This window comes from Aythya marila (assembly GCF_965140915.1).
Source record: "Aythya marila genome assembly, chromosome: Z".
NCBI classification, from domain to species: Eukaryota; Metazoa; Chordata; class Aves; order Anseriformes; family Anatidae; genus Aythya; species Aythya marila.
In genome coordinates this window covers 48,763,737-48,871,127 of record NC_139080.1, presented here as the reverse complement: position 1 = coordinate 48,871,127, position 107,391 = coordinate 48,763,737, and the positions used below count along the sequence as shown (strand labels likewise).

General features: G+C 40.4%; 2 protein-coding genes across 5 annotated transcripts; one reads left to right on the top strand and one right to left on the bottom strand.

Moving 5' to 3' along the window:
- Nucleotides 1-10,413: 10,413 nt before the first annotated feature.
- Nucleotides 10,414-11,231, top strand: LOC309889589 (tubulin polymerization-promoting protein family member 2-like; the record flags this gene model as incomplete). Its single annotated transcript, XM_082782456.1, has 3 exons — nt 10,414-10,592; nt 10,752-10,905; nt 11,049-11,231. Exons 1-3 carry the CDS (start codon nt 10,423-10,425, stop codon nt 11,229-11,231), a joined length of 507 nt encoding a protein of 168 aa, XP_082638582.1. The 5' UTR covers nt 10,414-10,422.
- A 9,566-nt stretch (nt 11,232-20,797) lies between these two features.
- Nucleotides 20,798-78,614, bottom strand: SYK (spleen associated tyrosine kinase). Of its 4 annotated transcripts, none has more exons than XM_082782699.1 (15): nt 78,344-78,614; nt 77,179-77,283; nt 52,587-53,047; nt 50,655-50,815; nt 39,477-39,615; nt 37,943-38,024; nt 36,122-36,168; nt 34,322-34,390; nt 27,527-27,620; nt 26,689-26,866; nt 25,188-25,397; nt 24,571-24,760; nt 23,102-23,242; nt 22,638-22,750; nt 20,798-20,971 (listed from the first exon to the last, which is right to left on the bottom strand). In XM_082782699.1, exons 3-15 carry the CDS (start codon nt 52,998-53,000, stop codon nt 20,899-20,901), a joined length of 1,911 nt encoding a protein of 636 aa, XP_082638825.1. In that variant the 5' UTR covers nt 53,001-53,047; nt 77,179-77,283; nt 78,344-78,614; the 3' UTR covers nt 20,798-20,898. The 4 variants fall into 4 exon arrangements, with proteins under 4 accessions (XP_082638825.1, XP_082638824.1, XP_082638823.1 ...); XM_082782698.1 differs by lacking the exon at nt 77,179-77,283 and adding an exon at nt 71,364-71,393; XM_082782697.1 differs by lacking the exon at nt 77,179-77,283.
- Between the last annotated feature and the right edge of the window lie 28,777 nt (nt 78,615-107,391).

Sequence of the window (107,391 nt, the reverse complement as noted above, 5' to 3'; positions counted from 1 at the left end):
ACAAATCATCCCAATTCCACAAAATAATCCCACATGGGCAGTGAAATCATGCAAGAATCCTGCTTCCGAAGACAAAATGTTCTTAGCCAGAAGAGGTTTTCTGTTTTGTTCTGTGGTTTCAGACCTATCTGAAAACTGGCTCTGCTCGCCTTGTCCTTCATCCTGGTTTTATGGGACAAGTACTGTCAAAATGAGCCGTGAAAAGGGGCCAGGCACCACATCCAGAGAAGTGACAAATGGATACAAGCACCAGTGAACTGGTGGGAGCACATCCCTGTAGTCTCAGCCACTGCTTGTGACAAGGCCTTGCAGGCAGCATGGAATAAATTAACTCTCCTTGGAAAGTTCAGGCATGCTGCAGCCACATGGGCATGCAGAACCCAAACTTGTCTCCATCACCATGTACTGAGAAGTGTACTTGAGACGGCAGGCTATGCAAAACAGGTGTCAGCTCTTCCAACCCAAGCTAGAAAACATTGCTAGAAAACAATTCAAGCTGGAAACCTGAAAAATGAGCACTCCCACTCTCCTGCTACCTGATAAGCTGTCCTCTGTCAGTGTCTGGTGTCTAGTGTCTGTTAATACTCATCAGTTTGTTTGCAAGGCTGGATGCAACTGTAAGCTGATCTGGCTCCTGACTGCAGCAGCACATGGCTTTTACCTCTTTTCCAGCCTAAAAGAAACAGTATTTTGTGGTGTGCTAGCAGTTTGTTTATTTTATTTTATTTTATTGTTTGCTTTAGAAGAATTTCTGACCACAGTAGGTTTTCCCATTTTCTAGGAGCTGCATTGCAGTGGAACAATGGAAGAATGAGAACTGGGGAGAAAATGATAGGCTTACATAAATTAGAAAAGAAATAAACTAAATTGACTGTGAACACAAAAGCAACCATATAAGGTTGGAAGAAAAGCTTATCCACTCACGTGTCCTGTCTCTGACCTGTGCTCAGACCAGAGGAAGCACATGCTCCTGGGGCATCCTCCAATCTAAAAGCTCTTGGCTACCAGTCAGGCTCAGAGACTTCCCAGGCTAGAGGTTGCTGCCTCTCTACATCCAGCAACCCTTTTGAGGACTTCCTTCCATGGTTTTGGCAAATTGCTTGTTGAGCCTCTTTATATTTGTCCTACATAAAGCATCTCATGATGGATGAGTTCCACCATTTTACATTGTGAGGAACAGTATGTTCTTTTATTTGCTTGTAACATTGCAGTCTGTAAATAAGGACAGAGTGCGGAGTTGCCATTTCTCAGCCTGATGTAAAAGCACAGAAGCACAAAAAGAAAGAAAGAAACAACAACAAAAACACAGGAAAACCTATTGGACCGTAACAACACCCAGAAGAGAAAACAAAACAAAACAACAAGAACAACAACAAAAACAGGGACAGAGTGAATTTGGCTATGCCATGGAGCATAACATCCAGTTATAAATGTTCTTGCTAGGCTCACCCCAGGTTAGAGGGGTACAGGGTGTCACGACCTGGTACAGCTAGGTGAGTCACTGACTGCAAGGATATCAGCACTGTTGATCAATCTTACTGCATCTGTGCCTAAAGGTCCTAATTTGTATCTGATCGTCATTTTCCAGGTGCCCTAAACACACAGTGAAAAGACAGATCAGCTCCTGAGGGCTGGCCTCTGAAATATTAATTGAGCGAGAGCTGGAAGGTACAAGGTGCACAAGGCTATTGATACCCACCAGATTTCTTTTGCTACTTCTAGACTTGCTGGACACCTGGGCTCAGACACCCCAGGTTTTGGGAACACACGTAAGACTGTAACCAGAAAAATTAGAAGTTCTCACTGGTTTCTTAGCCCCTTACAGTGCTTGCTCAGAAGCAGCCACTGCCCTGGGAAGGAGCCAGGCCACCACACCAGCTAGGTGCATGCTTCCTTGAGCTGTCCAGGAGGTGTTCAGTCAAAGCTGAAACTCTTTTTTTATCAACACCAGCCACTCAGAAAGGCAGCAGAAAGAGGCTTCTGCATTTTAGGCAACATGCTTCCCTGGTGTCATGGTTTTGGCTGGCATAGAGCTATTTTTCTTCACAGAGGCTTGTGTGATGCTGTGTTTTTGGATTTTTGATTAAAATAGTGGTGATGACACACTGCTGGTTGCAGAGCAGTACTTACATTAAGTCAAGGACCTTTCAGCTTCTCATACTGCCCTACCAGTAGGGTACTGTCTTTATCTCCACCCATGAGTTCTCACTCCATTACTTCTCCAATTCTCCCTCCCATCACACCTGGGGAGAGGGAGAGAGCAGCTCTGTGGTGCTGACCAGCCTGCTGGGGCTAAACCACAACACCTGGTTAAGTGCATAAATGGGAGGGTGCCCAGTTCTCTGTCTTTGCTCTTTGCCTTCACTGAAGCTGTTGCCTTACAGTGAAGAAAAGACAAGCATCTTCCTTTGCAAACTGTAGTGTGTTTTGAAAAAAAAAAGTGTATTTCCTTAGTAATGATGAAAGCATTATATATGTGTGTGTGTATATATGTTCATTGATAGATCGGAATAGGTCTGTCACTTTAAAAATCTAGACCCCATGATAATCTTTACCTCTGCTTTTGGACATCACAATCTGCTGTTTGTACAGTACCTTTGTTTATGAAGCAGGGTGCAGAAACACTAATCAATCTAGTAGGAAGCTCTAAAATGTAATGTAAGTCATCTTGAGTCATTTAAGCCTGGTTGTGCTCAGTGCTTTTGTTTCGGCACTTGCATAAGTGGTTTCTTTGCTTTTATAGAAGACAAAATATAAGAGATGGTAAAGACATAGTGGCAGGAAGGTGTAATACTAACACTGAAATTTGTGAAACTGGTCATATCGCTCATTATCACAGCAAATAAGGCCAGATCTGTGCTTTTAAATGTTATTTAAGCTATGGCCTTTATAGACTGATATTGAAGAATCTTACTGTTTGATAAAATAAGGCACAAAAATAGTACTGGTAATTAGTTGTTAATTTTTTCTTCTTTTGTTTGAGACTCACTTTTAAAAGCTTGAAATAGCATTCTCTGGCTGAAGTAGGCCTCGGCAGCTAGCTGGAAAAGGCTGGACATCTTGATCTATCATAGGAAAATGGTGGGCCAACTCCAACTGTGTTAAGAGTGAGAATAGCTCAGGAAGATCATTGAATTTGTTTATAAAGGTGCCAGGTAATAAGTGATGAGGAAGTATGCTTACCCTATTTGTTCCTGATGCACGCCACCATCAGAATTTTCTGTTGGCCTGAATGACAGCACACAACTGAGGACTTGCAAATACCTTTCTATAAGGATCTAAGGAATTCAGGAGCTTGACTTAAAATAGATATCTAACGATATGTTTCTCACAAGCACCTAAAATGTGATTTACCACTCTTTTATTTATTTATTTATTTATTAATAAGCATATGGTACACTTGCTATTTGTATGCAACTATATTAGCCTTAAAAATGCTTTAACCTAATATTTCTTGAATATTTCTTCTCCCCCTACAGAATGCTTTGATGTGTTGTGGAAAAAAGTTTGCAGCAACATTTGTGTTTCTACAGTAAGTACGCACAAAAACTGTAGCTTTTCAGATGGAATTCTAGGTCAGAGTTGACAAACTGCCAAGAGATTTTGCATGCAGAAGGATGTTGTTAGAACAGAGTGCGAATGGCTCAACTTGTTGAAACAAGTCAAAACAACATCATTTATTCCTGGATAATTGCATCAAATCAAGTTTGAGATAAATGCAGTTTTGCTATGGAGAGAGCTAATATAATGTAGCTAAAATAGAATAGGAAAACATACTTCAGGAGCAAAATTAATTCTTAATATAACTACAGTGGAATCAGCAGATGTTACATTGGTGATGAATATGATTCGCATTATCATATAGATATATGTGAAAATGACCTTTTTTAATGTGTTACTAATCACATAATAAATCAAGTATTAAATGCCATATTTCCTAATGAGTTAGTTAAAGTGTTGTAGCAGCATTTGTCTAAGAGCTTTTTTCTAAGTCTTGGGAGAGTTTCAGCAATGTGGCACACCTGCTTAGCAATCCAGCATTTTCATATGTTAGCGCGGGCCATAGCCCACTCTCACATATGCTAAGAAAGACCATAGGAAAGACAATAGGACAGCATGTACCAAAGTACCTTTCATTCTGCTTTGGAAGGATTTGTCACATAGCTGGAAACTGCTTGTTATGGACACTGTACCTTAAGAAAATATTCTGTTATTTTTTCTCAGACATACAGATATTGTTTGGATTATTACAGAGTGAAATGAAATATAAAACAAACAAAAAAACTGATGTCAGTGTCGACAGGAATACATATAAAAATTTACTCCTGAAGACACACTCACTGATTTCTGACCAAGGGGAATATGATTTATCCTAGACAAATTATTTTGAATTTATTATGTCTGGTAATATAACAAACAATAACTTCAAAATACAGCCACAGTGTCCTCAAATTATGTGCTCTGATCAAAATGCATTAACTACGCTTATAGAATTTAGGTTTCCCCTGTGGTTGATATCTTTAAATATCTTTAAATGGCCTTTCCTTTTTTTAATATAAATTTGTTTTTGTTCTGTGATTGAGATGATTCTTGAAATAAGCAGAGCCAACTGTGGAAAAATATATTCTCAAATTTTCATCAAAATAAACTATCATTGTTTAACACTGCTCAAGCTAAAGCACCAATCTTCTTTGTATAGGTCAAGAACATGAGAGTACATCTAGATCATCAGAAGCTTCCACAGTGATTTTACTGTGTAAAGAGAAAAAGCAATGGGACGAGGTACGTGAAGACCAATAATGTGCCCTCATGTGGGGGCCCTCATGTGGGAGCGGTGCTTGGGGAGAAAAACTTCATTGGCTCTCCAGCTGAAAACAGTTCCAGCTAAACTGTGGTCCAAAAGGCACTCAAGGAGAGAACAAAGCAGTGGCTGGAACTTGCAAAGAGAACTGTCTTAACTTTCAGTTTTTCTTGTTCTTACACCTTTTCCAGTCTATTTCTTCCTACACACAGCCTGAGGAAGACGCTGAAGTTAACTACAGGATAACATTTGCATAATATAAGGAACTATACAAACAAAACTCTCAACTCTTTGTGTGCTCAGCCTCCAAAACAAGAGGCAGGTAATTTCCTTGATAGAGAGGGAATCTATTTTATGTAATTATTCATTTTTTTTTTTACTAAACGGGTATGCTCATAAAAGACAGTGGTTTACCATAGGTAAAAGGGTGAATAACTTCTTGTTTTATTGCTGTGGGCTCACCATAGGGGTCTGCAGGTCAATAGAGAACCCAGAACAATGCAGAAACATAGTTTTCCATGTGTTGGTTTCCAAATAAAGGACAAAAATCTCTAGTGCATGTGGGCTAGACCGAGGCATATAGACAAGGTCACTTCACTATGGGATGCCACAGAGGTTTTCTGCTCAGAAAGACCATGAGGAGCTACTGCACATTGTTCTTTTTCTTACGTTGGGATTAGGTGTACACACGATGGGATTTATCCGGGCTGGTAATTTACATTAGAAGCTTGGTATTTATAAAACTGTACAATTGGTGTGTATTAAACTTGCCCCAATTTACTCCCTTGGAACAACAGCTTGAACTATGTGTCTTAAAAAGGCTTTCTTATAGTGTGTGTGAATGTGTGTATATGCCTGACAAATAATAATAATAAATGCACTAGAACTGAAGGTATTGAAAAGGAATCCCATAAACTGTTTTTACACACAGCAGCTATGTTTGGTCTCTTTGGCTCTATTTTAATTTCTGACCAGTAGCTTCAAATCTATCAGTGCAAGATTCTTGTTCTTTCAGCTATTCTTTAAAATTCTCTTTCAAGTCTAGGCACCAGCATTTTCTTCTGTTCTTCCCTCTTTCCACATATTTCTGTATCAGACAGATTGTATTTGTTCAGCAAGACAGCTAAAGTCACTGCCTTTAAAGCTTGTACTATGCATTACACTCTCACACTTGACTCTCATTTTAAATAAAACTTTGTTCTTCATATACTCAGAGACCAGGAAAGGGACAATTTGGCTGCAAAACTACACAGTTTGGAATCAGATGGAGAGCTCCATGTCTGAGTTTCAATTTACCTTTATCCACCATCTTTTGGGGGTTTCTGGGTCTAGCTGTAATCCGAGCAGCTCATTTTGACAGATTTAGAATGTTTCATACAGTAATTGGAATTTCACTGCTTTAATGTCTTCATTCAAACAGTGTCTCTGATCATGGCACTGGAAAGGAAGTCTTATGCTATACATAGCTTTATGTGAAAAAAAGGAGGTTTATATGATTATGGTAATAGTTCATAAAATCTAGCAGACAAAGAATAATTTAGAATTCATTTATTCATAACAGCAGAAGTTAATATTCTTCTTGCCTACAAAAGAGCTTCAGACATTATTAATCTTTTCTCCCAGATTTCTACTATTCTGCAGAGCTAGTTTGGTTTGCTTCGATGTTACAGATGCCTTGACTTTTTTTTTTTTTTTTGTACTTTTTAGTCTCTTCAAAATACTCTTTTTCCTTAAATAAATAATGCTGATTCCATGAAGATGGTATCAAAGTTGTCTTCCAATTTTCCTGCAGATTTATGTAGGAATTTGAATAGAACACTGCATTCTGCTCTCTGTTCTGCACCTAATCATTTTATTGGTATAGAATAAATCACTTCCCTACAACTGAGGATTTAAGCAATTTAGCATATCCCTTCATAATCTGAGAATTTCTTTTTAATGGTTTATCTGCTTTGGGAACAGGGGAATAGTGTGTGTGTGTCTGTTTCTGTATGTTATTCGTATTATTTTATTAAAACACCCTTTTTTTTCTTTTTCTTTTTTTCTCGTCCTTTTATTTTTCCTTTTTTTTTTTTTTTTTTCTTTTTTTTTTTCCTTCTGGTGATTCTCCTCTATTTCTTCATCTCTGGCCAATCTACGATACTTCAAACCTCCCCAAATGCAATTTTAAGCTGAGCTCATAGCAGGCTGGCAGCAGCCTCAAATACTTAACTAGTTACTTGGGACCATTTCTGTACTCCCTTGGCCTGACTTTGTCGAAACCCTTCCAACTGAAAGCAGAAAAAATTTGGCATGCGGCCACAAGAGAACTGAAAAGCAAAGACCATAGGCACAATGTCAGATTAATCTCTGTGTTAACTTCACTGGAGCACTATGCCTGGAACATATTAATACAATTTTGCTGTGTGATCTGTCAGTTGCATGCTATCATTCTAAAGAGTGGCTCTTTAAAACCTTGTCCTCCAGGTTAAATGAATTTAACGATAGTGACCTGGCAGATCATAGGAGATGTTTGTCCTTAGAGGTGTCTGTGGTGGAAATCTGCAGCTTTTGGTGCTTGGTCCAATGATTTTTTGCATTTTTATCGGTGAACTGAAAATACAGGTAAAATTGCTGTTGATAAAATTTGTTGATGACAAAAGGAACTGAGATTTTTCTGGGGAAATATAAGAATAGAGAAGTCAGGCAGAAAATTTCACAACAGCAATCTGGCCATTTGCCTTTTTGCTAATGAGGTGTATTGATAACTGGAATCTCTGTCTGTGTGTGCACGCATATGATATTTTTTATTGTTTTCCCTCAGGAACTGGAACTCAAGGTTAGAGGTAACAAACTTCTTTCACATATATTATTATATAGTATATACAAGTATATTGTTATGACGTATGTTAAAATTTGGTGATCTGTGGTGAGCTTTGTGTTCACTTACTCTACCTACAAAGTGCATATCTGGAGAGGGCTTTGTCCTTTTGCTCAGATAGGAGTTGGAAGAGACCACCTATTTAACCCTTGAAGACTCTCAGGTATGTGCCCCACCTTCCATGGCAATCTTTGCAGCTTTGGACACTTGTCTAGTCTGAGCTGTTTTTGTTAACAGTTTTGTTGAGGTCATGACTAGGGAGCAATGCCCTAGTAACTTTAGGGGAAGTGACCTTCTGGTTCATTCGTTGTCACATTCAGACTAGGAGGAGGAGAAACAAAGAAGCTGTCATCATCACAGCCGAACTGTAATAATTTTGAGTTATAGGGGAAAAAAAGAGGTGAATTCCTGACCTCAGAATTTATGGGTGTTTGGCAATTCACTCTAACAAAACATTGCCTTCTTTCTGAGGCTGTCAGCTTTACCTAGTCACCTTAGAGAAGGTTTATATTGCTCAGTTAAAATATATATGTGTATATATGTATATATTTAATGCAATTAAAAGAAAAAAAAAAGTTAATTTCCAAATATATGTTTTGCTATAGAAAAGTCTTTCCAGAATGTAAGAAAAATCCCCACCAACAACATGCACATCTATCCCCTGCCTCCCTGTGGTGATATCTCCTGCCTCATTTCTTTTGTGCTTTCCTTGCACTGGCAGCACTACTGGCATTCCTGCTCAGGCAGCCCCCAAACAGGCCACCTTCAACAAGAAAAAATAAGGCAATTCCTATAGATGATTAGCATTTGCCTAAAAGGCAGAAACAGCCTCCAATGGTTTGGCTGAGGATTATAATGGCATCCTCACTCCCCATTCCCATCTCATTAGCATCTTGTGGCACTTCAAAACCAGCCAGAGGTATGGCTCTGGTGCTACCCTGGTAGGGTGGGATGCCTATATCCCACCCCTGGCAGCAGCAAAGGGTGGCACTGGGTGTTTTTTTTTGCTATTTTAGTCCTGCCTGGATCCCCACTGCTAGGCAGTGCCCTTTGCACAAAACCTGCCAAGGGGCAAATCAGTTTTCTTCATTAACAGCATAATTGATGAGGAATTATGGACAGCTCAGCAGGAAGAGCAAAGGCCATGAAGATGAGCAAAAGCACTGCGTGCACAGCAGTAACTGCAAGGTTTTCTTCCTGGAAGAGGCAGACCTTCACCAAGCTCACCCAGCTGCTTAGATCTGGGTGTACTATGACAGGTGGCAAGACCATAAAATACATTCCTGTTAATTCGCAGCAAGAAGAAAATATTTCTGAAATAAGGTATATTTATACATGGTTCCATGTTGTCTTGAGCCTTACTGATGTCCTGGAAATCCTAGTCTTTGTTTTCACCTCAGTTTTCTACTTTATTTTGTTGGCATAGAGTGAAAAAAGTGTTTCTCTAAGATTCTGCACATGTGGCGTGTATCATATCTTTCCCCCTTCTCCTCCTGCCCTGGCTTTTTGGAGTAATTGGTTTGCTGGTGACTGCCCGGGCTCATCCCCTAGCCAGGGCCTGATGCTAGTAGCAGATCATCTCTTCAGGGAAGCATAAACAAGGGCTCGCTGTGTTTACTAGTTATAGCGGTAGCCCCCCTTCCCACTACAGGAAGAGTACACATCCCAGTACAGATGATGTGTGACATGTATGCTGGCTGAAAACCAGGCAGCATTTGCTTATTTTCCCAGTGGGCTGAAGGTCCAGTGACCCCCATCCCCGCCCCACAGAACATGGCGTTGCCGCCTGGCCACGGTGTTCTTGGTGAGGACTGTGACACAGGTGCTGAGGTGGACAATCCGCAGGCGAGGCACAGGGTGTGCCTGCCACCTCCAGGGACACAGCAGGGACAGTGCTGCTGCCAGTGCCGCCGCCAGCACCGCCGCCTCATACAGGTGAGCTGGGCCCAGGCCTCCATGGGGCCTCACCCAAGATTTACATTAAATAGCAGCCTGCAAGCAACTGTGAGACCCAGAGCCCTGGGTGAAGCTCAAGGCTTTAGGAGAGGCCAGGCATTTCAAGAGGATCCAAATCCATCTCACAAGCAGCAGGAGTTGACTGCTCAAGTTGTAGCAGACTGATTTACAGGCTGCGCAATGGCTTTTATTCTCTCAGAGGTCCCTAATACCCAGTTGTGATGGTCTAAGTTAATCAGTAGTAGAAAATTTATGGGGGTCAGGAGGAGGACAGCCTCATTCAGGGAGTTGTTCAGCGGACGAAGTGTGATTGGAAAGATGGGGACAGTTTGGTGACTACTTACGAGGCAGTCTGCAACATTTAGGCAATTATCTGGGGCCTGGAAGACAAAACTGGTACTTCTGTCATCAGATAACAGGCAAAGTATAAATCAGTTTACAAATACGGGCATTTGTTCTTGGGGCTGTCTAATTGAAACTTGTATTTCCAAAAGGTTCAGAGGCTTTGGATACCCCATTGCTTTACATACAGAAGTCATTAACTTGCCCCAAAGCCCCACCTCCACCTCTCCTTTGCCTTCCCTTGGGTCCCAAACTATCCCTGCCTGGATCCCACCTGTTCTGTGCTGATGCCCGTTGGGTTGCCATGGCAGTCCCATGGCACAGAGATGCCCGTGGTGGCGCCATTTTTACTGCAGAACACCAGGTACAGGTGGGATGTGAGTGCCAGTCAGGCAGCTGCAGGTGATTCTCAGCTCCCTCCCTGCTCCTTCCTCTTCTCCTTCCTTTTCTCCACAGCAGCAAGATGTCTGGTGTAGAAGACGCTTTCCGTAAATTCGCGGTATATGGTGACACGGCTGCCAGCGGCAACGAGATGACCGGGAAAAACTTTTCCAAGATGTGCAAAGAGTGTGGGGTGATGGATGGAAAAGCTGTGACCAGCACTGACGTCGACATAGTATTCAACAAAGTCAAGTGAGCGTGGCAGCGAGGGGTGTTGGGCAGCGCTGTTGGGTGGGCAGAGGAGATGGCATGAAGCAACCAGGCTCTCAGACGAGGGGCACCCTGGGGTTTTCCTATCCCATTGCCACCCACCTGCAAGGTAACTTTCCTCTTGGTCTCCCCTGGCTGTAGGACCAAGGGTGCCCGCACCATCACCTTTGCTGAGTTCCAGCAGGCCATGAAGGAGCTCTGTGGTAAGCGCTTCAAGGGCAAATCACCAGAGGAAGCACTGCAGGCAGTGTATGGCCTCATCGAGGGGAAGGAGCCGGGCAGTGCAGGCACCACGGTGAGCAGGAGCTTCCTTGCCCACTGTGCAACTGGAGCTACCATGGGATCACACATCCCAAGGGCTATCCTTGCATGTATCCTTGCCTATTTGTGAGCTCACTCCTAATGCTGGCTGTCTCCTGCTGGTTTCCTTTTTTGCAGAAAGCCACCAAGGTTGGTGGGGTCGAGAGGCTGACGGACACTAGCAAATACACCGGCAGTCACAAGGAGCGCTTCGATGAGAGTGGTAAAGGGAAGGGTCTTGCTGGCCGCGAGGACCTGACTGACAACAGCGGCTACGTTGGTGCCTACAAGGGAGCAGGCACTTACGACAAGACACACTAGGCATGAAACTGCTTAGGAAAGCAAGGACTTTCTTCCCCTATTACTTGGGAGGAGAGGCAAATAAATCTCATGCAACTGGCTTTCTGTGTCTGTGCACATCAAATCTGACAGGGTGAGAATGCATGGGGTGGGCACTGGATGATGGTTGTGTGGGGGTGGTTCCCCATCCAATGATGCTTTGATTGCTGTGCAGCAGGGCTTGAAAGCACCTCAATCCAAGGACAAGATAACCTTCTGGAGAAAAGTCTACGGGCCAAATAGCCCACTGCTATCACATGGCTTCTCATTTCTAATTAAGTGAACAGTAGGTTAGTCTTCAAATATTCACTCATTATTTTTATTATCCCCTACCAACACACTTGTATTTTGTTGTTATTTTTGGCCTGGGGAGCAATGCATACTTGTCTTTGTATTGCCTCACTGTGTTACACTTCACGCTGGCAGTTTCTGGTGGCAGACAGCTCATCAGCAGTACCTTACCATACCTCAAAGAGTACCCTTATGAGGCATAGGATGCAACAGTGCAACAGGTACTACCCTGGGAGGACGGTAGAGGTCCCAGTAACACCAGTCCCTGCTTTTTGCTTTTCCCTATTCGCCAGGTTAAACCCCCTCACATATTCCTAGCACATGCCTGGGTCACTCATCACTATTTCCCCTGGTTTCAGGGTGCTGGCAGCTGGGAAAGAGTTCATGACCTCAAGGAAGTGAATAAAGTGTGATGACTGACCGTGACCTCCTGTGCTGCCCATGCCCTTCCTGAGAGTTTTGAGGGGATGGGAGACCAGGAAGGGGGCAGGAGAGGTGTCAAAGAAGAAGCTGAGGTGCTTTCCCAAAGTGTTTGTTCAATTGCTTGTCTTTATTTCTCAGTACCAGAACTGATCATTAAAACTTCACCTTAACTGGCAATAAATAAAATTCTGTGAAATTCAGACTCAAGGTGTTTTTTTTTTCTTTTTTTTCTTCTTTTTTTTTTTTTTTTTTTTTTTTTTCAGCCACAACAGGATGAAATGCACAAACTAAGATGGAAAAAAAAGCGATGAAATATATGTAAAAAATAAAGGTCATATGCCCACTTTTTAATTGGCTTTTTATAACTCAGATAAAACACATTCAAGGTGGCAGCAACACTGGCATAGTACACCATGTGCTGTACAACAGTTTAAGCAAAGTACATGTAGATTAACAGGTAGCAGGGCATTGTCCACAAAAGAAAAGGTAATGCGCTTATGTAACAATGGAAGAACATTCTCACCTAGCTCTGCTTTTGGTGTTATACCATTCCTTATTTTAATGCAGTCAGCAGGTAATTGCAACAAGTATTAATATTTCAGAGCTATGACTGTTGTTCCTGACACTTTGTGTTATTCCTGAAGTGGCTCTACTCAACTTATTGCTCTTGAGATGCTCTGGTGAAAACATGTCTGGGAATCTGCAGGACTGTTTGACAGTGCCTGTGCCTGGACACAGCTCCTTAACTCCTTTCTCTGGAGGTCCCCTGCTCTTCCTAGGATGGAGGCCTGGTTGGTTTTCTCCCCAGAACATAGCCCTATATGGACATTACAGCTGTTGTGTGTTATAGTGTTATCCAAGGTATGGGTCTGAGGTTTTCCCAGTACTTTGCACCCTACAGCCCCATCCCTTACAAGGGCTTATTGTGGGCCACTTACCCACGGTGGGTAGTGGCCCCTTGGTGGCCAAGCAGAAAGGCATACCAGCTCCAGCAGATAATGCAGTTTTCAAGCAAAAGATGTAGGCACCAGCCATCTCACAGCTGTACCAATGTCCAGGCTTGGTGTGGTGTTTTGTGCCATTCCTTCTTGCCACATTTTGAGCAGCTCAGGACCTTGTCATTTTGAAGGAAAAGAAGACAAGGACTGTCCTCAAGAACCTTGATTATTTATTTGTTAAGACCCCAGTTTCCTTAAATAATGAATCAAGGAATAGTCCATGTAAAGTTCTGCAAACAAACACAGGGATGTGTTGATGTGTTGTAATATTAGCTTCTTTTCTTCTTCTTCTTCCTTCTTTTTTTCTCTCTCTATATATAGTTGGCACAGAAGAAGCTGTGGGAGCTTGGGGAACAGACTGAGAGCTTTGTACTTGTGTACTGTGAGTTCTGGTTTGCATTAGCTTGGGTACAGTGTGACACTGGAGGGTGAATTTCTGAGACATGATTCAATCTACTTCATCCTGTAATCTAACTTGTGTAGTACTCCAGCACCAACAAGAACCACTGCTTGTCCTGCCTATTCCTTATAAGTAGAAACCACAAAAAGATGAGGAATGCCATGCTCCCTCCCTACAGCAGCTGCAGAGTGGACAGATGAAAAGGAAGTTGTGCTCGACAGAGGAGTTCAAAAATAGTACCTGATTACTACATGCCCCTGGGGAGGCAGTAATAATAGTGGATCTAAGATTTTAAAATAAAGACATGCATGTATCAATGGCAGCATCAAAAGCACATCTGCAAGCAGGACAGAACAAAACACAAAACACAAAACCAAAACCAACACAAAAGAAACAAACAAACACATGGACAAAAAGCAGTTTATGCTTTAGTACATTGGGAGCCTGCAAAAATTGAGAAGATTGCCCAGTGCAAGGTGGGGTGGAGGATTCCTCTTACACCACCGCCATCTAATACTAAATTTCTGTACCATTTTGTGTTTACTCTCTTACAGAGGCCATATTGTCTAGCAAACCAACCATGCCGGGAGAAAGAGGTTAGGAGCCTTCCCCATGGTGGCAGCAGGTGCGCATCACAACCCCTGTGAACATTAGGGGAAAGGCGAGGGTGCCTGCTGGCACTCCTGTTGAATGGAGTGCATGTGTTTAAGCAGTAATGAGAACAACAAGGCCGGTGGAAGCTGCCAGAAGAGCAACGTAGCTCTCTACACATGCAAAGTGCTGGATTTGGGGGTAATACTGGGAACGCTGGAAAACTTGCTGAAATAGAACAATGCTGCTAATCTAGGAGATTATACCCAGCTATGGCTAAGATGTGTCATTACTGTGGAAAAAATGGAGAAGGATTGGCTCCAAATTATCTGTGGGGGAAAGAAACATTGGACCAAGACATGCTGTCAATTTACAACCACTTTAACACAAAGGCAAAAACAAACAAACAAAAAACCACTAAATCGTGTTCTTTGGAAAGCTCAGCAGGTTTGTATCTGTGGTGTGTCTCCGGACATACTCCTCATCCCCCAGACTCCAGTCCTTCCATTCCGTGCAGTTTTCTGGCTATCTTCTAGAAATTTGACTCAAGACCAACTTTAGTAGTTCTTTGCTAGCTGGTCATTGCTCCAGGGTACTGGAGCATGTTACATGTTACACCAGTCAGGTAGAAATTGCTTGATAACATTGATGAAATCTGCACACAAATTAGAACAAGATCTGAAGATATGTCTTTGTGACTGTGCTGCAAGAGCAGAGGCAGTAGGACAGGGAGTTATCTAACACTGGTAGGAAACAGATAAGAAACTACAGATACATGCATGCATGTAATGGTTTTAAAGCAACGTCTTCAAACTACTGAAGACCTCTGCTATCCCTTTTGCCACATGGATACGCAGTAACAGACTTGCTGTTGCTGAAACCAGCACGGTTTTACTTTACAAAGCAGGAATAAGAAAGAACAGGTAGCTTGTGTTAGTGCAGCCACTGGCTGGTGGATGAAGAGTTAAGATGGAGAGTTAATGATCTATGTATCTTTATACTGATCTGATCATCAAGGTAATATTTAAATTCAGAGTTATGAATTTTAATTGAAAACAATGTAATGCTTTCCCTGTCTCCCTCATTTCCTCTGCTTTTTTGGTTCTGCGCATCTCCAGCCTAGGGAAGCAGTGGTCAGATTTGGTGAAGAGTTAATTATATGCCAAGAAAGCCAGTGTGTATGTGCCTCAATTAACATGAAAGGGGAAAGGGAAGGGGAAAGGGAAGGGGGAGGGGAAGGGGGAGGGGAAGGGGAAGGGTGAAGGGGAGGGTGAGGGGGAGGGGGAGGGGGAGGGGAGGGCAGGGGAAGGCAGGGGAGGGGAGGGGAGGGGAGGGGAGGGAAGGGAAGGGGAGGGGAGGGGAGGGGAGGGGAGGGGAGGGGAGGGGAGGGGAGGGGAGGGGAGGGGAGGGGAGGGGAGGGGAGGGGAGGGGAGGGGAGGGGAGGGAAGGGAAGGGAAGGGAAGGGAAGGGGAGGGGAGGGAAGGGAAGGGAAGGGAAGGGAAGGGAAGGGAAGGGAAGGGAAGGGAAGGGAAGGGAAGGGAAGGGAAGGGAAGGGAAGGGAAGGGAAGGGAAGGGAAGGGAAGGGAAGGGAAGGGAAGGGAAGGGAAGGGAAGGGAAGGGAAGGGAAGGGAAGGGAAGGGAAGGGAAGGGAAGGGAAGGGAAGGGAAGGGAAGGGAAGGGAAGGGAAGGGAAGGGAAGGGAAGGGAAGGGAAGGGAAGGGAAGGGAAGGGAAGGGAAGGGAAGGGAAGGGAAGGGAAGGGAAGGGAAGGGAAGGGAAGGGAAGGGAAGGGAAGGGAAAAAACATCTGGAGGTCATTGCACAGTACCAGTTTGGCTTCTCAGAGCTCTAGAGTTGGACAACTCTCGCTTTCAGTTGGGTTTGCAGTATGTCACTCTGTTGTTTCACTGGAGTTCATGGTGAATTAAAAACCCAAAGGAAGATGTACATGCCATAGGCTTGTGTCTTTTTTTTTCCAGCAGTATTATCTAATCTACTGGGAGAATTTTTCTTTCCCTACACACTCTTCCTTTTTGATCATTGCTCATGCCCCGCCTTTATTCCTCCCCTCCTTTTCCAGCTCCAAAGCCAGCTGAAACCCCTGGAACAGCTTCACAGGTTGTCTGGGTGCCCCTGTAAGGGTGTTTGAGTCTCAGCCCACAGCTGCCTGCAGCTGCAGCAGGAGGCACTTGTCTGTTGAGCTTTACCCATCAGCAAGCACAAACACCCCCTGACACCACTGGGCCCACAGGCTGCCCCAGCAGAGAGAGCTGGGGACCAAACACGGTTGTGCTATAGCCTTGCATCACACCATGCCAGGCAGTGCTGGGACAGCTCTGGGAAATGGGTAATACAAGTATGAAGTGGCTCTTTTCCCTCCAGGTCTGGGATCATTTTACCTCTGTTGTTGTTTTTCGTCACTGTGATTGTAAGGAACCATATGGTACTTTAAAAAATAATATATGTGTATATATATACATGTATATATCATAGAATCATAGAATCATAGAATATCCTGAGTTGGAAGGGACCCTTAAGGATCATCAAGTCCAACTCTCGACACCGCACGGGTCTACCCAAAAGTTCAGACCATGTGCCTAAGTTCACAGTCCAATCTCTTCTTAAATTCAGACAGGCTCGGTGCAGTGACCACTTCCCTGGGGAGCCTGTTCCAGTGTGCAACCACCCTCTCTGTGAAGAACCCCCTCCTGACGTCCAGCCTAAATTTCCCCTGCCTCAGCTTAACCCCGTTCCCGCGGGTCCTGTCACTAGTGTTAATGGAGAAAAGGTCTCCTGCCTCTTGACAACCCCTTACGAGGAAGTTGTAGACTGTGATGAGGTCTCCCCTCAGCCTCCTCTTCTCCAGGCTGAACAGGCCCAGTGACCTCAGCCGTTCCTCGTACGTCTTCCTGACCTCAGCCGTTCCTCGTACGTCTTCCATATATATACATATATATATAATATATATATATATAAATAGATACTATATATAATATATATACTATATAATATATATATATAAATATATATATAGTGTATATCTATATATGTATATATTCTTCTGCATTACTTAAAGGCTGTTTGTACTCACTGAACTTAAAGCTAGTAGTTATAATTGATGACTATGTGCCCTGTATTCAGCATAGCCTTTTTCTTCTCTCTCTCTCTCAAAAGTGCAATATCCTTGTGCAGGTTTAGGTGCACCCACCCACGCTGGGTGCGTTTCATTCCTTGTCTCTCAGCCAGATGCCACCCTCACTCTGTTCTGTGCAGATGTGGGATATATTCTGTATCGTGCTACCTGGAATTTCCCACTTTTGGTATCAGAGACAAAGGGTCACACGGAGTTTCAGAAGACTTTGCTAATCACCCTCAACTAACCATTTATGATATAAATAGTTCACGAACTGTACTCATGTGCAGTACACTCACAGCAAGTGAGTACATTTCACAGCAAGCAGTGAACAGATTAGCGAGTTCCTCTGCTGCACAGACTCAGCAAGAACCAGGACGGGATGGAGACCGCCAGAAACGCTCAGACAAGTGCATCAGTCTAAAAGCGTTCAAGTATTGCCACCTTCTGGCAGGGCCATGTCATTGAGCTGCTTAACTACAAAATCAGGCCTCCAGGCCGTTCTCAGATGCTCACTTTATTGAACCTGCAGTTCTGACTGCAATCATTCCAGAAATAAAATTTTTGGATATTTTTCATCCTCTGCTTAAATTTCCCGGTTTTCATAGCGTTTGAATTAGGTGGAGATTGGTGCAGGTTTTTTTATGCAGTTTGGGTTGGTCTGTATGGAAAAAGGTGGATGAACTCCTCGCATTCTCAAAAATAAACATGCATTTGTAGTTTTGAGCCCTAAATTACAAAGCTGTAAACACGGTGTATTTTCCTTCTAAGAAAAGCTGGTTTTACATGTTCTCACCTGCTTCTTCCTCTGCACGTCACTCACACCAGCTCCCCTGCCTCCATGCTGAGGTTTACTACCCCTTAAGCTCTGCTGTGACAATTACTTGTGTGGCTATATTGCTGAATGATATTTCTGTTATGAATCAATCTAAAATTAATACAATATTAATAATAATCAAATCCACACACACAAAAAAAGACAAAGGCCTCTTCATACCAGTGGCTGTTTATAGCACATTCCTACAAATGGGAAGCTGGAAGTACCTGCTTGAGGAGTTGTCTGCCTTTGATATTATTCAGTCTCAAATTCAGTCACATCCACCTTTTGTTTTCCTGGAGACTTGTCCTTGCAGCAAAAGCTAAATGAAAGAGTTAAGATCTCTCTGTTATTGCAGAATATCCAAAAGAGTGGCCTTCACGTTTAAGGGAGGCTCCATGCGGACTAATGCGACTTAAAACCCCGCACAGCTGATACCTGTAATGCAGAAATTCTTGGATAGCTTATGTGAGGCACTGGCTCCCAGCACCTCTAACTTCCCAGATGCCACAAAGTGTCACTGAAAGACAGTATCTTGGGAAGGCTTAGGTGTAATAACAACATACATATTTTGAGGGATTTTCCTGCTAGTCCTGAATAGTCCCAAAAGCAGCCTCCGGCCTTAGTGGGTTTATCTGTTCTGTCAGGTACCATTCAGTGTCAATAAGGGCATCTCAGTTTTCTACAACAACCACAGTAATTCAGTAAATACACAAGCTCTGCACATCATCAGCATTTTTCAGAAAGCATTTTAAATCTGAAGGATTCTTGTTAAAACAGCAGATTTTCTAAAACAATGTTTTTAATCTCAGTTTAAAAATCTAATCCAGTTATTTCAAAATACTTCATATCCTTATTGTAAACTTTTATTACAGAACAGTGAAACTAAAAACAATCAAGCAACACCAAAAGAGACATTCACTTAGAAGAGAGGGGAAGAACTATTCCTCCAGTTTTCTAATACTAGGTAAAATTTTAAAAAACATATATACGTATATATTTCAGGGAAATAGAGTGCTGTCACTCACTGGCTGTGCAATTGGTTTTATTTGTGCAATTGATTTATGACTGATATCCCCATGAATGTACCAATTGCACATGTAAAGCTGACAGTTTCTCTGCAATAGGGATAATGCTAATAAACAACTATATATAACTATGGTCAACATCTACTCAAGCTGTTCATGTAGAAAAACTGTTTTCTAAAAGTAATAATAAAAAAATTATCTTGGATATAAGTAATGTTTGACTCACATTTGAAACATGGCCTATTGTACTAAGTATCTTTCAGTAGCATGTGCTTTCTGAAGTGTCTGGCACTGGATTCTGCAAAACAAAACTACCAAAAAAAACTAGACTTTTTTTTTTTTTTAAATAGACCATAAAATGAGTATAAAGAAACAAACAGTTTTACAGTAAATCCCACATTTTTATAGTCATATTTTATGCAAATTATTTCATGCTTTCTCATTGTAATTGCCCACACAATTTCTTTCCTAGAGAAAAAATATCACTGCATCTCTAAGAATACCCTGTTCAAACAACTAAAAACATATGCTCTAAACAGCTGTATGCAACAAGTATACCTAACTCTAAATCTTATTTTTCATAGTCTTCTAAAATCTCTATATCTAGCAGAATCCTGAGATACATGTAAGTGCCTGTAATGTGCCTGCTTGTGGGGAACACACAAGCAGAAATTTTGATTTCTAGGATATTTAAAATGAGATTGGACAAAAAACACATAAAGGTAAAAAATGGGAATAGAGATTGGTTACATAATTTGTAATTATCATTGCTATACTTACACAGTACTGGAAACCCTGCTTGGGCCATTACAAAAAATAAAAGGTAAAACAAATACCTTTTCCTGAGATGCTCACTAGCATTAGTAACAGGATAAATAGTAACATTTAGGAGAGGATGAAAGAAAAATGGTTATCTTTAAGCCTATTTTAAAATATTTGATCTGGGACTAAAACTTAGTTTCAGAGGTTATAAGCTGTGATAAATTCTCACAAATGCTTTTCAAGAAAGGCTTGAAAAAAAGAAATGGTTGCCACTCAACAAAACATAAGAAGCTTTGGTATATCCAAAGAGGAACATGGAATCTCTAGAGAAGGCTCAGACCACACAAAGGAAAAAGTTGCTGCTCCTTCACCGTTCAGTGCACAGCTGCCTTTTCAGGAACCACAACACTTACTGACTTCAGGCTAAAACCCAGAGTCATTGTCTAAGGTGCTGATACACTTTGTTCCAAGGTGAGAGCAAGTCCCTGAGTTCCCAGGTTCCACCAGGAAAAAAATAACACCCTGATGGACAGCTGGGCTTCCACATGAGGTGCGAAAAGAGAGGAGTTGTGAACACTTAAAAGTTAAGAGCTGACGATTCCTCTTTCCACATGTTAGAAATTCTCATCTCCTGGTTTCTTGCTGCTTACCTTACTACTGAGAACAGACTTTGGTTATAAAGCAGCTTGGCGGTAAAATCAAACACACTGTCAGTCAAAATGACTGACACTTTCACAGCAGATTTCCTTCACTGTGAGAAGTGTTTATGCTATTCTTCCTCAGGTAGGGGGAAAGGTGTAACAATACTTGTCCATTTAAGAGCTAAGAAAATTATTTACAAGAATTTAAATCCCCATCTGAACTCAAATACAATAAAGGAAGAAGGATGAAAGACTTTAAATACTTATACATGACAAAAATGTAAAGCATATAAAGCTGTAAATAAAATGAAATGGAAGGTAGCAAAAGTCTAAGCATCTGCACTTACATTTGTGCTGCTCACTTTGTGTTCCCAATGTTTTCAACTTTATTTAGGAGCTTGCTATTCTGCAAGCAAGAAAGAAAAGGCAAACCTACACACAGGGCTTAGCTCTGAGCTTTATATGGTAAAAGTGGAAGTACAAAAATCCAAGTCACTTGGTTTCGGAAACTGAACTGCTTCTTAGAAGACGTTTGCTGAAGACAAGGCAGCTGCTGTTCTTCATGTTGTTAGTGGGAAATGTCGTAATAGTAGTTACGTAATCTCAGCTCAACCGCAACGAATCCTGGTCGGTCATCAACACTGTGGAAAGATGACAAATATCACTGCAAAGGAAGGAGATAGCTGAAAAGGTACATTGGCCGTGCAACACCTTGGACTTCTCAGTGACAGATCCTATAAGCTGCTCACAGTATTTTAAGGCTACCAAAATGTTGCTACCAAACGATAACCAAATGGCAAATGGCAATACATAGTGAATTGTCATGCCTGCTACTTTCTGTTGATGAAGGTATTACAAGAAATATATAGTAAATCAGCTCCATTTAATTTTGTACTTTGTTTACTTCAATAGTAAGAAGAAAAGAAAATTTACAGGGTATTATCTGCTTCATAACGGGTATTACAGTCATACAGAGCAGCTTAGCACCATTGAGAAAAGCCTAGGTATAAAATACATGGCTATACTGTCTTTATCTGCACCTCTGTTGATTTGGGAGAATATAATAAAAATAACAAGACATGAGAATTATACTTTACATATTGAGATAGTTACACTGCATGACCTGAGCATTCTTATTATTGATTTTCTTTTCTTTTCCTTTCCAGTGTTAAAGCTATTTGAGTACAAACAAATAAAACCCAATACCCTTGAAAATATGCTTACTAATCACAATGAAAATGATACAGATTTACTCTAAAACTGCTGCAGCATTGTTTGAGACAAACAAAAAAGCAGAAATTTTTTTATGGCTCCATGTTCTTTCTAGAGTACCAGGTGTAATAAAACTACCAAAGAACAAGGTACCTAAAGGTGAAGTTCCACACCTCCTGAAATGGAACCCAGAGACCTTTGCTGAAAATATTCTCCACATATTCTCCAGATGGTGAATTGGAAAAGTAAGTAACAATGGACTTTGGATGCTTTTTGGAACTCTTCCTACAGCTAAAGGTACTTTCAACAAAATAGTTTAAAATGAAAATTGTAAAACATTTGAAATGAAATTTTGCAATATACTGATTAAAAAAAAAAAAAGTATTAGATGGGCTTTCTCCTTCCTTCCTTCCTTCCTTCCTTCCTTCCTTCCTTCCTTCCTTCCTTCCTTCCTTCCTTGTTGTTTTTTTCCCTCTTATCTATATTTCATAATTCTGACTTTTGAAATGTTGCTGATCAGAAAAAAACGTTTCCTAAACATTAGGTACAACTTGTAAAGATGTTTTGCCTTTCACTAGCAGGAAGTCAATGTGGTATCTAAATTGAGGATGTTTAGAAATGAGACAAGAAAAAGTCAAAACAATTAAAAACTGAGGAATAGAGGAATAATTTGATAACATGATTGAAATTTTAGTAGTTTTGGAAATCAAATTGAAACAAAATACAAGCCAGAATGAAACAAAATACAAGCCTGAATGAAACAAAGATGTTTCCTTAATTTCAAATTTTCTTTTGAAAATACACCAGGCTGACGTTCTGGTGAAATAATTATTTCTGATTATTATTATTATTTATTTTATAATCATTCCAGCAATAAATAGATCACCTGTGCAAAATCAGATTCTTGTACATTTGATAACTCACATCATTTTTGTTTGAAAGTGTAACTGACTCCTTCCTTTGCATGTTGTTTGCAAGCTAAATACCATCTGACATGATATGCTTTGAAATACTCTTATTTTATACTTTCTGGATGTCAACTAAGCAGATTAAATTATACTGCTATTAAAGGAGAGAGCATCACATCATACTCACTTGTACGTCCAACACAATTTCATTAAGTTATAGACTTCTGTTGGACAAGCTTCTGGACGTTCCATTCGTTCTCCTCTTTCAATCATCTGTGCGACTTCACCACCTTTCATTCCCTGGAATAGAATTATAGAATTGTTAAGGTTGGAAAAGACCTCCTGGATTATCTGGTCCAACCAATACTACCAATACTACCAATGTCACCACTAAACCATGTCCCTAAGCACCATGTCCAACCTTTCCTTAAACACCCCCAGGGATGGTGACTCCACCATCTCCCTGGACAACCCATTGCAATGCCTGACTGCTCTTTCTGAGAATACATTTCCCCTAATTTCCAACCTGAAGATGGGGTGCTAAGGCCTTCTTCAACCTGTAACTACTCTTTCAGGTAGAATAATAAAGGTGTTGGTTAAAATTTGCTCTGAATTTTTACAGTAAAAGAACTGCCAGATAGAACTACTCACCTTATATGGTTTTTGCCCATAAGAGAAAGCTTCCCACATTAAAACCCCAAAGCTCCAGACATCACTTTTGCTAGAAAACTTGTAGAAATTCATACATTCTGGAGCATACCACTTGACTGGCCATTTTCCATGACTTTGTGCCTAAAATAAGGAATAACAGAAAAGAAAAAAAGCAGTCTAGAGACAGTAGTATGTAGTAAACAACACTGTAATTCCTATAAGCCAATTTAACTTAGATTTGCGTACATTTGTACCAAGTATTTCTAATGTAATGGCATTAGAAAAAATATGCAGAAGCTTCTTCAAAACTGTTACAAAATTGTTCTTAATTTTCCAGACTCAAATAACACACTGAAATGAACGCTATGGTAAAGCTAAGCCCAGCTGAAGGACCTGGAGTTATGTTTTCCATGGCATTCAATTTTAAGCTCTTTCAAAGATTTTTCAAGTCTATTTTTTGCAGGAGGTAAGAGATATCTACTTAGCTACACTGAGTCTTCTTTTTAGTTTAAGTCGGTATTTCATTTCAAAGCAGCTGCAAGCTGCAATTTGCTTAAATTATGCCATAACACTGTGTCACAACAATGCAGGTGTCAAACCATACCAGCACAATGCTAGATCTGGTAATATAATCATGCTGTATTTTGTGAAGTTGTAAAAGGAATAGGCCTTTGATACCAGATCTCAAACCTCTGACAAGCTAGGCTAGTGGCAATGATTTAAGGTGCTACTGCCTTTTCTGGCAGCAGTTACTGTTCCCATAGGAAGGTCATAAGAAGGCAACATGTGCTTGCTCCTTCTCTGCAGTGTTTCATAGTCTGACTTACTGTTTTTAAACAACTGATGAAAGGAAATAGGCAGAAAGAATAAATAATTTTAACTTTAATAGCAACATATCAGCAAAGAAGATATAGACAGGATTAGAACATTTGTCTCCCAATGATGTTTTTACCTCATTAAACGTGGTAGTTATTTAAGTCTCTTTAGCTGTACAAAGATCCATATAAGTTAAAACTAATCTGAACGAACTTTTCCTAGATCAATGATTGCTTACCAACTGTACTCCTCCAACAAAATCCCCCAATACAATTGTGTTAGTCACACAGTGTGCTAGCCTATATTTTCCTTGGACATGGTGAAAACCATGTACTAAATTCTTACCTGCAACAAATACTTTTTCCCCCTTTTATGGCAGAAAATGTCTAATTTCTATGGAAAATTTCTACCCTCTAATGACAAATTTACCGATAGTAAATAAAAGAAGCAACTAAGTAAGGGATTATCTTTTCCCTCCCTATTTCTTAACAATCGCTAATTTAAAAAATCCATGACCCACTAGCAGACTATGAAACAATAGATGACACATAGCATTTCTTATTTTCAACTCTTAAAAACAACAGTACTTAATCTGAAAACAATCTCATTAAGATATGTTAATACACAGCTTTGGTGTCTTGTGTAAACCTTACCTTGTAGTAATTTTCATCAGCGCTAAGAGCCTTAGAAAGTCCAAAGTCACTGATTTTGGCATAATGTTGGGTGACTAATAGCACGTTCCTTGCAGCCAGATCCCTATGCACAAAGTTATTCTCCTCCAGGTATTTCATCCCCATGGAGACCTGATGTACCAGCTCTGTTATATTCTTTTCCGTGACATGTCTGGAAATCATAATTGAATCTTTAAGAGTTCATTTTCATGATTTTTCAAGTTCAATTGCAAATTCTCCCTATGAACTGCCTCACATCATACTAGGAATGTGATCCATTTGTGTTTAGCTAAGCTTTAACAGGTAGCATAAGAATGTCCTGAACAAGACAATATGTGAACATATCAACAAATGAGCAATTGAAGAATGTCTGAAAATTCTTTAATTTATGCAGAATGCACTATTTTACCAGAAAGGTTTGACAGTTTGGAGACATCTGCAAGATAATTATGTCTAGGTGAAGAGTAACTACAGTAACTAATTATTAGATAAACGTGTTTTCAATGTAAAATGTCCCTGAATTTAAAGACAGAAAAAAAGAGCTGTCTGTTTTTCCCCTTTTGGATAAATGCTATGAAAAGGAATCAAAGTTTACATACCTATTTTTTTGCAAAAATTTGTTCAGTGGCCCAAGTTCAGCCATTTCCATTACTAACATCCAGGCCTCAGCTTCACATATGCCTATCATTCGGACAATATATGGGTTATCCAGTTGCTGCATTACATTTGCTTCTCTCAGTAATTCATCCTTTATGGCTGGATCATTACTCTCATTCTTAAGAATTTTTACAGCCACTGGCTTGGCACCCCTACAAAGAAGAATCCAACTCTGGGATTAGTTGATGAAAAATGTACATAATCTTCAACTGATGCTTCTCTGTACATAGTACAAAATGTGACAAAAGACAGAATTGAACACTAAGACAGAAAAGAAACTGATTGTAATGGGAATAACTCTCTATCAAATGCTCAGAGGACAGCTAAGCAAAAGAAAGAGAATAGAAAGAAAATTTAAAGTAGTTACAAAAGGTCTAAACAAGCTTTGAAATAAATGTACCTTACAATATTATCTTGTCCATTCTGGCTAGCCTCAACTAATAAAGAGACCAGGAAATAGTGGAAAGATTTACTAAAGAGTTCCCAGAAGAAAAACTACAAGGGCCTTTCTCAGCACTGAGGTGTTTTGGGGGTGAGACTAGAACATGCAGCATTGCAAAGCCCCAAGGCAGTGCTCTGACCTACAGAGAAACTAAGCCTGCTCCTGCAGCCTACAGCTCATACAAGTGAAAAAGTCACTGATGAGATGGCAGAGCTCAAATGTGAACAAATGCTGTGAAACAGGATTAGCAAATACACAAGCTGGCACCAGAGCCCTTCAAATCCCCTCAGACTGCACTGGAAAATGAAAAATCCTCCTTGGCTCTGAAAATCTCAGTAAAAGAAATGCCTCCGGTTCTGAATGGTGAAAGTATATACATAATCAGTCCATGCACTTAAACAACATACTGATAACATTTTATTACGAAAATGCACTGTCAGGTGCTCCCACTTCTGCCAGTTTAAACAGGGTCTGTTCCTACTGAAATTGCATGATAAGGGAGGCCACAACATTTTCTGTCTACTTGAAAATCAATACTGCAGCTTCATGAAACAGGTATTTAGAATGATTAGTTTAGGTGAAAATCCATTTGCTCCAGGTAAACTGTGCATGACAGTCTACACAATTTCTCTCAGAAAGACTGCAGTTGTGAAAGAAAAGAATAAGGGGAATGACTGCCCACATTGTGCGGTGAAAAGGCATGGGACTTCTCACTGTATTTTATCCTGGACAGGAGAGTAAATAGTAATAATGGTCATTTCCCCACTTCACAGACAAAAATAAGAGCTAGGGGGTGACTACGTTGCAGCCAAGAGATGTTTGCAAGCTGAAGAAAATGAGTGCACATGCTTCCATGTACAAAGACAGAAACTGGTGAATTTTAGGCCAAATTACTTGGGTACAATCTGTCAACCCAAATGACAAGGTAAGATTACTTCTGCTCAGATAGGCGATAAAGCTTTTATGTATTAAACTTTATGAAAATAGAAACAAATACTTACTTTTTCATCTTATAGAACCCTTTCTTTACAGTACCAAAATTGCCAGAGCCAAGTTCTCCTTCCTCCAGGGTTAACAATTTCCTGTCAAGAGTGACATTTTTTGGTTTCATTTCATCTGGATCAGCGTATGGACTTTCATAGACCTCAGTGTCCATGGGTAAAGCCTCTCTCTGATCACCTGCAGTTCAGTGAATAAACATATCAGAGATTACATGAGACTGTTTTGCTGCCACAGTTTTATATTAACCACATTCATGTTCAGGATTATCAGCTGCATCTTTGGGCTTGATTTATGCATTATAACAAAACCACATGCAGTCCAGCCACAGGCACTTTAGAACATCCCAAATTAGAGTGACCTCTACCTGGTGACATGTGCTAGCTGTTGAATAACTGCATAATGTTACTGCCAGAAGGATCCTCGACAGGAGAAGGGTTAAAGATGTGCCTTTCATCTTAGTGCTTTCCATTAGTGCTCAGACAATTCTTCACTCAGAATGCAATATTTAATTACATTTCACAGAAAGCCTTGGCAACAGCTTGGCACTGTGGATTCAGTGGGGCACGATGCTTTCTATGAAGTGTAAGGATGCAGCTTTTAGAGTCAAAGAGATAATAATCCTCCACTTCAACATGCAAAAAAGGGATTACTGTTAAATCACTTCTATTACAGACGCTGACATCTGGCAGTCTCAGCTACCAGACTTGAGCTATGATAGCAGTAAAACAATACATAACATGGTGTGAAATATAAGTAAGAAAAAAGAAATGTGGGTAGAGGGAAGACCTCTCACATAAGGAAACAGATGTTATTCATAGCATAAATTACTCTGCTTACCTTTCTCTGCTCCCATAAGACCTCTTGTCCTTTGTAGCACATAAGGATTAAAAGCTGCTTGGTCATCAGATGGGGAGCCAATAGGTGGCTGAAGCTGTAGCACACAGATAGAATTATTAAGTTTAGCAATATATATGTAAGTTAAAATCATTTTTTTCCAGAGGATTATGGCATAATGATTGCAAGAGACACATAGGTAAGAATCAGAGAGTAAGAAAAGGATCAAACAAAGCTTATTCATTCTGGAGGCTATTGCTAGAGTATATATGCAGGCCAAATTACACATACACTGCTAAAGCATAAAAAGTTACTGCAAATATTTCAGAACATTTGATCTGAGAGAATTAACTGGAATGGGTCATGCACAAATCTTACCCTGCAGATACTAAATTTTCATGCTGTCTTCAAATCTGCTATGTAACATTGCAAATCCTAAGAATTTCCCTATAATTTGTCCTTCCTCCCCCTCCAAGTTCTTTCTCACTATACCTTGGCCATAGAGAAGTTCCTAGTACTAATGAAAACAAACAAACAAAAACCCTACCCTGTTTTTCTTGTGGATGTTGTAGAGTGTCTCAACTTGGAAGAAACAAGGGTAAAAAAGAAATTATTTTAATAGGCTCAAATGATTGAACATCATGGACCAGATACTCTGGGCAAGCCTGTCTGCTCTTTCTGGACTAAGGAGGGAGAAAATTACCAAATTTCTACTACATTTGAAAATCTGATTCAAATATTATTCCTCTGCCTTTGTTGCTTTTGTCAGAAGCATTTCATGGAGCACACAAATGAATCTGGAAGAAACACTGTGCATTCTGGAGCTGCTTGGTTGAAGGATGAATCTCACAAAATAATCTATAGGTTAGTTAAATTTATAACCTGCTTTATTCTGTCTGTGATCAGGGAGACATTACTTTTAAGAACAGGGAATTACAAAAATTATTTCTGTAAATCAGTAATGTTTCTTTCTCAATGTTAAATTTTTACTCTAGTGATGAATGACTTCACTTTCCTAAGAGAGTGTTTCAAAACCAGAAATTCAGAGATCAACACGAGTTTGCTCCGTTCTAGTAGGAAATAAAGATTCATTGTACTTGCAGAATACTGGATAAATCTATTTTGCAAATATTCAAGTATATCATTATTTTTAATAACTGAAGATTTCAGTGGTGTAAGTTTCTGCCTGAAACAGTTGTGGTTTGCAAGTAAGAAGAAACAGGGAAATGTCTAGGAGTTAATTGGCATTTTATCACTTGGAAGCAGCTTTTTGACCCAGGATGTACAGATTATTAAATCATAATGAAGTGATATGCCCAGGTGGATGAAGCAGAAGAGGTTTCTACACAAACTTCACAGCAAACCACAAGTAGGAAACAAACGCTCAGCAAGATTCTCACCTAGCAGGATGAGTGTGGTGGCATCAGAGATGGTAAGAGATCTCTGACTTGAGTCATTCAGTCTTGCGGAATGGTGTTGAAAGGCCATTTGCTGTCAGGGTAATCCACATGAGTACTGACACAGCTCTGAGATAGGCCAGGGACAAAACTGACCAGCCAGCTTCAAGAATAAGGAGATGAACGATATAGAACAAGATCCATTCTTTCTCCTCAGTCCTGATTTTGTTTTCCTAACCAGGTAAACCTTGCCAGATCTACATGTTAAGACCTGCACGTCCAAGGCCTAAATCACTTGATTTTACAAACAGGACATATGCCTTGGTAAAAAAATAAATCACTAACAAAAAAAAAAAAAGAACTAAAATTGGAATTCAATCTTAAATTCAATCCTAAACCCCTCAAGCAATGGGCTGCTAGTTTTACTGTGAACACACTTAGGATAGCTTTTCCCTACACAATCTCCAGATATATAAGGAAATACTTATGGTCTATCAATGCTATTTTTTTTTCCAAAGAAAAGTCAAATCAGATGGAATTATAGTTACTGAGGACACAGTGATTTTAGTTTGTGGATTTAATATATTCTCTATTGCTTCAGAACATGCCAAGACCCCTATTTTGTTTGTTTGTTTGTTTTTTAATCTTACTGATAATTACTATGACCCATTCCCTATCACCACTGAGAAGTGGCTCTAGTTCCACTGAGGGGTTTTCTAGATGTGTTCTTGCTTCTGCAGTTAAGTGTACATACAGGGAGATAATCTTACAGTCCAAAAGATAATTAGTAATGGGTAACTCACTGAATGGATACAAAGCAATATAGGCTGACATTAATACCTGTAGTGAGATAGATATATGTACAAAGGAAGCTGTTGCAAATTATTACATTGCATGGGTTTTATGGAAGCGTCCATTTAATACTTCTTGGCCAAGAAGTCCAAAACAAGAGAGTCAAAAAAGGAGAAAAATATGTTGACAAATTTGGAAAGGAGCTCAGATGTTGAATCTTCAGTGGCAGCTTCCAAGATACTGGAAGAAAAGTTCTCAGATACTTTGTAATGATACAATCACAGTCTCAAAATATACCTTTTGCATACTTTATCCTTAAAATAGTCTTTCTGACAGAAATGCAAAGTATTCAGTAAATGACATCTCCAAGACACCACATTGTTCTGGGACTCATGCTTTTTGAAAGCTTTAGTAGGACTTATCAATTGTTCTCTGTTCATTCTGAGGAGTACCTTGACAATAAACCTAAAGTGTGATGTGAGTATCTGAACCCAAGCCTTGGAATGTCCCACATCATACCTCTCACTTAAAACACTGAAATCTTTCTGTTGTCACAATTATGTGAAGCACATCTGTAGCTCCAGGCTAATGAAACGAAGTATCGTAGCCCTGTTTTCTTTCCACAAATGGTCAAGTTCTTGCTAGAGTTTGTGTGATTGCTGTTACATGATGAGGAATATAAATTAAGCCCACATAGAGTACAATATCAGCAAATCTTTCTAGTCTTCACATGAGTAAAACGTTTGTGCACCAGTTGTTGTCACTGCAGCTGACGCTTAGGAGAAATGAGATACAAGCTCTTTAAAAAAGGCCTTTAAAGTAATAAACTCAGTTTTTCAAATGGCCATGAACTTTGTGCTGGAAAAAGTGATTCTCGTTTGATATAGCAACAAAACGCTGCAGGCAGAAATATAATGATGGTAATTCCGCTGCAATACCTTGTATAAATCTGATAAGTAAGATTTATATGATTATTGCTGAACTACGGGGCAGAAACACTTAGAAGTTCAGTAGGCTCAGACAGTACTAGACAGCCCCTCAAACTTTAAAAACCTCAGAGGGCATATATTTTCATGTGGTTAGTATTACCTGGGCACTAGAGAAGTAGTTAAATATCCCTGAAAATAGGTCGCAGGGTATGAACTGACCTACTTTCCACTGGACAAACAAACTGATGTACACTATATTCATATGTCTCACAAGAAGCTCTTCACCAGTCCAGAAAACCTGGTAAAAATATACTTTTGACTATGACATAGCTGACTCTTTATGTGAGAGGTAGACAGACATTTCCTTTCCTTTATAATTCAAGAACAAAACAAAAGAATCAGAAAGGACTGGGTCACCTTGTTTAGAAACTGCATTAAAAAGGAGTGCTTTACTCCTATTCTTGTGAATTAATCTCTGTAGATGACACAGTAACGCCAAATCTAACAAAGTTTTGAGTGGATTCTTTCTCAGAAAGATTCTCATGTGAAGATGAGTGATAATGTCTTACATATCATTAGGGCTAGCTTAGTTAACTAATAGATATGTATGTGTGGAATGATATTCCCCATTGCTGCAGTTCAATTAAATAGCTTAATAATATATATATGTATATATAATATTTGTTTAAACTGTAATTTGATGCTTCACCTTTTCAGCTCATGCGAGTAATTTGGGAATATTGTGTAGCACTCAGAAAACCTCAAACAGCAGCATTCTCTTCCTTAGTTCTGACAATTATGTATTTGTGACACGTAGTACCCTGCTTGCCTTTGAACAGGATATTCTAACAGAAAGGTTGGAATTTTTCTTTTGCAGTCAAGAGCCACGGTCTAGAAATGGTGCAGGAGGTCTCTATCTTTGCATATATGGTGGCCTGGGTAATAGTACAATAAAAACTGCCTTTTAGTTAATTGTCGTTCAAATCCAGAGTCCTTCCTCTCCTTGCTTTAAAAGCAGCAAGTTTAATTCTGCAGGTCTTCCTGACAAAGGGAGCTTTGTCTTAATACAGACCACGTATTAAGACAAATAAGCCCATGTATACAGCTAGAGGATTACTCCTTATATTCTTACCAGAACCAGAGAATGGGCAACATAACTATGAACTTGCTCTTACAGTTAAAAAAATAATATATGAAGACTCTGCTAGAGGAACCCGTTAAAAATGGCACATCTTATGTGCTACCTTGTTGTACGACCTCTTGTAAACTGTGAGGCTAGATGTCATATCATGCTTTCCTACTAGAATGCTGCTATGACCTTACCCATTTTTTAACATGAACAGATTTTATTTTATTTTATTTTATTTTATTTTATTTTATTTTATTTTATTTTATTTTATTTTATTTTATTTTATTTTATTTTATTTTATTTTATTTTATTTTATTTTAGCTAGGGTTTAATTTCAATTGGATGAAATTTTCAGATATACATTGTTAATCTAATCTAAATATGTTATTATTTCCCTTATTAGGGACTGACTTTACTGATGTAGCAACCTTGTAGTAATAGAGCTATATCCACAATAAGAGGAAAGTAGGAGGTAGAGAGTTTGATCTGAGTCAAAGGTAGCTCTCTAGTAAAACGAATAACACTTTCTGTGTATGGTTAAGGCCTTGCTAGGATAACCCCTATGTAGGTATGACAGCATCCAGTTGCTACACTGAGAATGAGATACATTTACTATTTGCTTTACAATATGAATGAAAAGGCTCCCATTTCTCTGTCTAATTTATGTAGTAAAGACTGTTATTTGATAGTAAATATTGTATTTATGCAAGCAATCAATACAGAAAGTATTATTTCTTTTCACGTTAGTAATCCTGATTTGCAATAAACCAAACGTATATACAGGGCCACAGAGACATCTTGCTTTGCTAAACCAACTGCGAAGCAAAATGCTGCATGACAAAGACCATGGTAGCCAACTACTCAACGAGCTTTGACTAAAACTAGGTTACCACTAGGTGGCAGAAGTTCATTTAAATAGTCTAAAATGACAATTTTATGAGTAAAACAGCTGGAAAAAAATTGATCATAGTGCTAAAAATACATCCAAATAACCAGTTCGTGAAATAATAATAATAATAATAATAATAATAATAATAATAATAATAATAATAATAATAATGACAACCAACACATTTTGCAAGTCTGAAAAAATATAACGGTGTAAATTTTAGGCTTTACTGTCTGACGTAAGAGAAGTAGCTGTATGTAAGTAACCAGCTGTAAGGGTGTTAGGTGTATTAGGTAAGCTCTCTGTGTCGGGGTTAATGGATGGCTAATTTTGGAAATGTTAAAAGCTGGACTTTTTGTTTGTTTGTTTTCTTTAGGGTCTGAATTTGTCAGTATGATGAAATTTGTGCTTAAAGAAAAATTATGATCCAAACAAATTTCTGAATTATTTTCCTAAATGATTGCTTTTTCTCTCTATGCTTCAGTTAGTACTCTGTGTGCATTCCCTAGGAAGCAGAATATAGGCGTTTTATTGCAGAAAGCAACCTGACAGAAGCACAGGTTTTATCATGTGAACAGACAGCAGTGAACAAAGCCAAAATATCCCTCTTGTCTAATATGTGATAGTAAGATAATTTTTTCCAGATAGATTTAGAAAATGCCCAGATATTATACACATAATTGTATAAGAGGACAGAGAATAAAAATGAGGCAAGAGTCCTATAATAATGTTGAGGGTGTGCGGCTACTGGTACCTTAATATAAAAATGAACTGAAGTTGTATAAAAAAGAGTAATTGTTTTTGTCAGGATTATCGAATATAGCATGTGTCCAACAGCTTTTCTGAACAGCAGTGTATCTCTACGGCTTTTTGTGCCTGCTCATTTTTGTTCCAGAGCAACCAGTAATAAATAAATAAATAAATAAATAAACAAATAAAATGAGAGACTCGTGGGTAGAACAGGGACACACATATTATTCTCAGCATGCAAGCCCATAATTAATTACATGCTTCACAACTGCACCAATTACTGGACAGTATCATTTTCTGGCCATGCAGCAACACTGCCATTAGTACTAGACTGTGTTCCCTTTGACACCCTGACATCTACTTTCCCATTCTGCTTGGTCTTGCAAAATCTCACACTTTCCTAAACTTCAATGTATAACAAGATTTGTGCACACAAGTTCTGTAGGAATACATTCTGTGATTGCTATTAACAAACTGTTCCCTAAATGTGCTCAGAAATAATCTAGTAAGCAAGCCAATTTTCTAATTAGGAATGGTATTTACTGCTAGAAATATCACTTTGTTCTGCTATAAGTGTTTTCTGAAGTATTTTATCATTTACACTTTATCTGCACACATGTTGAGAACAGTACTAATATTTTGGGATGTGAGAAATGACTTGAAAATAGCCCCCCTCACACCTCCCCTCCCATTTTATAAAAAATTCTTTAAAGCTATTGCTTTAGTTAAGGCTACAATTATGCAGATGATTACTAAAAAAAGCAGAAGCTTACAAAATCTTCACAATCAGATTGTTAGTAGTCAAGACACACATTCAGTAACAGCAAGCCAACAGGAAAAAGGAAGAGGGAAATTAGTTAAGTGTAAGTCCTTTTAACTCAACCAAAAACCTAAAAAGACTGTATGAGGCACCTTTTTGCTGCCAGCCTTTGGAAAGGTGTACGATTTGAGTCTTGAGATAATTCCACCTCTTGCCCAACTCTAGAAACCACAATGTCAAAGAGGAACAGTAAACGTGTCAGGAAAACTGCTGAAGGTATTTTACAAAACAGATGTAGTACAAAAGAACATAACCCAGCCTTTCTCTTGTGTGTGCCTGGTTAAGTACAAAAATAAAGCAAGAAATATAGTGTATGAAATCTTAACACTAAATTTTCTTTAGACAGTATTATTTTAAACCAAATTGGATCTGTGCATGTATCTTAAAGCAACATGTAATTCACAGACTGCCCGTTCCCTGGTTGTTTTATACCATGTTTCTTCTGCCTCCGTTATTGAGCTTAAACCCCTCCCAAACATATTAAGTTATATGAATCAGTTGTTAAGTTTAGCGTGTTGAAGGTTGATTGGTGTAAAGCAAAGTTGGAACCACCCCTTGGTCTTACAAAAAACATTATGGCTATTGAAGCAAAAAGCAAGCAAATTGACATTAATTCCAGCAAAAATGAACAGGCCTTAAATTTTTCAAGTGCACTTATGTTCTTATAAAGATACCTTTTAAAAATTCAACTATGTTTTAAAAGCAATTAAATGTGACTAGTAAGCATTTCTAGTGGTCACTGAGAGATCATACCTGCCTAATTAAAACTGCAGTACTTATTGAGCAAGCATTTTGCCTGTATCTCAGGTTGAAATAGTAATGCGATCCACATCCTTAGTCACTTAAAATTATTATTTTTTTCTATTTAGCTCAAAAAATAGTTTTTCTAATGATTGGATTGAAATAATATTTTTTCCAAGCTTATTTTATTATTTGATTTTACATAGAAAGGTATAAAAATTTCAAATATAGCTATGCAGTCCTTATTCCTGATGGAAGAACAAACTTTCTCAATCCTTGACCCTCTTCATAGCTGTATGAGAATTCAGTAACTGCATATTGAAAAGGCTTATTGAATCTGTTATTTTCTTTTACCTCATAAAATTCTCTTTCCAATTGTGAATAAAGGAAACCCAAGGCACTCTTTTATTATTTTACAATAAATAAATTCTGTAAGGGTGTAAGTGTTTGCATGTGGTGAATGTAGTACATGTCTACATATTATACTTTTACAACAAGAGTAACTCCCAGCACTTCACCTAGCAGCCATTTGCACTGTCTTTATGGTAATAGTCCTTAACTCAAATGTTTGTATTAGATAGTCAAATATATGCAGATAGTAATTTTAAAACCTAATCAAGGACAGCAACAGCGCCAGTTGGTAGTGAGAATTATTATTTTCACTGCACAAGGATTCAAACCATTGTGCAAAGGCAGATGTTAACTGCATACACCAGGTATGAAAATATTTGGCTTTACTCAATAAAGTGAACCTTCATTTTGCTTCTGCCAGCAGTCTCAAAATGGGCAATTTAAACAGAGCAATATCTCTCCTCCAAGTGATGATACAGTCACTAGACAACTTGACCGTTAATGTTCAATGAGGCATTTTGAACATATTGTTCAATGAGACATATATGAAAACACCACAATTTCCACGTATGTTGTGTATATAAAACAAATTCACAAAATTAAATGCTTAACAGCTCAGTACAAAAATCTGATGAAAACAATAAATATGACAGAAATGTTAAGCTTATTTGACACCTACTTCTAAAACAATCCCTTAAAAAAAATACTGCAACAACATCCAAGTTGTATGATTCCTAGAGTATTATGTGGCTGTAGGGCTTCTTAAATGAACTTACTGCTATATCACCACTTACTCTTACCTTTGAAGGGGTTCCAGGAAGGGGACGAGTGTCAAAAACAACATTATCTGTAAAAGAATCAAATGTAGAAAGATACTGAACAAGGTTAGAAATGTACTACAATAATAATAATTACAAAAAATAAATACGTAATTACACAGGGGGGCAACTTTCTAGCTTTTAGATCATATTGCAGCATTTCTCCTGGCCCATCTTCTTGGCTTTTTGCTTTAATGTGGGGCAGTCACACTCTGCTACTTGCTGCTACAGAAACAAAGGTATGTGCACTGCCTTAATGGGAGTGTAAAAAGTAAGGGCGTATCTGTACACCATGTCCCTGGTTTCCAGTCAGAAAGAGAGAAGAGGGGTCCTTAGAGAGACAAGACCACTTCTGGAATAGCAAGAATCAGACAAGGATCAGCCAGGATTATCTTTGTCCTGGCAAGTAGTGAAAGAGATGACTAGGTTTCATCCGTGTAAACCCCAAGCAGAGCTACAGGCTAGGAGAGGAATGGTTGGAGAGCTGCCAGGCAGAAAAGGACCTGGGAGTGATGGTGGATAGTCGGCTGAATATGAGCCAGCAGTGTGCTCAGGTGGCCAAGAAGGCCAACGGCATCCTGGCCTGTATCAGGAACAGTGTGACCAGCAGGGCTAGGGAGGTGATCGTCCCCCTGTACTCAGCTCTGGTGAGGCCGCACCTCGAGTACTGTGTTCAGTTTTGGGCCCCTCACTACAAGAAGGACATCGAGGTGCTTGAGCGGGTGCAGAGAAGGGCGACAAAGCTGGTGAGGGGCCTGGAGAACAAGTCCTACGAGGAGCGGCTGAGGGAGCTGGGCTTGTTCAGCCTGGAGAAGAGGAGGCTCAGGGGTGACCTTATCGCTCTCTATAGGTACCTCAAGGGAGGCTGTAGCGAGGTGGGGGTTGGTCTGTTCTCCCACATGCCTGGTGACAGGATGAGGGGGAATGGGCTTAAGTTGAGCCAGGGGAGTTTTAGGTTAGATGTTAGGAAGAACTTCTTTACCGAAAGGGTTGTTGGACACTGGAACAGGCTGCCCAGGGAAGTGGTGGAGTCACCATCCCTGGAAGTCTTTAAAAGACGTTTAGACATAGAGCTTAGGGATATGGTTTAGTGGGGATTGTTAGCGTTAGGTCAGAGGTTGGACTCGATGATCTTGAGGTCTCTTCCAACCTAGAAATTCTGTGATTCTGTGATTCTGTGAACTCAGATGACGTATGGGATTAAAAAAGAAAGAGGCCCAAGAGCGCTTTGGAGGTCAGGATACCCCTAACCCTCCCAGAAATTAATTCCTGCAGGCACTGTGGCAGTTTAAAGAACCCCCTTTTCAGCATCAGGTGCAGCCAAATGTTTGTACTGCCTGTCTCCTGTGCTCCCCAATATGGGAAGTCCTCATCTACCAGCAGCTCACCTGTCCTGTTGCACCCAACCAAAAATGCCTGTACCAGAGCTGCTGGCATGCCAGTCTCCACTTGAAGTAAAGGTCACCAGAAGAGGAGTGCCAGGACAACCACGCTGTTAGCATGTACAGGCCAAGTACAACAGACTGCCATTTTCATCAGTAAAGTGCATTTTGGATCTGACGTTAATTTTAGAGCTGGGGGTGGTATCATCCCTTAAGGTACAGGATCTGACTCTATCCTGCATGACCTGGCAGATCTTAACTCATTTGAAAAGTTAGAATTTATTTTTTTTTTAAATCCAAATTTAAAATTGCATCTACAGAAATCTGCACCCACCCACCCTTAAAGTCAAAAAAATGCACACATTTTTTATCATCTTTAACACAGCTATTTATACATTTCAAAATAATAGGAATAACTCACCACTTTCTAAGCCAAGTCGTGGACAGGGAATGGTAAGAACTCTTAATAATCCATCTGGTTTGTATGAATAATGCTCAACTAACTAACAGAATGAGAGAAAAAAAAAAGAGAGAAAGAAGAGCAAGAGATAAAAAAAAAAAAAGGGTAAGAGAGGTATTATTAAATAGATTGTCTGCTTATAATCACATGCATATGTACACTATTTGGTATATGTTATAACAAATGAACTGGGCATACAGCAGAATTTTACTGCATGTACTCTTATGCCATCTTTACTTCTCTCTATCAGAGGTGTATGTTTCTGAAGCAACTTCCTGGCTGAATCTGGAACCTCACCAAAGAACTGGATTTACGAAATAACACACTCCACATCTGACTCTGCTATGAACCAGCTTTGTAACTCTGAGCAAATAACTTCTTTTTACACCTCTGACTTCTACCTATTTGTTTTGGTTTTGGTTTGGTTTGTTTGTTTTTGAGTTTTTATTTTAAAGATGGTCAAAACTCTAGGGCAGGAGTTATCTTTCTACATGTATGTAATGCTTTCTTTGGGCTCCAGACTCAGAATGGGATGTAAACAATTAATAAATGTATAGTACCAATAGTTGTGCACATTTGTGTTCCTGCATTATCCTGTCCATGCCTGTTGCCATTTTATCATAGGTACGTGACTGCTATTTTGGCTTTGGTACATTTGGGTAGGAAGGTGGTGGTCTGCAAGTGAAAAATTTACAGAAATTCAAAAAATGTGCAAGTTTTGCAGGTTGCTTTAAATTTCCAGTTATTCAGGGAAAGAAATATGCAGGATATTTACAAGCAAGACTGAGTTAATAAATACAATTAAAGGCACATATTTTAGATTTATGACTGGCTTTATTTGTCTTAATAGTTTTAATCAAGAAGAAAATTCTTCATGGTTTTTACTTCACTTTACCCAGTCATTTCTCCAGTTTTATTCCTTTTTATTAACAACTATGGCATAGTTAACTAGCCACTCATCATTTGATTTACTTTTACCACAGTTCAGACACATTTTGGAAGTAACCATTAGCAAACTATGTTTATTCAGTCTACAAAGGTGGGAACTTCAATGCTAAAGAATGCAATGTGTGTGCAGCATCCCAAAACAACCTATATGCTTCCCAGAATTCTGCTTATCATTATTATAAAGGACATAAACCAAAGACCTGGCATAGCTACTATTGAATACAATCATTTACAAATGCAAATGGTCTTCCATTTTAGCGAATGTTCAGCTAATTGAATAATGATTACAGCAATTTTAAACTCAGTGAGGCTTCAACATCACATTTAAATATGATGAAAATCTCTACACTTACTTAGATTTTTACACTAACATACCTTTTATCCATGTATGAAAGCCATAAAAAGCTGGAAACTTGACAAATAAACTGCCAAAACATGCTGCTGTTTAGCCAAAGACAGTTGACACACAGCAAAGTAAAACAAACTGCCAAGCTGGGTTATATTGCAACATGATGACAGATATCCAAGCAATTCAAACTCAACAGACCTGCCAGAGGGTGTCAAATCTTTTTCCATCTGGTATGGAGAGCTTTCCTGTCTTATCTCTGTCAATACGGTAATGCAGTACTTTTCCATCGTTGAGCAGACACAGGGCATAGGAACCATTGCTGTCCCTTTCTCGAATTCTGCAGGAATAAGAGAGATTTTTAGGGTTATTCTTTGCTAGCAATGAGTAACTAGGTTGAAGATGCTTTTTTAAATCAACTTTTCTCAACTTTCGAATTAAAAACAAAGAAAAATCTGTGCTGCAACTTCTGAAGACATTTTGCTAAGCCTTTCATTTATTTCTTAGTGTAATTTGTTTTCAGATAGAATTCCCTAAGTTTCTCTTTTCATCTCAAGTCAACATATGACAACAGAAAATCCACAATGTGGAGCTCTTTGCTAGGCAGCTACAGAACATTGTGCAGTGCACAAAGTGCTCTCTGAGCTAGGAAGCACTTCAAGGCTTGTGCACTGCAGCCCTACCAAAGCCCACAGAAGTCTGAGGACAGGATCCAACATGTATAAGCAGCTACACTTCTGTCTCTTCCCCAGCTGACCTAAAATTAAAAACAACAGATATGTACCCCAATTAAAATAAGATTTCTCTCATTTATCTTTAATTTTGAAACAGAGATGACAGTGAGAAGAGTAGACAGTGAGAAGAGTAAACAAAATAGAACGTAATATGAAATACGAATAAAAGGAAAATTTTCTTTGTGCACTGAAGCAGTTTCTGGTTTGCCTGGGAAATGAAAATAACTTGTACATTTCTGTTATCATTAATTCTTTTGATTTCTGGAAAGACCTTAATGCTTTCTTGCAGATTTCATGTAAATTTCACATGAAATTTCACACAGTAGTTGGTGATAGATCTGCTCTTAATTTCACTAAGGAGAAATCATGGAATGTAATATAAAATAACTGTCTAACATTCATGGGTAGCCAGCATGATCTCCTGCTTCTAGAAGATCTGGAAGCAACAACTGAGATACCTACACTGTGTTACATAGCTGTTTAAATCTTACTCTGGGCTAGATCACATTGAGAACAATGTCTTCTAGTGACTGGACCCAGAATAGGTAGCTTGCTACCAGCTCCATCATAATTGGCCTAGGGTTTCTAAGTTTAGAAAGCAGGTTTTAGTTTGAGGTGCCTGTGTTCAATTACTACTGATAATGAGACAGAAGTGGAGTTAGCTGAAAATTTGCTGCAATATATATATTTTTCCTCTATGAAAAGCACAGATTGGGCAACACAGACATTTTATGTTCCAGTGTGCACAGAAAGGTACTCTCCATTGAGTTTGCCTCTTTTTCTCCCCGTTGTACTGACAGTATATGATGCTGATGAACCAGGGCCTTAAGAGCCATTGCAAGCTAGGGAGCAACCCATCTGACCACTTCTTTCCTAGAGCTGTGTGGAGAACTGAGCTGCTCAGTAAATGTTTAAAGTTCCCAAATCAAAGACGCCTGGATTTGAATGTCCCCCAAGAAAATGTTCAAAGTGATACCAGTTAATTCTGTTTTGTGTGAAAGGGATAAAATATGTACTCTGAGAGAAGGGCAAGATGACCCAGGCCTTGGAGGTGTCTAAAGGATGATTAGCTGAGGAACTGCTAATCAGGAAGACCATTATGTTGCCATTCTTGATAGAAACGTCCTGCTGTATGCCCTTGAGTACATCACCAATCAACATAATATGGATAGTTGGCTGAAAAACAAAGATTAAGAGTATTCTAATGTGAACTACTTGTGAACTATCCGTGAACTATCCTTATTAACAAAAATCATGCCCCTAGCCAGGGAGACCCCAGCCCAACAAGGGACACTTCTCTGAGGATGCACAGAGTGATTCTGTTGTGTCATCAGCATGAGAGCTCTGTAACCAACCTGAGGCTAGGGGCTCGTACAAACATGTAAATATAGTGATAAGGGACTGTACAAAGAGTTGCATGGGAAGTCCTAAGGTGCACCAGCTTTGTGGGAAACCACCTGGTAACCAAACAGACTTGCACAATTCTGAAAAAAGCAATAACTCAACCTCGTGTATGGATTGGCTTCTTGCACACCAGACAATGAATCCCAGCTGTTTATCAGACAACAGAACTGCTGCTCATAAAGATTTGAGAAGAGAGTTTTCAAAACTCTTTTTTTGTTTTTGTTTTTGTTTTTGGTTTGGGAAGAGGAAAGACTTCTGGGGCCAACTATATCTGCCAAACAGTTCTCAGAGATTGCACATTGAAATGGACATTACCTGTGAGCATTTACACCAGCAGTTATCACCTAGAGAAAACAGCACTACTTCATACCAAATAATGTGGTTAACTATGACAAGGTTACAATATACTCAGTAATTTTTCAGAAACCCTGAAAAAATACCGCAGAACACCCTTGCTAAAGTGCTGGGAGGCGTTGCAGATGCAATGCTACTACTTGCAGTCACATCTCCAGAGACTGCAGTGGCAAGCATTAAATTCTGCTCCTCATTAACTCACTCAACTCCGAACTACAACGGTGTTTTACTTCAACTACTCATGCAACTATTTTTCATGCAGAGTGCTTCTTGTTGCCAAAGATGTGAACAGGATACTGGCTAATGGAAAAGGGAAGTAGAGATGTTTTTTTTCTAAAACCAAAGTAGCTTGCATACTGTCTCTAAAGCAACTTGAAACACATCGTGGTTTTTCATGACATGCAGGTATTTTCTCAGCATGCTGATTTCCTGTGCTGACTGACCAGTGGAGAGCAAAGAATGCTTTGTCTTCCTCTTCCTCTGACTTGCTCTTAGCAAGTTCATCTACAATGGAACCTAAAATTTGATCTCCTGATAAGGCTATTGTGGTCTGCTGCACAGTGAGAAAACACCTTAGCAAGCAGGACTGAATCACAGGCATATATTTTGTTCACAGCAAAATACGGGACGCTGCTCCTAAACTCTACTTTGCTTCTAAAGTTTTGCTGTAAAACCGCACCTGCTATGGTTCTCGGTACACCTGTTTTGGTCAGGATTCACGTCTTTTCCTGACCTCTCTGACCCACTGTGCTGCTGGAGCACATAGCACAGAGACAGCCTTAAGAAGCCATGGTCCTGCTGCAGTGGTCTGCAAGTGGCACCTACCTATGTACCTAACTGAAAATAAATAAACAGATCTTCCAAAGACAGCTTCTGAGAGAGGGAATAAATCTCTTCCAAAATGGGTTTCTGTGAAGGGGAATTAATTACTTCCAGAAGCATTGTTAACAGTCTAATAATAAATAGTAATGATAAATACTTTGTCATTTATCTTGTAAAATTGCCATGGCCATCTAAGCCTAGCAACTGCTCGACATCTTGAAGAGGAACGTTATCATTAATTAATGTCCCTGAATTAAGGTTATGTTTACTAGGATTATTTTCATTTTGTCTGATGTCAAAAATGTCCAGGTCTATTTATGAATACAAACATAATAAGGGGAGATGAATATTAAAGAATACTCTGTAAGGTTGGATAAATGGTGCACCTAACTAGGTATACAGTCTTGTAGTGTCAAATGCCTAGAGGAGGACAGTAAGAGTAATGCAAATATAGGCAGCTACATGTATTTTTCAACAGCTACAGTTTTTTGGTCGGACAAAAGACAAGTAAACTCTTACAAACGACTGCACTTCAGATCTTATTATTTCAAAATGGTGTTACTGGTGTTAACTATTGTGACATATAAGAGGCAGCTTGGTCCCTTAAGGTCAAGAGATGCCATTATGAGTGGTGCTGTGAGCCAATTTATCAGTCTTGACTAGTCTTGTACATCTTAATAAATTTAATTACATATTAAAGACAGTTTTCTGATTTATTTTTTTTTTTACATAACTTTTCACATTTTATGTGAACTACATAAAAAGGTATATGGAGCCTAAACTGCTAATTGTGCAATGCCTTCAACCAGACTTTCCTTAAAAGTTGACCTTTTAAGTATTTCTGAATTATTGTTTATTTTCCTTCAGCTTCAGATTTCCTTCAGCTTCAGAATTTCTGTTTTTTAGCACGTATACAAGACCACACATTTATACAGCTGAAGTGGTCACCACCAATGACAAAGTAAGATGTGCCAAGAGCTATCACATACTTAAGAGAATCGTTTCCTGTGTGAAACTGCGGAGAAAGTATTTTTAATACCGCTGGTCTGTCACCATTAGCAAATATTTAGTTTATTTTTCAACTGGTCCATGCATGCATGAGCTCACATAGATAATACTACTAACAACAATAACAACATGTTATTAAATCACATTAAGTATGTGATGTTATTAATAATAATATTAACTATGATCATCTAGATAACACTGATTGCCATATTCTATAATTATGTTCTCTACCAGGGAAAGTTCAATGAAAAACTAATACTTTACAGAACTCTGGTAAGAAACAAAGTCCTGTATGGCATGAAAAATAATAATGAGACAGATGGAGTCTTTAAACAATTTAAATCCTTTGTTTTCAGTTGCTCTTTGGATCATCTTACAGATGTCATATTCTCCTTCTATTCTGCCACTATAATTTTTCCTCCAAATGTTGTGGCTAGAGTGGCAATCTTTTCCATGAATGTTTTTTCCAGAAGAAGTGGACGCTGATTCCTGTTTCTTGTCATGTCATGGCATTGTTTCTACATTTGGCTTTGAAAACAAACTCTACAGCACCCACATACATTCTTATTTTCCTAGCTTTTCAGTCCTGACAAAAATCTTAAAAAGACCTTTGAAAACACCTTAGTGAAACATTGCTCCCACATAACTCTTCCAGCAGCTTGTATGAGGGACAGTCCTAAATTTCTGACGCTATTCAGAATGTTTTGAAATGAAATCAGAAATATTTTCAACTATTTCCATAGTTATTGTACACAAACATATGTAGCTCTGATAATCTTGTAGTGATGCAATAAATTGGTAAAGAAATCTAAGCATTACATGTGGTCTCACAGAGACCCCTGTACTCAATTTTGTTTCAAGCTAGGTCAGACATCAGATTTCTAGTGTGATTACATTTTTAGTGACCCTTGCAAAAGAATATAAAGAAATATTGTAACCTTCTAAAATTTATTATCCTTCCTGTAATAAACAAGATTCTGTTTGTCATATACCGGCACTTAATTCAGATCTGCTTGTGCAGTTGATCAATACGTCTGGAGTTCATCTTTTCCAAAATCTAGCTTCCCTTTATGTTCCCTGGATGCTTTCTAATTCCCACTTCAACAAGTGACCTTCTTCTAGACAGTGAATGTTTCTAAATTTTATCCTTTAGTAAGCTACCACACTTGAGTGTCTCAACCAATGTGAGAAAAAAGTCCCTGCACATTTCCAAGCACAAATTCACAGTAATCAGTCCAGAGATGTACAGAAGATTCTGATATGCACTGCTACTGGGTAAGGAAAAAATACAAAATATGTGTGCCTGACATATAAAACAATGCACCTCTCTAGCACTCACAATTTTCATGCTACTGTTTCAGTTAACTAAAAAATGAGTGATTTATTTGTCAAGGCTAAGCAAGCCTGTGTTGGGCAAACCACCACAGAAATAGAAAATGTCTCTGAATTAGACATTTGATTTGTTATTTGGTATGGGCAAGTAACAGGTCTACTTATCTGAGAGCCAAAAGGACTTCAGAAGGAAAACAAATAGATTTCTGGTACAAATGAGCAACGTTACATCTTTTGCTGGTCTGGCTGCTGAATTACGGGGCCAAGATCTTGTCCTGTTTTTTTCCCTAGAAGCATGAGTCAACAGCTGCTAGGTGGCTACTGACCTCTATACCTGCCAGATAGGCAGTCTATGTAAGAACAATTAATGCATTTGAAAGCACCCTGCAGATGCAAAAGAAAACTATTAAGGCTCCAGTGGCACATCTTACAGTTTAAACGGAACCTCTAAGTCAGAATTTTTCTCTCAAAGGGTTTATCTACCTGATGTGAAAGAAGCCTTCTGAGCTGCAGCAGAGCTATCTAAGCACACCCACTGACATAAGCAGTCCTACAGGAAGAAGGTCTACCTAGTCATCAAGGGTATCACTGCAAACAGTACCAGAGATGCCTCTTTGGCTATCTCTGAAGGAAGCAGGAAAATTCTGGGAAAGAATTTCTATTTAAAACTCTAGGAATGCTTAAAGAAGATTAAAAAGAGACCAGAAACTACAATGGAGACTGAAAATGTCCAGTCTGCTAAAAAACTGCCCTAACTCCAAACCCTATCCTTGTGTTTCCGAAATGTTAGCTAAGGAATCCATTTTCTCTCTCTCTCTCTTTCTATTTATTTATTTATTTATTTATTTATTTATTTATTTATTTATTTATTTATTTATTAATATAGATTAATTTATTTTTTTTTCCAAAGAGAAGAACTTTCATGACATAAAAGCCAATGCGTGCAAGGGGTAAACTGGAAAAACTGTGAATTTTAATATATCATCAACATCATGACTCAGATGATGAAACAATAGTTTGGAAATATATTAATGCATAAAATAATATTTTAGAAAAAAAAAAAGTCATAAAAAAGGGTTGTTTCATTTTAGTATTGTATATACATTTGCTCCAATGGAGAAAAATAGCAACAGAGAGTAGCAAAGTAACAAGAGAATGAAAAGGAGAGAAAGCATGGCATTGTTGTGTTGGTAATTATCTACTCAGTGACTACGAATCAGTGAAAACTCTTTTGTGCTACTGAAAGAAGATTTCAGAAGAGGTGAATCTGTGACAATGGGAATATTTGGCTCCACAAACTTGTAATATTTCCTCCTTACAATTTGCAGAGAAAACATCTCGGTAATGACTTTCAGAGTGCGATCCTAAGAAACAGAAAGTAGTAGGCTGAAAATATGAAGGTGCTTGGCTGTGATAGTTTTACCCTGCTGGGCAGCTGAGCTCCACATTAGCTACTCTCTCATTCACCATCCTCAGAGAAGAAGAGGGAGAAAATAGATGTAAAGGGCTCATGGGGTTTAGGTAAGGACAGGGAGATCACTCAACAAGTATCATCAAGGGCAAAACAGACTTAGAATAGGGAGATTAATACGATTTATTGCCTATCACTAGAACAGTGAGAAACTAAAAGCAAATTAAAAACGCCTTCCCCACATCTACCCTCTTCTACCTCCTCTCCCCCGAGTAGCACAAGGGAATGGGGAATGGGGAAAGGGGAATGAGGAATGGAGAATGGGGAATGGGGAATGTGGGCTGCAGTCAGTCCCTGACACTTCATTGCCACCGCTTCCTTACGGTCACTCCCTGCCCCTGCTCCCCGTGGGGTCTCTCCCATGGATGCCGTCCTTCCCCAACTGAGTCTGTGGGGGCTGCCCACACGCAGCAGCTCTCCAAGCACTGCTCCCACACGGCTCCGTCCCACGGGGTCCATCCATCCATCCCCCAGGAGCAAACTGCTCCAGCACGGGTCCCCCACGGGTGGGGGCAGCTCCCCCCAGACCCCCTGCTCCTGCGTGGGCTCCTCTCCACGGGCTGCAGCTCCGGCCCGGGGCCTGCTCCTGCGGGGGCTCTCCATGGGCCGCAGCCTCCTCCAGGCCACATCCACCTGCTCCACCGGGGGCTCCTCCACCCATGGGGGGGCTGCAGCGTGGAGATCTGCTCCATGTGGGACCCATGGGCTGCAGGGGGACAGCCTGCTCCACCAGGGGCCTCTCCCTGCACAGCCCGCAGGGGAACTGCTGCTGCCCTGTGCCTGCAGCACCTCCTGCCCTCCTGCTGCACTCACCTGGGGTTCTGCAGGGCTGGTTCTCACTCCTTGCACTCCGAGCTGCTGTTGAGCATCATTTTTTTTCCTTTTCTTAAACCTGCTCTCCCAGAAGCCCAACCAGTGTCTCTCCCTGGCTCAGCTCTGTCCAGCAGCGGGTCCCTTTTGGAGCCATCTGGAGCTGGCTCTGCTCTGACATGGGGCAACTGCTGGACGCTGCTCACAAAGGCCACCCTTGCAATGTCCTGTTACCAAAGCTTTGCCACATAAGCCCTATACAGTGGCAACTTTGGTGAGAATAACTATGAAATAAAAAAGGACTGAGACAAGGGAGAAGATTTAAAGAAAGGAGATGTCAGTACTCAAACTATTAGTATGTAAAACCTGATAGGAATTAACGTTACTGGAAAGAAGGATTTAGAGGATTTAATAGTTTTTAAAATAAATATTTGAGACTGAAAATACAAACTACTCCATATGGAAGCATATGAAAGCTACATTGACACTAACAAATAATGGGGCAAATCAGTAAAGTAAGACAGTGGGTACTGAAGAACTGTATCCACCCTGTACATATTTCTAGGGTTTTGCTTTGGAGAAGCTTCAGAAAAGTCATAGATTAGTACTGAACAAGGTTATATAGGTGATGAAATTTCTTTCAGGAATTATATAGATCTAAGTGATTCTTTCTTGCCCATGACCTTTAAACTTTAATTTTATTATTACATAAATATTTATTTATTTATTTATTTACTGGGGGTGGGGGTGGGGAGAAGGAGGGAAAGAGGCAAAAATGCCACGAAGAAAACATTTATACTTTTCAAATGAGGATTTTCTCAATTAAAAACTGTTTTGCTAGGAGATTTTGACTGACTCTGATCCTGAGAAGATGATGGCTGCTCGTCACCACCTTAATTGACATGTTTGTGCTCATATATTTTAATAATGGGACTACATTAACACGAAGGGAGACAGACACAGAATGAAGTTACTAAGGTGAAAGAAATTCCTTCTCTGGCTTAATTTCAAAAGAAAGGCACATCTCTGCTCTTAGGAATACTGACAGTTATGGATACCAGACGTGTAAGACAGACAGCTTGTTAATAATTGTTCTGCTTTGGTTAAATCAGTGCGTTGGGTGTTGGAGGAGATGCTTAGCTTGGGGGGCACACCAGGAGGAGGCTGGGCTGCCCTCTGCCAGGCATGGCTGTGTCCAGTCAGTTCCAGCTGTCTGCAGCAGGCCCCATGGAGGGCACCACAGTTCCCTCAGCCATGTGCGCACACTGCTGCCCTTTGAAGATGTGGACAGTTCCAGGAGGAACTGTAGCCCCTGGAGCATGCATTTCTGCAGGAAAGAGTGTGGGGAGAAAGGAGACAGAGAGAAACTGCTATGGGCTGGCCACAGGTTTGTTTCCCTGGACCCATAGATTTTTTTTTCGGGGGGGGGGAGGGAGGGACTTTGCTTGGGGAGCAAAGTCCCACCCACTGTAAGTGAAGAGCAGGCTCAAGACCACCTGATGAAACTAAACAGGTAGAAATCTATGGGACCTGACAACATGCATCCCAGGGTCCTGAGGGAACTGGCTGATGTAGTTGCCAAGCCTTTCTCCATTACATTTGAAAAGTCTTGGCAGTCAGGTGAAGTCCCTGGTGGCTGTAAAAAGGGAAACATCATGCCTCTTTTTAAAAAAGGTAGAAAGGAGGACCCGGGGAATGACAAATTGATGAGCTTCACCTCTGTGCCTGGAAAGATCATGGAAAAGATCCTCCTGGAAGCAATGTCAAGGCACATGCAAGACAAAAAGGTCTTCAACTTTATCAATGACATGGACAGTGGAATCGAGTGCACCCTCAGCAAGTTTGCAGATGACACCAAGCTGAGTGGTGCAGCTGATACAATAGAAGGAAGAGATGCCATCTGAAGGGATTTGGACAAACTTGAGAAGTGGGCCTACGTGAACCTAATGAGGTTCAACAAGTCTAAATGCAGGGTGCTGCACCTGGGCCAGGGCAATCTCAGGCATGAATACAGACTGGGAGAAGAACTCATTGAGAGCAGCCCTGCAGAGAAGGACTACGGGGCTCTGCTGGATGAAAAGCTGGACATGAGTCGGCAGTGCACGCCTGCAGCCCAGAAGGCCAACTGCATCCTGGGCTGCAATAAAAGAGGAGTAGCCAGCAGGTCAAGGGAGGTGATTGTCACCCTCTGCTCTGTCCTTGTGAGGCCCTACTTGGAGTACTGCTTCCAGGTCTGGAGCCCCGAGCACATGATGGATGTGGAGCTGTTAGAGTGGGTCCAGAAGAAGGCCACAAAGATGATCAAGGGGCTGCAGCACCTCTCCTACTTTGAAAAAATGAGAGAGCTGGGAATATTCAGCCTATAGAAGAGAAGGCTCCAGGGGCACCTAACTGCAACCTTTCAGTATCTGAAGGGGATTTATAAAAAGATGGGGAGTAATTCTTTGCTCAGTTGGATAATGACAGGACAAGAGGGAATGATTTTAAATTAGAAGAGGGGAGATACAGATTAGAGGTTAAGAAAAAATTCTTCACTCAGAGAGTGGTGAGCACTGGAACAGTTTGCCCAGAGAGGCTCTGGATGCCCTATCCCTGGAGGTGTTCAAGACCAGGTTAGATGAGGTCCTGAGCAACTTGATCTAGTGGCTGGCATCCCTGCCTATGGCAGGGGGTTGGAACTAGATAATCTTTGAGGTCCCTTCCAGCCCAAGCAATTCTATGATGATTCTGTGATGATGTCCACAACCCCCTGACCCCCATCACCCTTTGCAGTCTGTTGGGGAAAAGAGTTGGGCTGGAAGGAGTAAAGTTGAGCCTGTGAAAATGTGGGGACGTGGTCTGACTGCAATATGTTGTTTGATGTTTTTGTCTTCGTTACTTACAATCCAAATTATATTAATTGGTAATTAAATTAATTTTACCCAAGCAAAGTCTGTTTTGCCTGTGACAAAGACTGATAAACAGTCTCCCTGCTGTCTCTCCTCATCTTGACCAACAAGCTTTTCCACTTTATTTTCTCCCCCTGCCCATTTGAGCTGGGGGATTATGAGACTGACTGGGTGGCCTGATGTTAACCCACCACAATCATTTAGCACTGCTTATCAATTGATTTATTTTATTTTATTTTATTTTATTTTATTTTATTTTACTCATTTATTTATTTTGGACGCTGAACTTCTTTGATGTTCCATTTAGAATACTTGCTTAAAAAACAGGGACCCAAACATACACTATAGTTTCCCATCTTCAGTTAAGTGAAAACTGAACCTTGGACACACTTGTTTAGTATAGGAATAGTTGCATTGTGTAATATTTATCATGCTGAATTGAAATCTCTCTGTGAATAAGCCATCTTTTAGGACACTCTCTCACTTGAGATTCATTTAAGTGAACTATGTAATAACACTAAGGACAAACAGCAATAATATAGGAAAAAGCACTCACAAAAATTTTCCATTGTTTCTTGACCCAATGAGGATACGGTGCTCTGATTCTTCCCGAGAAATCCTCCCGTGGAACCAAGGCATCTTCTCATGGGCTGTAGTAGCAATCAATTTCTCCAGCTGAGGTTTTTGACTTATGATAGCTTGTTCAAGAGCATGACCCTAGAGTGGTAGAAACACAATGGGACAATCAAATTGTCTTCTGCGATAGAAAGTTTACATATAGATTCCCAGTATTGTATGGCTTTTGGGACATCTGGAACCTGTACATTTTGTTGTATATGAGGAAAAGTAATAGTTGCTACACAGACATTAAAACAAAAGATAAAATAGGGTAATCTAAACATCACAAAGCTAGTTTTTTTCTTTTATCTCTGAGAAGTGGAAGGAAAAATAATGAGTAAACCATAAATAGATTAATATCTCAACCAAAATTTGTGTCATATTTTTATGCTAGTCTGGCATAGCAAATATACTTGATGTCACTCTGAGATGTCATAACATACCTCCATATTACAAACCTTATGTCAGCTTGCTGACATTAACTAAACACACTTTGCACTGTTTCAGCATGTACTTATTGCAATATCATAAAATCATAAAATCACTTAAGTTGAAAGGGACCTCAGGAGGTCATCTAGGTCAACTTCTTGCTACAAGATGGTACAACTTGAAATTCAGACCAGATTGTTCAAGACTTTGTCCAGCTAAGCCTTGAAAATCTCTATGGATGGAGACTGAAAACATTTATGTTTCAACATTTACCTGTGCTCAGGGGTTTGTTTGTTTGTTTTTATATTCAATTGTACTTTCCCTGTTACAATTTATGACCACTGTCTCTCATTTTCTCTCTGTGCATGTCAATAAAGAGCCTGGCTATCTTCTCAGTAACCTCTACTGCAGGAAAAATACCCACTGCTCATAAAAATCTGATAATTAAAATTCTGTTGTGACAAAATACTATATAGCATATTTGGGATTGATGTATTGTGTTTGTGTGTGTTCGGCAGAATATCCAAGTTGGAAGGGACCCACAAGGATCACTGAGTCCAACTTACGGCTTCATAAAGGACCTCCTGAAAATTAAACCATATATCTGAGAGTACAGGCCAAATACTTGAACTTCATCAGCTCGGTGCTGTGACCACTGCCCTGGGGAGCCTGTCCCAGTGCCCGACCACCCTTTCCCTAACCCCCATCCTGACCCTCCCCTGTCCCAGCTCCATGCCGTCCCCTCGGGTCCTGTCGCTGTCCCCAGAGAGCAGAGCTCAGCGCCTGCCCCTCCGCTCCCCTTGTGAGGGAGCCGCAGGCCGCCAGGAGGCCTCCCCTCAGCCTGGTCCGCTCAGGGCTGAGCAAACCAAGGCACCTCAGCTGCTCCTCAGATGCCTTGCTCACTAGACCCATGACAATCTTTGTTGCCTCCCACCCCAGATACTCTCTAATAGTTTTATGTTCTTGTATTGTGGTGCCCCAAACTGCACATAGTACTTGAGGTGAGGCTGCACCAGCACAGAGCAGGGCGGGACAATCCCTTCCCTTGACTGGCTAGCAATGCTGTGCCTGATGTACCCCAGGATACGCTTGGCCCTTTTGACTGCCACAGTTGATTCACATTCAAATTGTTCTTGGCCAGAACCCACAGATCCCTTTCCATCAGTCTGATCTCCAGTTGTCATCCTCCCGTCTGTACAGACATCCAGGATTACTCTGTCCCAGATGCAGAATCTGGCACTTGTTCTTGTTAAATTTCATATGGTTGGTGATTACCCAGCTCTCTAATCTATCAAGATGTCTTAGTGCAAGTTAGTTAAGTAGGACTTTCCCCTCATGAACTCATGTTAGCTACAACAGCAACTGCTGGAACCAAACCCTGTACTTTCTTTTTATCCTAATTCAAAGACCATTTTATGGAAAAACCAGCCTGCAAATTTACCTGCAAATTCCAAGTTTGTTTGACGTACTCTCTGATGAGGTTCTCTTTTAAATCTTCAAAGGGCCCTGTTTTGGGTTCAATGCCTGGTGGTCGGTTGAAAGGTTTTCTCAGTAGACAGATTAGGCCATCCGCTTCCTCTGAATGATAGTTAATTAGTTCAGCAGGACTTGCATGAGACTTCCCTCCTGCAATAGCATATGTGCCACTCAGCTCCCTCTCAATTGTATAATGATGAACCTTCCTTCCATGGGCCAAGGATAAGGCAAAACCTCCAAGGTAATTCCGACTTTGGCGAAGCAGATATAGTCCATCACTCACTCCTCCTTGCATCAGATACTCCTCAGCTTCCTCACGTGTAATATTGCCAAAGAAGTATGGCAAATGGTTAGCTGGGTTAGTCATGCTGGAAGCCATGATTTATTTATTTTTGCTTTCTAAGAAGCCAACTTAATGTTTAACACCTGAAAAGAAAGAAGGAGACATGATTAACAGTTGAAAAAAGAGAGGATAAAACCATAACATGGCAGTTCACGTGTGGTATGTTTTTAATACATTTTTGAAAAGCTTTTGGGAAGAAGGTAACATTTTTGTTTTTATCTTGTTAGAGGTTGTCTTTCTAAATGCCAATAGTGGGTTTCTCCTGGTTATATACTGCTGTTGAAGTTTCCTGAAACTCCATGAGTATCCTGCAATTCTTTCTCTGTCCTCTGGTCTTTTTCCCAGCCATATAGAGTCTTGACATTTTCACTTGCCCAAATATCTCTATCCATTTTTTTCATTCTGCCTTGAGATTTTTCTCAATGTAAATAAATAAATAGGTAAGAAAGACTTAGTAAGTAGGTTTTCTTTCCAGTTTTGTGTGACTATAATTTTGCTTGTAAGAGTAGCTTATGCCAGTAAGTGGGCTGAATATGGACAAAAGTCCTATATTAAAATAGTTAACATTTTTCTCTCACAGAGCTTCACCAGAAAACCACTTTTTTTTCTCTCTTTTTTAATGGTGAAAATAATAGTTAATGTAATAGTGTCTTCCTAAACATTTTTCATTTCAAACAGATTATCTTGAAACAATATGAAGGCACACTGCCAAAAAACACACAGAAGAGAACAAAGTTCAGCATTTCTGAAGAACAAGATGAAGACAATATAAATAGCTTCTTTTATTCTGAACTTAATAATGCAAAAATCTCTTATGTTTAAAAAAAAGAAAAAAAAAAAAAAAAAAGGAAAAAAAGCATTCACAGGAATACTAGGAATACTCAGGAATACTACTCTTCTTTTCTTCTTGTGTCCTGTTTTCCCCTGAGCTATTTCAGTCTTCTACATTGTCAACAGAGAAACTTATTTTCATTAAAACTCATGACATTTTCACTACCTGGACAGCTAGGTATTATGCTGGAATTACTTTTGTCACTTTCAAGTCACTGAAGCATATACATCAGAATGAAAGAGATGGATTTTGTTTATTATTTGTCTTAGGGATATGGTTTAGTGGAGGGCTGTTAGCGTTAGGTTGGAGGTTGGACTCGATGACCTTGAGGTCTCTTCCAACCTAGAAAATTCTGTGATTCTGTGATTAGTGCTGTTTAAATGACAATCTAATAGAAACAAGGAAGAACACCACAGCTACCTGCTGACAGCATTTAAATGTATAGCAAGTGAATATATTAAGACACTAATGATAACTGCATTCTTGCAATAATATTTGCAAGCTTTGTTTTAACAGATGAAGTGATGCACAACTACAATTACTTACATCATGCCAAGTTTACCGCTCAATTCATGAATTGTTTCCTGCAACATTGTAAGTTTTCATATACTTCCTCCTCCAAATGCTTTCCAGACCTAATCACACTTTAATTGGGACTGATTGTAGACTGTAAAATCCACGGTTTATGGGGCATAAAACTGAAAGTTCCATTTAGGATCAGTTCTACATCTTCTTCCAGTCTAGAAAGAATGACTATTGAAGAGAAAAAATTCCACTAAGTATTATTGCCTCTGCATATTTGAAGTCATCAGATGAATAATGACTTTCAGAGAATACATGAAATGCTGAATACAACTAGCAGGACATGCTTATATTTGCATTACTTGTGTTTATTAAAGGAAGCTTTTCACAGAATCACAGAATCACAGAATTTTCTAGGTTGGAAGAGACCTCAAGGTCATCGAGTCCAACCTCCAACCTAACGCTAACAGCCCTCCACTAAACCATATCCCTAAGCTCTACATCTAAACGTCTTTTGAAGACTTCCAAGGATGGTGACTCCACCACTTCCCTGGGCAGCCTGTTCCAATGCCTCACAACCCTTTCAGTGAAGAAGTTCTTCCTAACATCTAGCCTAAAACTCCCCTGGCTCAACTTAAACCCATTCCCCCTCGTCCTGTCACCAGGCACGTGGGAGAACAGGCCAACCCCCACCTCGCTACAGCCTCCCTTGAGGTACCTAAAAAGAGCGATAAGGTCGCCCCTGAGCCTCCTCTCCTCCAGGCTGAACAAGCCCAGCTCCCTCAGCCGCTCCTCGTAGGACTTGTTCTCCAGGCCCCTCACCAGCTTTGTCGCCCTTCTCTGCACCCGCTCAAGCACCTCGATGTCCTTCTTGTAGCGAGGGGCCCAAAACTGAACACAGTACTCGAGGTGCGGCCTCACCAGAGCTGAGTACAGGGGGACGATCACCTCCCTAGCCCTGCTGGTCACACTGTTCCTAATACAAGCCAGGATGCCGTTGGCCTTCTTGGCCACCTGAGCACACTGCTGGCTCATATTCAGCCGACTGTCAACCATCACTCCCAGGTCCTTCTCTGCCTGGCAGCTTTCCAACCATTCCTCTCCCAGCCTGTAGCTCTGCTTGGGGTTATTGCGCCCCAGGTGCAGGACCCGGCACTTGGCCTTGTTGAACTTCATGCAGTTGACCTCAGCCCATCGGTCCAGCCTATCCAGATCCTCCTGCAGAGCTTTCCTACCCTCAAGCAGATCGACACACGCACCTAACTTGGTGTCATCTGCGAACTTACTGAGGGTGCACTCGATGCCCTCGTCCAGATCATCGATGAAGATATTAAAGAGGACCGGCCCCAGCACCGAGCCCTGGGGGACGCCACTAGTGACTGGCCTCCAACTGGACTTGGCTCCATTCACCACGACTCTTTGGGCCCGGCTATCCAGCCAGTTTCTAACCCAACGAAGCGTGCGCCAGTCCAAGCCAAGAGCAGCCAGTTTCTTGAGGAGAATGCTGTGGGAGACGGTGTCAAAAGCCTTGCTGAAGTCAAGGTAGACCACATCCACAGCCTTTCCCTCATCCACCCAGCGCGTCACTCTGTCATAGAAGGAGATCAGGTTCGTCAGGCATGACCTGCCTTTCATAAAGCCATGCTGACTGGGCCTGATCGCCTGCTTCCCCTTCAAGTGCTGCATGATGACTCTCAGGAGGATCTGCTCCATGAGCTTTCCTGGCACTGAGGTCAAACTAACAGGCCTGTAGTTTCCTGGGTCAGCCCTCCGGCCCTTCTTGTAGATGGGCGTCACGTTTGCTAGCCGCCAGTCGATTGGGACCTCCCCCGATAGCCAGGACTGTTGATAAATGATTTTTCTTAGGAACTATCTCACAACTTCATTGCCAGAATTATGATTTGCTTGTGGTTTAAGTTTGGTTTCGACAACTTAATTTTGAAATAGTCTCAGGTATAGATAACAGGCGACAGCCTCTATTATCTGTAGTGTATTGTGTAGATTTTAGGATAACTAGTTAACACTACAAATATATGAAAGGAAAAATGTTGTTCTTTATACTTACAAGATAACTGTATATCTTGTATTATTTTTTTCAATGTATGTATATTAAGAAAAATCTATGCATGCTAAATAATAATAATAATAACAACAACAATAATAATAAATACAGATAGGATGTTAACCTATAAACCAATTATCTGTTTTATTTAGCAACTCTTTCCCACTTTCCATTACCTTGAATGAAAGCCAACAAAAGGATTGGAAACTCAGTTCCTGTCTCTATTGCTGTGCAGGATCTAGCAGCAGAAGCCGTGTGCCCTTCACACTTAAAAGGAAGGGCAGAATTTTAGGAAAGCCAGGCAGCAGCCCATGGAACCAGCATGAAATAATTCAGAGGTACATAACCAGGGTTAACAGACCTCTCAGCTTGTAGCTGGCTGAAGTGTGCAACTGAATCATGTGAGTATGGGTGAAGAGAACTTTAGGGAAGACCACCTAAGAAAGGAGGGTCCATGATGCAAAACTGCAACTAGGGAGTGGACGTCTTAACAAAGGACCTTTAGGCAGAGCGTGCTCTAGGCTAACATCTTCCCTGGCAGCCCTGCTGCATGCATGCATAAAGCTGCTCTTTATGTGAGAGTGGAGTGTATTAAGCTCTGCCTAGGGCTGGATGAAGAAGTGAGTCGACAGGTAACAATTAAAGGACAGGCTAACATGGATGACACTGTTGTGGGTGTTTACTTCAGGCCACCTGATCAGGAAGAGAAAGTCAACGAGGCTTCCTACACACAGCTGAAAGTAGCCTCATGGTCACAGCTCCTGGTTATTATGGGGGACTTCAATCACTCTGACATCTGCAGGGAAGACCACACACCTAGGCACAAACAGTTTTCCTGCAGATCATTGGTGATAACTTTTTGACACAGGTGGTGGAGGAGACAGTAAGAAATGTGCTGCTGGACCGTGTACTAACAAAGAAAGAAGGACTGGTTGCAGATTAGATGGGTAGGAGCAGCCTTGGCTGCAGTGACCGACAATGATATGGTGGTGTTCAGGATCCTATGTGGACGAGGAAGCAGGGCAATAAGGATTGCAACCCTGGACTTCAGAAGACAAAACTTTAGCCTCTTGAAGGACCTACTTGAAAGAATCTCATTAGTTAGGGCCCTAGAAGGAAGGGGGTCCAAAAGAGCTGGTCAATATTCAAGCATCACTTCTTCCAAGCTCAAGGTTGGTACATCCCTGTGAGTAAGAAGGCAAGCAAAAGGGGCAGGAGACCTGCATGGGTGAGAAAGGAGATCCTGGCAAAACTCAAACAGAAGAAGGAAGTATGCAGAATGTGGAAAAAGGGACAGGCCACTTGGGAGGAATATAGGAATGTTGTCAGAGTATGCAGAGATGTGATGAGGAAGGCTAAGGTCCGTTTGGAATTAAATCTGGCAAGGGATGCAAGGACAACAAGAAGGGCTTCTTCAAATACATCAGTAGTAAAAGGAAGACTTGGGAAAAGTCTTTTGACACTGTCTCCCATAACAACCTCATAGGCAAGCTCAGAAAGTGTGGGATAGATAGGTGAGGTGGACTGAGAACTAGCTGGATGGCAGAGCTCAGAGGGTTGTGCTCAGAGGTGCAGAGTATAGATGGAGGCATGTAGCTAACGGTGTCTCTCATGGATCAGTACTAGGTCAAGTTTTGCTCAACTTACTCATCAGTGAACTGGATGAAAAGACAGAGTGTACACTCAGGTGGTTTGCTGATGATACAAAACTCTGGAAGGAGTGGCTGATATACCAGGGGGCTGTGAGAGATCTGGACAGGCTGTACAGTTGGGCAGTGAGGAACCTCATGAAGTTCAACGAAGTCCTGCACCCAGGGAGGGATAATCCAATGCATCAATACAGGCTGGGGGCTGACCTGCTGGAGTGCAGGACTGTGGAGAAGGAGCTGGGATTCCTGGTGGCAGCACGTTAACCACCAGTAAGCAATGTGCCCTTGCAGCCAAGAAGGCCAATGGTATCCTGAGGTGCATTAGGACGAGTGTTGCCAGAAGGATTAGGGAAGTAATTTTCCCCCCTTTACTCAGTCCTGGTTAGGCCACACCCAGAGTATTGTGTCCAGTTCTGGACTCCCAAGTACAAGATGAACATGGTGCTGCTAGAGTGAGTCCAAAAGAAGACTACGATAGACACGGAGCATCTGTCATACAAAGAGAGGCTCAGAGAGTTGAGCCTGTTTAGCTTGGAGAAGAGCAGAGTGAGAGGGGATCATATCAATGCATTTAAGTATCTGATGAGAGAGTATCAAAAGATAGGGATAGACTCTTTTCAGTGGTAACAAGTGAAAGGATAAGAACAACAAGCACAAACTGAAACACGGGAAGTTCCATCTGAATATGAGAAAAAAGTTCTTTACTCTGAGAGTGACAAAATGGTAGAAAATGTTGCCATGAGGACTAGAGGAGTCTCCTTCTCTGGAGATAATTAAAAATGTGATGTGATCCTGGGAAACGCACTCCAGAAGCCCTGATTGAGCAGAAAGGATGGAATACATGAATTCCAGAGACCACTTCCAAACTCAGCCACACTGTGACTCTGTGAGCCCATGATCAGGAAACACTTATACTGTGAAGGTGACTGAGGACTGGAACAGGTTGCCCAGGGAGGTGGTACAGTCTCCATCCTTGGAGATATTTAAAACACTTCCTGGCAGCCTGCTGTAGGTGAGCCTGCTGGAGTGTGGACATTTTCCACGATGACCTCCAGAGGCCCCTTCCACCCTCAACCATTCCATCCTGTCAAGGGATTTCACTCTGCCTTTTCCCAGCACTGAGTCCTTCTTCCCTGGCAGGTCTCACACAAGGTGAACTGGGGCATCTAATGGGACTGAGGAGGTCACCAGGGCTCCCTTGCCTGCACTGCTCCTCTGCCCGTTGCTGGGCCTTTGTGCCTGGGGGCACCGGTCTCTCACCACAGGACCCGACAGGCCTGAAGATGAGCAAGTTGCCGCGAGGATGGCAATGTCCCACTAGGCAGGCTTTCCCCCCTTGGGTTGTTTGCCTTCCTTTCTGAGCAGCTTTGCAGGGCAGCCGCAGAGCCCCCTGTGATGTCAGGAGCATGAGTGTAACTGCGTATGAGCTCTGCATTTGGCAGAGGCCACAGGCGCTGTCCCTGCACACTTCATCCAGGGCTCGTGCGGGCACACACACAAGTTGTGCAGGCTCGAGCAGGACTGTTGGCATGCTCGCCAATTATTGGCCTTGTGGGGAGCAGCAGCTCTACACGCTGAGCCAAGGCAGCCCCTGCCAGTGCTGCTGTCCCTGCTGCCTGGCTGTGGGGTGCTGAGGGTCCCACAGAGCGGCTGTCCCTTGCCTGTGGGTATGACGAGGGAGCTAGGGATGTGAGCAGTCCTGAAGGCTTCCAGTCAATTGCTGTACCTTTCCTGACCGCCTCCTTCAGGTACCCTGGGCTAACTCAAGCTTTGACTGGGATGGAGCACTGGGACTCCACAGCCTTGGGCATGCCAGCTCTTCCCCCAGCGCTTCCTGACAGGAGGCCAGAGCCCACCTTGGGCTTGAGCCGTGGGCCAGTGTGGAGGACATCAGGGCTTCCCTTCCTGGTCTCTTCCTACTAGTCTTCGCACATTCAACAGAAACAGACGCAAATCCCATCCTGTCCCACATGTCTCTGCCCTGCCCCAGCTCCTGCCAAGGTCCCGGCGGGGACACTCCGCCATGAGCCGCACGTGCTCCCCCTGCCCAGGGAAGGCCCTCTGACCAAAGCTGCACCAGAGGCTGCCATCGCTGCTTCTCAGCCCACCAGGAGCCCCCTGGGAAGCCTTTGCCACCTCTCTCCCACAGTGTTCTTGGGCTCTCCCTGCTTTCACACTCGAAGCGCAAGGAACTCTTGGCCACTCAGCATGTCTCTCTTGGCAGGACGTGGCGTTGCGCGCTGAGGAACTCCTGGAGGAGAGCAGCCCTGCTGTGACGGGCAGCAGCAGCCAGCTGCAGCAGGTGGGGCCAGCTGAGGCAGCAGCAGACTGCCCATGCCCCATCTGCCTCGACAACGCCACAGCCTACATGGACCCATGCTCCCACTGCTTCTGCTACGCCTGCATCCAGCGCTGGGGCAGAGGGAGCAACACCTGCCCACTCTTCAGGCAGCTGGTTGAGTAGGTGGTGCGCAGGCTGTGAGAAGACGACGAGCGCGAGGAGTGTGGAGTCGGCTCGTCTGCCCGCCACAGGAGGAACTGTGCCAGAGAAAGAGTGCGCAGCAGTTCCCCGCAGCAGCGCTACAACTTGCGCAGATGGCCCAGCAGCCGCGGCCCCTCAGCTGGGGGAAGGGGACCTGTGGGGCCCAACCAAGCACCCAGGGGCGGCACAGCTGCGGGGCCTGTAAATGCCACCCCCCGGCAGGCTCATGCATGCAGGGCTCCTTGGGGCCAACCCTACGGCATGCAGGAGAGTGCCTGGGAGGCCTGTGGCGCTAATCTTCATCTTCTCCGGTTGGAAACACCAGGAGCTGGGATCTTTGAAATCTTTTACTTCCAATAAATGCCCAGATACATTTCTGTGTGGGTGTTTTTCTAAACCAAAGAACTATCTCCTCTAAGGAAGGCTTTCCAACATGGTCTCACAGTGGAGGAAAGCCAGGGGGGAGTGTTTTGTGGAGCACACGATGATTGCATTTAATGCAAATGCCAAAGCAGAAGGCACATCCCTCGCCCTCTTCCAGGCTCCCACTTCCCAGAACGAGCCCATGGCTGTCCCAGCCCTTTGGCCAGCACCCAGCTTGCAGGTCCTGAGGAACTGCGTCTCATGCAGCTGCCAGGAATGGAATACAGGCCATGCTCACAGCCCCATCCCCGCTGTGCACCCCAGCCTGAGGGATCTAGTACTTGAACAGGTTGCCCAGAGAGGCGGCAGAGTATCTATCCTCAGAGGACTTCAGAAGGTCACCCTGACAGGGTCCTGGGCAACCTTCATTAGAAGGCCCTGGTATAGCAAGTGTGTGGACTATATGATCTTCAGAGGTCCCTTCCAACCTCAGCCTCTGTGTGATTCTGTGAGCCTGTGATCAGGAGGCACTTCTGTACTGTGAAGGTGACTGAGGACTGGAACAGGTTGCTCAGGGAGGTGGTACAGTCTCCATCCTTGGAGATATTCAGATGCCATCAGGACATGGTGCTGTGCAGCCTGCTCTAGGTGAGCCTGCTGGAGTGTGAACATTTTCCAAGATGACCTCGAGAGGTCCCTTCCACGTTCAGCCATTCTGTCCTCTGAAGGGTTCTCCCTTTTCCTTTCCTAGCACCGAGTCCTTCTTCCCTGATAGCTGCCATAGGTGGGGAATTAGGGTATTGACATTTTGCTGTTGGATTAATCATTCTTCTCCATTTATCTTCTCCACCGTACTGCTCTGTCTCTTAAGGTTGTACTAGATCATCTCACATGCCTTTTCAAACCTAAATGATTCTATATGATTTTATAACCAAGGTTTTAGATGCAGTCACTGTCTGGAATTTTGGAATAAAAAAAATAAATAAATCACAGAATCACAGAATTTCTAGGTTGGAAGAGACCTCAAGATCATCGAGTCCAACCTCCAACCTAACGCTAGCAGACCCCACTAAACCATATCCCTAAGCTCTACATCTAAGCGTCTTCTGAAGACTTCCAGGGATGGTGACTCCACCACTTCCCTGGGCAGCCTGTTCCAATGCCTCACAACCCTTTCAGTAAAGAAGTTCTTCCTAACATCTAGCCTAAAACTCCCCTGGCTCAACTTAAGCCCATTCCTCCTCGTCCTGCCACCAGGCACGTGGGAGAACAGACCAACCCCCACCTCGTTACAGCCTCCCTTGAGGTACCTATAGAGAGCGATAAGGTCGCCCCTGAGCCTCCAGGCTGAACAAGCCCAGCTCCCTCAGCCGCTCCTCATAGGACTTGTTCTCCAGGCCCCTCACCAGCTTCGTCGCCCTTCTCTGCACCCGCTCAAGCACCTCCATGTCCTTCTTGTAGTGAGGGGCCCAAAACTGAACACAGTACTCGAGGTGCAGCCTCACCAGAGCTGAATACAGGGGGACGATCACCTCCCTAGCCCTGCTGGTCACACTGTTTCTGATACAAGCCAGGATGCCGTTGGCCTTCTTGGCCACCTGAGCACACTGCTGGCTCATATTCAGCCGACTATCCACCATCACTCCCAGGTCCTTCTCTGCCTGGCAGCTCTCCAACCATTCCTCTCCCAGCCTGTAGCTCTGCTTGGGGTTATTGCGCCCCAGGTGCAGGACCCGGCACTTGGCCTTGTTGAACTTCATGCAGTTGACCTCAGCCCATCGGTCCAGCCTATCCAGATCCTCCTGCAGAGCTTTCCTATGGAATTTGTCAAAATGGATTTGTCTTTTCACTTCTCTTTTCTTTTTAATTTGTACTACTGAACAGCATGTAAAAATCTCCTTCAAATACTAACTTGCTCTGCAAATGTGGCCTTGTTTCGTATGAATAATCAAGACGTTTACAATTCTGAGAGGAAGCCTGTGGGCAATGATGCATTATTGGCACAACAGACACCTCTGTAAGCCAATTACATTTTTCCTCGTAGATGGTTCTTCCAACACAATAAATGGCAGAAAAAAAGAAAAAAAAAAAAAAAGAAAAAAAGAAAAAAAAAAGTTCCAGGTGCAAGACTTTTCTTTCACTTGGCTTTCACTGCCATGCCTACAGGCTGACCTCCCCACAAAAAGACAACAAACATATTGAAGCAAAGTCATCTAGGCTAGAAGCCCATCCTCACTCAAAGACAGGTGCTTCTCAGCTAGGCCAAAATATAAGAGAAGTAACAGCATGTATGTTTAATTGTGCTTCCTTTGCCCTAAATTAAATTTATCCACAATTCATTGTAATGAGAAAAAATTAAGCATGGTACCCAAGAGAACACAAGGAAGTGTTCTTCTTAGGAAGACTTAGGAAGGCTGCATGGCTATGACAAGACTTAGAGTACAGGCAAATGCTCTACTGTCTAAAATTTTCCAGCAGGAGGTTTTTGTTCTATGAATTTATTATTTTATATATATATTTTTTTGCAAACAATGTTTATATGCTATGACTAATGCCGTCCTCTAATGGATTAATTTTAAATTATTTTTCCCTTTTTACCAGTTTGTAGTTTCTAGAACAGGAAAAAAAATCTCCAGGTTAAAAAGCAGATTATTGTTTATGGATTTCAGACAATGTTTCTTTACCACTGCTAATATATGAAGAATAATCAGTGTTTGACAACACTGGGAGATGTTTGGACTGATGTAGTGCCCCAGTGAAGTGCAAGGAGACAAACATACACACAAAACATTAGATAATGTTTAAAAACTTCAAATTTGGAGGAATTTCTGAGTTTGAGATGGCTCTTTTCTTTGGCTGGACCTTCATGTTTTGCCTTCATTTTTGGAGTTTAATGTCCTTCTAGTAAGATAGTAGAAGTTTTTTTCCCTCCTCTCAGTTCCTTCAGAGGACATATAATTCTGAGCTCATTGAGTTACCACAGTTACAAATGTGAGGCTCTGAGATGGAGATTCAGACCCCAAAGGCTGAAGGAAGTACGTGAGACACGTACTTGAGTGTAGAGGCGTCTCTCCCCATAGCCAAAAAATGTGACTTTTAAGGAAGCTAAAATGCAAACAAAGATCGTGGTTATCTAATATGTGGGGTGTGGGGAGAAGTGGGGGGAAGTATTATGCAAATACATAAGAAAATCAGTTACGCACTTCCCTTTGGGTAACTTCCTCATCAATGTTGCAGAGAGTGGGTGCTCCAGACATAATACATGAGTTTAGCATCTCAGCCTTTTCATCCATGGAGAGAGGTAGAACATTTTTACAAAACAGAGGAGCAAAACTTAGGAAAACACACCTTGAAAGTGTTTGAAAGAATCTGTGCTGATCATGCAGCTACCCATAGCTTACTCCTCTTTTACCTGCTATGTTTAGACAAGGATAAGGCTAAAATCATGGTGTTACTGAAAGGTTTTCTTCACAGTGAGCACAGTGTTACTGAGGTATTGATCTCCACTGTACATAAAAAATAATAAATAGGAAATATGAATCTCACTACAAAGATAAAACAAGAATATGGAAGGAGACTTAGGGTCAGCCAAGTGATTACTGTACTCATCCAACTATAAAAAGAGCAAAGGACTGAATTAGGACAAAAGATCAAAAGACATGCAATGGTGAAACAGAGCTCTGAGTAAGCTCTTTATTTGAACAGTTAATTTTTCCATTCTTTTGTTTTTCAAAGTAATATTCTGTGGGCAGTCAAGGAACTAAGGAAGTATAGTTCAGAGCAACTGTCTTCCTCATGGTCAAGACTTAAGAAATATTTACTAGACAGAATGATAAAAATACAGTGCAACAATTTGTTCTAGCACAGGGTGATACGAGGGTCAGGCTGGGGGTTAGGGAAAGGTTCTGCACCCAGAGGGTGGTTGGGCACTGGGATAGGCTCCCCAGGGCAGTGGGAACAGCACTGAGCCTGCCGGGGTTCAAGAAGTGTTTGGACAACGCTCTGAGAAATATGGCCTGATGTTTGGGTGGTCCTTTGGGGACTGAGGAGTTAGACTCAATGATCCTCATGGATCTTTTTCAACTCAGGATATTCTAAGATTTAAAAACTTAACTTGAAACTTCAACAGTTTTCTGATTATACAGAGGGAAAAAATAAAGAAAAAAAAATGTGAATATACATTTTTATCTAACATTCTTGTTTAACTAAGACTCCTGAAATCAAGATGTATTCATCTTTGAACAACACTAACATTTTTAATTCTAAGATCCTTTTCTATGTTCTTACCTTACATACCACACATAAAAGCTGAAAGGAATTAAGCACACATATATTTGATTGTGACTTCACTCAGTACATTAAGTATTGTGGTATTTTAAGAGTTTTCTATAATCTTAATAGTATATTCCATAATTATATAAATTCTGTCATGATTAGCAGTATAAATTTATATATATTATAATAATATATATAAAAGTATATAAAGTATAAATTTAAATTTATTAGCAGTATAAAGGCAGTATAAATTTATTGTTATCACCTCACAGATATTTACATCTTTATGCATTTGGAGCAGATATTTAAATCCGTGTAGTATTTTGACAAATACAATGGATAATAATAATAATCTCTTTTCTTCAACTTCAGCTTTAAAATCACCTTCCAGTCTGTCTAAGCAGCTGAGTGGTTGTCTTAATTTGATTCATCAGATTAGCTTTACATGTTTGCTTTACCTTCCTGCATAAACATAAAGATTTAATGTCTATCTAGACCTTAGGAGAGGAATTTTTATGTGAAAATTATGCTGAAATCAGGAGGAACACAGTGAATGTTTAAAAATAGACAGGGAAGGAAATGAAGCAGAATACTGTTCTCTCAAGTCACTCCAACAAACTCGAGTTTGATCAGGACACTAGGTTGACCTTTCTGACCTACTGAAAAAATCTAAGATCTTATTAATTCAGCTAGTAACACTGATGATTTTTACAGCTTTTGTAGATAGTGACATCTCTGAACAACGTCCACTCATCATAACGAAAGAGATGGGTATAGTGCTGGCATAAAGAAAAAGGTGACATCCACAGGATCACCACCACATTTCTTGCAGTATGTTAGTCTTCCTTAGGGAAGTATCCTGGCTGTGTATCGAAGCCTAGGGCAGTCCGTCTCAGTATCCATGTACTGCATCTCTCACCAGCTTACAGTCTACAGCAGCTTTTCTACCACTCATCTTTGGACCTCCATCTCTATGAGAGAACTCATGACTTTTATTCATGAGTTTTCCCCAGTGTCTCCATGAGAAGTTTTCTTCCTATAGTCAAGTTAATTTATCTGATTTCTGTAGCTTCCGTCTGAGCATCTAAGCATTATGCTGCACTATTTTTATTCTACACTTCAGACTCTACAATATGCTTTCTTTCATAGAATCATTAAAGTTGGAAAAGACGTCTGAGATCACCTGGTCCAACCACCCCCCTAGCACCAATATCACCCACTAAACCATGTCCCTTAGCACCACATCCAACCATTCCTTAAACACACCCATGGACGGTGACTCCACCACTTCCCTGGGAAACCCACTCCAATGCCTGACTACTCTTACTGAGAAGAAATGTCTCATAACTTCCAAACTGAACCTTCCCTGGCACAACTTGAGGCCATTCCCTCTAGTCCTGTCACTAGTTACCTGTGAGAAGAGGCTGACCCCCAGCTCCCCACACCTTCCTTTCAGGTAGGTGTAGAGAGAACGAGGTCTCCCCTGAGTTTCCTCTTCTCCAGACTAAACAATCCCAGTTCCCTCAGCTGCTCCTCATAGGACTGGTGTTCTAGGCCCTTCACTAGCTTCATAGCCCTTCTCTGGACATGCTCCAGGGCTTCAATGTCCTTCTTGTAGTGAGGAGCCCAAAACGGAACACAGTACTTGAGGTGTGGCCTCACCAGAGCAGAGGACGGGGGGATGATCACCTTCCTGGACCTGCTGGCTACACTATTCCTGGTAACAGCCAGAATGCCGTTGGCCTTCTGTTGCTCCACACACACTCCCAGGCAATGCTGACAGATACACAACGCATATCTATTAGACTTCAAGCAAATTTCGCTGATACTATTTCTTCAGCTTTTGTCTCTTATTAGCACTTTTATCAGACATCTGTTTTGGGAGCCAAGTTCCATATTTTACTTTATAGCAGTTCAGTTTCAGAAGCATTTTCATACTTTCAAATAATTCTGATTTCTCACAGTATTTTTAGGATAACTACAGTGATCCTGCTAGGGTGTTTAAACAATGAGATGTACATTTAACAGAATTGTAGCTTAAATAAAGTCTGTCTGGGAACAAGCCTTTGGTCACTAGTAATCACAACAGCAGCAGCTGATGTGTACTGAGAAGTATGTGGGGCTTGCGACATCTCAGGAGGTGTGTGAGGGGGTGCCTGGGCCCTGCCTCTTGGCCTCTCTGCTCTGTGTGCACTGTGTCTAGAGGCACCAGCCTGCAGGCAACAGCCTCAAGAGAGGGCCTGGCACAAGCTGGGCACAGCCAGCTGAAGCAAAGTCATTTCAAATGCCAGGCAGTCACATATAACCCACCCCTAGAGTACGCCAGCACCCACGGCAGTTTGCATGGCAGTCCATAGGGTGGCCATTAGAAGGGCAGCACATCCTGTCACTCTGTCAGTGGGTGGCCCTATCTGGTCACCTGCTCTGCTCACTAGCAGGCCTGGGCTGGGGCCTTGGAGGCTTCCCCAGCCAACAATAAAACACATTAAACAATATTCTGTCAGGTGTGTGGCAAGGAGGAGGCACAGACATGGTGACCACCTAGCAGACAGCCATGCCCTCTGCTTCTGTTCCTCTCATGCTCTGTGGGATGGAACTCCAGCAACCGGGCAGCTCGTGTGACCACCCAGCTCTCAGGCTGTGGGCTGTGCTTGGTGCTACTCCTGAGACCTACCTGCCTCAGTGGAGGAAACGTTAGTTGGCCCATAAACTAGTGAGACTGAGACTGAAAGTGCTTTAAACAAAGATCACCAAGGCACTAGGAATACTAGGCCCTAGGAAATTAGGAATACTGAGGTTAAGCCAAAGGACAGTACAGTACCATCTGAGGATGGCTCCACAGGGAGAGTGCAGATCTGCAGTTCACATCTGCAGGGAATAAAAAGACAAGCCAAAGCTCCACCTGAGTTGATACTGGACAATGTGGTGTCAAATAAACAAGGTCTTACTTGCCAAGTATGTCAATAGCGAGATTAGTTCAAAGGAAAACATTGCACTGGTACCTAATGCAGGTGTTAACCTAACAAGTAAGGATGAGGCTAGGCAACTTGTACCCATTTACAGAAAGAGCAAGAAGGCATGAGAGAAGACCCAGGAAACTACACACCTGCTAGTCTAACCTCCATTCCTAGAAAAGTTATGAAGAAGATTTTTCTTGGGGATTCTGAAAGTCGGTTAAAGAACAAACCTATTACCAGGAATAGTCAACATCGGTTCATCAAGGGAAAATCCTGCCTTATTAACCTGATCTTCTATGATAAAGTGACTCACTTGCTGGACAAAGAGAAAGCAGCAGATGTAATCTTTCTAGAATTTAGTAAGGTATTTACTGCTGTCCCTCACAGCATCCCTCTGGATAAATTCTTCACCTGTGAGATAAACAGTTTTGTGCTACACTGGGTGATGAACTGGCTCAAAAGTAGTGCTGAAAATGTTGTGAATGGGGCTACATCTAGCTGGCAGCTGGTCTCCAGTGGTGTTTGCCAGGGGTCAGTTCTAGGTCCAGTTCTGTTCAACACTGTTATCAATGATCTGGATGCAGGAGTGGAATATATCCTCAGCAAGTTTGCCAGTGACACTAAACTGGGAGGTGCTGTTGACTCCCTTGAGGGAAGGGAGGCCATGTAGAAGGATCTAGATAGATTAGAGCAGTGGACAATCAGTAACAACATGAAGTTCAAGAAAGGAAAATGCCACATGATACTCCTAGCATGCAGTAATGCTGAACATAGCTACACACTAGGAGGCCAGTGGCTATAGAGCAGCTCAGCAGAAAGGGATTTGGGGGTGCTGGTCAACAGCAGGCTCAACATGAGCCAGTAGCACGCCCTGGCAGCCAAGAGGGCAAACCACATTTTGGGGTGCATTAAAAAGTATAGTTGGCCATTCAAAAGGGGTCATTTTGCTGCTGTATTTAGCACTGACTTGAATATTGTATGCAGTTCTGGGCTTCTCAATATGTAAAGAATGTGCATCCAGAGGAAGGCAACAAAGCTGATAGAAGGGCTGGAAGGCATGTCCTGTGAGGATAAGCTGAGGACACTGAGGTTGTCCAGTCTGAAGAAAAGGAGGCCAAGAGGTGACTTTATGGCTGTCTACAACTTACTGAGGAGGGGAAGTGAAGAAACAGGTGCTAGTCTCTCTCGCCCTGACAGGACATGTGGGAATGGCACAAAGAACCTCCAGTGGCGGTTTGGACTGGACATTATGAAAAATTTCTTGATTCTGAGGGTGGTCAAACACTGTAAGAGGCTTCCTAGTAAGGTGGTTGATGCCCCAGGCCTGTCATTATTCAAGAGGCATTTTGACAATGTGCTTATTAATATTCTTTAACCTTTGTTTAGCCCTGAAGTGTTTAGGTAGTTGGACTAGATGGTTTTTGAAGGTCTCTTCCAACTGAACTGTATCTAAGATATAGAATATAGTAGCTTTGAGCCCAGAAGATTTTTCTGCTGAGCAGTTCACAACCTGAGTCTAATAATACCATTAGTAACAAGTGGGATTGTCCATCTGTGCTAGGTTGTGTGTGCTCTCATGATTCTGAATGTCAGTGGCCTTGATGTTAGCTTTCTCATCTTAAGTAAAAACAGTGTTTGCTCCAGTTAATGTAACTCCTCAGCATTTTGGCCACGTGAGAACAAAAACCTGCTTGTTGAACAAGTTACACTTCATCTACCAGGTTTAGAGTAAACACCAGTTATCTACTCCTTTGTACCAAAGTCATTCATCCAAAGAACTGGAAAAAAATCACAAACACTTAAAAGTATTACCAGCTTCAAAAAAAACCCTGTTATTTTAAAAATATTTTTGTTTGGATGTGCTTTTCAGAGTCATTTCTATCTGTACTGAAGATGGTTAGATAGATGTTTTTATCTACACTGAATCATGACAGAAAAGCCTTCAGTTATTTGAAACTGCATCTGACACTCTGATATCATCAGACGACTCCAGGCACTATAGCTAGTGAAATATTTCCTGAGGAAATATTACTTGACTTGGCAGCACTATTACTGTCCTATTACAAGGCAAACAGATGCTTAGAAAAAGCACCATGTATGTTATTCAGGGGCTTCCTATGCTCACAGTAGGAATTCTAAAACAAACAAACAAACAAACAAAATAGAATTTGTTCTGGTGCTCATAAAGTGTCTTTTGCTGCCTTCCATGAGCTTCTATACTTTGAAGAGCCATTGCTCAACAAAAAAACCCATCTCTAACTGATGCTAGGTATCTATTTTCTCTCTTCCACAACACGTTCCTTTTCAGACTCTTCTGTCTTTGGAAGAATATTCACATTTCACAGTTTTCCTCGAAAAACCTTTTGATACTTTGAACTTTAAAATGCTCAGAATGTTACTGAAACTAAATAAATAAATACCACCAGACAAATAAACAAAGCTTTCTCTTTTCTCTTTTTGTTTTTCTTTAGGAAAAAAAAAATCACAAAAATATCAACACTTCCTTTCCTCTTCTTAGAATGCTCAACTAGTCATTATTTCTTTGCCTCCTTTGCCAGGGAGCTCTTACGCTGTCACAAATGCAATGATTGCCCCCGGCTAAAGATACCTCCTGTCAAAGCAAGCATTCCTATCTAAAAACAGGTAGCATCATTTATATAGAAGCATGCTGCCTTTGGGGCAAAGTAGTTTACTTTGATCAGTATTCATTAAGCCACCATACAAAAAAAGCGGACCCACTATTTGCTAATATCCAAAGGAAAGTAATCAAGATATTCCAGGAAGACCCTTGTCTAGTCTCCCGAGAAACAGTTTTCCTTCTGTGACAAGATGTGAACAGACCTTTTTGGGTACAGCTTGCCCTTCACCAACACAGATGCTTAGAAAAAGCACCATGTATACTATTCAGGGGTGTCCTATGCTCACTGTATGAATTCTAAAACAAACAAACAAACAAAATGTAATTTGTCCAACCAGCTTTGGGCTCTTCAGTGACTACAGAAGAGTACATGCATAACTGTCTCTTCTCAGAGCTGACAAAACAGACTGGGTAGAGGTGCTCTTAGAAAAATGTATTTGGGGAGCCAAAAGCTACCTCTAAGTACTTGAATTACTGAGCCGATATATAAAGTTTTTATATATATGTATCAAGTTCTTCTCTTTTTTTTTTTTTTTCTGTTTGTTTGTTTGTTTCATATTTAGTGCCTTTCCAGACAAAATAGCACTCAAACAGTAGAAGGTAAAGCACCTTTATGTACCATAGAGGCTATCACTGCTGCTAGACAGAGCTGTGAAATGAACATATAAAGTCATTCAGAACATGTGAAGAGCAAAACAAAAATATTATCAGTCTACTTGAAAGACGAATTGCTAAAAATAACAGCAACTTCCCATCCAATGGCCTGGGTATTTTCAGGTTCAATGACAGAGTGACACTGAGCGTGTCAGCATAGCATGTTTCCAGATGGAACGTATTCTTTTTACAGAAGACTTGGGTTGTAAACCCGAGGCTGCTACAACAAAATAGTTATGAGCAAGAAGTCACAGTAAAAGCAAAACACATCAAAATGTCACTAAAATTTCCTAAATACTTCCCTTCCTTCTCTCCCTCCGCCTCCTCTCCCCCCCCCCCCCACACACACACACATACACACACACTTTTTTTTTGTCTCTTTTTCTCTTCCTTGGGGAGGGGTGGTCAGAGGGGAAGAGGTGGTAATGTGATATTAGTTTACACAGCTAGACTGCCAACATTAAGGATCAGTTTCTTAAATAAAATCTGTTGAATAATTTTCTGATTAGAAGCCAGATCAAAGGAAGGAAGGCTTCTCCAAAAATAGTATCTTCCAGCAATGGGGCCAGCTCTTCCTGGCTAGCTTTTATGAAGACACATATATTACAAAGGTAGACTACATAATGAAAATACACTACTACCAATCAGCACATCATTGAATCAACAGTCCAGTCTAAGAGACAGGAAACCCTTTTAGCTAGCAAATGACCATTTGGATGAACTGTACCCTTACCTCTCATGTAAAATATGAGAATGTTCGAGAACTGCAATGCAGAGAGATGAGCCCTCTCCTTCCTCCCACAGAGGAAGCCCATTTGCAGCACCTGGACCAGTGAAAGACTCTCAACAAGGCACGTTTATCACTCTGGGCAGAGAGAGGATGCACCTGGCCTCAACACGTTCTGGGCCAACAAGCAGTATTTCCCTAGCTCTTGCATGACAAACTGCCAATCTGGAAAAAAATAGCTCATAGTCAGGCTTCTTTACTCATGGTGTACAGTCCTCTGTGCAATGTCAGTGATTACACTGCCAAATGGTCCAGTGATAGTAGTTGTTACAGCAGGCTAACAGAAGATTGCATCCTTTGTTGCAGCAAGAGGGTCCAGTGGATTTGAATTCACTCTTCCTCTGCCGGATATTTTCCTGCACTTCTGTGCACCTGTCCAGATCTTTGTTATGCTCACTGGATGGAGATAATCACAAAGTAGTTCAGCTAACCGGAAGCAGCAGCAGTTTCTTGCCTCATGTGACGTGAGGAGAAAATATTCACTTGATACCACCTGCCTCACCTCCCACTGTGATTCGGGGCCTGTCCTAACGTATGCATGACCAGAACTGGTCAGAACTAGGCTCTTTGTCTCAATGCTCATTATTTTAAATAACACATAGAATCATAGAATGGCTTGGGTTGGAAGATACCTTAAAAACCATCTCATTCCAACCCCCTGCCATCGGCAGGGACACCTCCCACCAGACCAGGTTGCTCAAAGCCCCATCCAGCCTGGCCTTGAACACCTCCAGGGATGGGGCACCCACAGCTTTCTTTGGGCAATCTGTGCCAGTGCCTCACCACCCTCACAGTAAAGAATTTCTTCCTTATATCTAATCTAAACCTACCCTAGTTTAGTTTAAAACCACTGCTCCTTGTCCTATCACTATGCTCTTTGACAAAGAGTCCCTCCCCAGCTTTCCTGTAGGCCCCCTTTAGGTACTAGAAGGCCACTCTAAGGTCTACCTGGAGCTTTCTCTTCCCCAGGCTGAACAACCCCAACTCCCTCAGCCTGTCTTCATAGGAGAGGTGCTCCAGCCCTTTGATTGTCTTCATGGCCCTCCTCTGGACTTTCTTCAACAGGTCTTCTTATGCAGGGGGCTCCAGAACTAAATGAAGTACCCCAGATGGGGTCTCATGGGAGCAAAGTAGAAAGGAAGAATCACCTCCTTCGCCCTGCTGGCCACACTTCTGATGTCTCTCAGGATATGTTTGGCTTTCTGGGCTACAAGTGCATATTGACAGCTCATGCTGAACTTCTTATAAATCAAGATTCCTAAGTTCTTCTCCTCAAGGCTGCTTTCAGTCTGTTCTCCACCCACTTTGTATGTGTGCTTGGTATAGCGCCAGCCCAGAAGCAGGACCTTGGACTTGGTCTTGTTGAATGCCATGAGGTTCACACAGGCCCACCTCTGAAGCCTGTCAAGCTCCCTTTGGATGGCATCCCTTCCCTTCAGTGTGTCAACTACACCACAGAGCTTGGTGTGATTCTTAGAAATTTGCATGATGGTACCCTAATTCAAAAGATAGCTAATCCTACTACTTGATTTACAAAAATAATCCTTACTTAAACATATGATTGGCTTTACTAACTTTTGAGCAAAATATCACATATTCTTTGAAATACAGTTGTAAGTTCTAACACTCTGTGTCAAAGAGAGACTACATTAATGTTGCTTCCTTCACTTAAATTCCCTGTATTTCAGATATTGGAGACCTTCACCTTGCCAAAGTCTTGCTTTTGTTTTTACATACAGTGAACTTGTTGTCTTGATTTGCATTATCAAATTTGGGCTGAGTTTCCCGGAGTTGGAACCTATCCATAACTGCCTGCTTAGAGCACCCGCCAGCTTGCTTTTCTGTATTCTTTACAAACAATGTGTTAAAAAGGGGGATTCAGTTCAAATTTTCCTGGGCCATGTTTTTAAAGAGGTTGAAAGAAATCTGTCTTTATAGTAAGTGTCTAGCCACAGTTTTTCAATCTAAATTAAGAAGCCAACTTTTCAGGCAACCCTACCAAAAATCAAGAAATAGCGTTTCTAAAAAACATTACGACATTGTTTTTAACTAAGATTAACTCTGCTGAAATTTGTCAAGCCAGTTGTGAAATCTGAACGAGAATTTTTAAAAGCAGAACTTCACACTTGGTGATCAGCAGTGACATCCATTTTAACATTTTAGCTCATCATCCTGAAGTCTAATTCTGTTCCCAGATATACTTGCTTTAACTAAGAGAAACCCCACAGGCTTTTGCATGTTTTCAACACTGTGGTCTAAAAAATAAAGTTTTTCCTTTTCTCACTTACTTCATTATCTAGTTTAAGGAAAGAAGAATAATAAGAGAGACTGTGTAGGAGGATGAGTGCAGGACAGCTGTGGCTGGTGCATTCAGTGTTGACCCCTGGTCCTTTTACTCATTTCACTGGATCTGTTGCTTAAGATAAGAATTTTTAAGTATTAAAAAAAAAAAAAAAAAAAAGTCAAATGTTATTTTTGTTTACTTTATAACGTTAAAATATTTAGTTGATTGTGCACCCATTTCCCTGGCATATATATTCTACTCTAACACTTCCTGCCTGTGTTTTCTCTAGCTACCTCCAAACACAATTGTGATTCCTGCAGTCCTGTAATTTCAGCTCCATCCCCAGCCTAGGAGTTACTGTGTGGATTTATGAGGCTAGATTTACATACTAGTGCCTCAAATCCTACTTTTTTTACAAAAGTTTTTTGTGCCTCTGATCTCTTTACTAAGCATCAGCTCTGAAATATTCCCTGTGCTGTCTCCTTGCATTTTGAAAGGAAGAGAAATTGCTGTATATATTAGGATTTATCCATCCAGGACACCTGGTATCCCATACCTGACCTGAAGAACACTGTCCCAATGCAAGGAAAGACAAAGCCAGACAAATGGCAAGGTAGTTCTAGCCATTTAAATTAATATATTTCCAACATAAGCTAGTTACAAACTGAGTGATAGTGAAACTGCACAAAGCAGTACTCTGTATCATACTTCTGCATGCTTGCTATTTAGATTCTAATACTTGCTAAATTTGTAGTTGCTCTGGTACCTGGTAAAGCGGAAAGGCTTGCAGCATCTTGCAAATACAGGGGTTTCCTTAGAACATGAGGATCCAAGCAGATCTCAAAAACATTCTCCCTTTCTTTTCTTTCAACAAACATGTTTAAAGAAGTGGCCACTTAGTCACTGTATGTACAGGGACAGGAAGTTATGACCTAAATTTAGCTTTGGAATGTAAAGACAGGCTGCAAAGTTTTATTTTATTTTTCTGAGGCAGGTGTCAAACATATCCATTTTCCATTCCTCCATCAATTTCTATATTCCACTGGTGTGATGCAGCAGCATAAAGGCTCCTTCACACTTCTTGCACTTGCAATGCTCACGTTTACTCATTGCCCCAACAAGCAACACAGAAGTTGGTGTCCAAGGGTTTTCTTTTGCTTAATTTTACGCCTCCGTGTTACCCTGTATCATGAAATTAAAAGCTACATGACACTAGCTATGTAACCTTCCTGCTGAAACCTAAAATTACAGGCTGAAAATGCAGATGTTAACCATAATTTTGTGATAAAATTATTTTTACTACACTCAAAATAAATACTAATAATTGTGTACTTTACTACCATCTGCAGTGTAAGAGGATCCTGCAAGACCCAGGGTTTATCTTTTTCTCAGAAGAGAAAACAAAATGCTTAACTGAAGCTGCAAAAATTTTTAACATTTCTTTGTTAAAGCATAGCAAATATTAGGAATGTTTATCTGTACAAGCATTCCTAGAAATGCCAGCTAAAACATCAAAAAGTGAGCTAATGTCACCTTTTTCCCCAATATTTTAGTTTGTCAAAGACAAGCAAAATTACTGTTAAATTGGATTATGAAACTGTTTCTCTGTAATAAATTGTTTCCCCCCCCATCCCCCCCCAATTAGAAATTAAGAAGCTGATCCTGCAAACCCTTGCAAGGTGAAATGTTTTCATTCTTATGACTGAACCTTATTATTTGTGCTCACAAACATCTTCGTCTTTTAAAAAAGACTCTTCACTCTAGATCCAAAGACATGGGTAACCTGAGTGGTACACATGTTTGTCCCAAGTTAGGAACTCACATAAGCACATGATTATATCTAAGTACAAAATAAATAATTTAAATAGCTCATTGGGATGATTTCTCTGTAATTGTAACTCATATTCAAAGATATGTATTGCATTCCATTTAAGTAAGATATAAAACATATAAGATCCCATTTTCAGCTCTTTTACTCTGCAGCTAAACATTCACCTGATGTGCACACAACAGATCTCCAGGCACTGATGAGAAAAGCTAAAGATACAAAGTCCACAAAGCTAAAAAAAAAAAAAAACAACAACAACAAACTCTCAATTTTCAGTTGGTACAGATGCAACAAACACAACTGCTTACAGTCATAACATTCTAACCAGGAATGCCAGCAGCAGACTCATTGCTTTCTGCTAAATACTGCATATTGTAAAATCCTTTAGGAAGGAAAAAAATAAAAATAAAAATTACAAAATAAAAAAGTAAAAATTATGATTGTGATCCCAAGACCTCTAAACACAACGTACAATTCAGAGGTAACTTCTTTCACTCCTAATGTCTCTGGCAGAACAGATGCAAAAGAAAGGATGGGAGACTGTGATTACATCTCCATATAATATTTTTTGTTATCAGTATCTTCACAGGTGCTTAAATGCAGCTCATAATTTTACCATCAGTCTTATAAAATGTTATTTTGTTCTCAACATAACCTGCCATCTGCTTCTAAAAACAATTTTCTTTTTCTGTCTTCATGCAACTTTGGGTTGAGTCCTGCACTTGTGTCAGAACCACAGTGTGAAAATGGAAGAGAAACACAGTTCACCCTTCATTTTTTTGTGTTAACATTTCTAAAAAGAAGCAAAACCAGAATGTTTCAAATGTTTTGGGATTTTGTAGTTACTTCAAGTGAATTTGAAATTTGAAGCAATTACTTACCTCTACCTATTTCAGTCTTTTGCGGGCATGTTAATTGATTCCAAACCCTTTAGTTGAAACTATTTTGTCTTCACCAAACCATAATTTTTCTCCCCCACAGGAAAACTGTCAGAATATAAAGAACATTCAAACTTCCTTATTTGTCTGTCTATCACTCAATGCTCAACAGAGGGATAAAAAAAAAAAAAAAGAAAAAAGTCATAGTTCCTCTAAGTGGGCTGCCTCAATGTGCTGCACTCTGCTGTACTTTACGGCCTCCACGCCTGTAAAAATACACAGCTTCAGATGCTGATACTAGCCCTACACCGGATGGCTGTGCCCATGGATTAGGCGGCAGATCCAGCCCAAAGTGTCAGGAGACCTAAGCTTCCTCGGACAAAAAGAGCATGAAAAAAGCCCAACAGAAAAGAACATTAAAAAGTAAATAAATCAGGAGCAGATCATTCCCTTAAAAGGAACGATTTTGTTTTAAAATGGAAGTATTTTACAATGTATCACACTATCTGTAGAATCAATGCCACCTAACAAAAGCATTGCTCAGCATTGGCCCTGAAAACATCCCTTCAACCAGCACAAAGTTTAAGCAGTGTGGCGGTAGAAAAAGAAAATTAAATGAACGTTGGCACACACAAGAAGTGATCAGCAATGAGTTGGTCATCAGGCCCACAGTGCCCCACTTTCAACACTTCTAGTAACACTCTATGGTTGCTTTGTCAGAAACAAAATAAGGAAGTTTGATAAGAGAGAAGCCCGTTTTTAGAGACATTTTGTCGGGTGTCAAGTCTTTGCCATATCATGCACCGCTCAGAAGCCCTACAGCGGCTAGCTGTTGTGCAGATTTCGCTCTGTTTAAAACCCATCTCCACCTGCGCATAGTTACATCTATTTTTCCCCGTTGAAATTCCAGATTTGGGTTTCTCGGACGCCGGCACTGTGCTCTGCACCTCTTTCCCCGACGTCTCCCCCCGGCGCATCGTCCGGAGCCCCGTTTGCCGGCCGCTCCCTCCCGACGGGCGACGCCGGTGCCGGGGCCCCGCAGCCCAGCGTCCCCCAACCTCCCTCCGCCCGGAGGGGGGCTGGATGCCCCACACACCGCCCCACACACACACCGCCCCACACCGCCCGGCGGAGCGGCCGCCCCTACAGCCCCGGCCCCGCTGCTCACCGCCGCTCACTCGGACGCCGCCGCCGCCGCCGCCTCCTGCCGCTGCCGCCGGGAGCGAAGCGGGGCAGGGCGGCTCCCCCGGGCCGTGCCGGGCCGTGCTGAGCCGTGCTGAGCCGTGCTGAGCCGTGCCAAGCCGTGCCAAGCCGTGCCGAGCCGTGCCGAGCCGTGCCGGGCCGCCGAAGCGCCGGGAGCGGGGCTGGACCCGCGCTGGGCTCCGCAGGAGCCGCCGCTTCCTCGTTTTCTCTCGCAGCCCCGGCTACTTCCTCAAGGGGTGTCTGTCTGTCTGTCTGCCTGTCTGCGCGCTCGCCCTCCTCTGGCACGGCCGCTGCCGCCGAGCCCCGGACCCCTCCCCCGGGCACGGCTCGGCACGGCCCCAGACCGCGCGGGGCTCAGCTCCGCTCCCGGCGTGCAGGAGCCGAGGGCGTCAAACGTGGGAGGAAAGGAATAAACGCGAGTGGCGGAGTCCCGTGTGTTTCGGGACCTTGGTGGGTTTGGGGGAGAAAATCGCTTTTGGAGGAGGGAAACAGTTTCCCACTGAAGCGACGCAGGAGCCTGTCATGGGACGGCATCTCCCCTTTGTCCTCTACTTCGCTCAAAATGTATTTCAATCAAAAATATTTTCTAGTTTTGTAGCCGCTCCTGGTGTGGAGGAGACTCCCCTGCCTCCAAACACAGCTAAAGGAAGCTCCCTCTTCAAAACCTCCTCAGCACCCCAGGTGATGGGGAGCCAATTCCCACCCAGGTGGCCCAATGCAGCTGAAAGGTGGCAACCATCCCCCTCCAGGGAACAACTGATCCTGGGAGGGCAAGTGGCACAAGCGTCCTCAGACTCGGCGAGTGTGGCATGTCTCCATCATCTGTGACTGCGCGGTGTGGCACACAGCCTGTCCATGGTGGGCAGTGCCGCTGGGAGGTGAAGCCTGCCTCAGCATTACAACAGCGTGGGGCACAAACCTTATCTTCTGTGAAGAAACACTGGCTCTCTTTTCCCATTGCAAAATGGATTGCATCCCTTTTAGTTAGTAGGGTTGCCAAAGTACAAAAGCCTCATGTCTCCTGCTGGTTAAAAATGTTTCTGTTTTCACTCTGTTTCAGTGAAGGACTTGTAATTGCTTTAGGGTAGATACACCTCATATTGGCACTGCCTACATGCTAGAAAAAAGCAAAGAATTTACAAAGCCTGATTCTTGGATATGTCTTGATGGCATGGCTCTTTTCCTAACAACATTCAAGTGTGAACAAGGCATAATGTGCAGGAAACGGCTTTTGGAAAGTCATTACAGTGCTATGAACTCGTTTTTAAGTAGAAGTCTCATCTTAATCAGTAAAAAAAAAAAAATAATAAATATTTAATGACTTCAAATTATACATGAGCTGATTACTGGATTACTGCCCAGGGTGGATTTAACTTTATTCATAGCAGGCAATATGGTGCTGTGTCTGGGATTTTGACTGGAACAGTATCAGTAACACACTGCCATTTTGCTGTTGCTGGGCACTGCTTGCACAGCATTGAGGCTTTCTATGTTTCACACTCTGCCCCCATCCCCAGCGAGCAGGCAAGCAGTGAGCATTAAGAGGAGGGAACATGGGTGGGACAGCTGACCCCAATGGACCAAAAGAATGTTCCATACCATACCCAGCAATCAGCATGGGGGTAGATGGAGACGGGCAGGGGGCAGTGCTGTCTTCTGGCTACTGCTGTGACTACTGCTGGCTACTGCTTGGAGACTGCCTGGGCATTGCTCTGCTTGCGGGAGGTGACATGACTGCTCATTGTCCCCCCCGTGATGTATGGCTGTGCTCTTTAGGAAGCCAGTAACCGATAATGTAAACTTATTCTTCTCTTTGGGGAAGAGGAGGGGGAAATTTATGTCTGGCAAAACAGCTATGAACAAGTTATGTCTAATGCTTCTGGAGTGATTCAGCTGATCTGTGGAATCTCCTGCCCAGTATGAATACATTCAGTAGAAACCAATAGCTTCTTCATAGCCTCCCACTAGCAGTCTCCATACAACTGCAATCATTTACTTTGTAATCCTCCATACTTTCTGTGAACATCTGAGGAAGTTTTGATGCTTAGTTTCTAAAAAATAAGATTTCAAAGACATCTGCTTTCTGAGGACATGCCTATTTCCTTAATGCATCTACTGTGGTGGGAGGCTTTGCAACCACATGACCATGTGCCGTATCAACCAATGCTAGGTGGGGGAGCTGGAGCCTGGGAAAAATGCCATGACTCTTTATGGTGAAACTTCATGCTTAAAGCTGAATTTAACTTTTAGTCCAGCTACTAACTGTAGAAAAAGTCTGGATTATATATATAAAAAAAAAATATATATATAAAAATAAAGAATTTCAGACCATTTCTTACATACTATGACACTGTTGCAGTCATCAGTTGGCCTGGCATTTCCAGATATAATCTGGCAGAATTTCCTGCCTAGTGGCAGCAATTCAGATGACCTCTTGAACTCACAGAGCCTAAGTGGAAGGAGAGGGGTATTGCTGTCAATTATGAAATTTATTCTACTAGTTTGTTTCAAACAGATGAAAGCAGTTGCAGTTGGCAAGGGCTGAATTTTACTCCAGCTCAAGCGGTCCTGTTGCAGCTCACTCTCCAGGTAAGTAAAAATTGAAGCTGAGCATTTGTTAAAATGCCATCTCTATTTCCACAGTAAATGATGTCGTAAGCTAGGCTGACACTTTGTTGTCTGACTGAAAGTTAAAATCTCAAAAAGATGTAGCAACAAAATATATATATCATAAATGGACCGTCTTGTTTGAGGTTCAAATTACAAGTTCTTGAATACTGTACAATATCTACAGCTAAAGTCAAAGGCATCTATCTGTGATAGAAGCTGTTAGTGTCAGTACGACGGGACTCTATGTCTACACAAAGAGAAGAACATGAAAGTGACTCATTTTTGCCTAAGGAATATAAAAATTCTGCACAGTTCATTGAATTCAGTCATGATTTGGACAAAAATACATGCTATTTGGGAGCCATTTATTGTCTATTTCATTTTAATTTTGAAGGAAGCAGTAATTCAGTGTCAGTACAATAGCAGTAAACAACATTATACAAAACCAAAAACCAGTAGCCTGAAAGCCATGTTTTTACACAAAAACAGATTTCCTGTATTACAGTCAGAAGGAACTAAGGTAGATCAGAAACCTCAAAAAGTAAGGACCGCATTCTCTTATCCTTTGGCCTCTTTCTGTTACTCAAAGAGTAGCAAAGACCCTTATTTAATATTAGAATAAGGTCTGAAGATATTACATACATTGTAAATAATTGCTACTTGTGCTTCTATAAGGATTTGATTTACATATATCTGAATTTAAAAGGAAAAGAGTTGTGGCAGTCTCTAGGGAAAACTGAGTACAATTACACAGAAGTAAACTGGGCAAGATGTACAACAGATTAATTCACCTGCCTACTAATTGCTCAAATCTATCAATTATGACTATTTTGCTAATTTTCTGTTGTCTAGATAATGCCAGTAGCAATATTCTTTGCCATATGAAATTAAGAGTAATAATTAGGAAACTCAGTGCCATCAAGATATTTTCATTATCAGCTAACACTGATATCTGCATTATGTATGTAACAGTAATAATTTAAAAACAACATAATTTTGCTTGTAGGAGCTATATTTCATACCTTCCTCCTCTATTTATACCTTGAAAAAAAAAACAACCCCACATTCATTATGTATGTCTGTTATAAAACTAGTGAAAGTCTTGCTCACTATTGATCAAGAGTAGTCTCAGGATGTATTTATTGTTTAGGAAAGATCATGATGTGAGGACATACATTTTCTGGACTTACATGACCTTACAAAATGTGTTGTGTTAAAATGAAGATATAGGCTTGGGTTAATAGGCCTGTTTTTATGACTTCATATACCACATGAGTATGGCTAGTTATCACTTTGGGCTTTTTGGTGTGTGTGTGTGTTTGTTGTTATTTTTGTTTGAATAACAATAAGAACGGTGCATTTTTTTGATCATTTTGAGCATAATGGCCAAGAGGTACAAAAGCATATACAATAGAGAGATCGGATAAGACAAAAAAACAGAACTTTGCAAGGTTGATTTTTTCTTTAAAGTAATTGACTAGTAGTAGCACAGAAAATAACTAAGGCAGCGGATAACAAAAAGCTGATAAACACATTTTTAAGAATTCTTGAGCAAAGCCCTTAAGAAGACCCTTCAGAAAACCCTTCAGAAAACTCTTACCACTCCTATGAAGAAAGGCCAAGAGAGCTGATGCTGTTCAGCCTGAAGAAGAGAAGGCTCAGGGAGTGATCTTATCACAGCTTTTCAGTACTTAAAGAGAGCTTATATGAAAGATGGAGAACAAATTTTTGCTCAGGCACACAATGACAGGACAAGGGGGAATGGCTTTAAACTAAAAGAGGGGAGATTTAGATTAGAAGTTAGGAGGAAATTCTTCACGCAGGGGTTGGTGAAGCACTCACCATCTGTCCAAAGAAGCTGTGGATGCCCCATCCCTGGAGGTGTTCAAGGCCAGGCTGGATGGGGCTTTGAGCAACCTGGTCTGGTGTGAGGTGTCTCTGCCCATGGCAGGGGGGTTGGAACTGGATGATCTTTAAAATACCTTACAACCCAACCCATTCTATGATATGATATGGTAAGAATTCATGAGTTAAAGAATTGGTAAGCTCTTCTTGTGTGAGAATCATGATAAAGGCAATAACAAAACTAAAGAAAACAAAACAAATTCATCTTTTAACTGTCATAAGATTGAGTAATAATGAGGAAAGATTCTGTTTCAGCACCACTTCCAGAAGAATTTAAATGTGTGAAATACTGGATCTCTGTACTTCTGAAAATTATCTTGGACTGTTTCAAAGAGCAAGCAAGAATGGTGTTGGAAGCCAGTATGCTAGAGCTGAGGATTGCCTTGTCATAAAGTCATACCACCTACATAAGCCTTTTTTCATTATTTGCTGTGTACAGACATTCTGGAGTATGGACTGGATGTGTTAGGGTACACATTTTCTCACTCCTGTTCTGTTTGTGATTTCACCTTGTTGGGGGATCATATAATGGACAGGACAATTCACCATACCACCTCTTGTGTACTACAATGTTTAATGCCTGGTAGGCATTCCTTTGCAACCATCCCAGAAATATAAAAGCATGACACTAATGAATGGAAGCATACTGTTAGGAGAGACTGTCTGGGTTGGACATAGAATACAATTAGCTATTATGCCACATGGTAACAGGCATTGGCATTTAAAGTCTAAAATTGGATTCTACGACTATTAGATATTAACTTGTATTAGATATTAACTTGCATATTAAAAGCACACAGGCTTAGGCTGAATTTAGGGCATCAGCAAATACAGAGTAAACTAGACAAAAGCTACAAGTCCCTAAAAGAAATTAGAAGCAGAGATTCTACTTCCCCAAAAAAGTGTTCCCAGTGTAATCCTACTAGTATCCCACAAAAGTCATACATTTTTATTTTCAATTGAAAGATGATTGGATTTGTAAATAGTATGAATTACTTAAATAGTATAATTTATTTATTTATAATCATACTTGCAGATAGTATGAAGCTAATTCAGTACCAGCTAAGCTTATAGGTCTTTTCTACAGTATTTCTCACAAACTCCATGGTCTAGAAAGACATATATTAGTTAGGCATCTCATGCCATGTCTTTGTTAACGAGCCCTTCCCTAATCTAAGGACTGGGGACCATACGAGAGAGTGAGAATGCAACAGTCAGTGTGGATCCAGCCACAGATTTATTCTTGATGCAACAGATGTAAGCTGCTTCCTGAAGAGCCACTTTGCATCTTTGCACTGTGGTCTGGGACCTCTTTCTTATTTGCTTAGATGCAGTGCTGGCCCAGTCCACATCTGTGCATTTATACTTAACCTATTGAACCCTTCTAGAAAGTGAATTAGCAACCATCCTTAATGCTCAGAACTAATAAATTAAGTTGGAAACACACTGCTTCCTAAGTGAGCAGAAAGGGCGTTTCCAACAGCAAGAACTACTCCTTTTTATAAGAACAGAGTGTGGTGACACACCCTTTGTCATTTCGTCAAACCAGGTTATAATTGTCACAAATTTTGGCTGATGCACAGAAAGCATATGTCGTATTTCTTGGAATAGAGCTAGCACTGGAAAAGATACGATTACATTTCCACAGCACTGCACTTGAACTAACCTGTCCTGTCAGATCTGAGCTGATGTTGCATCCCAGTCACAGATGTTTTTCCCACCAAATTGTCTGGGCACTTAGCTTAGGATTGTCTCAGTAGCTGTCTCAGGCTGCCTTTTTATAATGCAAAATACTATCCATCTGCTCTCATAACCTATTTTCCTGTCTCTACAGTGAGAATATACAATTCCTTAATGTCAGGAGTTCTCATACATAATTTAGTTTGGGTTTGTTTGCTGCTGATGTGTAGCTGGAGCCTTCATGCTGAACCATTATATCTGAGAAGTTGTAACCCATAGAATATCTTAGAGATGCACAAATAACACTTTTCTGTTTTCCATCGTATTTTGCTTCATGAGTCTTAATTTATCACCAGCTTTACTTTTCCATAGCCTGTCTCTGAAATCTTCCAAAAGTAGTATGTAAAATAACACGGAAGTTTTTTGTTTTGTTTTGTTGATTGTTCTTATTAAAAAAAATATATGTTCAGAATGCTGTGAACTGATAGAATTGGCTTTAGAATCTATCCCTTATTATGTTGCAAAAATCTGCATATCATGCCTTCTATTCTGTAAGAGGAACAGAACTATGTGTCCAGATGAATATGTCATTTATACAGGTACTCACATATATCCTGGTATATTTTACCAAAAATAAAACACCCTTCCAAGAGCTACAAAAATGTCTGTCTTCAGGAAGACAGATTTTTATTTTTATTTATTTATTTATTTATTTTTCTCCAAAAAGCAGAAGGATTTCACAATTAGAAAATTTTAGGCTTTTTTTTTTTTTTCCCGACTTTTTTTTTTTTTTTTCTCTCTGCATTTTATTTGTGTCATACTGTAGGAAAGGCACAAAATAAAACCAAAATTTGGTAGGGTTTAGTGGCATGTTTTTCTCCATATGCTTACATATATATACGTGTGAATTTTAAATGTCTTAGAAAAAATATCTTTAATGGCTTGTATGCAGCTAAGGCATGCCTTTAGAAACATACTTGCCTTTAGAATTTTGCAAAGGTATGAAAAAGAACTATATCAGCATGATAATTGTTTTTCTTACTCTCTGGTGCTACTGATTAGGTCTGGCTGGTCTATGCAAGAATGTAAGCAGTCACACAGACATGGAATACTTTCAGAGTGAAGAACCCAGGAACAACCTCTACTTCATGTTCAAAATGAGGCTCCAGAGGGCAAAACAATTCAAAAATGTTTAGAATGAACTGTGAGTATGGGACAGCTAAATATGAGCTGTCTCTGTTGTTTCCCCTTCAGAATGTGAATATGGGAAAAATTGTCTCAATCAAATTTCTATCAGAATAGGTGCAAGTGTATATGTGAAAATATTCGTAACTTGAGAACTGAAACTGCTGGGGGTCTCATAGGAAGCAGGAAACAGGAAGCAGAAGTTTGTTTGACATTCAATTTATTTAGATTGATTTTATAGAGCAATGACTTTATGTCTAGCAGACCTCTTGAATAATGCTTTAAAAGTTATCTTCAATGATTATAATGTCTGTTGTGTCTAACCATGCTCATAGAGAAGCAAAACTCTTATGAAGCTGTGCTGAGAAGTTAAATGAATGAGCTTTATATGAGAAAGGAACATCTCTCTAGATTATTTTTTAAATGTAGGCATGATGTCTGAGTCAGAAAGAGAAAACAGTAGTTAAAGAGGAGCCCTTTTATAATCACATACGGTATTGCAAACAGCCCTCATTAGGCATGGAAGTATAAGCACTTATGTCCAGCAACTTTAACCACACGGGTGATATCCTTTTCGATGTGTCATGACCACAGTACTCTAACAGCCTGTGAATGCTAAAGAACAGACACAAACTATATACTAGTTCTTGAAAGATAGCTCTTTTTTGTTAGTCCTATTTATTTATTTATTTTCTGCTGTAAAAGCATGTGTCAGAGACAAAATCAAACAGTTGGAAATTTGGGTTTCTTTAAAAGGGCCAGGCTGAAGAAATACGTTTCTTTTTCCCTCATTTCTCCCCCCTCCCCCTTGGAAAGTACAGTTTCATTTCATTTCATTTCATTTCATTTCATTTCATTTCATTTCATTTCATTTCATTATTTCAGTGAATTATTCTCTTTATGTGCTCTGCAGAAGTTACAGCCAAATGGCTATTGCTTTCCCAACTTAATTCATGCACCTTTTAAAACATGAAAAATGCATAGGTAACAAAATGAGAGAGGTGCTCCCAGTTGGCTTGTGGAGCTAAGGAACTACTCAGGTTGCTAAGCCCATTACTTGGGTATCTTAGGAGAATTCCAGCAACTGGTTGTGTGATATCAGGATTCACAAGATCCCAAAGGTACATACAAGTTTCTTCATAAAAAGAGTTAGAAGAAGTAGCAGATTTTTGCTGTGATTTTGATTGCATGCAATCATTTTTTTTTTTTTTGACAGATTTCAGGTATACAGTTGTAAAATCTCATTTCCTAAGTTTCCATTATCTCAGCTTAACATCATTCATCATGGAAATCTGTGAGGAGCATTGGTTTGAACATATTATGTATTCATCTATATGCATCTGTGTTACTATAAGGCAGTGGTAGGTTACATGCCTCTAGGGATAGCTGATTTACTTTTTGAGACTTCCTACATCTACACACACACACACACACTTGGATTTCCCAGCATCATCTGTTTGTTTCTGTTCTCTCTCTATCTATAGCCATAATTTATATATTCTTAATGTGTCATATCTGTAACTCTTGTATGACAAAGAAATGGGCTTTCATCTTTCTTTCAGTAGAGTGAGTGTCAGTGAAAGGATAGCATAGGTTTTTGAAAAAACTGTACTACATTAACACATGATTTAAGTGTTACTGCTTTCAAATTCTATCTCCTTAGTGGCACCATGTACTGCATTAAACCAACTAAGACAAATAACTTATTTTGTATTGAATACAATGAAATACATAAAGAAGCTATGAAAGAACATCAAGTCTACTTTTCAATGTGCTGAAACAATAAACATCTCATTCAGCAGTTCTTCAAAACATAATAATGTGAGCCCACAAAATAAGCTTCTGATTTATTTTTTCAACTTATTATTATTTATATAGCACCAGAGGGGTAGATGACATTTCAGAGGTTTATAAAGCAAATCCCGAGCATTGTGGGTGTAAAACAAAACATGACAAATAATAATATAGTGGTGTGTGGGTAGGAACAAGGTGAAAATAAAAACTAAAAAGAAAAAAGGAATGAGACCTTACCTAAAGAGGGTGTATGTAATAAAATATATCTATTAAGTATGGACACACACTTAGAAATACCACAGTAAAAGATCATTGAGGTCACAAAGTTAAATAATTAAAGAACTGCTAGAATTTAAGGTCATGTACAGAGTTTTAAGTTGTCCTGCTTCACTGCATATAACTTCGGATATTGTACAGCCCATAAGCCATCTTTTCCAGGAGCCCTGGCTCATGTCATGAACAAGATTCACTGGCTCTGACAATGACTCGGGTTGATGGAGATGAGTTCTGCTGATGGAATTCACATGAGTGCAGGAATTTTTAGCCTAACTGGACACTTCTCGAAGAATGAGGACTTGCCTGTGAAGGGGTGTGATACCATACATTCATGCACAAGTTTAAAGCACAAGAACTGTGCACAGAGCCTCCTCTGTGGATACCTTCCACTGCAACTGAGAGAGCCTGTCAGTGTGTTGGCTCATCATACTTTTGGAGAGGAAAGCCCTTCTTCCTGCCTCCCTCTCCTCTTCACTTTACTGGGAAGGTGGCAAAGAGTACCCACACGGGTCAGCAGGGAGGACAACTGATAGATTCCACATCAGCTCTCATTATAGTTACCACACAGCACAAAATCTCTTCCACTCAAACTGCTCCATGACATATATCAAATACTTGTTTCTCTTCACAGAGTTGTTAGAATTCATCACTGAATAGTCCTAAATATTTTTTGACATAGACAAAGGTACCTTTATTCAAGTGTTTTAAGGGATTCAGAGAAACTATTTCTGATAAACTTTAAAAGAGAAATTATGAAAGAATAAATTTTATGCAGGCACTGGAGCATGTAAAAACTCAGTGAGGGGTCATGGTCTGATGAAGTTATAAGCAGCTGACGACAGGGCCTTCTGGAAAGGTCATGAACTTCAACTACAACTCTATCTGCCGCATTTGCATCATTCTATTTTTTGTTTATACTCACTGTTCCCCAAATGTCAAAAAATGTTCAGAGATTATTTCAGGGGTAGAAAGTAAGAAAGGGAGAAAGATAAATAAATGTTTACAATGATTTTCATTAATTCAAATGTTCTTTCCTGTTTTAAGAATCTTCTTGAAAGTTCTTCTTGTTGATTTAAGGATCTACAAGAAAACTTGTGAACCATGTGATAGCTGAACTCTTTCATCCCAAGAGTTCCAACTGAAAAGAGGAAATGTGTATGTCAGGTTAAAATGAATAGCAGATAATATGCATAGCAGATGACTGGTGGCTTATACAGTCTCTATTTGGGAAAAAAAAAAAAAAAAAAAAAAAAAGATAGATAGATAGATAGATAGATAGATAATGAAAATCATTATTTCCACAACAGGATTTAACTAATACTCCAGTTGATGGAGAAAATAGAACGATGGGAAGTAGGATCTATGCACACTGGACAAAAGTGATTTTTACCTGAGGCACAATATCTGAGTAGTGTTACCAAGCTAAAACCATGCCTTTTCTGTAAATCAGTTTATAAATACCTTTCCCCATGACTGCCAGTCTAGCACTGATAATTACTGCCGTATCCATCCACACTTTCTCTCCTTTTGAATTACTTTCTAATGGATGACATTGCTGGATAACAAGGAATCAGCTATAGAATGTTAAAAATATTGGATTAATTTGACTTAGGGTCTAAAATTACTTTTTGACTTCACACTTCAGTCAATTTGAGATGGCACTATACAATATTTTGTTATGAAATACTAATTAATTTGGAAAAAGTAAATAACAACGTAGAAAAGCTAGCTGCTGTGCCAGGGAGGATTCCCAAAATGTCATTCTGATCTTACCATAAATTTTACTCAGTCACAGTAAGAGGTAATAACAGAAAACTACTTTCTCACTGCACCACACAATCCTTAACTAAGCTCTGGTGTGAGAAAAAGATTGCCTTGAAAATGTCAGTGAGGCAGAGAGCTTTATGACACAACAATGTTATTCACCTCAGTAAATCTCTGCTGCTCTTTTATCTTGAAAATGTGACAGCTGAGATAAAAAAGTATTTTTCACACACATGCACAGAAAGAGAGAGAGAGTGAAAATAAAAAGCTGTAGCAATAAGAATCTCTAAAATATAATCAGGCCCTGCCCTGCTGGAAAAAGTGCAGGAACTCAGTCTATAAAGAGTAAGAAACATTTACACTCAGAATCATGGCAATTCCATAAGGATCATAGCAAGGTGATGCTTTCATCACTTAAAGGATTTTACCAGATTGAGGAACACAAAACCCTTATTCACTCAAAAAAAGTAAAAGTCTCATTTTCCTTACATATTTATCTCTGTGCCATTACAGTTCATATATATCTTCCAGCTGTGATACATGAACTTGAAAATCTTTGGGAAAAAAAATCCTCATTATTTGGCTTCAGGACAGTCTGTGCCCATTGCTAACCAAAGTTACAAATTGGAAGCTCCACAGTTTATATCAGTTACTCAGAAGTAATAGCACTGATTCCTCCTAAGAGCATATACTTATCAAGGTTTTCATCATATGAGTGATGATGGCTTGAAAGATTTTAAGTAAGATTATTTTTAATATATTGTAACTCTATTTAATATCGTTTTCCAGGGAAAATTCTCAGCAGACTCTCAGCAGTCTGTTTTCCACATTTCAATGACTTGATTTCACCACAAGGGCTTCCCAGAATCTTTATTATTTTTTGATTGCATTTCTTTCTGTAGTAAATTCTTTTCTGAGACTGTCTCAGTTAGTGGAAGTGGTCCTGTCTAATCCAGTAGTCTTCATCTCCCAGGCTATTTCATAGTAACCTGTCTACATCCACAGAGACACACACATGCACACACAGTCACATGCACTCCTGCATGTGTGCACACAGACACACACACACACACAGAGAAACACAGATACACACACTTAGACACACACACACGCTCCCTCTATTTTTCTTTCTTCTGTAGGAATCTGTAGGGTAGAACAACAGGGCATCTCCTTCTTTCTGATCCATGACTGTAGTAGTTCCTTCCTCCTTGTATCTGTGACAATATCAGAGGTGTCCAATCTTTCCCCAACGTTTGACAGCTAATAATGCAAAAAAACAAACAAACAAAACAAACAAACAAAAAAACAACCAACCAACAACAACAACAAAAAAAACCACCAACCTGATGAACATTGCATGCAATGGAAAGTGATAAGCTGTTGGCCAGCTGCAACTAAACTGAGCTAAACTAATATGACAATAATAAGAGAAACTCAGATGTCACATCATGTAGTGAAAAGAGAACAGTAGGATGAAGGACATCAAAAGACAATGAGCAGGGTGGTGTTAGTTCATCAGAGTTGCTGTTGGCTTGAAATTACCAAATAAATATATGATGTCAGCAAAACCAGGGTAAAAAAATGTAATGGGTGGGTTTGTATATTTGGAGAGGAGGCATATATAGAACAAGGAGCAATGGGGTTGTTTGGGAATGGGATCTCTGTAGAGCAGCCCTGACCTTCACTAGCTCAGTAGAACAGGACAATAGACCTGTTGTGACCATACTGTGTGTATCTGACCTGCTTTTGTGTTTTTCTTGCACCCAGGGCACTTTGCATAACTTCAGTGAGGGAACATCGTGGAGGCTGCAGAGGGTGGTCCACACTTTCCTAAGAGTCATTGAACAACTTCTGCAGTCCTTACCTCATATCCTTAGAAAGAGAGGTGTGGATGATTACTTAGTTACACAGAACTACAGGCTGCTACTCAAATGAAAATGTAGAATATGGAGCTCACACTATTGTTGTTTCTCTGCACAAAGTATTTATTCAGTTATGCCTGAATACAAAATGTGCTTAGTAAAACGGCAGGGAATATGAAGCTGGGAGACATTGTGGGTTGGAAAGCAGTATTACAGTTATAGGTGGAAAACAAAGTGGAGAAATGCTCAGAAAAAATTGAATGAAAATTCAAGAAGAACAAATGAAAAGAACTACATATAGGAGGGAGTACCAATGACAGAAATGGGGGACAACAGTCAACTGGAGATAGTAGTTCATCTGAAAGTGATTGTGAGATTATATTTGATACCAAGCTCAATTGTAATTAACAATATAATGATGCTACAAAATACCCCAATAAATACATTGGAGTTTTTGGAGAAAATGGCCAACAAAGTATGCAAAAGCCTCCTTCTGCTATAGGCAGCATAACTAAAGCTGTGGTTGAAGTGCCTTTTCCAGCTCTGGGCACTTGCGTTTTCAGTAAAATACAGGGAAAATGTCCAGAGCAGAGAGATTCAGAAATTGTTCGCTTAACAGAACTAGAACTGGTCGGGGGTCTGGGAACCAAGCCGTGTGGAACTGTTAGCATAAAGAAGACAAGAGAAGACATGAAGGTTACCTTTTTATAATAAAAGTGCTATAAGAAAAAAAGGAAGGAAGGAAGGAAGGAAGGAAGGAAGGAAGGAAGGAAGGAAGGAAGGAAGGAAGGAAAAAGAAAGAAAATGAAAGAAAGAAAATAGAAAGAAAGAAAGAAAGAAAGAAAGAAAGAAAGAGAGAAAGAAAGAAAAGAATATATTAGATTTTATCTCCTATGTTGAATTTGAGATGTGTGCAGATCCATGCTAGTTTGTTTTGTTTCCAGCAAGTGGTCTGTAGAACTCATAACCCCAGTCATAGGCAAATATTCACAGTCCTTAGTAGTTTCCTGATTCTACACAGAGTAGATTTTGGTCTTTATTTTTCACAAAAAAAAAAAAAAAAAAAAAAAAGTATAGCCTGTAGCCTGAAATAAATAAATAAATAAGGGGAAAAAAAAATAAGCCAATATGTCACCATTATTCAGAAAGTTATAAATCATTATTCAGGAAGAAACTGTCTAAAATAAGCTGGAAAGATCACTGCTACTGGAAAGACCTCTGCCACTTGAAACAGGTAGCATATTCCTCCTATTATCATTACATATTCCAGCAATACTTGTTCTGGTGTCCTTAACCACATTTTTGAGAATGAAGTTCTGAAAGCTGAATGACAGCTGTAGTTGTACAATTTCTGAACAATTAAGTTGTAGTCTTGACATTATTCACAGTATAATTTAAAGCTTTCAGTTTGCCTTAGTTTGCTTTTAAGCTGTTTCATACAAAAGGAAATTAAAAGCCAAGGACACAGGTATTGGACTTCAGTAGTCATATTTTTCATTCTTGTTTTCATAAGAAGTCATTATACTAGTATATTTTTAAAACTATAAAGAAAAAGAAAGGAATTTAAGAGCCCGACTAACCAATTTAAAGTAATTCTGGGAAAATCTACAAGTAAAATCAGTGAGAAGTATTTTAAGGGTAATCTTAGGCTGTGTGACTCTTGCATGGGCACTCAGACTGTCTTGTGGGTTTGCCTTCCCAGCAAGCTAGCACAGCTTTTGCTGACTGCTCTCACACCCTGATATGTGGACTTCCTCAGCATTGTGGTATGTTTTGCATTGTTTCCTTCCCTACTTTGTTCAGTAGCCCAGATATAATAGTTTATGCATGGCTTGTTTGGCGAATAAAGATTTAAATATGAATTCCACCATTTCAGTAACATGTTCAAAAGTGAATACAAAAAAACCCAGCTTACTTAAAAAGAAAATATTGGAATTACTTTGTTTCAAAACATGTTTACTTCTTGGTCATTTTGGGGGTACCAGTGATGCCAGAGGTGACAAAAATTAAAACACTCCAGACACCTGCCCATTGACACTCATACTGAAAACACCCCATAATTTCATACACAACATTGGTATGTCATTAGAAGATGACAATTTGATGCTGAACATTGTTGAAGATTACATAGTGATGCCCTCCTGACCCATTTGTTATGAATTCTTGAAAAATTTCTCCAGATATCCCCCACACCTCACATATTTCCATGATCTCTGTTACATACAGACATGATTTCCATTGTCTGCAAAGTGCCAAGATTGATATAATGCATGGCTAGATATTTTGAATTAAAATGGTTTACTATGCCTGGGTAAAAAGCTGCTTCAGAAGGATCAAAATTCTGACTGACTGTGTCAGGCTTGAAAACAGCCTACCCAAGGAAACTAATTTGTGATATGTTAGGGTGCAAATTCACACTGTACAATTCACACCCTGCATGAAGACTCCATGTTAATCTACAACACAGAGAAAGGGTGAGAGTCCTCTCATCTAATTTCACACGTCTTTCATCATCTAAATGGTTGGTATATTTAGTACGAGTTGGTTATCTAGACTCCAACCAAGGACAAAGACATTGTGGAAAGATTATTAATTTTATAGGAAGGTAAGTGTCCAACATAAATGGACAATTCCTCTACTGGATTTCTCCCTTCTTTTCTCTCTGTAGACTGTGGAGGCAGCTTAGACTAGATGTCTAACTTATGTATGGCTGAACTGATGTGAGTGGGATGCTAACTTGGAGCTGTGACACCTACTTTATAAAAATGTTTAAGGAAAGACCATGACAAAGGAAAAAAAAAAAAAAAAAAAAAGATAGTAAGTATTAGTAAGTATTTTCTTGCTCTTGGAGTAATATACTGCAGATAAAGGTTGCCCTGATACATAAATGAAGTTCCTAACAATTCAGAAATGATCCTTTTTTTTTTTTTTTTTTTTTTTTTTTTTTTTTTTTCATATAACACAGAGATTTCTGATAAATTGTTGTTAGGTAAGGACTGTGACTAAGATGAGAAGACTTTAACTTACTTCAGTTAATAAGTATAGACGTTATAATTTCTTTCACTGAACTCTAGGAACATTCACTGGTAATTATATAACTCTGCATGTTCTGTTGATGGCACACATTCATATAAATGGCTGTAGACCTTTGTGCATTTAGTTAAAGTTAGATATTAAAGCATAGATATTAAATATGGTACAATGTAATTCTCTATATTATTAATATAGTTTTGAAAACAAATAAGCATCCTGGTTTGGTTTGGTTTTGTTTTTAAAGAAATGTTATAATCTCTTCAACTCACAAACTAATATATAGTGCCTAAAACTAAAAGACTAAATTCCACAATTCCACTTTGAAATACTCTTTTTGCAGTCCAAATTACCGTCAATGGAATTATATATTAATTCAGTTGGGCTTTACTTTGAAACTTCATTTGCTGTCTTGCTGTCTTAGCTGGAAGATGTGTCAACAAAAAATGTAGGTTTCAGAAGATTCTGCAAGTATCAAAGTATCTTGACAAGCTTCTGTTCTGCTGTCTTCTTTATTTTATTTTTATTTATTTATTTAAATGAATAGGAACATCAGTCAAGAGTAGTATCGTTCAAAATATTTGATGAGAAAGAAATCTGTGTATTTTAATACCCTGTTATTTAGAATAGTCATAATGACTAAAAATCTCTGCTGTGAAACATCAGTGAACAAACTACCACTGAACTTAAAACAAACATTAATAAAGAGAATGGAGAGGGTCATCAGTGGCAAGTACGTGGTCCAGCTGTAATCAAAATGCAGAGATACCTTAGCAGAGTATTGCTGTTTCTGGTGTACAGGGGAATACTCCTGTTCAGAGTGTCGTACACAGCATGGTAGCCAAGTCATATCAAATAATCAGCAGGGTGCCAGGTAAGCAGGAAGCTCTGAAACAGCATTGTAATGTGTTCCTGTATGATTTAGGTGAGTTCACAGAAAATAATTGCATATATTATCTCTAAAGGAGATCTGGGTAAAAAATCAAAATCTCCTTGAATATAAGCTCACAAACGTGACCACGCTTCCAGGTTGACCCCAGATTTATAACTCCTTTTATGATTCTCAGTTCAGCAAATTTATTGTCATTCAGCTCATCCCTCCACATTTGTGTGCCACAGCTCCTACTGAGGTTATTACTTTTTGTTTAGGAATCACTACTTTTGATGCAATGTCTTAACTGACATTTCACACTTTTTAGATTATCTAAACATCTAAACTTGCACATAGACGGTAGCCCTTACAGCTACATAGCACTTGTTTTCTTTTACATTGTTTTAGTCCACTGCTACCTGAACAGTATAAATTAATTACTTCCTTTGTGTACATTAACCATGCTCTGCCATGTCTATTTGCATATAATATTTTATGTAACACATAAAAAAAATCAGATGGCCAGAAAACAATCTGAAAAATTCCTCAGTCAGATGTCTCTAGGAGATTCATACATACCATACCACTTTATAATGTTATTATTAATGATATAACACCTAATGAGCTTTATAAAGAAGCTAATCTTCAGGCAGGGTGTTCACACTGAGATTTCTGACAAAAAGTGAGATATATGACTTGCAGCACTTAGCCCAGCTAAAGCTTAATGTGGCAACTTATAAATATTGCTGTAAAGCATGATTACTATGAATACAGTCCATTTACTTAATCCAGGGCTTCCACTGTTGGCTGGCCAAAAGGTGAATTAATTGGCTAGCAAAAGCTGTATTCAGAGCTTCATGGTGTAGGACAAAATGTCTGGAAAACCCTAAGTAATACTGCTAAAATAAACAACCTTCCTAGCACATCATGTCTCAATACTGAGCAAAACTCAGCAGGGTAGGCTCTTCTTGGTAAGCTTGAGCAGGAGTAAGATGTCATATTGAATATCAATAAGGAAGTTCCCAGTTAAAAGACACAGGAGTCCACAGAAAGCCCTTCATTTTTTTTCCTCCTCCATCTGTCTGCACTTTTCTGAGCTGCATCACAGAGGCAGATTTTTCCTCTGTTTCCTGCATATCCATCTGATGTCATTTAAATCACATCAAATCTTTGGTTTTCAGGATAGTTGCAGAATTTGTTACCGCATTTGATATCTTGCAGAAAAGGCATCTCCTATGATGTTTCTGCTAATTGTGTCTGAGATCTCAGTAAGGTGCTGTGTGCATACATCCATGGTGGAATGCATGTTAGGTAATAAATTGGGCCTTTTTCTGCATGAATAATTCTTCAAGGACAGAGGCATGCACTGGGAAACAACTCACATACATGCCTGATTCACCTGGCTATTGCAAAGAGCACCATTTAGCAGAGCTGGAATACACAGCCTAGTAGACTTAGTGCTAGAAAAATGCAGTATTGAAGGAGAAGCGAGTAATTTGCAATCTTGCTGTAAGAAAGCCTCAACAGAGAAAACTGGCAGTACTCCACATCACTGCCTCCAGATTGTTACTAGAGCTCACCAGCTTTTTAGAAGTTCCTATTCCTTTCTCTTTTGTTCCCAATTATGAAACTCCTGATGTATCTTCTTACCCCCTTGCTTTTAGCTCTACTGCTGAAAACATACAACATGGGCAGCTCAACTTGATATGCCTAGGTGTGTGGTTAGGGTTTCCTTGATGACCCTGTCTCTTACCCTCCCGAATTCATGGTTCCTGGTACACTGTGCAGAGGTACCTAAGCCCTTTAAAGAGCTGGCAGAGTAGATGAGCTTGGGCTCTGTGAATTGATCCCGTGCTGCAGTATTCTCTTAATAACCATAACAAACATTTTGTATGCACAGCAGCAGAAATAATGTTTGGTAAACCAGGCTGCTAAGTAATGTATAAAAATTTAATTGCCCACACTAACCTGCAGTTAAGGTATGAGCACAGTTATTTTGGATTCAGTTCCTGATTGTGTTTTAGGTCCTTTTCAGCTGTGAATTTAACAATGCAAAGCCATCTCCTTTTTCATACATGTTTTCAGGTATATGATATGTAATTTGGTCTGAGTGCTAACACATGCAAGACAACAAGGGTTTCCAACAACTTGGACAATAACCCCTATAAAGCAAAGATGTACAATTTAATGTTGAATGCATCTGAAAGGATACATTTTGTTTCAGTTTTACAAATTGACAATTTTTCCCCCCAAAAATAGAGACAGAGCCTTTTTTTTTTTTTTTTTTTTTTTTGGTATCACTTTGTAACCATTCTAGATAGGAAAAATGCTTCATGCTCTATATCTATTGTACAGTATAATTTATATTTGAAATCTGGTCTATCATTCAATTTTTCAAGGCCTGTACAGAAAGCTCTGCCTTTTTCATGTTGTGCTTTTACTTTGGTATCATTCTAGTTTTGTCTGGCTTTTCTGGGGAATCTTTAGTCTCTATTTTTGTATATGTTTATATCAACTTCATCAAAGTTATCTAAGGCATGTTTGCGTATATATGTCTGACTATGTACTTTTTGGTTGCATTTCTTGATTTTCACTTGTCAGAAGGAACACTTTTTTTGAGATTTTACTTTATTTTATTTTTTGTTCCCTTCAGAAAGGAAGTTCACATTCCCCATCAAGGGATTTATTGGGAGAAATGATCTACCAACCAGAGACTCAGTCATAAAAGACATTGTTGTAAAAAAAGTAGTTTAGCAGGACAATGAATTTCCATGTATTTGGAGGAAAAAATGTAAGTATGATTTCTTGTGCCATGAATGGAGGGAAAATACAGTTCAGTGCTTGTTGAGTGTTCTGTGTGTTATGTGGTGTGTGTGGTGTGTATGCCTGTGTGTGTAGGGAGTACAAGATATCCTAAATCAGTGGTACAGGGGTTACGGTGATGGACACCATGCAAAAATGAGAAGAAACACAGTCCCCTTCCTGTTTTTTGTATTCCATAGCTGCAGATCAGGGGAATTTCTGGCTATAAAATGAGAAGACATGAAAAGTGGATTCTGAGACAAACTGATTAGGCAATTTTCTGTCATGGTTAGGTAGGTCAGTTGGAAGGGCAATGGCAGAACTTATGATTTCATTTATGTATTTTTTGTTTATGCATTCTATATTTGGAGGGAAAAGCTTAACTTTGGCTAATAGTCATGTCATATGACTGGCAGAAGAACCTCCTTTATTGCCTTTTACTACTTAATGCTGGGCCCTTGCCTTGGCATGAATTTTTGCTTTAAATGCACCAGTTTACACTATGGTAACTGTTACAGTAACAGGTTCTGTTTTGAACACAATAACCAAGAAAAAAAGAAAAAAAAAAAAAAAAAGAAAAAAAAATCTATGCCTCTTCAAACGAGGAAGCAGTCAGCTTGGGGGCTTGTTACAGGTCTAAGAAGTTACAGAGGGTGACTGGAGCTGAGATGACAGGTGCAAAACAAATTAAAGGCTTAGATCTTACAGCATCTAATTAAGCTGTGGGAGGCCTTGCTACAGGTTGCTGTAGATTTAAAGAGTTGGTGCTAAATTAAGAAGCAAACATCCATGCTTTTAAAAGAGAAACACTCTGAAGGGTTTTAAATAAGGAGGTCTTCTTATTCAAAGATTTATTGTCTACAACAGAAAGTCCCTCCGACTCAAGTAACTGGCAAGTGAGAAAATATTCAGAAAGTTTGCCTTGTTTGTAAAGTCTTCCCTGGCTATTTGTTATTTGGTTCCTCTTCTAAACAGGATGTTGGGCAAGTTTGTGTGTAGTCTTTGCGTGTATGCATGTGTGTAATTCTCTTTAAAAATAAATAAATAAATAAATACATATACATATATATATATATATAAACTGCCATCTAAAACATTATTTTAATGATGCTTTCATATTTGTCTACCACTCCCTGATAATCTGCTGCTAGCAGCAGAACTTATGAATGGATAAGACAGTTTGGGAGTGAGTAAATACAGACCAAGACATGTGAAAAACAAAACACCCATAATGCTTTTACATATATAAAATATTTTTTTTTGTTTTGTTTTGTTTATTTTAAAGAAAGGACTGCGTGTAGATAGTTCTACTTCAGATATATCTGGACAGCTCAGTTAAGCTGGACTGGCACAGAAATGTGTGCCACTGAGTAGGGTGAAAGCATGAATCTAATATGCAGGTGCTGTCATTGCTATCCTAATTGAAAATATAACTACTGACTTCAGAAGGTTTTTTTCAAACTTGGGAGCAAAGAGAAGCTATAAATAAATGATTGTCATTGACACTGATATCAAGGAATCACCTTTCTATATTAAACAAACATAAATATTCCTTGCAAGTGATTTAGGTTAAAGACATTATATATCAGTATTTTAAAATTAAAAATAAAATAAAATAATAATCTCTTAAACATGAATTGCCTATGCAATGTGATCACTGTGATAGTAAGTGTGGTATAAAATCCTGACAATAATTTATATTTATAAGTTCTCCTCATAAAATATGCATGAATTAAACTATGAGTTATCTTGAACTATGCAAGTACTACCATTTTAGTATTAGGACTTTTGACCATTCAGCTGATTGCCATAATTTCATTTAGTTCCCAGAGATTTGCTAAGTACTTCCTGGAACAATTGTTGATAGCAAAAATCTTACAAAATTTGTAGCATAATGTGCCAAAAAGAGTAAAAAGACAATATGCACAAGGTATGAAAGGACAGTAATGTAAGAAAATCTGTTACAGCAATGCCAGTAGAATGTGCCTGGTAGTTATACAGAACAAATGGCTTGAGGGCATCATTATTTATTTATTTATTTATTTATTTTTACTGAAGGTTCATTTCATACTGATGTCTTTCTAGAAGGGGTTAAAAAACAACGGGTTGCTCAGAAAAAGAGTTGAGCTTGCCTCTAGAATATAGACACTTATGGAAAGGTAAGGATGTTAACAGGAAATCTAGTTAACTAGGCATCAAGGAGAACAGAGCAACAGGTGGAAAATTAGAGAAGAAAGCATGTTGGCCAAGAATAAGGCTCTGAGTGATAGCTCTTCTGGGATCTCTCTGTGTATTGTTTCTGTGTACAGTTACTTACCAGTAGGGAATCATGCAATGTAGTTAAATAATAAAGAGAACTGGAAGCATATCATGTAATATTTTGAAACAGAAGTTAAACTTCTATGTGGTGAAGAGTGGTACAAAAACATCATGAAGACAATGCGATTGAGTATATTCTCTATATGATAGAGTATATTCACACCCAGCACCTGTTTAAAAATCAGATCCCAAGTTTTAGGAAATCATAAATTAAAAGGTATTTGCTTATTTCTTCCCAGGATATTTTTGTTTCAGTTTTCGGTTTTGATTTTGTGTTCTCTTTTAGTGAGCTTTGTCCACATTGCATATTCCTTTAACTGTGCCCCACAATGCATTTGCAGCTCAGGAATCTCAAACTGTGACTAGAGGAGGTGCCGTGTATAGTTTTAATTAGTTGTGGCAGAAGTGGATTGGGACTTTTTTTACATCAGTTTACAATCTGTGCCTGAAATCAGTGTTTGTTACAGCACTGTTGTTGCATCTGATTTTTCTGAATCCCCAAATCTCATTTACTACGTACAAGACAGAAGAAAATGCTCATCTGACTTATAAAAAGAAAACACAAAATATAAACATTTTACATTAAGGAAGTACATTGATAGATTTCGTTATTATTTTACCAGCTGTGCAGACCTTTTGCCTTGCCAATATTTGCTGGAAACTTCTGAGTTTTCTCTTCTATTGGCTATTTCATTCACTATAATTTGATTATGGAGTCTATATTGTATCTGCCCTTGATACTCATACAATTGCATTAGTATCTGTATGTTTCAAAACAAAGAACTATTTTTTTCCCTGTACTTTCAATTCTAAATTGCTATCTTCTTCACATATACTCTACTAATAGTTTCCAACTAAGTTTGGGTGAGCAATTGGCTAACGGGCAGGGCCCAAAGGGTTATGGTAAATGGGGCTGCGTCAGGCTGGCGGGCGGTCACCAGTGGGGTTCCTCAAGGCTCCGTTTTAGGGCCGGTACTTTTCAATATTTTTATAAACGATCTGGATGTAGGAATAGAGGGTATTTTGAGCAAGTTTGCTGATGACACCAAACTTGGAGGAGCTGTGGACTCAAATGAGGGCGTAAAGGCCTTACAGAGGGATCTGGACAGGTTGGAGAGCTGGGCGATCACCAACCGCATGAAGTTCAATAAGAACAAGTGCCGGGTCCTGCACCTGGGACGGGGAAACCCTGGCTGCACGTACAGACTGGGCGATGAGACGCTGGAGAGCAGCCTAGAAGAGAGGGATCTGGGGGTCGTGGTAGACAGCAAGTTGAATATGAGCCAGCAGTGTGCCCTGGCAGCCAGGAGGGCCAACCGTGTCCTGGGGTGCATCAAGCACGGCATCGCTAGTAGGTCAAGGGAGGTGATTGTCCCGCTCTACTCTGCGCTGGTGCGGCCTCACCTCGAGTACTGTGTGCAGTTCTGGGCACCACAGTATAAAAAGGACATGAAACTGTTGGAAAGTGTCCAGAGGAGGGCTACGAAGATGGTGAAAGGCCTTGAGGGGAAGACGTACGAGGAACGGCTGAGGTCACTGGGCCTGTTCAGCCTGGAGAAGAGGAGGCTGAGGGGAGACCTCATCACAGTCTACAACTTCCTCGTAAGGGGGTGTCGAGAGGCAGGAGACCTTTTCTCCATTAACACTAATGACAGGACCCGCGGGAACGGGGTTAAGCTGAGGCAGGGGAAATTTAGGCTTGACGTCAGGAGGGGGTTCTTCACAGAGAGGGTGGTTGCACACTGGAACAGGCTCCCCAGGGAAGTGGTCACTGCACCGAGCCTGTCTGAATTTAAGAAGAGATTGGACTGTGAACTTAGGCGCATGATCTGAACTTTTGGGTAGACCTGTGCGGTGTCAAGAGTTGGACTTGATGATCCTTAAGGGTCCGTTCCAACTCAGGATATTCTATGATTCTATGATTCTATGATAAGTGTGTTCACATTACACTTGTCTGTGTGGCTGTTGGAAGTAGTCTTCAGCTGGTCCCCAGACTAGAATAAACAACAAAATTTACAGAGGTGTTTTTACATCATAGTGGGACAGGAATGCAGAAGAAATTTTACACCTATTTTGCACCTGCTGATACACAGCAATACATGCTCAGAAATTACATCCCATATATTCTTTAATTAATGCATTATAAGGAAGATTATGTTGGCTTCTTACCTACACTGGGCTGCTATTTTGAACCTTCTTTCTTCATTTACATTTCTCCATAACTTTTCTCCATACACAAGCCCAGCCCAAACACTACTTCTGTACTATTGAGAAGCTATCATGCCATTATTTGACACCGTTAAGCTAATTTCTAATCTATTTGATTCTAATCTATCTGACACCAGTGTCAAATTCTCACTTCTCAAATAAGCCAAAAGCAGTGCATTCAGGCTATGGAGAAAATGACTCATTGAAGCTTTGATTTTTACTGATTTGGTAAAAGACACATGAAAGACATGAAGATATTCAAGATGATCCAAGAAGAATGAATGAGGGACATCATTTCTATATTATGAAATGGTAGGCTTATTATTAGTGTTTATCGCTGACAGCAATCTAGAGACATTATTAAGCTGTCAGCCTGAGACAATTACTGCATACAAATCTCATCTTATCACTGTCAATCGAAATGGACATGCAAGATAGCAATGTCATGTGCTATGCAATTTCCTAATGAAAGAAATGTTAAGTCTCACTTAGCTGCATGATTATTTCAGAACTGGAGAGCAGCTGATCACTACTGGGGACATGTATCTCACTGATGCTCACAGCCCTAAAGAACCTCTTTTGTAATTAAGTGGAGAAGAAGAGAAACACAAAGTAGTTATCCAGTAAAATGTCAATATAGCACTGGTAATTCTTTATACTGCATTCTTCTGCTGGGGTGTTTGTAGGTAGCTGTACAGCAATTTGTATTGTATGGCTGACTGCTTATCAATGTGTTTTCCTCTTCTGATCAGAGACACAGGGTGGGGATATGGTATAAATCAGCTTTTGTGGTTTGGAAACATCTCTGTTTTCCTGGGAGAAAGGAGGAAAATATAGAAACTGAGCACAGCAATATAGCCTCTGCCAACTCTTCTCCCCATCCAGCGCTTTGTCTGTGTGTCTTCAATGCCACCACTAATATGAAGTTACCTTAGATCATGTTCCTGGGAAAGACTGGTGTGATACAGACCTGGGAGATGACTTGCTGGAACCTCCCAGCCTCCATCACTTCCAGGCAACCCTGCCTGTATGGAGCAGTTGGCTCCTGCTGCTCCCTGACACTACAACCTACATTTCCAGGCAGAACTGTATGTACAAAATAATGCATATTGAGTACCAATGAGTATACGAATACACAGAGTAGCTCGAAACTTTCTGGATGCAACAGTCTATCAGAAAAGATATTCTTGTCAAAGGCTGTATCTGTTGCCAGGAACTGTCAATAAAGAAGAAAACATTGACAGAAGAAGCCAATTTCTCCACTTCATTAATGTCAATTTCTTTGACTTTTATAAGGTATTGTAGCGGAAACCTCTGAACAAAAAGAACTGAAAATGGCACCATTTCCCATTGTGATAACAGAATGTTTCAGTGAGTTCACTATGAATTTGGAAAGCAGTTCTGAATTTCTCTACAACTGATTCTATTTATATTTAATTTCGCTAAAAAAAAAATAATGTACAAAAACAAACAAACAAACAAAAAAAGAAACTGGAAATTTTAGAGAACAGGAGAGATATCGGATATACAGGTGTTACAGAATTCATCACATAAGTTTCTATGGGTGTTTTGGGTAAGAAATTATTGGAAACCCTACCTCTACCATTTGCCAATACAGCATGAAAAATCATTTCATTGTTCAATGCAAATCATTTAAAAAGGAATGAAGTTTTAAAATATCAGTTTTGTATTTTTATGCGATTTCTGTTTTCTTTAGATACGGGGAATTTTCACCTACTGTTAGTGTTTATTGATTTGTTTGTTTGCTTTGTATACCATGTTAAGGCATACAGAAGACAGGAAGGTGATTAGAGATACACAGCATGCCTTCACAATGGGTGAATCATACCTAACTAATTTGGTGGCCTTCTACAACAGTCTGACAGCATTTGTGGACAAGGGAAAAGAAACTGACATCATCTACCTGGACTTGTGCAAATCTTTGATACAATACCACACAACATCCTTGTCTCTCACCTGCAGAGAGCTAGTTTTGATGGATAGACTGTTTGGTAAATGAGGAATTGTCTGACTGGCTGAATCCAAACAGTTGTGGTCAATGGCTCAATGTCTGATGGAGACCAGTGACACGTGTTGTCCCTCAGGAGTCCACACTAGGACTGGAACTGTTCAGTATCTTCATTGGTGGCATGGGCAATTGGATGGAGTGCGCCTTCAGCAAGTTTGAGAATGGCATTGAGCTGAGTGGTACGGTTGATACAACATAGGGAAGAGATGCTATCAAGAGGGACCTTCACAAGCTTGAGAGGGACGCCCATGCAAACCTCCTGAAGCTTAACAAGGACAAGTGCAAGGTCCTGCACCTGGATCAACACAACCCCAAATATCAGTACAGACTGGGTGATGAATAGATTGAAAGCAGCCATATGAAGAAGGACTTGCAGGTATTGCTGGATGAAAAACTCAACATGACCTGTCAATGTGGGCTTGCAGCCCAGAAAGTCAGTGGTATCACATCAAAAGAATGGCCAGCAGGTCAAGGGAGATGATTCTCCCACTCTACTCTTGTGATACCTCACCTGGAGCACTGCATTCACCTCTGGGGCCCCCAGCACAAGAAGGCCAAGGGAATATTATAACAATAACAAAAATTTCTTCTGAAGAACGTGGCAGGCAAAAGTAGTAGAAGTCTTTGGTTTATGGAAATGGGGACCCAGGACTATTTGTACCACTTATGTATTACAACCTTGCTCAAGTGGTTTATTGACAACAGAAATTCTGCATGTCACTCATTTCACTTCTAAATATAATATTTTCTTGGAAGAAAGTAAGGATCTGCAATTACTATTTAATCTGTGTCTGGTAAATGACTCCTACCAATACTTTGGATGTCAGTGGAGACACTTTGTCATGGCCAAGTCATGTTATGATCAGAAAGAGATAGGTGAGCAATGCAAAACTTTCTTAATATACAGTGTTTTGGTATTGAATATAACTTAGTTTCCTAGAATGTTGCTATGTCCTTTTTAAGGCAGAAACAAATTGAAGAGAAACAGCAGCATTTTCACAGTGTGATGGCACAAACATGGTCACAGGCCAAGAGGCAGAGACATAAGAACATCTTTATCAATGAGAAACTTCTTATACAACTACCAGACAAAGCAAGAGATTTAGCATCATTTCATTTCTCTGCTTGAAATTGGCAGTAGAAGTAAAAGTTCAATCCTCTGTGGTCTATTTTTACTGCAGAAAGAGTATATTGAGAATCAGTACCAGAATTGCAGGCTTGGAGATAGGCAGGAATTCATACCCTCAGAACTAGGACGTTACTCTTTGGCTTCTTTTCCTTGAACAAAACAAATGAAATAAGGCCTTATTACTACTACTACTAGTAATAAAATCACTAAATAATAATAACAGCAGCAGCAAGCAAAGCATCTATGATGCATGGAAGCAAATACCGTTTGTTAATTTCCCCCATTATGGATTTAGAAACTCTTACCTCAGCTCTTTCTCTTTGGCTGGCTTTCCTCTTTAGTGCTGACTTGGGTGAGCCAAGGATGGATTTTTTCCACCACATATTAATGACTCCTCTTTAATATTTTCCTTGAAACAAAATTACTGTTTTCTTTCAAAATATAATTGATCTTTTTGCATAAAAAGAAAAAAAAATACACTTTTCACAAATATCTCTAATTCATAACACTGTGAGAACTTAACATCTTACTTAGAACTCCTGCAGAAGTGATACTTTTTCATTACTTAATCTGGATTTTTTTTTTTCTTTCCATTTTTGGATGTTGCTTTGCAAATCTTACCCCTGCATATGCTCTTTGACATAGAGAGTTTATACACAGAGCAGCATGAACTGTGATTCATTGGGAAATGATAGGAAATGATAAGATGAGAAATTATTGTATAGAGAAGATATATTACTATACAAAAATAATTGCTTCATTTTAAATTAATCTTTTCCATACACATAAGGCTTTTCTTGTACTGTAAGATACCAGTAGATCTAATACATCCAGCTAACATTCAGCATGACAACACATTCAGCATGACAGAACTGAGTTAATATGGATTTACAAATGTATCCTAACCTTCAGCCACTTAAATAGTTCTAGATTAATTATCTATACATTTTAGAATCCAAAGCTTCCTTGATTCATTCTGTAACCACTTCTAATGTTTACTCTGACTCAGTCACACAATGTGAATGGCTATAAACAGAGTTGTGTGAAACAACTGACTCAATCTGAAGCATGTCTGTTGCAAGTGTTCAGTTATGTTTCCCCATTGAAGCTGGATATTTTTGTTCTCTTTTGTATCCTGATTTAATCAGAATATTTCAAATACAGATTGTAACTGAAGGGGAGTAAGTAAAATAACATGCTGTACTGGAGCCTGGGAACATGTTTAGCAACTGCAGTTGCAAGTTAAAAAAAATACATCATTTCTCAGAATTTTTACTAAATAATTTTTGTAAATGGGAAACAAATAAAAAACTTTATGCTTGGGCTGATGTACTTTAGTAGTATTTTAGGCTTTAATTTTGGAACCCCAAGTATTTGCCTCAGGTGATGAACTAAAAGCTGAAAACCACAATTTGAGATTCTGACCCACATCTGACTTTGCAAGGCTGACTAAAGGATAATAGCCTTTTGTTAAAACACGTAACTGTCATTGAATGGTGCAATACTATGTTTAAGGGCTTAGTATTTGTTCATATAACTTTACTTTAGA

What these genes read in the sequence shown, in the direction of transcription:
- SYK (XM_082782699.1), bottom strand. Translation starts at nt 53,000, where the DNA reads ATGGCTTCCAGCATGACTAACCCAGCTAACCATTTGCCATACTTCTTT. An exon ending in CAAAGGCTGGCAGCAAAAAG is followed by an intron (nt 27,621 to 34,321) that starts GTGCCTCATACA and finishes TGTGTGCTACAG; the next exon opens with CTTCAGCCACCTATTGGCTC. An exon ending in CTGATGAAAATTACTACAAG is followed by an intron (nt 23,243 to 24,570) that starts GTAAGGTTTACA and finishes TCCTTATTTTAG; the next exon opens with GCACAAAGTCATGGAAAATG.